Here is a 144,179-nt window from a genome sequence, read left to right on the forward strand (position 1 = left end):
AGCTAGTGCCGAGATCAAGGTGAGAGAGGATTGTCTCGGAGGTCAGCAGCAGCGGAGACAGTAAGTCCTAGACAGATTCTTCTGGGTGTATTCTGAAGGAGGCATATTGAAATCCACCTGGTTTCTTGGCAGACGGGATGTGGGGTGTGAGAGAAAGACAGCGATACAGGAGGGCACTGCGGTTTAACGGAAGGCTTGGAGGGGAATGAGCAGAAAGGCATTCCAGGCACAGGGAACAGCATGTGAGAGCCATATTGTAAGCACACATTGTATTTGGGAAAAAGAAACAAGGAGGGGGTGTGGCTAGTGAGCCCGTTACATGGGCAGAGGCTGCAGACGGGGCTAGAGAAGAGAGTGCACCCCAGAGAGAGCCAGGACTCTGGCTGTAGCCAAGGGACAGCCACTAACAGGGTTTTAGCAGAGAAATATGTGCTTAAGTTCATAAGAAGAAGAAATAACTGGAGAAGCTGGAGGCAGTGAGACCAGTTAGGAAACTGCAGCATCGATCGTTCCAGGAGAGGGAGTGGGACTCTCACCCAGACAGTGGTGATGAGGCTGGAGAGAAGAGAAAGAGAAGGAAGAGTCTGATGGCCTGGCACTGGTTCCAAGGCCAACCTTGCACATGGACCACGGAGCACAGTGGGCACTCCGTACCTGTTTGTTCAATAAATTAACTAATCAGCTGATTGATGTGAGCCTTGTCTTTATAAACTTCCTCCCATCCCTGCACTTATCTCCCAAATGAAAATGTCTTTTCCAGTGGACAAATAAATTTATTATATTAGAAATATAGTTTAAATGCACATGCCCCTGTGAGGGAGCTGGGAAGTTCTCACTGTCAGTCCAGTGGGTGGCTGCATGGGGGTTCCTCAGGCTGTACAAAGCAGGCGTGCACACTCACTGGATGTGTGTACATGCATATTGGCTGGCCATGATTCACTCTACCACGTAAATGACAGAACACAGAGCCCTTCCTTAGACCGAGCCCTCGTTTCCAGGAAGGAAAAGAAGCCAGGAGTATTGGGCGAGGACAGAAGGTAGAGAGGGGAGAAGGAAGGTGTAGACAGAGCATAAGAGACTATAACATTTGCCCATTTGTTTGCTGTTGAAAATTCACGTGGCCAGGTTTATCTGTAAATCCACATCTTTCACCTGATGTCACACTTTAGTTAAGGTGGTATGATGGGAGGAGAAAGGACAGGTCAGTACTTGGTGGCTGACACAACACCACAAGACACACAGGGCCCAAATTTGCCCCTTAGCAAGGCTGTGTGGGACCATCCCAAGACATCATTTTTTATAGCACTGTAAAATCTCCATCATCAGGCCCCTGGTCCATCTGTCAGGGAGGAAGCTGACTTTTTCCGTCCTTCAAATCTCTTCCCACCCCACAAATAGCTTCTCTTCTCCTCCATGCCCAGGACGCACATGTGTCTCTCCCACAAGGCCCTTCTGCACAGCACGTGCAGCCACAGACCCATAGACTGTTCCAGACAGATTATGAAGCCCAAACCCCACCTACTCCACAGAACCACTTATTACTTCCTCAAGTGCAGTCGTGGATTGTTTTTCATTCTCATAGGGTTTGTTTTCTCAGTTAGCCTGCAAGTGTGAGTTCAGAGGCTGACCTAGCCGGGGCTGGACTCCCACAGGCTCTCAAGGATATTTACTCTTCTCAGATAATGACCCACACCCCAAAAAGGAAACGATAGATGGCCACCTTTCGTGCTCAGACTGTGAGGGGTGTATCCATTCAACTCCACCAGATTTGGATTCTCTCTAAAAGGACAAGAAGAGCTTGTGTGTGTGTGTGTGTGTGTGTGTGTGTGTGTGTGTGTGTGTGCACGCACGCGTGCATGCGCACATGTGCCTGATTGTAGGTGTGTGTCCATTTTTGAGAGTATAAACGTATTAATAACTATCATTTATTAGATGCCCACGGGCACCAAGAACTTAATATTCTCATTGAATCCTCGCAACAGCCCAGTGAGGAAAATGTTATTATGGAATCTGTAATTAATAAATCCATTACAAGCTAGTCGTGGGAATGACATGAGACTTTCTGATTTATTTTCTCTTTGGAGATGTTTGATGATTTTTACAGCTAGGTCAATTTTTTTCCACTTTATCACTTTTATGGGATTACACTGTCTATAATTCAGACTGTTATGCATGATAACCAAGTTTAATAAGAAAAATAAAAATGCATTTCTGCATTTAAACCTTTTTAACAAATGGTAGTATTACTCGTGAACACTTCTAAGTCAGATGATTTTACTAAGAGAAAATACTTAACTGTTAGATCATGAAAAATAAATCTTGAGCAAAAAGCAAAATAATAATAATGTCTGTTACAAACGGGTATTCGGTGTGCTTTGGTAACTTGTTCTAATTGTTTCCTTAAGAACACAAGTTACTAAGTGCCTCAGTTGCTACACTGATACTCAGAGGAGTAAAGAGACTTGCTCAGGGTCACACAAGCTCAGTCTCTGGACGCCCTTCATCTACCTCTTGCTGGACAGAGAAAGTCATGCAAGAAATACAGGCGCCCCTGCTCTCCATGTGGGCACGAGCTGGGGCCTGGGATCCTTGCAGTTCAGGTTGGAAATCCCCAGGAAACAGTCATCGTAAACCAACCCTAGGCCAAGAGCAAAAGAGGGTGCTACTCCAGAGCTCACACTGGGGACATTACTGACTGATCCTCACTTACTTTCTGGACCTGAACACATTTCAAAATAAAGGGTTTTCTAAGAATGAAGATTCTAAAACGTAGTGGGAAAAGAGCCCCGGACAGTCACAGGGTGGTCATCAGGCAAACGCATCACTCACCACGTCCTCAAAAACGATGACACCTTCTCCAGTGTTTGGTTTCTGTTGTCCTGGCAACATGCCATCTCTGAACAGTCCTTCTCCCAGGCACCTCTGAAAGAAGACGGCCAAAGGGCTGGAGCAGGAGATTTGATCAAGATATAGCCCAACCTGAAGTGCAAGTTAGTCGAGATTTATCTGTGGTAAGGGTAAAGATTTTTCACTGCCCTGCAAATATTGTTTATATGTGTTTGTTTTACACCCCTCTCACTCCTATGGGCATTCAGGGAAGCAGGCACAGCCCCTGGCATAGTTCTACCCACAGAGGAGGCAATCAAGCCACATCTGTGATTGGATGGAATGAAGTGACATGATTTTTAAGGAGGTCATAACATTTTCTTTCCCCTCAATTGTTTTACAGACGAGGAAACAGACACAGAAAGGTTAAATTACTTGCCCAAAGTCACAAAGCAGCTTAATTACTGAGCCCAGTCCCAGAGTTCCTGACCATCATCTGGTCCAGGGAGATCCCACTGGCCTGCAGTTTGCACAGGTTCTCTGTCCCCTTGCTTTGCCTGGGCCAGGCTCCACAGGAGACACTGCTGCTTTGTATCTCCCTCCTTGGCACAAGATGAAATCAGGTGGTCCCCATTCTTCCTGTTCCACTCGGCCAAGTTTATCCGAACACATTTCCTGTGCACAAAGCCAGCTCACCAATTATCTGCTCCAATTAAGGCGTGTGAGATGTGGTTAATTCAGTCACTCCAGCGGGGTGACCAGGGCGAACCGTGGGCTGGCCGTGCAGGCTGCAAGTCCCCTCTGGCCATGCTGCTTCCCCTGGCACTCTCCCTACCCCCAGATGACCTCTGTGGTTTCTTCAACTCCCCATCCCTTCCTTTCCGAGTCCCTGGAGTTCCAGAACTGTGCCTTGCCCTGGCTCCCCCTCTATCAATAGATAGTTCTGTCCTAATTCTGTGTCCTCTGATAAACTAATGTGTATAGAGTTGTCATGGTAGGTCACAGATTAATATTGATACTTAACTCTCAGAAACAATTAACTCTCAAATGACATTGCACATGAGGCATCTTCTGTATTTATGCCCAAAGCCAGGCTTGCTACTGATGAATGTAAAAATCATGCCTGTTTTGCTCTGACATATAAACCCCACTCAGCTCTCTATTGCCAGTCCTTTCTGCCTCTTAGCATGAAAGCGAAGAAGGCCGACAAAGGCTGAATGTGTAATAGTCTGATCAATTGGGACAACAGGCACAATGTCAAAACCAATGCATTTCTCCTTCTTTTATGAAACAAATGTTATGACCCTGAGATGCAATGTATAGATAATATAACCTACCCATATATACCTTCTCAAAAATAAGATCAGCATACTGCCTTGACTGGAAAGATTCAGAGGAGAAATAAAAGGGAGGTCATTTGTAATAAAGTAATATGTATTTCAATATGGAAAAGCTTGGGCCCAACTACCTTAGAAGATAATATGGAGACAAATGTAATTATTCATACATTCACCATGAACGGGACAGCTATAAACGTAGATCAATACAGTTGTGTCATGCTGCATATAATTAGTGCTGTGAACAAATCCTAGTAAAGGTCCAAAAAACAAAGTACAAGATTTCTTTGTTTCACATGGCAGTTGCATTCCTGGAAAATTAAGTGTGTCTGAAACCACGCAAATTATACATTTTATTTATATGTAAAATATAGTTATGTTTGAGGCACAGGTAATTATAAACATTGTTGTTGTCATTTTAATTCTGCATGAACATCTATGACAGCACATCCCAGGCTCTTATCTACTAAATACAAGTAGTGTCATTTACTGTGACAGCAAAAAAGTACAACCACCCCCCAAAAAAATTTCCAAATGCCTACTGTGCCCTTCATCCCATAGAAAGTCATCCCCATAGCAATTACAGTTAGCCTCTACTAACAGAGTCAAGTGACAGTAGTTAAACAAGATAGGGGTTTGTTTTTCTCTCAGGTAAAATAAATCTGGAAGCAGGCAGGCTTGGGCTGGTTTTTCCAAATCTCCTATCCTTTCTGCTCTAACATGCCTAGTACTGATTTCCATCCTTAAGTTCATGGTCACAAGATGGCTGCTGGAGCTCCAGCTACTGTATCTGTGACCTAGGTAACAAGAAGAGAGAAGGGAGGAAGTCATGAAGAACAAAACCGCATAGTAGATGAATAGGGCTCCTTTAGGAGTGTTCCTGGAAGTCTCACCCAACAACTCCCTTTATATCTCATTGGCTACCCCTGTCCTCAAAGCAGGCCTAGAAATGTAATTTTTTTAATTAGGTACTTTGCTATCTCTAATAATAATGGGTTCCATAGTGAAGAAGCAGGAGTGAATGGACACTGGGTAGGCATCCAGTCATCTCCACCATATAGCTTCACCCACTGACAACGTCCAGAGAACGTGCCGAAGCCCCGAATGCAGATTCAACACACAAGTGCTAAGGGAGGTATGCAATCTTTTGGGTTGCTTGGCTCAGGGTCTCAAGCTTATGTGGGCTTCAATATTTGTCTGCTATTCCACATAAGGGAGCAGAGTGAAACTTCATCACAGTCATCTAGTCTAACTAGATCCTGTTACTGAACAAATCTGGGTCAGAAGACTGATCTGAGAAGGGGCTCAAAACTCAGTATCTGCCTGAGCTTCTAGTGTGAGAACTCAAGATGACAGCGGTTGAGCTTCTCACATTTGGCGTTAGCCATTCAAATGTGTGTGCACGTGTATGTTTTCCAGACTTTGTGCCAGCCCCTCTAGAATTTTCCTAGGGGGAATTCTGTTCAGTTTTACAAACATGCATTGCATCTACTGCATTTTTCCTGTTGTGTGCCAGGGATGTAAGATGAAATAAACAAAGGCCATTCCCTGGAAAGCTTACATTCTGGGCATGGGGGCTGGAAGGCAGGGAAAGAAGGGAAGGGAGGGGGTAGCAGAGAGAGGCCACCACATGCTGAAGTGGTCAATGCTGTGGAATAGCACGTACTGGGCATCGTGTGTCCGCAACAGCCAGAACAGTGCCATTCCTCGTGGGTGCTCAGTAAACAGTTAGTTGTATTCTTGACTTATAATTCGTCTCTGTGATGCCTGGAGAGGAATCTATTCTCTTCCAAGCTGAGGCTTCCTGGGCTGTGGAGTTACTCACCGCGGCTGAATTGCTTTGTTTTCCCTTCCATTTCATTCAGTCAACTATGTCCTAGAAAAAGTTCCCGAAATGTGTTTTAATTTTCAACCTTGCAGAAAGCCGTTTTGGTTGAAGCCATGCCAAAACTCTTGGAACTGGGAAATATCAGAGCTATACAAAGATAATAAAAATAATCTCTGTACTTGGAAATTCCTAATTCTTCCATAGTCTCCCTATTCCAGAGGGCAATTTGGCAATTTTCAAAGTTTTAATCAAACTTTCATACCCTTTAACAGCAATTCCTCTTCTAAGAACTTATACCAAGAAAATAATGAAGGAGGTACACGAAGATCCAAAAATATGGACATTTGTTAGAGTTTGGTTTATCATCATGAAAGATTGGAAACCACCTAGATGCGGTTGTTTCCAATGTTTTCTAACCAATAACAGGAGATCAATGAATAAATATAGTACATTCCATACAACAACACATTAGAGACACTTGAAATGATTCATTTAGCAATTGATTACCTGCTATGTGCTAGGCACCGTTGTAAATAGGATACGTTAGTGAATAAAACAGACATTGTGGATCTCATTCTGGTTATGTGCCATAATTGTACTTATTAACATGAAAATATATTTAGGATATATTGTTAAATTAAAAAGGCAGGTTAGAATGTTAGTATTCTTATTAAGAAAAATAATAGCTAACACTTATGTGGTATTTATTATGTGCCAAGCATTATGCTATTATATGCCAAACATCAAACATTTAATTTACATAAGAACCCAGTATGATCCAATACTTGTTTAAAAATATTTCTTATACTTGTTACTATTTTGTTGATTAAGATGGGCACAAGTGTGATAACAAAGCAACTGTTTTCCTTCTCCCACATTTACTTCAAACCTACTTTCTGGATTTGTCCTTTTCCTGTGCCTGGATGAAGTCTCAGACAGGTCTCAAAGCTTTTATGATCCCTTTCAGTCAGTTGGGCGGTCTTAATTCGATAATTCAGTCCAATCTGAACTTTTCCACTTAAAGGGCATCTTTTCCTCCAGGCCAACCTGTTGCGAACTTGGACTCCTGGAAAGCTTAGTAGTGCTGTCTTCCCTCTCATAGCGCCTCATCTTCCCTTTAGCTCCAACCCCATCCAAGGCGGGGCCCTTGGGATGGCAGTGGGGGAAGGGCAGTCTTCCCTGGCAGGCTCAGCCAGATCCTTCATTGGCTCCTGCGTGTGTGGTAGATGCACCTTGCAGCCTCTTTCTCTGGTACATGCCTTTGCAGGTTGCTCCCAAAATTCACTGTTTAAGGACGCTGTCTCTCTTCCAGGCGGAAGCTTCCAGTTCTCCCCTCCACCCATGAGGTTTCCAGCCATCTCCCTTACACTAACCCTATCCTTTGGGCCCTTTGCCCTCCCACTCAGGTATCCTCTTAAGTGGTCCCCTTTTATTATTTTTTTCAATTTTGGCCGCGACCCACAGCATGCAGGATATTATTTCCCCCACCAGGGATCGAACCCGCGTCCCCAGCAGTGGAAGCTTGGAGTCTTAACCACTGGACCGCCAGGGAAGTCCCTGTGGTCCCTTTTTTAAATAACTCAGGCTAGATCCCTCCTCGGATCCACATGGCCCTGGCGAAGCTCACACATCTTGGCCTGCCACCATGGCAGTGCAGCCCTTCTCTCTCCTTGCTGTCGGGTAGGCTTAGGTCTAGCCACAGTCTCTCATCTGTGGGCTTTTCTTGATAAAAGGCAGACACCAGTTCCCAAGCTCCAGAAGGACGTGTCTAGCTCTCTGAGTGGGTCTTGGAAGCCCCTCTCGCTTGGCTTCGGATGAGGGGATGTACTTCTCTCCCCCCTGGGAGGTGGGGTGGGACCCAGCCCACCAACAAGGCCCTCCATGACATTTTCTCTCGCTACTCTTCAACCCCTACTTTTTAGGCTGGTGGGGTGATGGCTCAATTCTGGCAGAACCTGTTTCATAATCTCTCAGTCTACCCTTGCCTAGGCATCACAGCAACTTAATTTGAATATTTAGGATGTGGGATTCTTGGGTACCTATTGTATTGTTATCCACCTGTAGGGCTTCAGCCAAAAGTGAGCAGAAAGAGTCCCTTTTTAACATCTTGTACATATATAGCACATATTTGAATGTTTACTTCAAAATGCTATCAATTCTCTTCGGATCATGGAGTTATTTTCCTCTTTTTTGTTTATCTGTACTTTTATCTATACCTACTTTGAACATTGGAAGAAAAATGATTTTTTTCAAAAATTTTATTGGAGGGCTTCCCTGGTGGCGCAGTGGTTGAGAGTCCGCCTGCCAATGCAGGGGACGCGGGTTCGTGCCCCGGTCCGGGAAGATCCCACATGCCGCGGAGCGGCTGCGCCTGTGAGCCATGGCCGCTGAGCCTGCGCGTCCGGAGCCTGTGCTCCGCGACGGGAGAGGCCACAGCGGTGAGAGGCCCGCGTAACGCAAAAAAAAAAAAAAAAAAAAAAAAAAAATTTTATTGGAGTATAGTTGATTTACAACGTTGTATTAATTTCTTCTGTATGGCAAAGTGACTCAGTTTTACATATACATATTCTTTTTCATTTTTTAAAAAAAATTATTTATTTATTTAATTTATTTTTGGCTGTGTTGGGTCTTTGTTGCTGTGCTCAGGCTTTCTCTAGTTGTGGCGAGCGGGGGCTACTCTTCATTGCGGTGTGCAGACTTCTCATTGTGGTGACTTCTCTTTGTTGCAGAGCACGGGCTTCAGTAGTTGTGGCGCACGGGCTCAGTAGTTGTGGCTCGCAGGCTCTAGAGTGCAGGCTCAGTAGTTGTGGCGCATGGGCTTAGTTGCTCTGCAGCATGTGGGATCTTCCCGGACCAGGGCTCAAACCCGTGTCCCCTGCATTGGCAGGCAGATTCTTAACCACTGTGCCACCAGGGAAGCCCTTCATATTTTTTTCCATTGTGGCTTGTCACAGGATATTTAATATAGTTCCCTGTGTTGTACAGTAGGACCTTGTTGTTTATCCATCCCATATGTAACAGTTTGCCTCTGCTAACCCCAAACTCCCACTCCTTCCTTTCTCTACCCCCTCTCTCCCTTGGTAACCACAAGTCTGGTCTCTATGTCTGTGAGTCTCTTTATATTTTGTAGATATGTTGATTTGTATTGTATTTTAGATTCCACATATAAGTGATATCATATGGTATTTGTCTTTCTCTGACTTCACTTACTATGATAATCTCTGGGTCCATCCATGTTGCTGCAAATGGCATTATTTCATTCTTTTTGATGCTGAGTAATATTCCATTGTATATATATACCACATCTAGAAGAAAAATGATTCTTAAAAGGAAAATATTTTTCCACATGTAAAAAAAACAGAATCTGGACACAGACCTTACACCCTTCACAAAAAGGGTCACAGACCTAAATGTAAAGCACAAAACTGTTAACTCCTAGAAAATAACAGGAGAAAATCTAGATGACCTTGGGTGTGGTGATGACTTTTTAGATACAATACCAAAGGCATGATCCATGAAATAATTGATAAACTGGACTTTCTTAAAATTAAATCTTTCTGCCCTGCAAAAGACAAGGGTGAGAGAATGAGAAGACAAGCCATAGACTGGGAGAAAATATTTGCAAAAGACACATCTGATAAAAGACAGTTATCCAAACTATGCAAAGAACTCTTAAAACTCAACAATAAGAAAACAAACAACCCAATTTAAAAATGGGCCAAAGACTTTAACAGATACCGCACCAAAGAAGATATACAGACGATAAAAAGAATATGAAAAGATGCTCCACATCATATATCATCAGGAAAATGTAAGTTAAAACAAAGATGTACCACTACACTCCTATTAGCGTGGACAAAATCCAGAACACTGACAATATCAAATGCTAGTGAGGATATTGAGCTACAGAAACACTCAAGTCATTGCTACTGGAAATGTAAAGTGGTACAGCAACTTCAGAAGACAGTTGGCAGCTTCTTACAAAACTAAATGTACTCTTGCCATACAATCCAGCAGTTGAGCTCCTTGATATTTACCCAAAGGAGCTGAAAACTTATGTCCACAAAAAACTTCACGCAGATGTTTATAGCAGCTTTATTCATAATTGCCAAAATTTAGAAGCAACCAAGATGTCCTTCAATAGGTAAATGGGTAAATAAACTGTGATACATCTAGACAGTGGAATATTATTTAGCGCTAAAAAGAAAGGAGTTCTCAACCTATGAAAAGACATGGAGGAAGTTTAAATGCATACTGCGAAGTGAAAGAAGCCAATCTGAAAAGGCTATGTAACCTATGATTCCAACATAATACATTCTGGAAAAGGCAAAACTATGGAGACAGTAAAAAGATTGGTGGTTGGCAGGGTTTGGTGTTGGAGAAAGGCATTGATAGGCAGAGTGCAGAGGATTTTAAGGGCAGTGAAGAAACTCTCTATGATTCTATAATTATGGAGATATGCCATTATAAATTTGTCCAAACCCATAGAACGTACAACACCAGAAGTAAACCCCAAGGTAAACCATGGGCTTTGGGTGATTATGATGTGTCAATGTAAGTTCATCAACTGTAACAAATGTACCACTCTGGAGGATGTTGATAATGGGGGAGGCTATGCATATGCCAAGGCAGGAGGTATGGGAAATCACTGTCACTTCCTCTCAATTTTGCAGTGAACCTAAAACTGCTCTAAAAACATAGTTTTTAAAAAAGGGAAAATATTCTTCCTGAAAAAAATATGTATACACATTTATTTTCTATTTTCTTCTTGAATCAGTTTTGGTTTTGGGTCTTCCTAGGAATGCATCCATTTCATCTAAGTTATCTAATTTACAGACATGCTGTTGGTCAAGTGTTTCTTTATAATTCCTTTAATTTCTGTAAGATTGGTAGCAATGTCCTATTTTATTCCTGATATGAGTAATTTGTGTCTTCTCTCTCTATATATATTTTTTTCTTGGTCAGTCGAGCTAAAATTTGTCTGTTTTCTTGATCTTTTCAAAGAACCAACTTTTTATTTCATTACTTTTCTTTATTGGTTTTCTATTTTATTTATTTCCATTTTAATCTTTATTATTTCTTTTCTTCTGCTTCATTTGGATTTAGTTTTCTCTTCTTTTTCTAGTTTCTTAAGGGAGAAGATTAGGTTATTGATTTGACATCATTCTTCATTTCTAAAATAGGCATTTAGCTATAAATTTTTCTCTTAGTACTGCTGTAGCTGCATCCCATAAGTTTTGGTACATTGAATTTTTGTTTTATGTATTTATTTTCCTACTTTTCTTATAAATTTAACTTTTAAGAGTGTTCAGTTGATCAGACTCAAATTAATGAAACTGGAGGCTATTCTATATTCAATCCACCCTGTAATGCCCTTTAGACAGTGTTCTACCCGGTCATGATATTTTGGCTGTCCAGTCTCCCCTTGGGATTGATTTGAACAGTGAATGCTGTTTTACATATCCATTTGCTGCTTTAAATTGCTCTCAGGGCTTCAAAGGCCCTTCTGTTCACTGGTTCACATGGCTATAGCCAGCTACTTCTTCAAAACTTAAAATACAGGCAAATCTCCCCTATAACAAGAACTTTAAAAACTTATTCTTTTATTTTACCCTTTTATTCTTTCAACAAAAATTTATAGAGCACCTGTCATAAGCCAAATATTGAACCAATCCCTAGAGACACAAAAGTCTTAAGACAGTTTTGGGGGCTTCCCTGGTGGTGCAGTGGTTAAGAATCTGCCTGCCAATGCAAGGGACATGGGTTCGAGCCCTGGTCCAGGAAGAGTTCACATGTCGCGGAGCAACTAAGCCCGTGTGCCACAACTACTGAGCCTGAGCTCTAGAGCCCGCAAGCCACAAGTATGAGCCCATGTGCCATAACTACTGAAGCCTGTGCCTAGAGCCCGTGCTCTGCAACAAGAGAAGCCAGGACAATGAGAAGCCTGCGCACTGCAACAAAGAGTGGCCCCCGCTCACCGCAACTAGAGAAAGCCCGCACGCAGCAATGAAGACCCAACACAGCCAAAAATAAATAAATAAATAAATTTATATATATATAAAGACAGTTTTGGGTTTGTGGCCCTGATGAACCTGTTTACTTCCGAACAAGATCTGACTTTATTTTTTAAACCTCAGTATAGTCCTCAAATATATGAGCACCAACATGTTGAAGACATATATTTTTTTTTTGAGGACAGATTTAACAATACTACATAAGGCATATAACAAGTCAGTGGAAATGATCTTTGCCCCCTACATGTTTGCGAGCTAAATTAACTTCACATTGACTTAATTATAGGCAAATCTGGTCACACTTTTAACTAGATTATGAATTGGTTAGTTATTTGAGTCTCAGTTTCCTCAACTGCAAAATGAGTCTTGTACTAGTTAACTTGCAAGCGTCTTACAATTCTAATGGATTACATATAATTCCCCTATTGGAGTCCCCCAAGTGAATACCATTAATTAATTATGCAAAGATATATGTGCATTTACTATGTGCCAGGCACTGAGAGAGAAAACATGGTACCGACTGTCCTCATGAAACTCACTTAATAAGTATCTGCTAATTGATTTATTATCTAACTTAAATAATAATAATAATAAAGATTTCTGTTCTTTAGACCCACTCACCTGCGGTCAATTAATCTTCAACAAAGGAGGCAAGAATATACAATGGGGAAAAGACAGTCTCTTCAGCAAGTGGTGTTGGGAAAGTTAGCTGCATGTGAATCAAAGAAGTTAGAACACACACTCACTGCATACACAAAAATAAATTCCAAATGGCTTAAAAACTTAAATATAAGACATGACACCATAAAATTCCTAGAAGAGAATATAGGCAAAACATTCTCTTACATAAATTATACCAATGTTTTCTTAGATCAGTCTCCCAAGGCAATAGACATAAAAGCAAAAATAAACAAGTGGGACCTAATCAAACTTACAATCTCTTGCACAGCAAAGGAAATCATAAACAAAACGAAGACAACATGCGGCCTGGGAGAAAATCCTTGCAAATGATGCGACCGACAAGGGTTTAATTTCCAAAATATACAAACAGCTCATACAACTCAATAACAATAAACACAAACAACCCAATCCAAAAATGGGCAGAAGACCTAAATAGACATTTCTCCAAAGAAGACATACAGATGGCCAATAGGCACATGAAAAGATGCTCAACATCACTAATTATTAGAGAAATGCAAACCAAAACTACAGTGAGGTACCACCTCATACCAGTCAGAATGGCCACCATTAAAAAGTCTACAAAAGGGCTTCCCTGGTGGCGCAGTGGTTGAGAGTCCGCCTGCTGATTCAGGGAACATGGGTTCGTGCCCCAGTCCGGGAGGATCCCACGTGCCGCGGAGCGGCTGGGCCCGAGAGCCGTGGCCACTGGGCCTGCACGTGCGGAGCTTGTGCTCCGCAACGGGAGGGGCCACAACAGTGAGAGGCCCGTGTACCGAAAAAAAAAAAAAAAAAAAAAAGTCTACAAAAAACAAATGCTGGAGAGGGTTTGGAGAAAAGGGAACCCTCCTACACTGTTGGTGGGAATGAAAATTGGTGCAGCCACTATGGACAACAGTATGGAGGTTTCTCAAAAAAATAAAAAGAGAGTTGCCATATGATCCAGCAATCCCACTCCTGGGCATATATCTGGACAAAACTATAATTCGAAAAGATGTATGCACCCCTATGTTCATAGCAGCAATATTTACAATAACTAAGACATGGAAACAACCTAAATGTCCATCGACAGATCAAGAGGATTAAGTATATATATATACAATGGAATATTACTCAGCCATAAAAAAGAATGGAATAATGCCATTTGAAGCTACATGGATGGACCTAGAGATTATCATACTAAGTGAAGTAAGACAAAAAGAGAAAGACAAATACCACATGATATCACTTATATGTGGAATCTAAAATACAACACAAATGAACTTATCTATGAAACAAAAACTGACTCACAGACATAGAGAACAGACTTGTGGTTGCCAAGGGTGTGTTGTGGGGAAGAGTTGGAGTGGGAGTTTGGGGTTAGCAGATGCAAACTATTACATATAGGATGGATAAACAAGGTCCTATTGCACAGCACAGGGAACTATATTCAATATCCTGTGATAAACCATAATGGAAAAGAATATATTGATATATATGTATAAACGAATCACTTTGCTATATAGCAGAAACTATAACATTGTAAATCACACAACATTGTAAATCAACTATACTTCAATTAAAAAAACTTTCTCTTCTTAAGGAAATCGTTATACTGTATAACTGGGGGCAGAAAAAAAAGGTAAACAATTAGGGCTCTCAAATTAACAAAAAACCAGTTTCATGAGAGAAATTCTAAAAGAATATGCTTTTTGGGAAACAAACCAAACAGTCTGAGCAACATGATTCTGGAAATCCAGTTTGGAAACAATACCGCCAGTCCACACCTGGGTCTGTCCAGCCCTGTGCTAAATTCTCTAGCAGAGTCAAGTGCAAAAGAGGAGGGACAATCTTGCAGAACTTTCTGACTGCTTGGAAAACGAAGATATACTTGCAAGGCCCCCTACCTGAGAACTCATACAACAACTTTGTGCAAATTAGGAAAAAGCACTACTCCAGGCAGACAAATTACAAAATGGCATCAGGGAGACAAATCAGTTAAAGACACATTTCTTGAGAATACCTGAACGAGGGTGTGTGCGGACACATGGAGCATAGGCTGATTTCAGCTCCACTCACCCCCTAACTCTGTGTTGGGCACAGACCATACAGCTGTGTGACAGCCCAGCTTATGGGGAGCAAGAAAATAATGGGTCTAAAGACACCAAGGAGATAATCATGTGAGTTAAATCATGACCCTTGTGAAAAAGAGGTTTTAAAATTTTCCAAATTTACCGGTCTTTTCAAACCAAGTAAGGTCCTTAGTCTAAATAGAAAGTTTCCTCTCATGGCCTTTAGAAAGATAGCTTAAAAAAAAAAAAAAGCTGCATTATTCATACCATTTGTCTAGAGATTATTGCCATATCAGCAACAAGAAACCCTGACAGTGTGAGGGTTAAATGTTTGAAAATTCTCTTCCACTGAAGGCTGATCTTGTTGCCTAGTGACTGCTGCGTTGCTTGCTGCTGTCACTCACCTTTTCTCCAGAGAGTTATCCCACACTCTCATAAGGAAGGTTATGATTGGACAAAGGTGACATCATAGCACAGAGAGGAATGGCATCTCTTTGTCAAGACAGCACCAATAAGATGACTCAAGAGTTGGTGGCCAAGTGTTTTGGTTCCTTTGTTTTTGTTTCTTTAATATAGAGCTAACAAATTGGCTGAAACATTTTCTTCTTTTCTTGCCGAGCCAATTTCGCAGGTGTTAGTAGTAGTGAATTTTTGCTCATAAAAATATTCCTTGACAGCATATGGATTATCTTCCCACCCATTTAATCAACACTATCCTTGCCAAAGCATTTTCCACCCCCCGCAAGCACTTGGTCAACACTTGAGAAGCTGAATAGATTACAGGCAGAAAATGACTACCCCAGAGCTCATTATCACACTACTGGTTGCAGAGTGGAATTTCATACAAGGCAGGTTCTTCTGGGTGCTTATCTGAGAAGTACCTAAAGTGGTTCCAAAGCATCAGTTTCAAGGACAGCACTGTAATAAGCCTTCAGCGCACATACATAAGGCATCAAAAAAGTTTTTAAAAAACTAAAGTTGAAAGCACACCTACTTTTAAAATCAAGCAGTTGGAAAAATCTCACGCATTTTAGATAATAAACAAACATAAGCTCTTTGATTACTTTTAAAATTTACATCACACATGTTTGCCCTGCTTTGAAAATCAAGCCTGATAGTCTTTATTTTTTGTTTTGTTTGTTTACTTTTTGCCCTGACTTCAGCTACACATGTACTCTTGAATACTTCAGGCATTGAAGACATTAGCTATGTGATTGGAGTGTCCGTTGCAGGTTCATTATGCCAGGCTGCTATATTAAATCATCTGTTGAATGTGCTCTTTTCTTGGTAAAAATTGGGTATACAGCATAGTCACAGCTGGTATAATTGGATAATTGCTTCCAATTAACGCTCTATTTCGAAAGCTGCAACTCCATATAAAGCTTAGAGTTAAGCTGTAACAAAGGAAACCCCCAAGGGGAAACAGAAGAGAGTGAGAATTCCTTTTTGCAATTCTACTGGAAAGCAATTAGAGAGAGAGAGTACTAATAAATTATATATGGTCCTGCTTTTACCTGCACTGGTAAAGAACCTGTAGTGTGTCAGCTGAAATGTGTAAATACACCACTGCCTCTCCAAAGAGCTGGCTGCAAGTGTTTGAATGTTGCAATTTCTCATTTGAATAATCAACATTTTTCTTAAAGTGAATTCAAGCTGACCATACATTTCCTGGGGAGAATACATCTAAAAGAAGGGAGAGATAGTATTTACACAGAATCAAGTTACAAGGAAATATTTAGTCTCAGAATTATCATCAAACACTGATTTTCAGGAAAAACCAATTTCATTTGTAATACAATTTCCTTTAAGAATTCAGATTGGTGTGTAAGTGAAAGCAGAAAGTGGGTGGGAGTTCTTTTAAATGAAATCTTAATAGATGTGAGGGGCAAATTCTGCTGCAACATGGTTCTTGCTCATTTGACTAGAAAGATACCAAACATCTCGGTTCTTAAAGTGTTTACTTGGTAACAGTGAATTAGGCTGTTGTAGAACCGACAGTGCTATAATTTGATCAAGATTCAGTTTTATATTTACTTTTACTCTACTTATTAAGAGATTTAATACTGTAAACAAGATCTTAAGGGAATGCTTGAATTACTTAATGAAACCTCTCAGATAGGCTAATTATAAAATTATTCCTCTCTATTCCCTTAATGCCATAAAAAACTTGGGTGGCTTAGATCCAATTATATTTAAAAGTAATAATGATGTATTTTAATAGACTTTGCAGTAATGTAGCCTTATAATAATGAGAAGAGGTAAGATTTTTACCCTATGAAACAACTTGTTAATAAGATACAGTAATATATGTGCCAGTTTAGAGAAACACCACTACTATCTTTTTTTTTTTTTTTCCACCACTACTATCTTAACTTCCTGGATTTACATACATTTCTTGGTTTTGGAGTTATTTTGGCTTGAAGGGTAACTGTAACAGGTGATCATGTAGAGGATGCCCTGTTTTGTCTGAAGGTATTTAATTAAGATTTTGGATTTAAGCTTTGCTATGGACAATCTCTAAATCTCAAAGTGTGGTAGTGATCCTTAGAAAAATATCAGTAATTTGATTACATTAGGCGCAGATCTTGGATTCTAAGTTCTTACTGTGGTGGCCACAGAACTCTGCAAGACATGGCCCCTGGTACCCGAATACTTCACAGGCCTCAGCTCCCACCAGTCTTTCCTTTGCTCTGGATGCTCCAGGCTAATAGCCATTCCTCTTGCTAATGCTGTAAAAGCATTAAATAGCTGCAGCCTCTACTTTAGCCTTCACTGTTCCCTTCCTCTGGGTATTTGTGTATGTTGCTCCCGCACATCATTCTAATCCCTGCTCAGAGCCACCTAGGTAAGAGGTCCTCCCCATCTAAAACAGCAACTGTTGGGCTGCACCCCGCAGGCCTGCAAGCCCTGTACTTGCCTAGTTTCAAGATCGGAGAAAGAGCCTGGAGTCAGCAACAGAGACATCTATGGTTTCATGGATTGGGGAGCTTACACGTCTGAAACAAGGTCCTGGAGCAACGCCCCACCGTGTGCAGCAGACAGTTGGCAGGACATGGCGGCAGTCTCCGCTCTTGGTGGGAGGGGGAGGTTACCAGTTATAGGGGAAATGACATCATGTTGGCTCATTGGTTACTAGGGAAACTGGCAGAGGGGGATGCCCCTCATCACCCCTTTGATAAGTTATCCCTGTGGAGACGGTCTGATCTAAAGTTAGAACAATCACTAGCTGGGCCGGGGGCAAGTATGTAGGAAGACCAGTCATGTGACTAGGATATAGGTGAAGAACACACTGCTTGAGCAGGGGATGTGCAGAGAGCAAGAGGACAACCATCTTGGGTGGCCTGACCACACAGCAGCTGTCACCTCTCCTCTTCCTCCCCTGTTTTTCTTCATAGCACTATCACTTCCGGTATTTTGTTTCAAATTTTTATTTTGCCAGTCTCCTCCCACTAGAATGTAAGCTCCATGAGGGCAGAGACTTTCATCTGTTTTGCTCACTGCAGAACCACGAGGGCCTTGGCAAAGATTTGTTGAATAAATGAATAAAACGCCAATCATTCTTCTTGTGCTTAGCTGGTCCTATAAACTAGAGGCAGAAAAGCCGGGTAGTTAAAGCACAAATTTAGGAACCAGGCTTGGTTTTTTTTAACCATTTACTAGATGGTGTAACTATTGGCAATTTAAGCTCCTTGAGTGTGGATTTCTTTGTCTATAAATAACATTACCTCATTAACCTCAAAGAGTTGATATGAGGATTAAATGAAATAACAAACAATATCTAAATGCTTGGCTTAGTACTTGCCAAGCCTGTCAAGTAGAAAACACTCATTAAGTAGTAGTTATAGCATTCCAGATAATACACTTCATAGATGACTAGATCAGATTCAGGTAGTTCTTAATTTAATTAAAATTAAAAAACCATTGAACTCCCAGCAACTGATTTTCCACACCCACCCAACCCTCCTCAGAGAATATTTCTTTCTCTCCAATCCATCTCATACTTTGTATGGGAGCCATCCGTCTGACTTGAGGTGTCTTTATTCAACTCTCAGCTCTGAAAGTAATAGAATCTGTTGAATGTATTTCAGCTTCTCATCTGTTCCTTACTAACAAATTTTTATTAACTCCTTTACTCTGCAGTTCAAATAGGACAACTTATTTTTGGTTTGCTAAAACGAGTTAGAAGGTCAAGGAGCTTTTCTCCCCAATGTCTGTGTATGTGTTTTAGCTCTCACTCCACCCACCCTGCCCACACCTCTATCTTGGACTTCTTACCTCCAGAACTGTGAGAAAATAAATGTATGTTTCTTAAGCCATCCAGTCAGTGGCAGTTTATTGTAGCAAACAGCCCTAATAGACTAGTACACTGGGCTATATAATAAGTGTATGTTTAACTTTATAAGACACTGCCAAACTGTTTTTCAAAGTGTCTGTGTTACTTTATATTCCCACCAGCAACCATGAGATTTATAATTGCTTCACATTTTTAAATTCACTTGTATTGTCAATCCTTCTAATTTTAGACAGTCTATTGCATGTGTAGTAGTATCTCATTGGGGTTTTAGTATGCATTTCTCTGATGACTAATGATGTTGAGCATCTTTCTGTGGTCTGCTATTCATATATATTTTGCTATTTTTCTGCTATTCATATATATTTTGGGTTAACAGTCTGTTCAAATCTTTACCTGTTTTTTACTCGGTTTATGTCTCTTTAATATTGACTTGTAGGAGTTTTTTTTTAATATTCTGAATACAATCCTTTGTCAGATATACATGTTGTGAATATTTTCTCCCAGTATGTTGTTTGCTCTTTCATTTTTTTTTTTTTTTTTTCGGTATGTGGGCCTCTCACTGCTGTGGCCTCTCCCGTTGTGGAGCACAGGCTCCGGACGCGCAGGCTCAGCGGCCATGGCTCACGTGCCCAGCCGCTCCACGGTATGTGGGATCTTCCCGGACCGGGGCACAAACCCACTCTTTCATTTTCTTAATGGTGTCTTTCAGAGAGCAAGAGTTTTTAATTTTGATGAGGATCAGTTTAAAAATTTTTTTCTCTTATGGTTTGTGTTTCGTGTGTTTTATCTAAGAAATCTTTGCTTGCTCTGAAGTCAAAAAGGTTTTCCTCTGTGTTTTCTTCTAAAAGTTTTACACTGTTAGCTTTAACATTTAGGTCAATTATATTGATTTTAAATAAATTTTCATGTATGGTGAGAGATAAGTCAAGATTCATCATTTTCCACATGTATATACGATTGTCCAGCACCATTAAAAAAAAAAAATTATCCCTAGTTCTTTGAATTAACTTGGCACCTTTGTCAAAAATCAACTGCTCATATATGTGTGGATTTTCTTTCTGGACTATTCTGTTTCATTGAAATATATGTATTAAACCATACTGTGTTTATTATAACTTTATAGTGAAATTTGAAATCAGGTAGTATAAGCCAGTCAACTCTTGTTTAAAAATGCTATTGGTTATTCTAAGTCATTTGCATTTCCATATAAATTTTAGAATCAGCATGCCAATTTCCTCAAAAGAACCTGCTAGATTTTGATTGGGACTGAATTGCATGTGTAGATAAATTTGGAGAGAATTGACATCTTAACAATATTTAAGTCTTTGGATCCATGAACACAGTGTATCTGTCCATTTATTTAGATGTTCTTAAGTTCTCTCAGCTAGGGTTTATACTTTTCTTTGCACAGGTCTTGCACATGTTTTGTTAAATTTTCTCCTTTGTATTTCATTTCTTGCATACTAATGTAAATTGTATTTTAAAATATTTCATCTTCCAGAAGTTTGCTGCTACTATATTGGAGTACAATAGATTTTTATAAATCATTTGACCTAGTATCCTGTGGCCTTGTTAAATTTATTAGTTCTAGTAGCCTTTTGTAGATTTCTTAGGATTTTTTATATACACAATCATGTTGTCTGTAAATAAAGGTGACTTTATTTCTACCTTTCCAAGCTCTATGCCCTTTAGTTATCCCACCCCGCCCCTCCTCTATTTTATTTTTTGGCCTTACCAAAGTGGTGAGGAGGCCCAGTAAAATATAGAAGTAATGAGAGGGGACACCCTTGGCTTATTCATAATTAAAGGGGAAGTGGTCAGGCTCTCACCATTCGATACGATGTTTGCTGTAGATTTTTCAGAGATGCCTTTTATCAGGCAGAAGAATGTCAAGAACTGTGAAGGATGTGAGCTTTCACAGTACTTTCAAGCTAACAAGCTTACCTGCTACAGTTTCATGGATGCTGGCAGAAAACATGAGACTCCTGGGTCAGAGACAAAGAAATTTATTACTTACAGTACAGCAAGCAACATGAGCTTCACAGTCACTTTGGGTTTCAGTTTTCCCATGGGGCTGTGCAGAGCAGCCCAGGTGAATGCTGCTTAGGAAACCCTAATATTTTATAAAGGCTGCAAGCAAATGTGTCTGACCTTTGCCCCAAAGTGAGCCATTCTCTTTATTATGCTGGACCGCTAAGAAACCTGTCCTCTACTCTGAAGGTAGACACTATATCCACCTTCCACAGTCATCCACTATAAAAATATCCTTGAAAATATAGTTCTGAAGAAAAGATTGCCAGTGCCTCTGTTTGCAAGACATAGGAAAGTGTGAGACACCCTACTTCACCTCCATTAGGATGATTTAGGATTACTATTATGAGAGAGAGAGGGAGAAAGGAAGAAAAGAACAAGTGTTGGAGGGGATATGGAAAAATTGGACCATTTGAGCATTGCTGTGGGAATGTAAAAGGGTACAGCTGCTGTAGAAAACAGTATCATGGTTCCACAAAAAAACTGAACACAGAATTGTCATATCATCTGGTAATTCTACTTCTAGGTATATACCCACCAAAATTGAAAGTAGGTATTTAAACAGATACTTGTGCACCAATGTTCACAGCAGCATTATGCATAAGACCCAACAGGTAGAAACAACTCAAATGTTCATCAACAGATGAATAGGTAAACAAAATATGGTATGCATTATGGTATGTATATACATTGTATGTATATTATATTATATATTATTTATGGTAAGTTTATAGTGATACAAGCCTACCTCAACAAACAAAAAATCTAATATAACCTAAACTTACACCTAAAGGAACTAGAAAAAGAACAAACAAAACCCAAAGTTAGAAGAAAAGAAGTAATAAAGATCATAGCACAAATAAGTGAAATAGAGACTAAAAGACAATAGAAAAGATGAAGAAAACTAAGATCTGGTTCTTTGAAAAGATAAACAAAATAGATAAACTTTTAGCCAGACTTATCAAGGAAAAAAGAGAACAGTCTCAAATAAACAAAATCAGAAATGAAAGGGAACTTACAACTGACACCACAGAAATATAAAGGATCATAAGAGATTACTATGAACAATTATACACAAATAAAATGGACAACCTAGAAGAAATGAACAGATTCCTAGAAATGCATAACCTCCCAAGACTGAATCTGGAAGAAATAGAAAATATGAACAGACTGATTATCACTAATGAAAGTGAATCAATAATTTAAACACTCCCAACAAGCATACGTCCAGGACGTTTCAGATGGCTTCACAGGTGAATTCTACCAAATATTTAAAGGAGTTAACAACTATCCTTGTCAAACTATTCCAAAAAATTGAAGAGAAAGGAATGCTTCCAAACTCATTCTTTGAGGCCAACATCACTTTGATACCAAAACCAGACAAAGGTACTACAAAAAAAGAAAATTACAGGCCAACACAGGAACATAAATTCAAAAATCCTCAACAAAGTATTAACAAACTGAACTCAACAATACATTAAAAGGATCCTACACCATGATTAAGTGGGATTTATCCCAGGAATGAAAGGATGGTTCAATATCTCAAATCAATGTGATACACCATATTAACAAATTGAAGAATAAAAATTATATGATCATCTCAATAGATGCAGAAAACTTTTGACAAAATTCAATATCATTTATGATAAAAACTCTCAGTGAAGTGGGTACAGAAGGAACATAACTGAACATACGACTTTTATTAAGTCATATATGACAAACCTACAGCCAACACTTATAACTACATCAAAAAGAATAAAGTACCTAGGAATAAATCTAACTAAGGAGGTAAAAGACCTGTACTGGGAGAACTATGAGACATTGATGAAAGAAATTGAACATAACACAAACAAATATTCCATGCTCATGGACTGGAAGAATTAATATTGCTAAAATGACTGGATTCCCCAGGCAATTTTTCAGATTCTATGCAATTCTATCAAAATACCAATGCATTTTTCTCAGAACTAAAACAAGTACTTTGAACTGAAACACAAAAGACCCTGTATTACTAAAATAATCTTGAGAAAGAAGAACAAAGCTGGAAGTATTATGCTATTTGATTTCAAGGTATACTACAAAGTTACAGTAAATAAAACAGTATAGTACTGGCACAAAAACAGACATATACATCAGTGGAAGAGAACAGAGAGCCCAGAAATAAACCCATGCTTATAATATCAATTAATCTATGACAAAGAATCGAGAGCACACAATGGGGAAAAGACAGCCTCTTCAATAAATGGTGCTGGGAAAACTGGGCAGCTACATGCAAAAGAATCAAACTGGACTACTTTCTCACACGATATACAAAGATAAACTCAAAATGGATTAAAGACTTAAATGTAAGACCTGAAGCCATAAAATTCTTAGAAGAAAGCTTAGTAATACGCTCTTTGACACTTGTCTTAGCAATATTCTTCCCCTCAGGCAAGGGAAATAAGCACAAAAATAAACAAAAGGGACTACATCAAACTAAAAAGCTTTTGCACAGTGAAGAAACTATTAACAAATGAGAAAACAGCCTTCTGAATAGAAGAAAATATTTGCAGATGATATAACTGATAAGGGATTACTATCCAAAATGTAGAGGACTCATACAAGTCAACATCAAAAAAACCAACAACCTGATTGAAAAATGGGTAGAGAATCTGAATAGACATTTTCCCAAAGAAGACATACAGATGGCAACAGACACATGAAAAGGTGCTCAACATCAATATCATAATGGAAATGCAAATCAAAACCACAGAGAGATACCACCTTACACCTGTCAGAAAAGCTACTATCAAAAAGACAATAAATGACAGGTGTTGGGAAGGATGTAGATGAAAGGAACCCTTGTGCTATTTGTGGGCATGTAAATTGGTACAGCCAATATGGAAAACAGTATGGAGATTCCTCAAAATATTAGAACTACCATGATCCAGCATTTCCACTTCTGGGTATCTGAAGAAAACAAAAACACGAATTCAAAAACATATATTAATCTCTAATTTCATTGCAGCATTATTTAAAATAGCCAAGATATGGAAGCAACCTAAGTGTCCACTGATAGATGAATAAAGATGTGGAATATATACATACATACACACACACACACACATAAATATCTACCTATCTATCTATATATATATGCCATAAAAAATGAAATCTTGCAGCCTGTAACAATATGGGTGGACCTAAAGTGTATTATGCTAAATGAAATAAGACAAAGACAAATACAGTATGATTTCACTTAAATGTGGAATCTAAAAATCAAAACAAATGTAACAAAACAGAAACAGATTCATAGATACGTATATAGAACAAACTGGTTGTTGCCAGAGGGGAGGTGCGATGGAATAAATGAGTGAAATAGGTGAGGGAGATTAAGAGGTATAAACTTTAGCTGTAAAATAAGTCCCAGGGATGTAATGTACAGCATAGGGAATATAGTAATATCGTAATAACTTTGTATGGTGACAGATGGTAACTAGACTTATCGTGGTAATCATTTTGTAATGTATAAAAATATTGAATCACCATGCTATGCTGTACACTTGAAACTAATATAATATTGTAGGTCAATTATACTTCAGAAAAATTTGTTCATTTCATCTAAGTTGAATGAATTGGCTTAACGGTCTTAATAGTACTCTTTTATTATCCTTTTAATACCTGTAGGATCTGTCCTTATGTCTCATTTCATTTCTGATTTTGCTAATTTGTGTCCTTTTTATGTTTCCCCATTAATTAATCTGGCTAGAATTGTATCACTCTTATTGATCGCGTCAAAAATATTTCATATATTTTGCCCAGTTTTCTGGTTGTTTACAGAGGAGCTTAAATCTGACCCTGTTACTTCATTATGGCTGCAAGTCAAAGTGTCAGGGTGAAACAATGAGGACCTATTGTATAGCACAGGGAACTGTATTCAAAATATTGTAATAACCTATAATGGAAAAGAATCTGTAAAGTGTGTGTGTATATATATATATATTCAGTTATATACATATAATTGAATCTCTTTACTATACACCTGAAACATTGTAAATCAACTATATTCCAATACAAAAAAAAAGGGGGGAGAAAACCAAGTCATGGAATAAAACTGGGGGAAAAAACCCATAAACAAAGTGTTAGGGTGATTTCTTAAACCACATACACCTTCATCGGCTTCCCTACGTACTTAAAATAAAAGCCCAAATCTTTAATTTGACTCACGTGGCTTTGCAAAGTTTGGCCCCAGCTCTTTTGCTTTGTAAGACTAGCCTGTTACTTCACTGAAAATCTCATGTTTCCTCCAATCACAGGGCTCTTAGTGAATGCTATTATCCTTGCCCAGAAGAATTTGCCATGCTTTCATTCCAAAATTACCTGCTTCTTTCAGATTTCAGCTTAAATTACATTCCTCAGGGTAACCTCCCCTGAAACCCCAGATTAAATGTTATATATTTTGAGAGCTCCTTATTTTCTTCTTTCATGGCAATCACCACAATTCACAATTGTGTTTACATTTTTGAGAGGGACTGTCTATTTTTCTTCTTAGTGTGTATTGTATGTCCAACACTTAAAACCCAGTGCTTGGGATTAAGCACTGAAATACTTCAGTGAAAAGATGTTCAGTTCACAAAGGGTGTGCAACTTCTTGTCAATTCGTCTCAATATACAGGATTATCGTATGAATTTAGTTCCATGGCAGAGCACTTTATTTAGCCTCGCTTAAAACACCAAGTCCTAACCATTGGACCACCAGGGAATTCCCGACTGCAGAGTACTTTAATCTGGCTGCAGTCTCTATTTCAAATTCTCAACCAGCAGATAGCAATTTTGCTTCAGGTTCTTAAATCTCCCCTAAATTAATAATTTTTACAATCTTTCTTTCCTGCACAACTCCTAGTTTCCTCTATTATTAAAATTTCCCAACAAGGTGGATTTGTTAAGTATTTACTTGAACCAAAACCTCACGGTTAAGGAAAATCTATAATGGAAGAAAATCCACCTAAACAAAATTTCTGTGTAAGAATCACTTTCAGTTAAGAGGGGATTGTTGTTTATCCACTATATTATGAGGTACATAACTTGCTCTGGAGTTCACTGAAGAGTGTTTCTAGTTTTCCAACAATCTTTGGAACACAAACTATCCTTAAATATAAGTTATATTCTCTGTGTAGCACATGGCTATTTTAATTTAGAGGATGACAGCGTCTAAACATTCCTCTACTTAAAATTTCATGGAGCATATTAATATGGCTATTTCTAAGATTAGTAATTATTTTCATTCTTAAAGATTCTCAACACTTTTATATCTAAATTTTTGTATTTTGCTAGCTTCATTTCCCCAAAAACAAAAAAACAAAGATCCATGTCCTGAAATTCTTGAGGAAAAGACTAAACATGTTTTAACCTATATTTTAATATTTTTCTAAAAATGGTCTATAAAAATTATACTAGCTCAGAACTTGTATGAGCGAGAAAGTGGTGAATCTAACAGTGAGAATAAGATTCTCTTTAAAGGGACAAATACATGAATCCCAAATGGCTACTTTTAAATGAATCTGGATTTCAAAGGGAGTTTAAAATCAATATGGCTGTCTCACCAACTCATTTTGAATACGCAACTCTAGGTAGATACTACCGTTTAAATGACCAGCACAGAACTTCAAAGAAGTGACAGGGGAAATTAAAATCAAAGTAGTGGCTGTAGATTATTCCATTTTACAATGGATGCCCAATTTTTAACAGGTGATTATTGTGGGTATTTTTGAAGTAAAACTACTGTACAGTTGACCCTTGAGTAAGGTGGGTTTGAACTTCGAGAGTCTACTCATACTTGGATATTTTTCAATAGTAAGTACTACAATACTACACAGTCCACAGTTGGTTGAATCTGCCTTTATGGAGGAACTGAAGATACAGAGGGCTGACTATAAGTTATATGTGAATTAACCTCCACGTTGTTCAAGGGTCAACTGTATTTAGAAATAGTCTTTTTTTTCGGCCGTGCCGTGTGGCTTGTGGGATCTTAGTTCCCTGACCAGGCACTGAACCCAGGCCCTCAGCAGTGAGAGTGCACAGTCCTAACCACTGGACCACCAGGGAATTCTCAGAAATAAACCTTAATAATTACATATTCTACTCAATTTTTCTTAGTTATATTTCAAAACATCTCATTATATATACGAACAGGAAAAGTTCAACTTCAGGAAGAGAATAATGTAATTCACACTATTTTAGCTTTCAATGATCAAGATGACATATAAAAACCAGGAAAAAGAATACTTTCAAAAAATAGCCTTTAAAAAATTCTGAAATTAAAACTTTTATTCTTCATCTGCATGACTCCAACTTTGTAACACTGGAATAGAAAGAGTGTGTCAGTGTAGGAGTATGAACCACCTACACATCTACACTACCAACCCCCAAAGGAGAGAGAAAGTACAAGTACGTTATAAAACAAGGTTTATTCTGTAATACTTTATCATAATGAATTGCATCTCTTTGGTAAAAATAAACTTTATAAACAATTTAATAATCAGAGATTAGATACAAAAACTAAACATTTGTTAAGTTGTTTTTAATATGAGCAAAGACTGGCAACTGAGAAGTGGTACACTTGGACTGGTCATCTACTTACTGGCAATTATAACTCAAACTCGGTAATTTTTATGCTACATTAGAAAAGAGGATAAGGACAGTTTAATAACTCAAATTTCTTGAATCAGCATTCTTTCACTTAAAAATAAATAATAGTTACAATGAATTGGCAATTATACATTTTTATACACTATGTAATGGCAACATAATACTTTAAAATTAAGCACTTAGTTTAATAAGAAATGTACAACAATTTTAAAAACAAGTTTTGACAATGGCACTGGCAGTTAGATGCAAAAAATGTGCTTTTAAAAAAATGGCAGGTATAACATTAAAATACTCTACTTTGTCTTTCAATAAATATTTTGACTACATCATTAACATACTAAAGCAAACTTTGTTTAAATCAAAGCTTATATAACATTTCAAACTAACAAAAAACTATAAAATATATGTAAACTAGAAAGCCTCAAAGTTTCTTAATTAAATGCTATGGTCTTCACAAAAGGTTGTTAAGTTACTGTAGTATTTAAGACAATAGTCTTCACAGCTTTGTGAAGTATTCACACCTGTTGCTTAAATTGCTGGGAAAGGCCTCCTGGTCTACGAAGACACACACATTCCCCCCTTAAAACTTTCTCTAGTTTTGAATTCGTGCTAACATATATTTAACTGACGACCCAGTATGACACTTTACATAATGCCTCAGAAAGTAGCAAAAGAAAAAATATATATATTCTAAACTTTACTATATACAAAGGAATCTGAGTTAAGAGAAGTCACATTGGTTACAAGGAGGACATGAAAGGCTCAAAGGTGGAGAAAAGGAGGTGATCCACCAATAATTAGCTTCTCCATGTAATACTTTCTTTCTCTGAATTTGAAAAGTAAAATAAAACATGAACTAACTTAGTAATATATTGCACAAATCAATTTCAAAAATACATATTCATGAAACACTGATTCTATTTGGGATGTGAAAGATGAAGATTAACTGTTAAAACTTCTACTAGGGATCTATTATAAACTGGAATCGGTTGTAACAATTTATATTGATGCAAGGCAAATTATATGTTAGTTTAAGTCACAGTTTTAAAATATAAAATCTCTCCAGGATTGCCAAGTTGTTTTTATTATAGTAAAATTTGCTAGTAATATATTCTTAGAAATAATTTCCAGTCCATAGGACTTGAAATGACTTTCCTTAACTGGGTGGTTATTAGCTATGTTTTTATCTCAACAAACCTGAGGAATGGGATGTCTATGGAAGTATTAATGGTGGACCATAACTAAAAAGGTTCTTCACCTTAAAAATAACTGCCTTGGTAAATCAGCACATGGAAAGTGATGCACTGAATTCTATATAAGAATTCAATATAAAATATCCTATAACTTCTTCCTGTTAGGTTTTAGTGTGAAAGTTTATTGACCTTGCTAGTGATGAACAGAACTTTTAACTTTTAAATTTGTGGGAAGAGTACAATGAAGAGGGAGAGAAAATCAAGTTTAAAGAGTTATTGTTATTTATATTAAAACAAAAATAACTTTGAAGATCTCTATTTGAACTGGGAAGGACTTTCCCCCTCCTTATCTTACTTTCCTTTACTTCACAAATACTAATTATCTAATGGACTGGAACCAGACAGAACATTTGCGGTACAGAATTTCAGCTGAACAAGATAAATTAGAACCAGATCATTAAAACACTGTTAATAAGGTCTATACAGAGGGCCACAGTAAATAGCTTAAAAACATTTTGTTATTAAAATGATTTTTATAATCTCGGTACTACTTATACCATGGTAAAAACAATTTCTGGTGTTATAAGCACTGTCTACAGTAAAAGATGTTAACTTGGGTTAGCCATTTTCTGTAGCAGATGTGACATATACGAAGAACAAAAAAATCCAATACCTCATCCTGCACACTTATTCATTATCAACACATTGAAAGATTACTATTTTTCAACAGCACCGATTCTATAAATGTGGCTATCCAGGTTCAATTACAATTAACATGGGAACAGGACACGTAATATTAATGTTGTTATCCCTGGCTTAAAGTCTTGCCAACTGAAAAAGACGTTTTCATTATGCTTCTCGTTTCAGTTTTGCCCAAATAAACTCTACAAGTTAAAAATATTTGTTTAAAAAAAATCCAAGAAAATGCTTTATTGTCATAGAAGTAGCTGAAAGTAACAAACCAAAATCGTGAGCTTATGTGTGTATGTACGTATATGTGTGTATGTATATGTATATATGAAATTATCAGAAAATGAAAACAAGGTCATTGTCTATGAAACAGGATGTAGCATGAGATAAGACTGAACTTTTGGAAAGTTGCTCCTGCCATTGTAAAAAAATATATAGTGAATAAGTTGAGTTTTATTAGTATCCCTGTTCCTTTTGAATGATATAGTCACATTATATAAATGATATGAAAAAATGTATCATACAAGCAGATTTGTTCAAATACTGAAAAAGGCCTTGGTCAATACACATTTCGAACAGTAACAAAATCTTTTAGCATGGATTTAATGGCACATAATAGGTATTACACTGCCTCCTCAAAAGGATGTATTATATAAGATTTAATTTTATACGAATTTTGAAATCCACGAAGGCATTTTGTCTCTATAGTTTTGTTAAATCCTTTACCTTAACTGGGTGCACATACAAATTTAATTCATACAAAGTTTGGGCAGAATTTTTTTCCTAAATGATCTACCTTTATTTACGATAACATAAGTAATACGTATTCAAAGTGTTTATATTAGATTACACTCCATTCGTACTACAAGATTCTCAGAATGCAGGACATTTAACAAGCAAATGAAAGATCCTCTTATTGCAGAAGTGTGCCAAAATGGGTGTTAACTTCCTAATACACTCTACGGCTATATCCTCTCATTGGATAGTTTCTCCTCAACAAAGACAGTTAGTGGCTAAAATTCAAACAATGGTTGCAAAGCACTTTGGGAAAGAAGAAATGGCTCCAATAAATGCTATGCAATATCTGGGAAGTTAAAAAATTTCAAAGATAATACAGTAGTAGGAATTACAGGGTTCTTAAATGAAATTACATCACAAAATTGCCTTTTCTAAATCTTAGAATTTTTGCTGTACTGCCTATGTATCCAAAAGGAACTTTCTAGACATCTAGGATCTTTTCCAATTTATATTCAACTTTGTTCATGTGTCAACAAAAAATAATTAAAAACAAAAACTAAGACAAAATAAAAAATTGAAATCTCATCCTACTGGATTGCATTGTGTCAAGAGAGGAGTATGTGAGAAAGAAAGCAGCAAAATTTTTAGCTGGATCAGCAACTATAATTAATTACAGATTGGAAGAGAAAATGAAAAAAATATGTTACAGAGTTGCCAATTCATATATTTGGACACATTAATAGAATAAAAGATTTTCCCTACAAGTTTAAGACAGAGGCTGGGGATTTTTTTTACATAATATTTCCAAATCTTATCACACTTATCACAGAAATTATGCTTTTAGGACTTCACATCATATTTATGATTGGGCATGATCCTAACAGCAATTATTTAATAAAAATTTAAAAAACAAAAATGTTTAGAAATAAACAGGTAATTAGCACCCCTCCCCCACCCTGAAACAAAAGAAGTCCATTATGGCTTTGATATCCCTTGTAAAGAATTAAGTAGAAGAGTATTGCCACATTTAAAAATAATTTCACACTAATAAGTATTTCTATTTTTTCCGCTGCTTTTGATTTTGTGTCTTTGCAGTACTTATTAGGGAACCTAGACATGTACGAATTCCAGCAAGGTGGAGCAGAGATCCAGCTGCCTCTTTGAGCTCCTCATCAATTTCTTGACACGACTGTTTTCGCATCTTTTTGTCTGGCTGCCCTTTTTCAGAGGTATCTGCACAAGCCTGTGATGCATAGCCACTGTCTCCAAGAGGATCATCTTCATAATCAACGTCTGTATCTTCTTCACTGTGAAATCCTTCACTGCCATCACTTCCTACATGGCTACTCTTTGGGATAAATTCATATACCTCATCCACAGAAGACAGGGAAGACACACTAGACCTGGATGCACAACGCTGTGCTGTCATGCTACTTGCACTGTAATTGTGGTCTTCTTTTGGATCAATGCTGGTGGCTAAAGAATCACTCTCGTGTAATCGCATAGCACTGGAATGATTAAATGCATTGCTATAACTCCTTTTTTTTTGCACTGCTGTTTTAAGAGGAAGAGGCTTCTCACCTGTGGAAAATAAAGCTTCCATCAATAAATCAAATGCATTTGATTGCAGAAACAGGCCATTTAAAACTACTACATCACTCCTGAATAAGTGCTTTAGATTGGTAATGTTTTGTGGGTTTTCAAATTTTATGCAGACCATATCATCCTGTAGGTATTAATGTGAAACATTTTTAAACCACTTAATGGTATGTCTTGACCTTTCCATGGACAATATAATTACTTTGAGCTGCTTGCACAGAATGCCTCAATATCAATGTGCCACTGGTTAGCTAACCATTTACTTATTGATATTTAGGTTGTTGCCAGTTTTCCACTATTACAAATAATACTGCAATGAAAATCCATCCACAAGCCTTTTCTTACACATACACAATATTTTTCTAGGAGAGGTAACAAGAAATATAATTAATAAGTAAAAGAATATACACATTTTAAGTTTTAATTGGTATTTCCAAACTGCCTTCCAAAATGGTTGTACCAATTTATATTCTACAGTGTATGACAATACCCATTTCCTATACTTAACCCCTAATATTATCAATCATTTTAATTTTTCATAATCTCATGGACAAAAAGATAGTATCAATATCGTTTCATTTTGTATCTCCCTGATTTCTAGAGAAGCCGCATCTTTTCAAACGTGTGTTGTCCATCTATATATTTCCTCCTCTGAGGCCCACCTATTCATATATTTTGCTGACTTTTCTGTTGAACTGTTTCCTTATTTCTTACTTATAAAATCTTTTTTATATACACATGTATACTCAATATTATTCCTTTGTCTGTATATAAAGTGAAGAAATATGTTGTCCCAGTGTTATGCTTAAAGATATCTGCTGTTGTCAGAACTCTAAAATTTTGATGTTTAATTAAATTTACACAGCTTTTATGGATTTCGCATTTTGTACCTCATCTCAAAAAAGGCTTTTTCCATTTCAAGGTTATAAACATACTTTTCTATGTTTTCTTATTCATAGCTTTCATTTTTACTTTTAAATCTTCAAGCTTAATTTCTAAGTATGCTATTTATTTCTTCATTTCTTAGTCAATGTAACAAGATCTATCACAGCATTAGCCTCGATCTCTCAACTGCTCACATAAATTAAAAGAAATATAATAAAACAGAAACTAAGTTATTCAGATGAAAACACAATCTAGTTAGGAAGAAGTAATTCTGCCTGCAACACTAATATTTTGCATCCTAAATGACATTTGAGGGACTTCCCCGGTTAAGGCTCCGTGCTCCCAATGCAGGGGGCCCAGGTTCTATCTCTGGTCAGGGAACTAGATCCCACATGCCGCAACTGAAAGACGCCGCATGCCACAACTAAAGAGCCCACATGCTGCAACTAAAAGAACTTGCATGAAACAGCGAAGATCCCGTGTGCCGCAACTAAGACCTGGAGCAGCCAAATAAATAAATATTAAAAAAAAAAAATGACATTTGAAAGACACTCACAAAAAATGTATTTTAAAAAGAAAAGTGTGATTGCTTACATTCCAAAATTCCTTGTTCTATAGAAGTATTTAAAAGCATCATTGCAGTGGCAGCGTCAATATCAGATTCTGAAAAAGGAAAAGAGTGATAATATTCATGTTCTTTATAAAAGAGAGTCTATTATAAAGGAGAATTAAGAGGTACTAGAGATAAAGAAAGTTCTCTTCTTTAATTATTCACAATGAAAATAAGAACCTGACCTGCATTTCAATAAGGATTGCCCTTAAACAGATTAAATTAGCCAAGAAAACACAAAAATATTAATACTGTCTTTAGTCATAATTATATACAAGCCTACAAGTACTACAGATTTATATAATACTCAAGAGCTCAAACATAATTATGGATATTCCATAAGAAAAATGGGTTTTAAAAGAAAGGCTGGTAAAATCAGCAGGTTCTATTCCAGAGGTCATTATGCTCTCATACCTACTTCTGTACTAAAAGTTCACCCCTCTCCATCTTAGCCATCTCTGTTAGTCTGAACAATCGTGACTGAATAAATGTAAAATGGTATAATCTAAAATGTGAAGGAAAAGTTAGAAAATGTTTATAAATTTTAGGTTATAAAGAATAAGTTTAAAACAAGACTGATATGAAACCCCCCATTTCTATATCTCAAAGCTGGAAAATTTTTATTACCCCAAAGTTTTGTATTTTACTTGTAATATCTAATTATAAAGTTATTTTTGATAATAAATTCATGAGGATAGTGACTTGCTTTCTCCTCATCTTGACCATAAACTGTGTGAAGGCAGGAAATGTTTTTGACCTTAATAAACAGGCTTAACTTATCAGAAGATTGTTGCTATGAAGGAGCACATAATACTATACTCTTTTCCCTTGAATAAAATGTGATCTCATGAATCAGAGTCTCTAGATGAATGTCTTTCCAATTAGACTGTCAGCTTCCTTAAGATAGGAATCATGTCTTATCCTCTTTATGTTCCATAAGCCTGGAACAAATAGTGGTTCCTTGATAAATGTGTAAAGAATATATTACATCTTTGCCCTCCCTCCTTTCCTTAGATTAAGCTGATTATCACCAAATTACAGAGTCTTTGGCATGTTCTAAGTATTATCAACTTAGAAAATGGACAAAGATGGGCCTCTAAGAACAACAGAGGTGGGATTTAAACCTGTGCAGTCTACCTCCAGAACCCAGGCCTTCAATTTGTACTCTATCATCATCCCTTAATACTTACTAAGCATCTATAATTAGAGTAGGAAATTTTGTAGAAAATTACCGAGTATACTGGAAATTCTCTATTCTGTTATTCATTCAATAGAGTGTCCTGTTATAAGGCTGACATCATTCCAGGCTGTGAGAATATAGCAGAAAACAAAACAGGAAAATCCCTAACCTCTCATAACACAAAGAAATACAGTATATCAGAGTGAAAAACACTAGGGAGAAGAATTAAGGGGGAAGGGAGACATAGAATGAGGGGAAAGGTGGTTGCAATTTTAAGTAGAGGTTAGGGAAGGCCTCAAGGAGAGGTAACAGTTGAGCAAAAACCTCAGGGAGGTGAGAGAATGAAACCATGAAGACACCCAAAGGAAAAGCATTTCGGGCAGAAAAAAACAGCAAGTTAAAAAGAATTTGAATCAGTGATTCCCACATGCCACAGCCACAGAGGCTAGCAAAACAAAGACCTCTGCAATTCCTATCTTTCAGAATGAGATCTGACTACAATACGATAGAGTTCAGTATTCTAACATGTCTTTGAAGAAAAAAAGGTACAGCTATAGCCCATATTGTATCTCTGTGTGAACTGGAAAAAAAAAAAAACTTGCCTCCAGGTGAATGTTTCCCTATACCAAGGCACACAGCTTGGGGACTGGAGTGCTGGCTGATTTCAAAGCCCATTCACTGCCTCAGCCAGGTGTCCTTGTGCAGGGCACAACTTGCATGGCATTATACTAACAGAGAGACTCCTGCTCCATGAAATAATTAAATATCTACCTTGTTTCCAACTTTATTAAAAAAAAAAAGGGAGTGGTAGTGAGGGAGAGAATCTAATACTGAAATGCATTATAATGAGGAAACAATTTCAGGAAATTTATTAATCTTATAAATGAAGCACCTATAAAACATTCTTAATTTCTGAAATACCTAAAACTAAAGAAAATTGATTAAGAGACTTATCCTGTACCATTTCCTTTCTTAAAATAATAACAAAATTAGGTACTGTTTCTATAACAGTAGAATGATAGGAAAAGTGTTCCTTAAATACCCTTATTTCTTGTAGGAATTTGTTACAGGCAAATTAATTTGAATTTTCCCACATGAAATTACTTCTTTGCAAAAACTTCTTTGCAAAAGGATTTTATCTACATCTGATTTGTTTGGTTCAGAACATTTGCTAAGTATGCTTCCCACAATGCCTTGCCAATTAACTAAAAAAAAGTTTAACTTCAGTGTTAAAATAAGCACCAATGATCGCAGACACTCGGTAATCAAGAACACCTGGTTATCAATACAATCTTGAACTTCTTGGAACAAAAACTGTCTGTGTAGATTTTACAAACAATTTTTATTTATAGTACCAAATCAGTTTTGGTATTAAAATTAAACTTAAGACTTATTTGTTTATTGTCACAACTGAACACACTTCATAATGCTTTTTTTCATTAGTAAGTACTTCATGCTGTTTTAAAGATGGTGCTGGGTTTTAATAAACATACTATTAGCTATATTATTTAACATATTCAGTTCATGAAGAATAAAAATTTGGTTCATTTATAAAGTCTTTTGTATATATTTTCTCTGACACTATTTAGTTTAATCCTATAATTCACTTCCAGTTTACAGTCATTTGTCATTAGAGCCATGAGAGCCATCAAAACAGTGAGTTAAACAATAACAACAACAACTTAGTTAAGTCATATTATTTCCCTTTTTATCCTTCATAGTTCTGACTGGGGTTCAAAATATGCTACTGATTTAATAACTGGTTCAAATAAATCTCTGTAAAAAGTGTTAATTTATGCCCCTTGGTTTATATTTTCTTAGCCTTGATGCTAAGAAATTATTAATAATTGAGAAAAAAATTTAAAAGACATCAGGCTTAACTATGTGAAAGTGAGGGTTACAATAAGACAAATAAGTTTCTATCATCTGATTCTCAGTCCATTTGCTTAAGGAATGATATGAGAACCAGAGGCAGAATTTAAATGGTTATAAGCTAAGTAATAAATATAATAGGACTTACTGCCTTTATCAAAACCAATATACACATTTACAGAGCATCCAAACAGAGCAGCTGTTTCTCATGATTCTTTAAAGAAGTAGGAGAGCGATTTCAAAAAATTACTAAGACTTTAAGCTGCTTGGACCACCAGTTTACTTTCATTTCAATTAAGATAAAAATTATGCTAATTTGTAACCTGAAAATTGAACTTAGATATGCACTTAGCCCCTAACTTCATCATTAACTGTCTAAATTTCATATTTCCTTGTAGTATGCTAGTGCTTAAGTATAAATACTAAAATTTACTAACTAGAATATAGTTCCGTTTTTGTCTTCTTTGTTCACTGATATATCCTTGGTGCCTAGAACAGTGCCCAGCACACAAGTGCGCTCGATAAATACTTTTAAACAGATGAATTTACTCCAAACCCACACCAAATATTGACAAAAACAGCTTTTGTTTTGCTATCTCAGTATGAGATTCCTGTGTCTCCTGCTGCCCGCTATACAATACTGTAAAATAGCTATTGGCAAGATGAGCAAAAAAGATTAGACTTTAAAAAAGATGATTCTGTGAAGTGACAGATGAATCTTATATTGGATTCTAATACTGGAGCCAACAATGAAACTTCTGTGATCTTTACAAAACACAAAACTGACAATGTCATCTCATTCTTTAAAGACCTTCAGCAGTTCCTCCAACGCCTCATATCTGGTAGGAGTGCAGGCTTTGAAATCAGAGTTCCTTCTATACCATTTACTAGTTGTGTGACTTTGAGAAAGTTACTTAATCTCTCTGAAGTTCAGCTTCCTTATTTGTAAGAGAGGGTAACAATACCTCAAAGAGTTGCTGCAATGCATGCGAAACACCACAGTCAGGAATTCAATGCGAACTAATGTTATAGTTATAGGAAGAAGTTCAAACTCATTATGCTAAATACGCTCTCCTTGATTTGGCTAATGCCTGCTTAAACTTCTTCATTTGCCTTGCCCACACTAAACGATCACATCTACAGCCACTGGACCGAGGCTACCTGGTCCTCTTCTATGCTCTTAGGTTTCAGCCACACTTACCGACCTGCAGTTCCCAGCAACTGTCCTCCACCAAACCTCTACCCAAAAATATCCTCCCAACTTCTGAGGCCCAGAGCTCAAGCATCACAGTTTCTTCTCTAAGAGGCCTTTCCTGACCCACCTCTAAGCTTAATTTGCCACCCACTTCCTTTTCTCCCAATGTACTCTGCATAATTCTAGTCAACCTTCTTCAATTAAACTCTATGTTTTCTGAGAGTAGGGCCTGGGTCTCTTTCATCTCTGCATATCCCAAAGCACCCAGTTCAATGCTTGGCACAATGGAGGAATTCAGCAAGTACTTGTAGAATAAACAGTTGAATGTTTAATCGACTTATCGTTGTATTTTCAAACTTAACCCTAGAAATAATATCAAGAGTTATGAAAAAGCAAACTTCCTCAGAAGTCTATGAATATGTGCTAGAGCAACCTGATTTAATGATAAATTTTCTTAAGTTTTTGTGTGGTATTACGTTTTCCTGTTAAAACTCATGAGAATTGTGTATTCTATTCCAGGACAGACTTGCACTGGTTGACAGAATGCCAACCACCCTCCCCACCAAGTGAATTACTAGAAGGGGAATAGCCCTAAGACTCACAATGATAGAGATGGAGGGAAGTAAGGTGTTAGCAGTCATGGAGAGATATAAAGTCATTAGATGAAGAAGTACCTAGGCTCTAGTTGTGGAAGCTGCTCCCAAAGGGAGAAGAAGAATTTGGATGGAATAGAACAAGAGCAAAAAGAAATTCTAAATAAACCCCAGAATTCAAAAGAGAAAATGTTCTCAAAATGTGTATATGAACAAAGCTTAAAAGACTAAGGGTCAGAACTCACTGAGGCAATAAAAAGATAAAGGAAGTTTCAGCAATACCTAAATGTAAAGAGAGCACATTTACTCATGCAGGTAACAGGAAAATGGATACTTGCCTTATGTTAAGTTACAGCATATCTGAAGCAGACTCCCAATCCGCTTAACTTCTCTGCAGAGTCCTCTTAAGCTTTTTCACACTCTTTCCCTCCCTTATTTTTACAGACCACCATCATATTGTTTCCTAGGCTTGGCTTAGTGTAGTTCTAAAGAGCCTAAATATCTCTGATACACAGAAAGGCTTTTAGTCTGAGAATTTCTATTTTTAAAGGTCATAGAAACATCTGTAGGCTCCAAAGCAACAATGCTAGGAAAACTTATGTTAATATATCACTAACCTGTAATACTAACTATGAGTAGGGGGGGAAAACTGCAATTTCAGAATTTTGACCTACTTTTTAAAAGTCTACAAAATTCTAAAAGTTAACATTGCTTTCTTCCTAAATTATAGTTCTTTACACTTAACCTATAAAAGAAATATGTAAAACCATCCCTAACTCAAAGGCCGTACAAAAACAGGTGGCAGGCCACATTTGGCCCACGGGACATAGTTTGTCAACCTCTATTCTAGTCTGACAGACTTAAAAAGATAATTCTCTATTGCAGGCATTACTAAGAAATATTTCCCTATTTTCAAGGAAAAGTATACATAAAAGGAAATGAAAACAGGGATATAAAACAGTATACACAGTATAATCCCAGTGGAGAAAAAGTGTGTGTGGGAGGTGGGGGGTGTATGTGCATGTATGTGCATGCACGCAAACATATCTACTCATGTGAAAAGCATAAAAAGGACCAAAGCAATTATATTAAAATGTGAACAGCAGAGGTGCAAGATAGATAGGGGTAGGGGATTAAGAGGTACAAACTACTATGCATAAAAGAAATAAGCTTTAAGGATATATTGTACAACACAGGGAATAGAGTCAATATTTTATAATAACTATCAACGGAGTATACCTTAAAAAATCGTGAATCACTATGTTGTACACCTGAAACGTATAATATCAAGTATACCATCAAGTATTCCTCAATTAAAAAGTTAACAGCAGAATAAAGGGTAAGTTTTAGTTTCTTTTTTATAAATGTTTTTATTTTCCAAAACTTCTACAATGAACATTTAATACTTTTATAATTTAAAAATAATTAAACAAAAGTTCTGAATTTTGATCTGAGTTTTTATGATTTAAAATACTGATCTTTCACATACCTTTGAGAGTTCGCACCTGGTTCTGCTTGAGTACAGAGCTTAAGTAGTGAGGTGATAAAGAACCACTGAAAAATAAAGAGATAAGACAAGCGTACTTATAAAAGATCTTTATTTCACATTTTATAGAACTTAGTTACAAATACAATTAATTTGTACAATAAAAAACACAAACTATTTTTACCTTGTTTTCTTTGCTAATACTATTCAGTTTAGGAAGAGTCTGCCAAAGCAGAAAGAGCATAAGATCCAAGTTTAAATCACAACTATTTGGGTGTTCTTAGGCAAAATAATTAATCTTTTAGTTTCTTCATCTGTAAAACAGGAGTAATTAAACCTCCCACGTAGGGTTGCTGTGATAATTGAATAAGAATAATGAATTTAAAATGCCTGGAACAATAGACAATAGTAATAGTTACTGTCTGATTTTGTATTGTATGCCTAAGTTTGATATTAATACAGGTGTTACAATACAAATAAAGTGTTTATCAAAACAATGTTTAAGGAAGACTGTATGGTGATGACAAAAAACAGATAAGCTCCTGATTTAATCAATAAATATCAGTATCAAATTAAACTTTCTATATTCATGAAAAAAGACCAGTAGTTATTTTCTTGTTTTTGTTTTTTTAGTTCCAAAAATTAAGACATTTTTGGGACAAACTATTCCTCTTCTTTGGAATTTTTGATAGTATTTTTTAAAAATCTGCTTTTTGCTAACCAAATTAAAAGTCTAGGGCTTCCCTGGTGGCGTAGTGGTTGAGAGTCTGCCTACCGATGCAGGGGACATGGGTTTGTGGCCTGGTCCGGGAAGATCCCAGATGCCGCGGAGCGGCTGGGCCTGTGAGCCATGGCCGCTGAGCCTGTGTGTCCGGAGCCTGTGCTCCGCAACGGGAGAGACCACAACACTGAGAGGTTCACATACGGCCAAAAAAAAAAAAAGTCTATTTCTTAGTCACAGTTTTACATACTCTACAGATCATTCTCTTCCTCAGACTTACCAATTATGACATGAAAGGGCTACACAAAGTTGTGTCAGATGGAACTGTCATTTTGCCAAACAATGATAAAGAGAAAATGTTTCTAAAAATATTAAGGTAATGTTTTAAAGTCAAAGATTATAATCTTTATGCTGTTGTTTTATCTACCTGTTTTTAAACCACAAAATCAGCTTTATTTAACATATAAACATATGATAAAGCTAAGAGATATAAACATGAAAATGCATCATATCAAAGGCACAGGAAAGTGTATTTTTGATGGTATACAAAATAGAGTGCCAATTCTCCCATTTAATTTTTAATAAACAATAACATTGCTAAATAAAACATGAAAGGACCATCAGCAGAACTTACCATTAGTTTCTAAACTTTTTTTTTTTTTTTTTTTTTTTGCAGTACGCGGGCCTCTCACTGTTGGTGGCCTCTCCTGTTGAGGAGCACAGGCTCCAGACGCGCAGGCTCAGTGGCCATGGCTCATGGGCCTAGCCGCTCCGCAGCACGTGGGATCTTCCTGGACTGGGGCACAAACCCGTGTCCCCTGCATCGGCAGGCGGATCTCAACCACTGTGCCACCAGGGAAGCCCTAAACTATTATTTTTTTTAACTAGGACATCTCATAAGCACCAACATTAAAGAAGGTTATCAACTCCCAAACAATGAGAATATAAAACTCTGATAACGTCTTTTCTAGGTTTCATTTCATAAGGATAAACCAGTTCTTATTACAATGATCCTTCTAATCTACTAATATGGTAAATAAGCTTAAATCTCAATGAGTATGTATGTATATATATTGCTGACATTTCAACTTCAGTCTCACTAATTTTTTTAACTGTATCTCAGCTATAACCACTCCTCTAAAAGTCATCTAATAACACTTAAAGAAATTAAACACATGAAATGTTGATAACTGTTGCAAATGGGAGTTCACTTTCTCCCTACTTTTGTGTATGTTTCAAAATTGCCATGTATTATTTTATTAAAAAGCTTAAAAAACTTTTTATAGACTACCCTTAAAAGTATCTTGACAAAATCTGTCATTTTTAACTCAAATGAATATATGTAATAGAAATTTAAAAAAAGATTCTGAAGGTTTCTTTAAGAAAAGGAAACAATGAGATTTAAGGACATCGTATCATTTTCAGATTTAACTTAAAATTGGAAAGCTCTAAGATCAATTTGTTGATCACTGAGTTAGAAAACAGAAGCCAAGGAAAATCATAATTATATTTACCAGCAGAAACAAAACAAATAAAAAACTCCAAAGCATTATTTTACTTGACATTTAAAAATTTGAGACTTGAACATAATTTTCTAATATTAAACATATTGTGAAGGAAAAAAACTTAAAATAGAAAAAGAAATATAAATATGTATGTAAAAATGCTGCAATGACAAATTTAATCACCTTATTTAAAAATTTTTAAATATACTTTTACTTTCCCATGTCTTCAGGTCAGCATTAGCACTGCAGACAATTTAAATGATTCAACCTTTACAAAAAGGTTTCAGGTGATACCTGAAATCATATTATCACTGTCTTTAGAGTTTAGTTAGAATATTATTAACTACATTTTCCAGAATTTATGTTCTCACTTATCCAACATTCTGTTTCCTAATAAGTTAGACTATAAGTAAAAATGCCTTACGCTAATGTCTTATTCATAAATCTCTATATAATTAAAAAACAAAAAACACTACAACTCTAAGTTTCTCCATCTCATATAATGAAATCTTATATATCACCACTGACGTTTACATGTTAGATCCTGTACCTTTGTGGTGATGCAGGAGGGGTGTAAAATGTTGATTTTGAGGGAAAAGGTTGCTTCTTCAGTGCTTGCATAAGGTTGGGTTTATATTCTGGATCAACACACCATAAGGAGCCTTTTCCATTAACCTAGAATAAAATATATGAGAATTAGTAACCTGGAACTTTAAGACACACAAAATCAGTGTCTGAATGCTTTTAATAAATGTGTGTGGGGAAAAAAACCCAATAGTACCTTTTGAATACAAGGCAAAAGTTGATGTAAATCTGCTAGGAATGGACTGTGTGACTAAAAGCCCCAGAGGCAGACTGCCTGGGCTCCTATCCCCTGCCCTGCCACTGACCCGCTGTGTAATTTTAGGAAGGTTAACTAACCTCTATTTCTCTGGGCCATTATTCCCTTATTTGTAAGGTATGGATAATAACAGTACCTACCTCATAGGTTTGTTCTATGGATTACATTATGCATAGAGTACTCTGCACATTGCATGGCACTAGGGCCACAGGACTGCACAACTCTAGGACATGGCATTCACATCACATTCTGTGAGAATGATACAACACCAAGCTGTGCAGAGAACAGCATGAAGGGCTGTACAAGGTGGCCCTCCACATGCTAAGATGTCAACAAATGTTAACCCTTATCATTACTGTTAAAGAAAGAAAAGATTAGGTAGTGTCATTCTCCCAAAAGTGCTAAACAATATATTAGGTGATGCATATAAAAATAACTTCATTTTTTATGGCATTAACACTAGTGTTTAGTTTCCCATTTAAACTGTTTAAATTCAAGGCAAACAATTTAATGAAAAGATGGCAAAAGTCTCAAAGAGTAGTTAAGTCAAAAACTGAGGCATGGAAAAGACTCCTGTAAAAGATAAAAAAGAGGGAGAAGTATCAACTCTTCCCTCAAGATGGTTAAGTTACAACATTCGAGGAACTTCTGGATAATATGGTAATGGGCACACAAGCCCAGATTTCATGGAAATAGTCACTAGAATCTAAAAATAATACAATTTGTATGATTTCTGGAAACTAGAGAAAATATAACAGAAGTGCCCGCTAAATTGCAAATGGGAGGTGCCTGAAAGACTGGCTTGCCTGCTCCACAATTCTGCTAATATGAAGGAACAGCTTACCAGGAAGGTAAGTAGACAACTTACCTGAAGAATCTCACGAAAATGATCTAATGTGCAAGGGGAAAGGCCAGGCTTTGAGATAATTCCTTCAAATAGGTTTGAAAAATGCTGAGTATTTTACCTCTTTCCTTATTAGAAGGTTACATTACATACTAGCAGATTAAGGGTCCTAAACAGTCCTGCTTTAATTAAACCTGTTTTAAGAAGTTTCCCAAAGTTATTTGACACAGAACCTCTTTCTCCCAGGAAACATCTGAGGAAGCAGTGTTCTGTGGAACACCTATGAAAAACACTGATGTAATTAATGAATTCTTGGAGAGTATACTTTCCAAATATTAACAGAAAAAACTACAAACATTGATTAGACCATGAAGAAAAATAAATTACCCTTTAAAGATCACTGTAGCGTAAAAAGAAAAAAAAATATCCCAACAACAAAATTCTCTGACCACTTGGAAATTTATAAACACTCTTGTATTAAAAATATATCCAAAAAAAATATATCCAAACTACAATTATAGATTATCTAGTAAATAAAAGGTATAAGAAACAGTTATATAAAAACTAAGTGGGTGTGGTCAAACGCCACACACACTAATTGAGCTAGTCAAACTAAATAACTGAAGGACTTCAGGAGCTGTAAGATCACCTGCAAACTCTTCCTTCAGAATGTATCTTTCCTACTTCTTTAGCTGAACATCCATCCCTACCTACACATCCTGAACAGTCTGACTAGATGCACATCCCTACAAATGTACCACATCTACCTACAGTTTACATACAAAACCCTATAGCCATGCAAAGAGGAGGTCCAACTGCAAATTCATCCCACACTGCCCCAGAGCTAAACACTACTTGTACAGAAGTTAAGAGTACAAGCCTTGGAGGAAGAATACCTATTTTGGAATCCTGGCTCTGTCACTTAACAGCTGTGTAACCTTTAGAAAAATGTCTATGTTCTCTGTGTACTAGTATGCTCAAAATATATATAAAACAGTACCTACCAGACACAAAAGCACTCAAACATTGGCTACTACTATTGTTATATTTTATGTTCATTTTCTTTGTAGTTTTAAAAATTGTTCGTTTCTTCCAGTCTAATAGCATGCAAATTTGTTTTTCTGTTTCTATTCCGCTAGTTACTGATACTAAATTTTAATAAATATTTTTGAATATATTTAATCTTTTGAAGATACAAATGTCAAAAATTAAATATAAGGTATAACCTGACCCCCTCCCACCATGATGTACAAAACTTCCTTAGAACTAACTCACAAGATTAGTGAGATTCAAACTGTTACTATTTTTTTTTTTTTTTTTTTGCGGTAAGAGGGCCTCTCACTGTTGTGGCCTCTCCCGTTGCGGAGCACAGGCTCCGGACGCGCAGGCTCAGCGGCCATGGCTCACGGGCCCAGCCGCTCTGTGGCATGTGGGATCTTCCCGGACCGGGGCACGAACCCGTGTCCCCTGCATCGGCAGGCGGACTCTCAACCACTGCGCCACCAGGAAAGCCCTGTTACTAATTTTTGTTTTTATGTTACACCTTTTCTATTTCAAAAACCCTTTCTTAAAATTTGAATTACACTTCACAACATTAACAATTATATAGACAACAATAAAACTGACCTGTGTCCTGTTCCCCTGCTCCTTTCTGCTTGTATAAAATCCTATATTATGTACGCTATTATCATTGCTGAAGATTTAATGTGATAAATTCCAGGGTGCTTCCATTTCCTGAACTCTTTTTCAAGGTAACATTAGCCTATTACTGAGGCTTTTTTATCTCTAAATATCATGTCATAACTATTATAGCAGAATGGCATAATGAAAGAATACTGTTTCACACGTTTTCAAACTGAGGTGCTAATCATTGCTTATTGATTGGCTACTTGATAGTGGACAAATCACTTAATCTCTAAGAGTCTGTCCTCTCATATTTTATCTGTAGAATTAAAAAAACAGGCCACTTCATTGAGTTGTGATGAGAGTCAAATAAGGTAATTCATATGTAAGCGACATAGAGCTGCAAACTAAGTGAATACTAAGAGATTATACTGAAATTGGCATATATCAATAGTAAGTGTATATGGCTTAATAACAATATATTCCTACTCCTCTTCTAAGAGATGAGGGAGTTTTTAAAAACATCAACAATAAGAACAAAAATCAATTAATTCCGAAGAGACAAAAGTTAGAAAAAAAAGAGATGAATTAAATTGATAAAGGAAAAACATTCTTGTCTGAGGAAAAGTATGGTAATTGAGTATAAGGCAGTTTTTAACATCCTAGCAACTTAAATATATTGGAAAAGAAAAACCATGGGTGTCAAATCACACTGTAATATAGTAAGAAACATACCATACTATCAGGTGAAACCTTTTCTGGTCTACAGCAGCAAGATATCACATGAAGTACACTAAACAAGTATTTGAAATTTTAATTTTTTTCCAAAGGAAGTCAAATTTTACAAATGTAGTTTTGAATTAAGTGATGGAACATCTTAAATTAGATATATTTTCAGTTGCTTAACCTAAGTGGTAAATGTGTTTTGAAGATTGGGAAATAAAACTTTAAAATGTTAGCACCCACAACATCCTTTGCCCCAAAACCACTTCAGTTTCATACAGAAAAGATATGCATGAATTATTTTTCATATATTGACTAAGACAATTATTTTAATAATTCTAACCATGTTCTATCTTGGTATTCCTGAGATTATACTCCTAGAAGCTGTTTAGTTCAAATCTACTTTTAAAATTCTCTTGTGAGAGAACTGCAAATAATTTTGATCTTTTAAGAACTATTTCTTTGAAACAGCAAATTGGAAGAACTGGTACTGAAAACTTGTAGTTCAGGGCAGTTAAGTGTCTTGAGTAAGTTCTCCAAATAACAGTCTGGTTTATGTTACCATGGCAGCACTTCCGTTCACTGGGTCTGTTCACAAACTATCAGTAACAAGATAAAATTATGTATTTGCTAATCTATGTTTCAGAGTCTAGAGCAAAAAACTTATTTGGAATCTAAGTCTCACTTAAAAACTTTGCTTCTTTATTAAGTTGTGCTTAGATGATGGAACACAAGTAATAAAGAGTTTTAGAAGTATTGTTTTAAAATAAATTTGCCTATTACAAGACACATTTTTTGTGCAATGGAAACAGGAAATGTGCATTCTCTCATGTACTATTTTGCATTTTGGAACTCTAAGGCTTCTGGACTTATTTGGTAAAGAACCACAGAAGCTTTTGAAGAAATGAGGAATATATATTAAGAATTGAACTTTAAAAAGATTTACCTTAATGGAAGTTGTAAAGAAAACTGGGAGAAGAAACAATGTTCCCTATTCCTGCAATGTTTTTATGTACCTGCCCTGTACATTTTAATAGTTTCCCCCCTTGACTACCTTTTTCAGTGGTTTTTAGAACCACTAAGTTTAAAAAGGGCATTATTCATAATTCTTGCTTATAGTGTGAACTTCTATGGTTGCTTGCATGACTTCCTTTCTTGGGATTTAGCTATTGAAGCAAATCACGACTACGAAAACGTAGAGACTAAAATTGTACTAAACCAGGCAAAACTTCTAATTTCATGTTTCCCAGTTAAAATCTCCATTAACTGTTTTAGTTTGGCTTTTACAAAAAGTTTGAAAAGCAGATTTAAGACTTCAGTGTTAACATTTAAAACATAAAAACAAATCAAAACAAAAAAACACCATGCCTAGTTTTTGTAATTTTAAAATTCTGAGACAGATAAATGCCAAGCCAAGATTTTTAGACCCATCTTTTGAGAGTGGTAACCATGGTATGGATGAGGGTAGGAAACTAATCAACAGCTATACCAGCTGGCTAGGTATCAATATCAATTTGTAGTTTGACCTGGACCTTTGTCAATCTTGTCTTCTTTTTTGAGATTACCATCTCTAGATAACAGCTTTCATCAGAAAAGTGCTTTCAAGGTTGCCAAATTCAGTTCCAGCATCTAATGGAAGTAAGTGTAACTTGCTTGCCTTTTGCCGACTGGAAGAGAAATACTGTCCTTTTGAGGCATTGATTCAAGAAGTATTTTATAAATTTTAAAAAAAGAAATTCACAAGCCTTCCCAATCCCACTTGAATGTATCACTTTCTTTCCAAACTTCAGACATTTAAGTAAAGTGATCCATTGATTTTCGTGAAGACCATCACCTACCAGTTCCTTCCCTCCCACCCCGACTTGTGGCAATAGCTGGCTAATTTTTATGCCAATGTATTACAATTTCTGTATTTATTCTCATATTCTTTATTAGCTCATAAGATAATTTCTTTCTCTTTATCACACTCTCCCTGAAATCTGGACTGTATGTTTTCCCATTCACTAACTTCCACTTCCTTAATTCCTTTCTTTCTCTAAAGATTCAAAAATGCTCAGGTTAATTATATAAATAATGCATACAATTAAAAATTAGGGACAAGAACAAATCCCTTTTGATCACTAACACAAATTATACCACACTAGACATATTGTTCTAGAACTTTACCACAATGAATATTCTTATATATTGAATGCATCTCTTTGTGTGCAAGTATGAGTTTTACTTAAGGGGAAAAATCAGAATCTGATCCACTAGATCAAAGGATACACACGTTTCTAATTCTAATAACTACTGCCAAGTTGCCCTCATGAATGGTCATACTAATTTACACTCCTATTAATGGTGAGAAACTATTGATATTGATTTATTACCCCATATCCTCAACTAATAAAACATTAAAAAATTTTGCAATCTAATGGGTAAAAACTGTTTTGTTCTTTGAATTTGTATGTCCCTGATTGCTAGAGAGGATGAACATCTCTGCATGTTTATGGCCATGTGTATTTCCTCCTCTGTGAAGCCCCTGTTCATATTCTTCTCAATTTTCCTATCAGGCTTTCTTTTTCGTATTGGATTGTATGTGTTCCTTACATACAGCGGTGTGCTGCTGACTGTAAACATCCCCTATCCACTTCGCATTTAATGACATAATGTTGGTAGCTCGAAAGCGGCCACAATAGAAATAACCACCGTTCATATATTTTTTTAAAACTTTTTTTTTTTTTTCGGTATGCGGGCCTCTCACCGTTGTGGCCTCTCCCATTGCGGAGCACAGGCTCAGCGGCCATGGCTCATAGGCCTAGCGGCTCTGCGGCATGCGGGATCTTCCCGGACCGGGGTACGAACCTGTGTCCCCTGCATCGGCAGGCGGACTATTAACCACTGCGCCACCAGGGAAGCCCCATATATTTTTAATTCTAATCTTTTGGCTGCTACTTGTCTCAATCACTTCTTAGCTCATCATTTTCAAGTTTCTTTCTTATTTTTTTTTTGCAGCATTTGACACTGTTGCTCATTCACACTTAAACTGACTCTCCCTGGCTTCCATTATACCATACTTTTCCTAGACTCTTCTACTGAAAATCAACGCTGAAGGCTTTAAACTTAGAGCTTTAATACCATAACATCACTACCATTCCTGTATCATATTTCTAAATATCTAGTAGACAGTTCCTCTTTTACATCCCATCATAAGCATAAACACAATAGGTCTAAAACTAGAAAAGAATTAAGGATACAGTTCAAAAAATAAAATCTAATAATGCACGGTGGAAAGGATACATCCAAAATTTCCAATGCTTTCAGTCATCTGAAAGGAAAGTTTGACTGGGGCAGGGGGATCTGCTTCCAAAATGGCTCACTCATATGGCTATTGGAAGGAGGCCTCATTTCCATGCCACAGGGGCCTCTCCACAGGGCTATTTAAGTGTCTGTATGATATAGCAGCTGACTTCCCATAGAGCTAATTAGCCAAGAATCCAAGATGGAAACCATAATGTCTTTTATAACCTGGATTCAAAAGGCACACTTCATCAGTTCCACAATATCCTCTTGGTTACACGAGTCAGCCCTATGCAGTATTGGAGGGGACTTCACAAGGGCACAAATACCAGAAGGTGGGGCTCATTTGGGGGCCATCTTGGAGGCTGGCTATAACAGAGACTGATCCTTTGAAATTGCTAAGGCTTTGTTTAATGGCCTAACCACATAGTTGGCCTCCATAAATGTTCCATGTGTAGTAGAGAATGTGTTACACAGCAATTTATTACATAGCAATAGATAACTAATAAGCTCCTTTAAGTTAGTTATAAGACGATGATGTGTCCAAATGTCTTGCTACCCAGGGTGTGTCCATGGATTAGAGGCATCAGGATGACCTGGGAGCCTGTTAGAAATGAAAGAGCCTCAGTACCCATCCTAGATTTGCTGAAGCAGAATCAGTATTTTAACAAGATTCCCAGATGATCAGTAGGTACAGTCAAGTTTGAACAGCACTATCCTATAAAATCCTTCAGTTACCAAAAAATATAAGTACTTATCCTTTTAACTTTTATTCTAAATAAGAATAGGAGATTTCTGCTACCACTTGGGGTATAGAAAGCCATAAAAGAACATCACTCCCAGCCTAACAAGAAAAAAACAGGACTTCCCTGGTGGCACAGTGCTTAAGAATCCGCCTGCCAATGCAGGGGATATGGGTTCGAGCCTGGACCAGGAAGATCCCCATGCCGCGGAGCAACTAAGCCCGTGCGCCACAACTACTGAGCCTGTGTTCTAGAGTCCGCGAGCCACAGCTACTGAGCCGGTGTGCCACAACTACTGAAGTCCGCAGGCCTAAAGCCCATGCTCCACAACAAGAGAAGCCACCACAATGAGAAGCCTGCGCACTGCAATGAAGAGTAGCCCCCGCTTGCTGCAACTAGAGAAAGACCATGTGTAGCAATGAAGACCCAACACAGCCAAAACTAAATTATAAAAAAATTAATTTTTTTAAAAAAAATAGCCTACATAACCATAATTTTTTATGAGCCTATCTGAGATCTAAGGCTGCAAGACAACAGAAATAATTGAATTTTGAAGTATGACAGGTCCTGTGAGGAGAGACAAAACGTATGAACAGTTTCACATTTGGTAGGCCATGGAAGAAGTGGTAGTCACAATAAAAGGCAAGAAAAAAAAAATACTCAAAACTGTAGGCAGGCAGGAGACCGAAGGAAGACACCCTTGGAGACGGAGATAGATGTGCAGAACCTACCACGGTCTGAGGTTGGAGCAAAGATATCAGGCAAAGCCCATTCATGCTCCAGGCCCTGAATGAGCATAAGGTGAGATCAGGCGTCACTGTGGCAGAGGCACAAAACCTGCCTAAACCCTGGACAAAGCTCCATACCAAGCAAAAGCAGTCTGCCATTGAGAAAGAGGCAAAGTATATGCCTCACCCCAGTCCCCGGGAAAGGATGGCTGCTGTTGGGAGAAAAGTACAAAACCCAGCTATCTTCACATTTTACTGACACTAGGCAATGTATTCAATACTACATGCCATTAGAAGGGCAGGAAATCTGTTCATGCCCAAATCCTTCAAAGATACAAAGCAGAGATCTGCTGCTGCTGGGAAATGGTCACTCACTTGAACCTAGAACTTCCCACTTATATTAGGCAACATCTACCCACCATGATGGGAATGAGAAAGAAATTGGCCTGAGTGCTGGAACAGTGCTGTCCAGTAGGAATTTATACAATGACAGAAATATCCTATTTTGTGCTATCCAATATGCCAACCACTAGCCATATGTAGGTAATTGGCTATTGATGAGTGCAGCTCTAGACTCCACTCTGAGTAAATGGGAGAGACTGTCCACTCGTGGAGGAGACAAGGAAAGTCCCACTCTTGAGGCACAGGTGTACAGAGTCTGATTAAGACTAAAACTGGAGCAGAAGAACCAAGAAACCCACCCTGTTCACACTAAGAACTTTGCACCAAGTAACAAGCAAGAGCAATCTATTGCTAAGGAAGGGGCAAGAGTACAGAGAGAAATATTCAACTCCTCTCACCTCTAAATGTGTCACAAACTGAAAGATGGAGTTGGAGCAGAAATGCTGAGAAACATCACCTGACATTGCAGGCCGCACACTAAGTACAAAGTGTCAACAGTCCATCTCTGTAGGAATGTGAAGACAATGGTACACTGAAGGTAACTATGACAACCACAAAACCCAAACCCAGCTCAATTATTTACTAGATTGACCAATACCTGTTCATACTAACAATGTGACAGAAGTAGAGGAATATCTATTTCTGGATCGAAATATTATTTACCTCAGTCTCTACCATTCTTTAACAAGCAATGGCTGCCACTTAATCCAAAATTATGCAACACACAAAAGCAGGAGATAAAACAATCAACAAAACCAGACCCAGAGATGGACCAGATATTGAAGTTACCAGACAAACACTATAACTATGATTAATATGCTTAAAGATCTAGCAGGAAATTTTAACAAAAATATGGCGATTATTTTTTAAAAGGCAAATGAAAATGATTAAAAAATATGAAGACAACTTTATCAGGCTAATCAGCAGAATGAACACAATAGAGGAAAGAATAAAACTACAGAAAGATCGGGAGATTGGGACTGACATATATACACTAACATGTATAAAATAGATAACTAATAAGAACCTGCTGTATAAAAAATAAAATAAATAAAATTCAAATATTCAAAAAAAACCCCCACAAACTATAGAAGGATCAATAGAAATTATCCAAACTGAAACAAAGAAAGAAAAGAGTAGGAAGAGGGACAGAGCAACCAAGAGGTGAGACAATAGCAAATGGTCTAATATATTTTTACTTGGAGCCCAGAAGTAGATGGTGAACCACAAGAAATATCTGAAGAGATAATGAAGAAAAAAAATTCTAAGTTTAATGAATGACAACAAACCACAGATCCAAGAACCTCTGAGAAACCAATGCAGGATAAAAATAAAGAAAAACACACCTAGGCACGTCATAGTCAAACTGCTAAAAAGTAGTGATAAAGAGAAAAATCTTGAAGACAGATAGTAAGAAAAAAAATTACAAACAGAACAACAAAGATAAGAATCGTAACAGACCTCTCTTCAGAAACTATGCAAGCCAGAAGAGAGTAAAGTCTTTAAAGTACTTAAAAAAAACCTGTCAACCTAGAATTCCATACCCATCCTCCACAAAAAGGTTAAAAAAATACTTCATTGCCAGTAGACCCAAACTATAAGAAATGTTAAAATCAACTTCTTGGGAAAAAGGAATTGATCCAGATAGGGCATCAGGATTAGTCAACTTTTTCTGTAAAAGGCCAGATAATAAGTGAATTAAAATTATTTGAAGGTAGACTGTGATAAATTAAAAATATATACTGAAAACTGTATAGCAACAAGTTAAAAAAAAAAGAGTAGCTAGTAAGCCAATAGAAGAGATAAAACTGAATCATAAAAAAATACTCAATTGACAAAAAGGCAGGAAAAGTGGAGAAAAGGAAAAAAGAACAGATACAGCAAATAGAAAAAAAATAATGTAATGACAGATTTAAATCCAACCATATCAGTTACATTAATGTAAATGATCCACACTCCAGTTATAAGGCAGAGATGGTCACGGTGAATAAATAAGAATAATACATAAATACAGTGACAAGAACATTACAGAAACTAAGAATAGAAAGTTAGAACATTAAAAAAACTAATCATAACTGAATCACTTTGCTGTACACCTGAAACTAACACAACACTGTAAATTAACTATACTTCAATTATTAAAAATGTTTAAAAAAGAGAGAAAATAATAATAAATAAACCCTAATTTATGTACCTATAGTAGACTGAAAATAATTCTAGGTTTATATCAATACTGAAGAAACTTTAAAACTTCTCAAATGAAAGCAAATGGTGAATATAATTAACCTCAAGCTGAAGTAATCTGATTGACTATTTTTTGTCTTCCTTTGATTTCCTCATATGTTACGATCTCCATGTTAATTCTCCCCCACCTCCCTAAATATAGCAATGTTCATAAACACTGACCTTGCCATGGCTTCTTTCCACTTTCTGAAAACATTTATTCAGGGACAGATTATGTCGAACAGAATTCTTCCAGCCTGTTGGTGCGGTTGCAAAATATGGGAAGCGGTTCAGTATCCAGCTATAAATTTCTTTGACAGGCAAACATTTATTTGGAGACTGTTCAATAGCCATATAAATGAGAAGACTAAAGGAGTATGGGGGTTTTGAAGTTGCTGATTTTTTTTCTGGGTTCTGATAGCACGACGGTCCTAAGGATGGCACATCATCTCCCTCTATGTCATACAATGGACTAACAATTGGAAGACCCTCACTTCCAAAGCTGAAGTTTGTTAGGAGATTAGTACTTTCGTGAAGCCAGTTCAAGTTTGTGAGTTCATCATCTGCTGACTCACTGTTCACTAGAGTGGCCTTTGGCCTGGCAGCATCAACAGCTTCAGGCAAGCTTCCCATTTTGTAAATCTGGCTTAATCCTGCAACCTTTTCAGCTCCTGGAGTTTCAGCTCTCTTTTCTGGAGTCATTCCAATTATTGGACCCATTTACTCTTACAGTTCTGCAACAAAAGAAACAATTATCAGTCAATGTAATACTTAAGATTCGTAAACTCATGGAAGAAGGAAACATATTTAAATATCCCCAAATCAGAGAAATTTTGCAATCAATATCCCACATAATATTTAAGCACAATATTTGTATAACAAAGATGCTAAAGGTTACTATACAAGGAACAGAACTTATTTCATGTTACTTGAAATGACTACAAATAAAATGCAGCACTATAGCACAATATGTACAGGTGATATTAACAGAATTAAATAATGTATTTTGAATACTTATTAAAGTCCCTAGGCTTTAGTAACTGCCTAATAATGTTTGCTGTTATTAAAAATGAACAATTATTTCTTTGAATTATAAAACTATAATTTATTCATCTTATGGATCTATGGCTTCACTGTAATTAACAGTCATACATATGGCTCAATACAAACAATAACCAAATTTAAAATAAAGCTCAAATAATAATTCCAAATAAACCCTTTCCTCAAATCTGAAATACCATAAATAATTTCGAATATTTTTATAGTATATCATACTAAAAAGATAACATTCCTTAGTAACAAACTAAATTCGTTACTAGCAAAATTATATTTACTATAAATTTATTATTTATTTGTAAATTCCAGTATTTTTTTTTTTGCGGTACGCAGGCCTCTCACTGTTGTGGCCTCTCCCGTCGCGAAGCACAGGCTCCGGACGCGCAGGCTCAGCGGCCATGGCTCACGGGCCCAGCCGCTCCGCGGCATGTGGGATCTTCCCGGACCGGGGCACGAACCCGTGTCCCTTGCATCGGCGGACGGACTCTCAACCACTGCGCCACCAGGGAAGCCCCAGCTTACATATTTTATTATAGAGAAATAGCTAAGTAAAAGCACATCTATTTAATATTTAGTAGTTGTTAAAAATGACTGTCTTGAAGATGGTGAAGTAAACAAAAAAGCTTATTAAAAACTGGTGAAAAAGTAGGAAATATACAAAAAGCTAACAGTGCCTTATATTAGTAACTTGGTAATTTTTTTCTGTTATATTTTCCGGTTTTTCTTTAAGGTGTTTATTATTTTTATAGTTTAAAGTTAAAACAATATACTCAAGGGGGAAAAGACTGTGTTAGACTATTTTTTAGTTGTAGTATTTCCATTTCACAAGAAACAAAATCACAAAAAGGTCACAGACTGATCAAAGACCTCTAGTCAAAAACAGAAGCCACCTCTCATTCTTAGTACAGTTTATTTTGTTATTAAGCTTTTCTGTAACACAAATTAGTTCACTGGTAAGTAGGGGAAAGATTTTAGTACAATGTGAAAGTCACACTGGTTTGTACATGATTTTTCCCAGCCTATGTCTTTGCACTACTAAATAATAAGAGCTGAACCCCAAACAAGCTAACACAGTGGAAAGCAGCAAGCTGCTGAAAATACAGTACTGTACGCAATTCTCATTCAACCCATGTTCTTCCTCTTGGCACAGCCTGGTCACACGCATTGTCTTGAAAATACTTAATGAAGTCTTCTCTGCAAATCTTTATGCATTTCACTCTGGCCTCCATAACCCTGTAGCTTCAACCCTTCCTTGCACACCCTTCCACCAGGCTACCTTCATCTCTTGTTTTTTAACCTTAAGTCAACTGTAGTATTTCTTTATATGTAACAGAGTTAATATATCTTTTTAAATATTCTAGTATTCTTATTAAGACTTATTTTTATTAGTGTTCTGATTACAAAGCTTTGCATATTTTGGGTGCGACCCATCAGCTCTGCACAATTTCAGTGTTCTCAGAAATACATAATATGTAACATTACAACAGAAAGGTCTGTATATTTTACACCAAAATCAAGAAAACTTTTAGTTTTAAATTTTTATGAAACTACTTCTTAAAATGAACTGAAAGCATTCGATAGCAGATAATTAATAATGTGCATGGAAGTTTGCTTCACAAAGCAAAATAAGTAAAGAAATAAAAGGAAATCTGGGCTACTGATGTATTGATAACACTTCCTTTTAGTAATCTTTTAAGAACAATACTTCAACAAACCAAATTTAACTGTTACACATAATAAATGTCACTCAAAATAGGCACTTAAGGCCTAGAAAATAAAATGTGGGATATGAAAATGTATCCTAATTTCTTAGGTGTATAAATAACATAACCCAAATAATGAATACATCCACTACAAATAGATTTCCAAAACCAAGACATTGGTACAAAAAAAAGGCATGTAAAGGTACAAGACGATTTAGCAAAGTACACATTTGTGTTAAGACTCCAAATCTACATTTCAGGGAAGGACAGAATTACCTCTCACAAGGAGAATTTTCAAAGTGGAGAGTTCAAATAAACCCAGTACAATCACTCTGGAGCCCCTGTCTAGAGCTTCACTGTATGACGGCCATGGCAGCATCTTGAGAAGACAGCTCAGGATTAAAATGCACCATTTTTTCCCACAGCTATGCAGCTCATGCATCTCCACAGCTGTCCAACAGAGAACTGCATGTCTGCATATTATGTTCAATGCTACAATGACACTCAACTCCAGGGCAAGAAAAACATAATAACATTCCATATTGGAATTCTCACATCACTTCTCAAAAGGTTAGAGGAGAGCACTTTTGCTTAGGTTTGTATTAACACTGGTCTGAGAGGAAATGCTTGACAGAGAGTAAGTAAGAGAAGGGAAACTAAGGCAGAGAATTTTCAGTGTCATCTAAGGTACAAGGTGCCAAATTACAAGGTATTAGAGGTGTCACAGTGATACCTTTTTTTAACCCGAAATAACTAAGGAACCTCCTAAGCACAAAATGTTGGTTAAAACCACATAGATTTTATGACTTAATTTATCCACATTTTTAATTGATTGTATCAGATTAAGCAAATTTTTCCTTTATAGTTAGAATCCTTAAATATTATATTATTTAGCCCTCTAAGTTTTTCACACATCATGTAAAATTGAGTTGTACTGAAACTTGTTTTCCCCCCCACCAAATTCATTAACATTATTGCAGCAGTAATTCATTCTTTTTACAGATGACTTATATTCTACTTTATGAACATACCACAATTTATTATACTCTTAAAAACATTTATTTATGTTTGGGGCTATTACAAGTAGTATTGTTATGGACATCCTTGTTCATATCCCTTGGAACACAACTGTAAATAAATTTTCTGAAATTCTAAAAGCAGAATATATGTGAAGGAGTGGACTTATTCGGTCACAGAGTATTCTTTTCTTCAATTTTAACTGATAATGACAAATTGCTACCAGGATTGTATGTGTATTTTGTTTGCTCCATGTACTCATCAAAAAAATTTTTTTTGCCAACCTGATGACTATGAAATTGTAACTCCTTGTGGTTTAATTTGCATCTCCCATATAAGTAATGGGGTTGAATATCTCTTCATATACAAAAGAAACATAAAAGTCAAGTAAATATATATGGCAAACATATATATATATATATATATATTTGCCATTTAGATTCCCTCTTCTATTAAGTGTCTGTTGAAGTCATTTGTATTGTTTGGATACCAATCCTTATATGTGATGCAAATATCTTTCCCTATTTAGGTGGCTTGTCTTTTTATTAGTTGCCTATTAATGAAAAAGTTCTTAACTTTAATAGGGTGGATTAACCCTTTTCTTTATGGTTACCATAGTTTGTTTCTCATTTAAGAATTCCTTCTGGGGACTTCCTTGGTGGCGCAGTGGTTAAGAATCCGCCTGCCAGTGCAGGGGACACGGGTTCAAGCACTGGTCCGGGAAGATCCCACATGCCACGGAACAACTAAGCCCCTGCACCACAACTACTGAGCCTGAGCTCTAGAGCCCACGAGCCATAACTACTCAGCCCACGTGCCACAACTACTGAAGCCTGCATGCCTAGAGCCCATGCTCCGCAACAAGAGAAGCCACCGCGATGAGAAGCCCGCGCACTGCAACGAATAGTAGCCCCCGCTCACCGCAACTAGAGAAAGCCCACACGCAGCAACGAAGACCCAACACAGCCAAAAATAAATAAATAAAATTTATTAAAAAAAAAATAATTCCTTCTGTACACCAAATTCATAGAGCCTTTATCCCATACTGTCTTCTAAATGTATTATAGTTTTTACCTTTCACATTAGGTCTTCAATTCATAAAAAAAGTTATGTATGTATTTTTTACTCAATTTCATTTTTTTACATATGGATACACATCTGTTCCAGTATTATTTGTTAAAAATTTTCTCTTTCCTGCTGGAAGAACCAATTCATCATTGGCCCTTAGCATCTCTAACATTCTCACCAGGTATGCCAAGACTGAAAGGTCTTTATGTGGGCCATTTCTCAGGGTTGTGTTTGCCACAAACAAAATTGAGGGATGACCTAACATCTCCCAGACAAAGGGCAGTCCAAGCTCCATTAACATTTCTTCTTTCATACGTGAGTTATTTAGAAGAATATATCTTAATTTCCATGTGATTTTTCTTCTTACTGATTTCTAACTTAAATGAATTGATCTATAGGATATGAATCCTTTGAAATCTGTTGAAACTTACTAGATGGTCCAGTATGTGGTTGATTTTCATGATGATTCAGCTGATGTTTCCACAGTGACTGGGTGCAATATATGTCCGTTAGATCATGCTTGTTAATTACATTAAGTTTTCTATATTCCTGATTTTTTTTTTTTTTGGTCTGCTCTCTTTACCAATTAATGAGGAAGATATATTACAATCTCCCACTATACTGGTGAAATTTATCAATTTTTCCTGGTAGTTCTATTAATTTTTGCTTTATTTGTGGTTTTGGTTATTAGTTGCATACAATTAAAACTTCTAAACATTCATGGCGAAATGAAACATTTACCATTACTTATCAAGTCTTCCTCTCCCGTTGCGGAGCACAGGCTCCGGACACGCGGGCTCAACGGCCATGGCTCACGGGCCCAGTCGCTCTGCGGCATGTGGGATCTTCCCGGACCGGGGCACGAATCCGTGTCCCCTGCATCGGCAGGCGGACTCTCAACCAATGCGCCACCAGGGAAGCCCATTACCATAACATTTTTATCACACATACTCATCAAAATCCAAAGTTACTTTTAATCTTCTCCTGAGTAACAAAAAGATCTTTTGGATACTAGCTCCAATCACCTCTCCCCAGTTTATAAAATAAACTGACAATTAGTAAATAACTAAAACAACTGCTATTTCAGTTTTTTTAATCCCATAAAACACTATTATTATTGTTTATACAGTTTTTAAAAAATTAACTTACACTTTATTAACATACACTTACCACTGTCTTTGATCATCATTCCTTTTTGAATCTCAGACTTTCAATGACCACTTTCCTTCTACTTAAAATGGTCTGCTAGGGGGATGGGGGAGCGATGGAGTGGGAGTTTGGGGTTAGCAGAGGCAAAGTATTATATACAGAATGGATAAACAACAAGGTCCTACTATATAGCACAGGGAACTATATTCAATATCCTGTGATAAACCATAATGGAAAAGAATATGAAAAAGAATACATGTAACTGAATCACTTTGCTAAAAAGGAGAAATTAACACAACACTGTAAATCAACTATACTTCAGTTAAAAAAAAAGTGGTCTGCTAGTGAACTTTCGGATTTCTCTGAGCATGTCTTTATTTTGCCCTTGTTCTTGAAAGTTATTTTTTGCTAGCTATAGAATTCTGGGTTGAACTAGAGCAGGTCACAGCTTCTAGATTTATTTTCACTGAGTACATCATTTCATGATCTCTATTTCCATTATTGTTATTGAAACCTGATAACCCTTTGAAAGTGTTCTGTGTTTTCTCTTAAAAATTTCCCCTTTATTAACCTCTTTTATATTTTCCCCTTTATTGTCTCTCTGTACTGCATTCTGAATCTCTTCAGGTTTATCTTTTTTTTAAAATGATGTAATCGGAATGTTTATTTATTTATTTAAATTTATTTATTTAAATTCATTTAAATTTATTTACTTATTTATTTTATTTTTGGCTGCGTTGGGTCCTCGTTGCTGTGCAGGCTTTCTCTTGTTGCAGCAAGCAGGGGCTACTCTTAGTTGCGGTGCACAGGCTTCTCATTGCAGTGGCTTCTCTTATTGTGGAACACGGGCTCTAGGCACGCAGGCTTCAGTAGTTGTGGCTCGTGGGCTCTAGAGTGCAGGCTAAGCAGTTGTGGCGCATGAGCTTAGTTGCTCCACAGCATGTGGGATCTTCCCAGACCAGGGTTCAAAACCATGTCCCCTGCACTGGCAGGTGGATTCTTAACCACTGCGTCACCAGGGAAGTCCCACGTTTATCTTTTATTGTATCATTTTTTCTTCAATGGGGTCTGTTTGCTTTTACCTATTCCTTGAAATCTAATTTCAGTTACTGTATATTTTCATTTCTAGAACTTCTGATTCTTCTACAAAATGTTTGTTTGCTCTTTTCCTCATTTTTAAGCTTTCATTGAACATATTAAATATAATTATTTTATATTTTACACCTGATAATTCCAAGATGTGAACCATTTGTAGGTCTGATTCTACTGATTCTCTTACATTGTGCCCTGTTTCCTTAGATGGCTTGTAAATTTTTATTTTAAGCAACTCATTTTCATTATAACTTTACCAACAGGAATTCTTTGACAATGATGATTTGTGCTGCTTCTGTCAGGCCCCTGGGAGTAGTAACAATCCAGGATCATTTAAAATTCTTATAACAGAATTCAAATGCGAAGTATAGAAAGTGAGGAAGTGGAAAAAGGTAAGAAAAGCAAAGAGAGAAAATAGGGCAGAGGGGACTTCCCTGGTGGTCCAGTGGTTAAGAATCCGCCTTCCAATGCAGGGGATGCGGGTTCAATCCCTGGTCAGGGAACTAAGATCCCATATACCACGGGGCAACTAAGCCTGTGTGCCACAACTGGAGAGCCTGTGTGCTGCAACTACAGAGTCCATGTGCTCTGGAACCCACGTGCCACAATTAGAGAGAAGCCTGCTCGCCGCGACGAAGGATCCCCCATGCTGCAACGAAGACCCAAAGTAGCCAAAAATAAATAAATATTAAAACAAAACAAAACAAACAAAAAATAAAATAAAATTCTTAGCTTGAGGTCTAGTGTGAATTCAGGCTGCAAACCAGTGCGAGGGCTGGTTTGTGGTAACAAATTTTCAGTAGAGATTTTTTATTTTTTCCTGTTAGCAGCAATATTATAGAAAGATAATTTTCTTTGTTGGGAAAGAATTTCTAGATCACTCTTACACCTAGAAGGTATATACCCCTATGGAAAAAGGGTTATTACTGGAGAAGACTGCTAAATGTTTTACTCTGGTGGCTCTGGGCTTTGCTTCCTGATCCCTGAGCCCCCAAAAGGCCAGGAAAACAGAAGCTCACTTGATTTGGTAAATACCCTCAAGGCAATAGCCAGCTTCAGTACTCAGCTTACCTCACTGGGTTTCCAATTAGTGTTCAGTCTAAATATTCTTTACTTTTGTGCCAGAGCACTGATGCATTTTGTCCAGCATTTTAGGTTGTTTTCAGCAGAAAGACTAGTCCAGGTACTTAGTTCCCCATGCCTCTGGAAACGGATGTTTACATTAGTTTCTGATGGCAATATCTCTAAAGAACATTATCCCATATTTTAGAGCACTGGTTCTTCTCTAACTTACATTACACCGTATTTTAGAGCACTGGTTCTTAAGTTTCTTCTGCCTCCACACACTTGAGGAATTTCACTTACTCCTATCACTAAGAGTTGCTTGTTATGACAGTGATTCCCAACTGGCAGTAGGTAGAAGACATTTCCTTGGAGGTGAAAGGTGGTAATCAAAAATTGTGAGTACATTTTTTTTTTCAAGAGGTTACTTCTTCTCATCCCTTTAAAAAATCATACTTTAAATATAGGAAAGGTATTTTAACCCCTTAACTATGATTCAGGCTATTATAAACAAAGATTTGGTAAAGGATAATACTTATAGGGATTGCTCAAGTATATAGGACTATTTGCCACTTTCTCAGTGTTTCTCAATAAGTGTGTGCCATGGATAAACTCTGGGGGCCACAAGTTTTGCAAATTTTCATTTTGTGTTTTCATTTCAATAACAATATAAAGAAAAAAACGAAAGACTTAAAAATAAACTTACTTCAGAAACTAAAGTCAGTGATTCTAAAAATGGGATATATAATTATTTTCTTTAAAAGGGATCCATATATTATTCCAGTTACAAATACTGCTTCACACTCAAAGGTCTCACATTTGCTATGCTTGAGTTACTGGATTAATCTTCCTAGTTCTATATCCTAGTCCTCAGTTGTACTGTAGTCACTGTACCTGATTATACAGGTATATGATCCCTTACTTAAAATCCTTGAGGGCAGATATATTTCAGAATTCAGAATATTCTGGATGTTAGAAAGGGACTACAATGCACACGTGATATGTTATACAGTGTGTCAGTGAGGTCTGAGGCAGGACCCCATAATAAAAATGTTAATGTTTCTGCAGAAAAATGTATATTCACAGTAAGAAGGGAGTAAATAAAGACCATCAATAGTCTTATATCAGTTCAGATCATGTTTTAACACTACATGGGTTAAGAGAAAACTTTTGGCTTTCGGAGCACTTTGGATTTCTAAAACATGGAAATACAATTATAGAAGCATTATCTGCTATAGACTGGAAATCCAGATAAATTTCATTAGAATTTCATATAAGATATGATAATGCACCTTAAGGTGCATGAATTTAATGCATCAACTTTGTAATTTTTTTCCCCAAATACTTAGGAACCCCTTTTTGTCTACTTGTAGTTTAATAGTTGAGGATACAGAATAAGCAATTTCCTGACAACCAGGAAATGTATTATATTATAAATTCTAAAATGTCTGAAGTATCTAAATGTATATAGGAATTTAAAATATATTCCAAAACTAACATATAAGCTATATTGGATTATGATTATAATATCTCTACGTCTGGTAATGTGGATAAAAGATAGAAAAAGCGAAGTATAAGAGATACACTATTCAGAATAATCTCTCCTTGTCCTTTTCTAAGATGCTTCAAGAAGAAACCTTTTACTCCTACTACACTCATGGCTCCGTTGTCATAGGTGTTAGATTCTATGGTAAAACAGTGTACAACTATAAAATGAAAGGCTTCTTCCTTGAGAAAGGAATATATATATGTAATACTAGAAGGTACTAAACAGAAGGTTGGGGAGGCAGTACATTTGAAGTTAAAATTGTGAAAGATAAGGCAATTTCATATTATAAAGTCATAAAAGTGAAATCTAAATCATTATTATTAACATTAGAATCACATCTGGTGGCAGTGAGGCAGAGGGTTAAAGAGCATGAGCTGTGAAGAGATATTGCCTGGGTTCAAATTCCAGGTCTGCCATTCAACAGGCTATAAGACCTATCAACGAAGAATTCTAACAGTACCTACTTTCATAAGATTGTTAGTACAAATTAAATGAGAATAAATATAAAGGACTCAGAACAAACGTAGAGAGTAAGTACACAATAAATACTAGCTATAGAGATGGTAATTATTATTACTGTTATTAATTTTAAAATTATTATTAGCTTTCTTCCTAAAGTAGTAGATTTATATATGTTATATCCCTCGAATACAAAAAAATGAGGGTATAAAATCAGTAACTATACTTTGTGTTTTGAAGAAATTAAAAAAAAATTCTAGTATTAAGGATGGGCCTCCTTTATGACCAGTGACACCCTCTGGTGAGGCAGAAATTAGGACTTCTCAGAAGAGTGCTGCAATAACAGTTTCATCATTTTCTTTATGATGCGACTTTCACTTCCTTATTCTGTTTCCATGAACTTTATGTATGTCAGTCTTTTACCAATCATACCACATGACAGAACCTTTCTTCAAATCTTTCTAGTTTAATAATCTAAAAGCATTTAAACCATATAAACTTTCAGAACTTTTTTTAGTTTTTTGTTATTAATGGCCCCAAAAGATTTTAAGTTCATTTATTAACAGCTGCCTAATGCTAACATTCTAACAAAAGAATTTATATAAAAAAAATAACTACATTACCTCTGAAATAAAATATGTTGAGTTTTCACTAGTAATGACATTCTCAATAACAAAAAGATACAGTGGCAAATATAATGCTATAATCAAAACAGGACAGGAATATAAATATCTACATATATAGTTATATTTATTTGTATCTGACTAGTTCAGAATCTATCATGAATCTACCGAATTCTTACCAAGTTAAAATATTCAAAATAATTTCTTTAAGATATTACTTATATTACTTATACTGTAAATTTCAGGATAACATCTATAGTACCTTAAAAATAGACTCATGTATATAAAATTTAACAACCCAAAAAAATCAGGCTCTCAGTCCAGCAATTCTCATGAACATAAAAGTTTTTTAATGTATACCTTAGTAATATAAATCCATAGCAAATAAGAAATAATTGAAATTAATTCAGTTCTACTGTGTTTAATACTTTTAAAAAGTGCTTTTCAAATTATATTATTGAATTTCATGTTATACTTTTCAACTTTAATTACGTTTTTATCTTACCTATATCATAGTTCTTAAGAACCCTAAATCCGTAAGTTATTGTTTGCAAGATACTTTTTTAATTGTTACAAATTTAGATTTAATCCATAATATTATTTAAGAATTCATTTTAGGAAATGAAAAATAGCACTGAAAAAAGACATCAAAATAAAATAATAGTTAATTTTTGATATCCCAAAGGAAATTTATTCCAATTTATTTCTTCCCTGCACCCTTGAGCCAATCATTGAATATTTCTGTCCTCATTACACAGAAAGGATAAATGAGGAAAATCAATTTTGCTGTTTCTAAAAAAATTTTACTACACTGGACTAAAAAGGAAGCATGCCATCTGTTATGTTCTACTAGAACTGGAAAGAAGTTGAAACCAGCTCTTGAGCAATCGTACTGAGAAGCCCCGAAGAAGACTTAAAGCACGGGATGATTAATCTGGAACTATGTGGCAGCATCTGACCTACAGATACAGTTGTTTCTCACCGTCTTCACCCGACTAGTCTAGCTTCCTATTTAAAATCAGTCTCATTATAAATACTTTAAACATCTAAATTCCTGAAGCATGTGACAAATGAGTATGATATTTGGTTGTATTTAATTATACATATTTACAATTTCTAATTATGCTTTTTTACATGGTCTTAAGACGTCTGGAAACTTTATTTCTATTGACTTGCTATTTTACCTCTCACCAAGAACTTAATGTCATCAGTAAATTAAACAATCTTAGAAGTGTGAAAAGAGTAACCCGAGAGTAGGCCCCTTCTCAGATTTGTGGCTTTCCCATCCAATCACTTTAAAGTAACCAATATAAAAAACCATTTGACAGGCTAAGACAACCCTAGCAAGGGGAAATAGGCTGTCATTCACTTAGCTCACATGACTAAACAATGTTTTCCATAGGAAAAAAAAATCTACTACAGAGTTAAGGCATACACAGAAATCGAAAATGTTTGTGAATTCTATCAGAACTGCCTGGCAATTACTTCAATTCTTTACTGTAATTTAAGCTTTGTCTCTGATTAAGATTTACGATATAATAAAAGGAATTTCCATCTAATTTCCCGCTCCTTTCCTCACCTGCACCTCCTTAGGAATAAACCATTTTTATTAATTAATTATAAAACATACCATAACTCAAGACTGGAAGCCACAGTACTATATTTCCTAGATTTATTCAGCAGTATAATAATCTTATAATAAGCTCAACATAAAATATTTTAGCGGGCTTCCCTGGTGGCGCAGTGGCTGAGAGTCCGCCTGCCGATGCAGGGGACGCGGGTTCGTGCCCCGGTCCGGGAAGATCCCACATGCCGCGGAGCGGCTGGGCCCGTGAGCCTTGGCCGCTGAGCCTGCGCGTCCGGAGCCTGTGCTCCGCAATGGGAGAGGCCACAACAGTGAGAGGCCCGCGTACCGAAAAAAAAAAAAAAAAAAAAAAAAATATTTTAGCAGTTTACAGATACTAATTATTTTCAAAATCTTAAGAGTTCCTCATTTTTAAATAAGGAAAACAATTTTCTTGTTAATTTATCACATTGGTAGTGATAATAGTGTAACACTTATTGAGCACATACTATTTGCAAGGCTTTGTGTAACAAATTTAATGCTAGAACTTTAAAGATATTCTATTAACTCAAATTATCTGATAACTTTGGTAACCCTGAGGTAAGAAAATTAAGCCATATAAAAGGAACTCACAACCTTTCCTACAATACATTCTTTGTTTTAAGGTTCTCTATTATAAATACTGTCCATCGCATAAAATCCAATATTGAGATTACAGGGTAGATTCAAATCCCAAAAGTACTACTGCAAAAAGACGTATGTTTGATTATAATGCTACATGATGTCATGTATCCAGGACAACTGAAGCATTATGATCTCTTAGGGATAAAACTGCCTCTTCGTCATAGATTTAGGTGACACAGCATGTGACCCATTGTCTCTAAACAAAAAATGTGTGCAGCTGCATTTTCCTGTCAAGAAAGGGAAAGGGAGGGAAGGACGCAGAATACAAAAGGGTCAAAGATTTGTCTCATAGAGAAACAGTTTTTCAAATGGGGTAAAAAAAGAAATAAAATTGGGGGGGGGGTCTTCCCTGGTGGCGCAGTGGTTGAGAGTCCACCTGCCGATGCAGGGGACACGGGTTCATGCCCCGGTCCGGGAAGATCCCGTGGAGCGGCTAGGCCCATGAGCCACGGCCGCTGAGCCTGCGCGTCCGGAGCCTGTGCTCCGCAATGGGAGAGGCCACAACAGTGAGAGGCCCGCGTACTACAAAAAAAAAAAAAAAAAAAAAAAAAAAATTGAGTGGGGGAAAACACCTTTCCCCAACTCGTGCTAAAAGCAGAGAACACTAAAATTCGGGAGGGGAGTGGGATCTGTTGTGGTAATCTTCCACTGAATCCACTTTTCTCCTAAGTTAACTTGCCCAAATACATTGTATAACCATGGTTCAAATGCCATGTCTACCTAAACAATTTTGTGCTACTTGTATACAGTATATAGAGGTTCCCTACACATTGTTACAGCACTTGTCTCCCCCCACCCGCCAAAAAAGTCTCATTGTTCATTTGTTTCTTGGAGAAATTAATATGAAGCAATAGCTTTATAAGTTAAAAAAAAAAGACTGCTTCTAACCAGTAAACAAACATGATATTTTCCATATAAAGACCAAATATATATATATATTTTTAAACAATGAATCCCTAGCGCATAACCCTGCCTTTCACACAGAGAAATACTGGTTTCAAAAAATAGTACCATAAGAGATCTAAGTTGAGTGAAAATTGTTTTCTCTGTCGAGAAAAATAGCTATTTCTAATAAATGTTTTTTAAAAGTTCATGACAAAATAATTTGTAAACTTCTATTAGTATCTAAAACATAGCACTAGTTTACCTTACATGTTACTAAACATAGTGATAGAAAAAAAGCGCTTACTAGCTTTCAGAGTAAATCTACCTGAGAAAACCCATCTTCTCAATCTTTGGGACTACAATCAATGCCATATCTGAACCAAAATGCGTTAAAGGCTGAAAAAAACTGACAGTACAAAAAAACAAACAAACCAACCACAAATGGAGAGAAATATCCTTACCATCTAGAATTAGAAGTAATGTCACCTGTGCTACAAACCATATAGTGACCAGTTAGCCAACAAGCACTTCGGGTGTTTTTTTAGATGTTGGGGGGGGGGGGGGTAGAAGTTTATTTATTTATTTATTTATTTGCTGTGTTGGGTCTTCATTTCTGTGTGAGGGCTTTCTCTAGTTGTGGCAAGCAGGGGCCACTCTTCATCATGGTGCGCGGGCCTCTCACTGTCTCGGCCTCTCTTGTTGCCGAGCACAGGCTCCAGACACGCAGGCTCAATAGTTGTGGCTCACGGGCCTAGTTGCTCCGCAGCATGTGGGATCCTCCCAGACCAGGGCTCGAACCCGTGTCCCCTGCATTAGCAAGCAGATTCTCAACCACTGCGCCACCAGGGAAGCCCAGCACTTTGTTTTTTTGATAGCCTTGTAACTGTACTTGAAAAGTTATTTTGAGAGGAACAAAGTTACAGAAACCTGAAAATCAACAGATCTAATGTCCTAAAGTACAAAGATAAATTTGGTTGGCATGTGAATACAAACAGGTGGTATTCTTTATCACCAAAATTTATTTATGTGTAATATGGTTTTCAGTGCCTTGAATATAAGCTATAATTAGTCAGCCATGCAGTAAATCTACAGTGAATTGTTCCACTGAAAATAAGCATCTTTCAAAAGCACACTCATGATCAAAATAAATTTAATAAAGGCAGACAATGATATCTTACCTTACTAATAACCCCCATATCAAATTTGGAAACCATGATTAAAACTTAAGACTGTATACTGGTTGACTTAATATACTGATTTTATATGTAATTCTAAAAACAATACAAAAGCATGATTAACTTAACACAGAATTAAGTTCTCTTTAAAATAGGACTAAACTAACCCTATATGAACACTTAAGTAAATATATTTATGCTAAAAATTATTAAAGGTATATATTATTGGTATTTCCCTGGTGGCACAGTGGTTAAGAATCTGCCTGCCAATGCAGGGAACATGGGTTCGAGCCCTGGTCCAGGAAGATCCCACATGGCGCGGAGCAACTAAGCCCGTGTGCCACAACTACTGAGCCTGCGCTCTACAGCCTGCAAGCCACAACTACTGAGCCTGCGTGCCACAACTACTGAAGCCCGTGCGCCTACAGCCCGTGCTCTGCAACAAGCCACCGCAACAACAGAAGTCCCCGCTCGCCGTAACTAAAGAAAGCCCACCTGCAGCAAAGAAGACCCAACACAGCCAAAAATAAATAAATAAATGTACTTTTTAGAAAGTATATGTTATTAAATAGACTATCTCCAGGGCATTTTAGAAAGTAGTAATACTTAACTGTAATAATCATTCAAGTTTCTAAATAAACTTACATGGAATATAAAACCCGAATTCTAAGTAGCCATATCAACTGCAGCTATTTACAGCTAGTTGTCACTACTAGTAGATAGAATCAGCAACTGAGTGGATGTTAGTTCCATTTGATAATACTATATAGAGAATACTGAAAGAGAATATGGCTGTTTTTCTTCTTGGAGGTAGATCAATGTTTGTGGTGTGTGTGTGTGTGTGTGTGTGTGTGTGTGTGTGTGTGTGTGTGTGTGTGTGTGTGTGTGTGTGTGTGTGTATTTTGTTTTGACCTGTTGAGCTTGAGATACTTGTGAGATACTTAAGTAGAGTAGGCATTTGGGATATATGTGATCTAAAGTTCAGGAGAGAGGTTTGGTCTAGAGATAGATTTTGGAGTCATTAAACCTGAAATCTGCCCATCTTTCTCCACTTTCGCAGTCACAACTATAGTCCAGGTCAACATCATCTCTCATCTAGACCACTACAATGGTAGTCTACATGAATGGTACCCCCTACGGTTTGTGTTCTGCACAAACATACACAGTGGCTCTGATAATATCTTCCTAAATTAGTCCCCCTGCATCTATGCCTGATGCTCCTAATTTGTTTTCTATAATATAGCATAATCTTATAAAATGCAAAACTGAAAATGTCCCTTTCTTGCTTAATCCATCAAAGGGACCCTTAGGTCAAAGTCCAAAGGCCTTAACATGGTGTATGAGACTCTGCCTAACTTAGCCCCTGTCTAACATCTCTGGCCTTATCTTTTGCCACTCTCCCTTGTTCTCCCCACTTGAGATGTCTGAATAGGCCATGCTTTCTCCTCCTCCCTCAGGGTCTTTACAAATGCTACTATCTTTGCCTAAAATATTCTTCTTTTCATTCTTACTTGTATGTACATTTCACCTAGCCCTGGCTAACGGCTATCATTCGTATTTCAGCTTAAAAATCTTAAGAGAGACTTCCTCTAACATCCCAGACTACAGAGGGCCCCAAGTTCTTTTCTTCCATAATTGCCTATACTTTTTAATAACATTTGGCACACCTGAGATGGCTCAATACGCATCTTTCCTAACTGACTGAAAGCTCCATAATGGCAGACAAAACAGTTGTCTGTTTTGTTTACTGCTCAAATATTTATTGTCCAGCTCTGCTACTACATAACTGTGACATCTATAAACTGAGATGGTTGAACTTTTGTTCTACAATACTCTAAGTGCTATTAAAAACTGAAATTCAGGGCTTCCCTGGTGGCACAGTGGTTGAGAGTCTGCCTGCCGATGCAGGGGACACGGGTTCATGCCCCGGTCCGGGAAGATCTCACATGCTGCGGAGCGGCTGGGCCCGTGAGCCATGGCCGCTAAGCCTGCGCGTCCGGAGCCTGTGCTCCGCAACGGGAGAGGCCACAACAGTGAGAGGCCGGCGTACTGCAAAAACAAAACAAAACAAAACAAAACTGAAATTCAAATATTACTAGCTTTCCTGTAGATATATACATGGTAAGACCTACCTTTCCTACTTGTATGTACATTTCCAACATGTGTGAGTGTGTGTATAAATTATGTACACATAATTTATGTAAATGAGAGCTTTCTTACATAAAAACACTTTCTTACATAAAAAAATTCATTGAATGCTTATTGATACCTGGTGTTTTACTTGTATTAACTCTTTTAATCTTTGTAACAACTCTACCAGGCAACTGCTATTATCAGTGTCTATTTTATGTGGAAACAGATGCAGAGAGATTAAACAGTGTGCCCACATCACAAATCATGAAGTGGCACAACTGGGATATAAGCTCAGGGAATAATGTGACTCCAGAGCTCATGCTCTTCACTAGTATACTAGTTGCCACCCTACCTAGATTGCTCCATAAGAATAACAACAAAAAAGCTACATACTATCATCAATATATCTGACTCAGTATCTATCAATACATCCTCAACCTAATGCTCTTCCATATGAAGTTAGTCCAAACTAGACAAACCTGTTCAAATACTTCCTGTACATTTCTTTATATGCTTCCTCCTGCTATTCTAAACATCAGGATTGTCTACTCTCCTACCACCAATCAGTCAAAACCCTAATATTTAAGGCCTCACTTAATGACAACTCCTCCATGTAATTCCCACCTGAACTTCTCTTAGGGATTTTCAATCTCTCTCACAATGTTCCAATTGCATTTATATGTCCTCTTTTTACAGTAGTTATTTGTGTCAACAGCTCAAAAGAAACAATTGACATGAAATCACTTTATAAACACTAAAGTTCTATATTATAAAGTATTTAATCCAGACTAAATAAAAAACCAGAGGAGACTGGGAAACAATGGGTTCAACACACCTAAGCAGAATACTTCAAGCAAGTACAACCTGGCTCTAACTAGACAAGAAACACAAAGGTAAAATTATACTCAAATTATACTGCATGATAAGTTTTTTCAATTAAACAAAGGAGACTTTTTTTTTCCAAAGGAGACATTTTAATCAAACTATATGGAACAAAAAGTTGAAGGGTGAAATATGATATTCATTAAAAAAAATTTACTGAGCATTAACTTTCAAGTAAAGAATATTATGTTAGACAACTATGTTCCATTCTGCTCTGTGATCTTTTCACTTCCTAAATTTCAGTTCTCTACTTAAGAACTATTTGGAAAATAGTTTTATCACAAAAGGAAACTTTTAAACATTAATTATTTTAATTCCATCTGAACAACATGCTCTTTTGAAGTTGCAATTAAAGAAAGCCTAATGCTAATCCACGTGTATGAAGAACTACTAAAGGAAAAGTTTGAAAAAAACAGAGATAATGAGTTGTTAAAGGTACTGACACACCATTCATAAGCCTCCATTATGACTATAAAATCCACCTCACTCAATCCCACTCATTGGGGAAAGTTCCTACTCCGTGTTCCCACAGTACTAGAATCCATGTCTAGAAGGGTATGTCTCACACTGCAATTATTTACTTTCATGCATCTGATCCTTGTTATTAAACCCAATTTTTTCTCCATGATTTAAGAATGGTCCTAGGTGTACACAATGTAGGTTAGCTTTTGAATATTGGAAAAAGCTAAAGCATTAAAAGTCAAAGCACTAACACTTGACTTGTATATGTGCAACAGAAAGACAATCCCATGACCCTTTCACAATTTCCCAAAGGATCTTTAATAGATTCTTAAAGGCTCTCTTAACTATGAAGAAATAATCAGGGCAAAACAACAGGTTCAGAATTTTGTGACATCTATATACAATCAGTGGACGGCATTAAGTGGCAATAATTTCAGAAGAAATGAAAGTTTTTTGTCAAGATTTTAGGAAAAAAAGACATGACCACTCCCTGAATTAAAATTACCAGGAAGATGATTTTGGGAAGATGGCAGCTGTCGTGGCAGCAAATTCTTTTTTTATTTTTAAAAATTTTTTTATTTTTATTTTTTGCTGTACATGGGCCTCTCACTGTTGTGGCCTCTCCTGTTGCAGAGCACAGGCTCCGGACGCACAGGCTCAGCAGCCATGGCTCAGGGCCCAGCCGCTCCGCGGCACGTGAGATCTTCCCGGACTGGGGCACGAAACCATGTCCCCTGCATCAGCAGGCGGACTCTCAACCACTGCGCCACCAGGGAAGCCCGGCAGCAAATTTTTGATTCCTTGCAAATCTTCACATAAAAACAGGGAGAGCAGCTATAGAGCAAACCCCAAACCCATGGGTAATAACTACAATAAAACTATTTAACAAAGTCTCCCTGCAAACCTCAAAATACAAGGACGTAAACAAACCACCAACAGCCCACAGACTTATTTTCTATCAGTGTCTAAGTGAGAGAAAATAGAGGGAAGCAATGAGGTGTCTGAGGAACTTGAGAAGAGAAGCACAAAACAGCCAAAAGGTATTCCCTGGAAAGTACTGAGAGACAGTTTGTGAACAGAAGCTGAAGCTATTCCAAAAGTGGGTAAGTGCAAGGGGTCTACAGTAAGGCCTACAGGCATGGAACAATCTAGTCCCTTTGAGCTCTCAAAACTTGACCTTTGGGGCTCTCTTCCAAGACAGACCCTAGACTTAAGAGGAAGTACTGGGAATAGAAACAAAATTGAGCAGGACAGGGAAAAACAAGATTAAGGAAAGAGCGTCTGGACATAAGTGCCAGAGTAGAAAGAGCCAGAAAATCTCTGAAAGCCATCCACCATTTTTTAAACGATGGATAAAAACAAAAAACAGAGGACTGTGAAGTTAAAAGAGCTATCGGAACCAAGCCTCCTCCTACAAGTTCAAGAAAACTAGTTTCATAAAAAGAAATGATGAAAAGTGTTGAGGGTTGAATATCATACAAAGTTACAATAAGGAAAGAGAAACAAAAATAGTTAAATTTGGGACTTCCCCAGTGGTCCAGTGGATAAGACCCTGTGCTCCCAACGCAGGGGGCCTGGGTTCGATCCCTGGCCAGGGAACTAGATTCCGCATGCATGCCGCAAATAAGAGTTCTCATGCTATAACTAAGAAGCCCGCATGCCTCAACTAAGAAGTCCGCATGCCGCAAATGAAGAAGCCTGCATGTTGCAACAAGGATCCTGCGTGCTACAGCCAAGACCCAGTACAGCCTAAATAAATAAATAAAATAAATATTAAAAGAAAAATAGTTAAATGCAGAGAAGCAGGGCAGAGGGGGAAATGGGAGTTGTTCCATGGGTAAAAGTTTCCATTTCACGAGGTGAATATGTTTTAGAAATCTGCTGTACAACACATTTCCTATAGTTAACAATACTGTATTGTACACTTAAAATTTTAAGAGGGTAGATCTCGTGTTAAATGTTCTTACCACAGTAAAAATAAATAAGTAAATAAAATAAAGATATAAAAGAAAAAACAGGGAATAAAATGATATCCTACAATGAAAGCATGCCAGAAAGATATGCTCACAGGAGAGACAAAAATGAGCTTCTATTTCAAAAAGAGCTTAAAAAAATTATGTAAGACAAGAAAAAAAAATCAGAACTAGAAAAGCTCAGGAAAGTGGGAGGGGGGTGTGGTGGTGGTGGTGTGATGAATTGGGAGATTGGGATTGACATGTATACACTAATACGTATAAAATAGATAACTAATAAGAACCTGCTGTATAATAAAATTTAAAAATTAAAAAAAAAGAGAAGCTCAAAAATAAAGTGACAGAGCTCAAGAAAGAATCTGAAATAAAAGGAAAAAAAACCCACTTCAGAAATGAAGACTTAAAGGAATACAAGAAAAAATAAACATATAAGATAAAGCCTTAAGAGAAACAAAGGGTAAAAAGGAAGAAAACTTAATCAGAAAGAAATAAACAGGAAGGGAGAGAGGAAAGGTGCAAGCAGGCTAACCACACTGTCTAAGGACACATACTTGGGTAATAAAACCAAAAAGAAACTTAAGGGATTTTCAAAAAAGTTAGAATAGTGGTTAGGTTTTTTTTTTTTTTCTTGCGGTACGCAGGCCTCTCACTGTTGTGGCCTCTCCCGTTGTGGAGCACAGGCTCCGGACGTGCAGGCTCAGTGGCCATGGCTCACAGGCCCAGCCACTCCGTGGCATGTGGGATCTTCCCGGACCGGGGTACGAACCCGTGTCCCCTGCATCGGCAGGCCAACTCTAAACCACTGTGCCACCAGGGAAGCCCAGTGGTTAGTTTTTGAAGGAAGGAGTTATGTTTTGGAAGAGGCACTCGAAAGGGCTTCTAAGGTGGCTGGCAAAATTCTATTCCTTAACCTTGAAGATGGTTACATGAGGGTTGGCCTTAGAATAATTCACTAAGCTGCACATTTCTTGTGTGGTTTTCTGCATCTACATTTTATTTTACAGTAAAAAGCATTTTAAAAATTTAGAAAATAAAAAACCATAAATGGTATTAATTTAAAACTTCTAGCTATCAGTAGAAAACATAGTAACAAAAAGCTCTTGGAATAATCTTCAAAATGACTTAAAAAAATTACACGGCAAACTGAGAGACAAGTTTCCCACAGTGTTTCATCATGAAGTTTGGTAAACAGGACAATGAATTAAAAGTCCACCATCTTATTATATAGAACCTACCTGTTCTGCTTTTCACATGTAACACATAGTTTAAAAGTGTTTGACATTTACTTATTCTTAGAATAAATTTCAACTGATACTTAAAATTTGTAAAAGATTTTTTCAGTTAAGAGGTACTCTAAAACTGCGAAGAAAACTCACCTTTGAGACAAGCAAACACGGTCTTCTTAAAAATAAATATAATTAAATTCAACAAACATTCATTGAGCACATGTTATGTATGAGGTGTTTACAATTTAGTTGAAGAGATATGTAACACATATAAGAGGAAGCTATATATAGTAAGTGCTTTGAGAAAGGTACAAAGTAATATGGGTTCAGAAGAAGAAAAGGGCATCCCACCTGCATTAAAATTCGAACCAGACACATCTCATATTCCTCCAATCCATCTTCTACAATACTGGCAGAATGATCTTTCAAAGACCCCAAGTCCCCCTTTTAAAACACTTCACAAAATAACAGTACACAGCAGGCAATTCAAAAGCCTTACAAGAACCAGGCAGGCAACAAACAAGTGAAGCTGGTCTTCTGTAAGACAACAGAGAATTATGGAGACTGCCAAAAGAGGGCAGCTGCTTATAAGCTTCACCCAACCAACCCATGAAACCAATGCTGCCACGATGTTCAATTTTCCAAGGGACAAAAGAACTCTAGATTTTTGTGTGAAATGTACCAATATTTAAGTGTTGGCAAATATGCAAAAAAATTTTTTTTAAATATTCCTGGCCAAACAAAACACAGCTGTAGGTAAAGGTTGCAAACTGTGGCTTACAGGAATGGGTCTGATATTAATATTCCAATAGAGGGTCCCTACTGTCCTCAAAATTGAACAATGGCTGTCTTCCAATTCAAAGGAAAAAAATGAACAATTTTCTCTTATAAAGTTTTCTTCAAACTTTAGCATCTGCTACCATTAGTCTGCTAGCAACAGCAAAAATGCAAGAAAAAGTAGAAAAGGAACATTTGATCGTAGCCTCAAAAGTTTAATCTTTTTTTGGTTGTGATTGTTTTTATCAAAAGTTGTGCTCATACCCACCATTTTATACTACATAACGTGTTATATGGTCAAATTTTCTATTCCTAAAATTGTTTCTAGATTGTATGATAGAATCAAATATACAAATGTATCTGTTCTTTAGCAAAAGAATGCCATGAGACTCCAGAAAAACCATGGGCCTAATAAAATCTACAATCTTTAGTACGGTGGCCTACAAATTCCATAAAAAATCTGGTTCCTGTTTGCACCTATTTCACACCACCCCAAGCTTCCGGAATATACAATGCTCTTTAACTTCTTCATGCTTTTAGATGTATTTTAGGCTCTCCACCCCATGTTTCAGAGAGACTCAAAGTCATCTCTCTAGGAGCCTTCCTTGAATTATACAATTTTTTCCAATCATGCTTCCTTAGCATCCTATTTAGAGCCCTATTATAGAACTTACTTGCTATTTCTGATTATTCATAATTATTTGCTTATCTTTCCAACTCAGCCACTAGACCAGTAGTTTTCAAACTTTTGATGCTATCCCACAATAAGAAGTATATTTTTATAAGAGATCCATGATACTTACATATGTAACGGAAACAAAATGAAATAGCACTTTTACACTTACCACATACAACACACTGAAATTTTGTATTTGATTGTATTAAGAGATGTTGGTCACAATTTACTATATTGATTCTCTATCATCCATTTAAGAAATATTGTACTAGAATATAAATCCTTGTAGGCAGAACAAAAATACATTCATTTTTATGCTCTACCGCAGACCATAACATTTAGTAAGCAAATGTTTAAATGAATGAAAATAGCAGCATCCTGTACTAGAAAAGTAAAAGACTAATAATAAGGTTTTGAAGTCAAGCAGACCCATCACCTACCAACTTTCTTATGCAATCTCTGACAAATGACCTAACCCCCTTACATCCCAAGGAATAACACCACTTACTTAATTCACTATGACAATAAAGTAGTGGCATTCATGTCACAGAATAGGCATTCTATAAATATTAGTTTGCTCTCTTTACCCTGTATTCTTCCTTACTTTTTCCTGGGAAAGAAGTATCTCATCCTGGCAAATATCCATTTTTCAAAGACTTCAGGTCACAGTACAAAGAATATGAAATTTTAAAATCTGACAGACCTGGGCTCAAACACCCAGGGCTGCATTTACATAACTTCCGTTTCTTTATAATAAAATACGTCCCGCACAGTTGTTTTGGAGAATTAAATTATATACTCATGTGTCTAGTATAATGCCACGCCAGAACATAGTAGGCACCTGATAAAAGGTAGTAATTGTTGCCATGATTATTAATAAATGTTGCTCAATCAGCATAGAGGTAGAATTTAAATTGAACTTTTAAGGATGGAGGAGTTGGACAGAGGCATAGGGCAGGCAGAAGGAACAGTAAAATCTCAATTTACAAGAAATCTCTTCCTGTTTTCCTGTATTTCCTCTTTTAAGATAAACAAACCACAAGGATGTAAGTTTATCAATTTCCTCAATTCTCTACCTCCAAGGTTATATAAAAACTCAAAATAACTGTTCTCTGTGTCAAAATTCTAAGTTAAACATTAAATTATGCTCAGTGGGCTGAACACTATAAAATGTGAAAAGTGTAAATGTATTAATAATACATTTTAGGGAGAATTTCAATAAGAGTCCAAAGTAACAGTGCTTTTAGTTAACCCAGTTAAGGAGAAAAAATTAACTGCAATTCTTATTCAACACGTCTTTCAAACCACTTCTTAGAAAAAAACCTCTAAGTAGCAAAAGCACCAAATGCCTCTGAAATACAATCAAGAAGCCAAGAATTTTCTTATACAACCTGCAAACTTTATAAGATACGAAGATAATTAACAATAATTAAACTATTTTGCTAATTAAACAGTAGTACACCTACTTGGAGAGAATCAAAGTAATTTTCCCTTATCCATGTTGGTAGCAAAAAGATGGTTATTTTAATGGTATATATATTTAATCTTTCTGATAACAGCATATTTTCTAAATGGCTACTTAAGAACTTTATTTAGCCTTTTAGGCTTACAGTAATACTATACTTACAACTGTCAGTGAAAAGACCTATGTAGGTGAGGGGATAAATTCTATTTACTTTATGTTCACATCAGGCAGACTCCAAAAGAGTAGAAATGATGTCTCTTGCTCACCACTATATCCTTAGCACTTAAATACAGAAGATGCTCAATGAATATTTGTCCAAGTTTAATGTTTATTTATGGACAAGAAAATTAGATTGAGGGAAATAAAAATATACATGAATTAAAATTAGGTCAAGGCCTTGAGCATGAGCTGTGCTTGGAAACTTGATTCCAAAGAGTATGATTGGGTGGGGAGTGAAACCCAACGAAGACCTCAAACAGGTGATCAACAGTTGTCAACATTGTATCAATTTTATGTTCTTAGTATATACCCTAATAAGCTGTGAAGAAAATTGCACTTCACCTCTGTTGTCTTCCTCCCTAAAACTCTAATCCCAGTCTAATCATGAGGAAAATGTTAGATAAATCTCAACTGAGGGACATTCTATAAGATTTCTGACTAGTACTCCTAAAAACTGTCACAATCATCAGAAATAAGAAAAATTTGAGAAACTAGAATTCTGGAACAGAAAAAGGACACTAGGGAAAAACTAATGAAATCTGAATAAAGTATGTAATTTAGTTATAAAGTAGCAATTTTGTTTCCTTAGTTGTGACAACTGTACCACTGTAATGTAAGATGTTAACAATAGGGTAAACTGGGTGAGGTATACTGTACTATCTTGCTATTTTTCTGTAACTGTAAAACTATTCTAAAATTAAATGTTTATTTAAATTTAAAAAGTTAGGGTAAGGGGAATAAGAAATATATGAATCAAAATCCTTTGGAAGTGAATGATGATAAACATTCTTTTGGTTCCTATATATTTGGTAGCACTCTCATAGAGTGGAAATTAAGTTACTGAACAAGTCTACAGTATTAATTATGAAGTCACATATGACCAAAGCAGATGCCCCTTATTCTTGTTTCCCAAAGCATCATTCTTAGGCCTCAACACTTCAATTACTAACTCTATAACAAAAAATTGTAACATTAGCTGTCACCTCTATATTGAATGGATTATCTCACAGCTCTAATCTCTAGTCATTAAAGGTTATATTCACCTTGATATCTCCCACTCACCTAACACTCCAACTAAACTCACCATCTTCTTGACTATGCTCCCCTTCCAAACCTCCTTCTCAAAGTTACTAATTTGCCCTTTAATAGATCTCTTTCCTTCCCATAGTCAATAATTAGTCCTGCACGCTGCTGTCAAATGAACCTTCCTCAAATAAGGATTTTATCCTATCATGCCCAAGCTTAAATGCCATTTTTTTTGGCATTAAACTATGCTTAAATTCAAAAGTGATGTTTTCAAGCCCATCCATAATTGGTTATTCCTTTGTACCCTTCACTTACAAAGAAAGACCTTTCCATCCATCTCTCTACCTCATAAGTGCTGCCTTTCCTTTACTCAGAAAATAATCAAATACTCACTAAGCATATAACATATACCTGAGGTGGGGGGAAAAGACTCCTCTGGGTGGTCAAAGACTATAATTTTCTTGGGGTGATAAAACCTAAAAAGATAACAAAGAATATGGGAATTTGTCTTATTCAAGGCTGTAGCCTCAGTTACTGTAACAGTGCCTGGCACATGGTAGGTGCTCAAAAAATATTTATTAAATAAAAACAAGGCAGTATAGAATGCTACAACCCAACAGAATAATATGCTATTAGAGAAAAGAATTTCAGTTGGAGAGGTGGAAGACAGGTCTAAAGTTCTATGATTCTAAGGCTAGCAGGGCAATCAAGATTTTAACCAAGCCTCAAGTTTGAGAAGATCTTCAACAGTTAAGAGGATGTGTGCAGGTGCATTTCCAACAGAAAAATGTTGTATCAGCAAACGTAAAAAGTAGTAAATTGTTATACCATGTTGAAGTAGTGAATAATGAACAGTTCCTGTACGTCAGTGGAAGATAAGCAGGGAGAAGACTGGGACCAAAGTTTGAAAAATCTTGAGAAGAAATTTGGTATTATGCTTGATATAAGGTGTTTTGGTCGTTAAAGTGATATAACCTTTAGGAAAATTAATCTAATGGGAGTAACATGAAGGTTAGACTTTTGAAAACAAAAGCCTTTAATTTAATTCTTAAATTCTATAAATTCCAAACTCTCCAAAAGTTTATCTTCAACCTGTTTTTTACCTTACTTTAGAATAATTTATTTAAAATTATTTCATTTTATTTATTTTACTTTTTATTAATTTTTTGCTCTTCAGCCCTTGACCTTTTACTTTTATATATTCTAAAACTTTAATTTCATTCCCTTAATATCTGTTGATGTTAACATTTATATAAACTGTTAATACTTTTCCTTAAAAAAGCTTAAGAAAGTGCCCATGCACAAATCAAACAAGTATTTATTTTATCCCTAAACAAGTATTTTCACTGGTAATATATTTATATCTTTTCAGATCACAATTTTTATGTAAAAAGAGAAAAACTGAGATTTTTATGAAACTATTCTGCAGAAATCCTGCAGAATGTGATTATTTCTGATTACATTAGAAACTTTCATTAACGACTCTGAAATTCAAACGGTTTTTTCCCAAAGTTGAGAAACTCCGTAATGTACTCTTCTATTCCCCATCACTCCTTAATGGTACCTAACACTGCTGCTTAGATTTTAAAGATAAATCATCAAAACAGCAGAAAGCAAAAATATCAATATATACATTACAAGGACTGCTAGAAAACAAAGTCTTCCATTCGGTTGGTACAGAGATAGACATGAACGGTTCAGCTTTTTCCACTTCCATCTCAGAAAACACCAAAATACATGTGGATGCAAAGCTACTGTATGGTTACAAAGCCCCCTGGCTACCAGTGAAGGCTCAGCCCTGGCTGCGCTAGGGCGCTCAGTTACACTCAACCGGACACGTGGCTGTCACAATCAGAAGACAAGATTAACAGCGTAAACTAACCTGAAAATAATAACCTCCTCCCACAACCTCGGAGTTGGGGTAGAAGAAATAAAGTATGCGTCATTTCTTTGCACGCTAAGACTTTTTTCTGTAAGGAGAAAACCAAGTACAGAGGCGGCTTTAAAGAGGCTTTAAAGCAGAAATCAGGTCCAGGAAGATCCCGAGAGTGTGCCCCCAGTTTATTAAGACACGCCAACTCCCGTGAGCTGCGATGGGAACAGAGGCACTCTGCAAAGGGGCAATGGGGTGGAGTTGAGTAAGACGGAGCACTACGCACATGGGCCGCTTTCCCCTGACTCCCACCGTCCTCCCGGGTTCCAGCCTCGCTGCTGTTGCGATGGGGCGAACTCAGAAGGCTGAAGGGCCTCGCACACGCCCACACGACCTCTCACCTTCCCGGTAAGGGCACAGATAACCAAGGGCCCAAGAGAAGCGGCGAACAGGAAGTGTCCATATTGCAGCGCTGAAACACTAACTCCCATCCCACCAAGACAGCAACCCTCGGAGGCCCCCCGGGCGCCCGCTGGAGGAGGGGCCAGAGGGTGCCTGGGTCGGCCACCCCCACATCCGGGACCCGCCCCTGCCCACCCCCAACGCCCAGCCGCCCCGCTGCTCGAAGTTCACTGCCGGCCGCGCCCGGAGCCTCCCCGGGCACTATTTGGCCGGGCCCAGCCAGTCCGCCCGGGGCCGGGCGAGGGCTCCACGCCCCGCACGTCTTGCTGCACTTTATGCCGGGGGCGGGGGGAGGGGGTGCGTCTGTGCTGCAAAGACTCCCGACGGGTTTGGGGCGCTTCCCCCAACAGCAGATTCGTCCCGAGTCGAACCCTAAGCGTCCTCGGGGCCACCTCCAAGCCTTTCTGAAGAGCCGGCACCCCTCGCCGCGGTTTCCGCCCCGCGACACCCCCTCCCGGGCGGTCATTACACCCCTCAGGAAAAACTCCTAACTCCTCACGGGGCCGCACTACCCTCAGTTCGCCACCCCCCCGGGAGCCCACACGCCACCCAAGGCGCGCGCAGGGGAGACCCCCGCGCCAGCGCCAATCCCTCACGGGACAAAAATGTCCGGGCCCGTCACGGGACAGCCGCCTCCGCGCCCCACGCCCGGCGGCCGCCGCACTCTCTGCCCGGAGCGCGGACGCCGAGCGGCGCCTGCTGAGGAGGGCGCCGCTCCTCCCGGGACTCACCGTCAGCTCGGCCGCCGCAGCGGAGGGGTGAGGAACGAGCAGGGGAAGACACAATATGGCAGAGCACCGCAGCTGCTCCCGGCGGCTTCCAGTAGCCGCCTCCGGGAAGACGCGGCAACGAGCAGGCAGCGGCAGCTGCGGTGGCGGCCGCGGCAGTACCACATCCCCCTCCGGCTCTCTTCCTCCCCTCCCTCCGCCCTCCCCCGCTGCCATGGCAACGCGGCGCCAAGGAGATGAGCCCCGCCCCTCCCTCCGGTCCCCGCCTCCAGCGACCCCTTGGGAGGGGGGCTCCTCCCGTCCCTCCCTGTCCCCTCCCACCTCCTACCGGGGGGCCAGGACTGGGACCCGGCAGGCTGCCCAGGCGGCGGGTGTGGGAGGAAGGGGGATGCGGTGTCCGGAAGGGCGGGGCTCGCACGGAGAGCAGGGCGGAGACGTTGTGGGCCAGTCGGGTTTCGGGCTGAGGAGGGGCTGGGGAAGGCGGGAAAATGGAAAGGCCTCGCTTGCCCCGCGAAGGACCTATAGGAATGCGGCGGGGCGCGGCGCGGCCGCTGAGTGGCCGAGATGGGGCGGAGGCGGGTCGCGGCTGGGCGGAGCGACGGGTGGCCGCCCGGCTGGTCCGTCTGCGGGGGCTGTGCTGGGACTGCAGCGACGGCCCTCAAAAGTGCGAGCTTCTGTGGGTTTCCTCAGGAGCTTTCCGGCATTGGCCAAGCTTTGAAAGAGCTTTAGGAACGATAAAGAACTAATAGAAACTTAAAGTAGTATCACCCTCGCTTGACTGAAATTTTGTGTGGAAACTAAGCTCAACGTGTCTGAGGTTAAAAAAAAAAAAAAAAAAGACAGGAATCAGATCCAAAATTTAATAAGCATTTACTGGGCGCTTACTAAGTGATACGGGTTGGGCTAAATTCTTTACATGCATTGTCATAACCATAGTGCTAAAATAGCATTGCCAGATAAAATACAGGTGTGCCCAGCTAAATCTGAATTTCAGCATAAGAATGTACCATTTGGGAAATACTTCCTAGTTTATTTTGTTTGTTTTTTTTTTTTTTTGCTAAATCTGCCAACCCTATCCTAACTGTTACTAATTCCAACTTTACAGATAAGGAAACTGAGGCATAGAAAAATAACGTGTCAAATAGAGGGTAAGTGACAAAACTAAGCCTCCATTTTACTGCTATCATTTTGATCCTGATAATTAAATCTCTGAATTCCTATATCTACATCTTCAAAAACTAGAGTAGTGATACCTATCTCACAAATGTGTTGAATGGATTTTTTTTTAAAAGGGTATATGAAAGAGACCTGGACGGTGACTGAGGCATAGTAAGTACTAACAGAAGTTCATTTCCTTCCTGAAAAATGAATGTTAACTGTATATGTGCCAGTCTCTAAGTATAAAGTGGGCAGAATATGAAACAAGCTGCCTACTGACAACTAAACAAGTCAAGCTGTGGGGGTGACAGAGATACAGAAGAATTATAGGAATCACAATATATAATAACAAAAATGGAAGTTTCATCCCCTCATTCCACAGATGAAAACACTGTTTATACGATTTGTCCAGTCATCTACTAGTTCCATTTGTTTTTCATTACACTGTCCTGGAGGGCCTCGTAGCTGCATTCAGAGTAAGAGACCACAAGGCAAATGTACAATGTGCTTCAGTTGAAGCAACAGTTGCTTCATTTGAAGCAAGAGTTGCTTCACTTTCTCCCTTAAGCTCAATCACTGTTACCCCCTCATGTGGACAAAGTCAAGGAAGTTTCTAGAGGAACAGTGTAGTAGAAAGGGAGAAGAGGTAAGAAGGAAGAAAGTTTGAGAGAAGGTGGCTTCTGGAGAGCGACAGTCTCCTCAGACCTCAGTCTTGTTTTATCTCTGCTGGTCATTGTCATGGTGGCCACTAACATAGGTCTTCATCTCCTTATAGATTATTGCACTAGTGTCTTACTTGATATATGGAACTTTAGTTTCTGTTTTTCCTTCTAATCTATTTTAAACTCAGGTGACAAAACAATCCTCCTCAATTCCAGAAGAATTGCAGAATTTGAGAACTGGAAGTTATATATACTTTAGAGATATATCATCTAGGAGCCCAATCTATCATGGATGGGAAAACAAATCCAGAAAAGTGATGTAACTTGTCCATGGTCAAATAATGAACCTACTGCATCCGCATCCACTAAGCTTTCTCTGCTGGTCCTCTCTACTGACTGATTCACCCCAGAGAGGCTGGCACATTTAAATAATCTCTGCGGGTAAGGCTCAGGTCTCTTAGGAAATCTGTCACACAGTTCAGAGTCCAGGGACACTTTTATATTTAGAGGCTATTTTAGAGGGCTTTGAATATCTACCAAGGAAAAGCTCTGATTAAAAATAATAATGTTTCAGAGTGAGTAGCTTTTTCCCAGGAGTTTACAAGAGTAAAAAGTCTAGGAAACCAGAGCCTAACTCTTTAGGAAAAAAAGGATCCTGGCGTTTAAGATCTCCTGCAAAGCTTGTATTCTTTTTTTTTTTTTAAATAAATTTATTTATTATTTGTTTTTGGCTGCGTTGGGTCTTTGTTGCTGCGCACGGGCTTTCTCTAGGTGTGGCGAGTGAGGGCTACTCTTCGTTGTGGTGTGTGGGCTTCTCATTGCGATGGCTTCTCTTTTTGCCAAGCACGGGCTCTAGGCACGTGGGCTTCAATAGTTGAGGCATGAAGGCTCAGTAGTTGTGGCTCGCGGGCTCTAGAGCACAGGCTCAGTAGTTGTGGCACACGGGCTTAGTCGCTCCACATCATGTGGGATCTTCCCGGACCAGGGCTGGAACCTGTGTGCCCTGCATTGGCAGGTGGATTCTTAACCACTGCACCACCAGGGAAGTCCCAAAGCTTGTATTCTTCTTTCTCCAAAATACTTTAAAAGAACGTACTCATTAGTAAACTTTACTAGAAGACAAATGCATTAGAAAATATATTGTTTAAAATGCCCTCATGTTTAGGTTGAAAAGTGATAGGAACTCAAATATACATGTTTAAATTTTAAATGTATTTATCATTGTATCATGTGTATTTAACAAAAGACTGTTTGATCATGAATTGATGCGTCCAAAAGTAACCAGTTTACCAACACGGAATCTAGACTTCAAGCCCCTTGAGGTCAGTGATCATGTCTTTTTCATCCTTATAATGTAATTTCTTAGAATAGCTTTCAGAACAAAGATGATGTTCAATAGTATTTGTCAATAAAAGAAGTAACTTTCCTCACATGATATCAGAACTCGGATGCAACATTCCTAAATACTGAGATGCCACTTGGACTCAAAAGATTGTGAATGAAAGTTAATTCTTTTTTCCTTTAAGGATTGTTTTCAAAGTCCTTCTTAAAAACAACTACCTATGTTTAATCATAGCTACATTTGTATAAGCCCTGGTATTGGGATTAATTTGGACCAATCCTCCTATTGAGGAGACTAGAAAAACTCAACAAAATATTAAAAAATCAATTCAAAGGCATCAGAGAGTTAATAAGATAGGAATTACCAGGCCATGGATCTGAGGAATGATGGAGGCCCAGGGACATCCATTTATCCATTCCATAGAAGGTTGCTGGGAGGATGAGCAGGGATGAGGGACAATGATTGGAATTCAGGGTGTGCTAAGGAGGCAGGAGGAGAGCTCTGTTGAAACTCCCTTGCTTTGTACTAGGAATCCAAATGGCTACATCCTAGAAGTAAATGGGTGACATCTCATTTTCAAAACATCTCAACCCTGAGAGTGGATTAGGATAATTCCTTGAGCTAATACCCACAAGACTTTGGTGGAGGCAAACTAAAATCCTTCCTGGAGTAAAGTAATATCATGCTAGGCCTGAAGTCATTTCTACTAATAATTTTGCAAATACAAAGTCTAGTGTACAATTAAAAGTAAGTCATACAAGGAAAAAAAATCAGCAGAAACAACAGAGAACAAAAACAGACCCAAAAGGAGTTCAGAGAGTGAAATTATCAAACAGATTTAAAAATAACAATGCTTACTATATATAAATAAATAAAACACAAGATTAATAATTTAGGCAGATAACTAGAAACTTGAAAAAAGAATCAGATGAAAATTTTAGAACCAAAAAGTTCACTAACTGAAAATAACTCAGTGATGGGTATAATAACATATTAGACACAGATATAAAGTTAGGGAACTAGAAGATAAGTCAGAAAAAAATACTCAGAATGAAGCACAAAGAATAAAAAGGATGGAAAATACAGAACACAGGGAAAGTATGTAGAAGATACAGTGATAAAGTTTAATATGCACGTGAATGGAATTCCAGAAGGAAAGAAAAGACAGTATTGGGCAGAAATAATATTTGAATGAATGAATCCCTAGCAGGATAAAAAAAATTTTTCAATCAACACAATTGACACATAAACACATTATGAAAAAACTGCTAAAATCCAAAGACAAAGAAAAATCTTAAGAGCAGCTAGAGAAAATAAGAATTGATCTTTAAAGAAACAAAAATCAGACTGACAACTAATTTTTTAAAAAATATTTATTTATTTATTTATTTGGTTGTGCTGAGTCTTAGTTGTGGGATACTCATTGCAGCATGCAGGATCTTTGGTGCGGCATGCAGGATCTTTGTTGCGGCATGCAGGATCTTTTAGTTGCAGCATGCGGGCTCTAGTTCCCTGACCAGAGATTGAACTTGGGCCCCCTGCTTTGGGAGTGTGGAGTCTTAACCACTGGACCACCAAGGAAGTCCCACAACTTACTTTATAACAGAACTATCTTAAGCCAGAAAATGATAGAATGATAACTTCAAAGGACTAAATATTTCTAAAATATTTTAAAAACGAAGGTAAAATTTTCAAAATAGAGTATTTGTCACCAGCAGATTGATAGTGGCATTCTTTAAGCAGAAGGAAATTATCCTAATTGTTAAATCAGAGATACATGAGGAGGGCTTCCCTGGTTGTGCAGTGGTTAAGAATCTGCCTGCCAATGCAGGGGACACAGATTCGAGCCCTAGTCTGGGAAGATCCCACATGTCGTGGAGTAACTAAGCCCATGCACCACAACTACTGAGCCTGTGCTCTAGAGCCCGTGAGCCACAACTACTGAGCCTGCACTCTAGAGCCCACGAGCTACAACTGCTGAGCCTGCATGCCACAGCTACTGAAGCCCGCATGCCTAGAGCCCATGCTCCGCAACAAGAGAAGCCACCGCAATAAGAAGGCCATGCTCTCTGCAGCTAGAGAAAGCCCACACGCAGCAATGAAGACCCAACACAGCCATAAATAAATAAATAAATAAATTTATTTTTAAAAAAGACAGGAAATAAAGATCAATCAAAATAATAAATATGTGGATAATTCTACATGAATATTGATATTAACTATTTAAGTCAATAGTAGTAATGTCTTCTGTATTTAAAAATACACAACTGTATATATGTCAGGAGAGGGGAAAAGGAATCCAGTGTTCTAAAATCTGCATTGTCTAGGAAAATGGAAAAAGTTACAATTAATAATAGACTCTAAGTCAAGACTACATTTTGTAATCTCTACAAAAATCACTAAAGGAATGATATAAGACTATGTGTATTAGTCAAGGTTCTCCAGAGAAAAAGAACTAACAGCATGTGTGTGTATGTGTGTGTGTGTGTGTGTGTGTGTAGAGTGACAGCAAGAGCTAGAGCGAGAGAGAGAGATAGAGAGAAAGACACTTATTTTAAGGAATTGGCTCAAGTGATTATGGAGGGGCTTGGAAGTCCAAAATCTACAGGGTAGTCTGACAAGCTGGAAGCCCAAGGAAGAATTGCAGTTTGAGTGCAAAATCAGTTGGCTGGCAGAATTCCTTCTTGCTCGGGGGAGATCAGTCTTTGTTTTATTAAGGCCTTCAACTAAATGGATGAAGCTCACCCATGTAATGGAGGGTAACCTGCTTTACTCAAAGTACACTAATTTTAATGTTGATCTCATCCAATAAACATTTTCACAGAAACATCTAGAATAATGTTTGACTAAATATTTGGGCACTGTAGCACAGCCAAATGACATATAAAATTAACCATCACATCATACAATTTCCAACCTAAAAGGAGAGAAGTAATGGAGTAATAAAAGGTAATCAATCTAAGATAGGACAAAACTAACAGTATACAACAGGCAAGACAAATAGGAAGTACTTAATAAGATGGTAGATTTAAATCCAAATATATTGCTAACTACATTAAGTGAAAACAGATGTTAATTTAATGAAAAAGATTTTTTTGGTTGCCTATTTTCTTTTTTAACATCTTTATTGCAGTATAATTGCTTCACAATGGTGTGTTAGTTTCTGCTTTATAACAAAGTGAATCAGCTATACATCTACATATATACCCATATCTCCACCCTCTTGGTCTCCCTCCCACCCTCCCTATCCCACCCCTCTAGGTGGTCACAAAGCAGCGAGCTGATCTCCCTGTGCTATGTGGCTGCTTCCCACTAGCTATCTATTTTACATTTGGTAGTGTATATATATCCATGCCACTCTCTCACTTCGTCCCAGTTTACCCTTCCCCCACCCCATGTCCTCAAGTCCACTCTCTATGTCTGCATCTTTATTCCTGTCCTGCCCCTAGGTTCTTCAGAACCTTTTTTTTTTTTTTTAGACTCTATATATGTATTAGCATACGGTATTTGTTTTTGTCTTTCTGACTTACTTCACTCTGCAGGGCAGACTCTATCCATCTACCTCACTGCAAATAACTCAATTTCGTTTCTTTTTATGGCTGAGTAATATTCTATTGTATATATGTGCCACATCTTCTTTATCCATTCATCTGCCGATGGACACTTAGGTTGCTTCCATGTCCTGGCTATTGTAAATAGTGCTGCAATGAACATTGTGGTACATGACTCTTTTTGAATTATGGTTTTCTCAGGGTATATGCCCAGTAGTGGGATTGTTGGGTCATATGGTACTTCTATTTTTAGGTTTATAAGGAAACTCCATACTGTTCTCCATAGTGGCTATATCACTTTACATTCCCATCAACAGTGCAAGAGGGTTCCCTTTTCTCCACACCCTCTCCAACATTAATTGTTTGTAGAGTTTTTCATGATGGCCATTCTGACTGGTGTAAGGTGATACCTCATTGTAGTTTTGATTTGCATTTCTCTAATGATTAGTGATGTTGAGCATCCTTTTATGTGTTTGTTGGCAATCTGTATATCTTCTTGGAGAAATGGCTATTTAGGTCTTCTGCCCATTTTTGGATTGAGTTGTTTTTTTTTTGATATTGAGCTGCATGTAAATTTTGGAGATTAATCCTTTGTCAGTTGCTTCATTTGCAAATATTCTCTCCCATTCTGAGGGTTGTCTTTTTGTCTTATTTATGTTTTCCTTTGCTGTGCAAAAGCTTTTAAGTTTCATTAGGTCCCATTTGTTTATTTTTGTTTTTATTTCCATTATTCTAGGAGGTGGGTCAAAAAGGATCTTGCTGTGATTTATGTCATAGAGTGTTCTGCCTATGTTTTCCTCTAAGAGTTTTATAGTGTCTGGCCTTACATTTAGGCCTTTGATCCATTTTGAGTTTATTTTTGTGTATGCTGTTAGGGAGTGTTCTAATTTCATTCTTTTACATGTAGCTGTCCAGTTTTCCCAGCACCACTTATTGAAGAGGCTGTCTTTTTTCCATTGTATACTGTTGCCTCCTTTATCAAAAATAAGGTGACCATATGTGTGTGGGTTTATCTCTGGGCTTTCTATCCTGTTCCATTGATCTATATTTCTGTTTTTGTGCCAATACCATACTGTCTTGATTACTGTAGCTTTGTAGTATAGTCTGAAGTCAGGGAGCCTGTTTCCTCCAGCTACGTATTTCTTTCTCAAGATTGCTTTGGCTCTTTGGGGTCTTTTGTGTTTCCATACAAATTGTGAAATTTTTTGTTCTACTCCTGTGGAAAATGCCATTGGTAGTTTGATAGGGATTGCATTGAATCTGTAGATTGCTTTGAGTAGTATATTCATTTTCACAATGTTGATTCTTCCACTCCAAGAACGTGGTATATCTATCCATCTGTTTGTATCATCTTTAATTTCTTTCATCAGTGTCTTATAGTTTTCTGCATGTCTCCTTAGGTAGGTTTATTACTAGGTATTTTATTCTTTTTGTTGCAATGGTAAATGGGAGTGTTTCCTTAATTTCTCTTTCAGGTTTTTCATCATTAGTGTGTAGGAAGGCAAGAGATTTCTGTGCATTAATTTTGTATCCTGCTACTTTACCAAATTCATTGATTAGCTCTAGTAGTTTTCTGGTGGCATCTTTAGGAATCTCTATGTATAGTATCATGTCATCTGCAAACAGTGACAGCTTTCTTCTTCTTTTCCTATGTGCATTCCTTTTATTTCTTTTTCTTCTCTGATTGCTGTGGCTAAAACTTCCAAAACTATGTTGAATAATAGTGGTGAGAGTGGACTAACTTGTCTTATTCCTGATCTTAGAGGAAATAGTTTCAGTTTTTCACCATTGAGAATGATGTTGGCTGTGGGTTTGTCATATATGGGCTTTATTATTTTGAGGTAAGTTCTATCTATGCCTACTTTCTGAATGGTTTTTATCATAAATGGGTGTTGAATTTTGTCGAAAGCTTTTTCTGCATCTATTGAGATGATCATATGGTTTTTCTCCTTCAGTTTGTTAATATGGTTTATCACATTGATTGATTTGTGTATATTGAAGAATCCTTGCATTCCTGGGATAAACCCCACTTGATCATGGTGTATGATCCTTTTAATGTGCTGTTGGATTCTGTTTGCTAGTATTTTGTTGAGGATTTTTGCATCCATTTTCATCAGTGATATTGGCCTGTAGTTTTCTTTGTGACATCTTTGTCTGGTTTTGGTATCAGGGTGATGGTGGCCTCATAGACTGAGTTTGTGAGTGTTCCTCCCTCTGCTATATTTTGGAAGATTTTGAGAAGGATAGGTGTTAGCTCTTTTCTAAATGTTTGATAGAATTCACCTGTGAAAGCCATCTGGTCCTGGGCTTTTGTTTGTTGGAAGATTTTTAATCACAGTCTCAATTTCAGTTCTTGTGATTGGTCTGATTATATTTTCTATTTCTTCCTGGTTCAGGCTTGGAAGCTTCTGCTTTTCTAAGAATTTGTCCATTTCTTCCAGGTTGTCTATTTTATTGGCATATAGTTGCTTGTAGTAATCTCTCAAGATCCTTTGTATTTCTTCAGTGTCAGTTGTTACTTCTTTTTCATTTCTAATTCTATTGATTAGACTCTTCTCAGTTTTTTTCTTGATGAGTCTGGCTAATGGTTTATCAATTTTGTTTATCTTCTCAAAGAACCAGCTTTTAGTTTTATTGATCTTTGCCATTGTTTCCTTCTTTTTCCCTTATTTCTGACTTGATCTTTATGATTTCTTTCCTTCCTCTAACTTTGGGGTTTTTTTGTTCTCCTTTCTCAAATTGCTGTAGGTGTAAGGTTAGGTTGTTTATTTGAAATGTTTCTTTTTTCTTGAGGTAGGATGTATTGCTATAAACTTCCCTCTTAGAACAGCTTTTGCTGCATCCCATAGGTTTTGGGTCATCGTGTTTTCATTGTCATTTATTTCTAGGTAATTTTTGATTTCCTCTTTGATTTCTTCAGTGATCTCTTGGTTATTTAGTAATGTACTGTTTAGCCTCCATGTGTCTGTGTTTTTTACAGATTTTTTCCTGTATTGATATCTAGTCTCATAGCGTTGTGGTCGGAAAACATACATGATACAATCTCAATTATTGTAAATTTACCAAAGCTTGATTTGTGACCCAAGATATGATCTATCCTGGAAAATGTTCCATGAGCACTTGAAAAGAAAGTGTATTCTGTGGTTTTTGGATGGAATGTCCTATAAAGATCAATTAAGTACATCTTGTTTAATGTATCATTTAAAGCTTGTGTTTCCTTATTTATTTTCATTTTGGATGATCTGTCCACTGGTGAAAGTGGGGTGTTAAAGTCCCCTACTATGATTGTGTTACTGTCGATTTCCCCTTTTATGGCTGTTAGCATTTGCCTTATGTATTGAGGTGCTCCTATGTTGGGTGCATAAATATTTACAATTGTTATATCTTCTTCTTGGATTGATCCCTTGCTCATCATGTAGTGTCCTTCTTTGTGTCTTATAATAGCCTTTATTTTAAAGTCTATTTTGTCTGATATGAGAATTGCTACTCCAGCTTTCTTTTGATTTCCATTTGCATGGAATATTTTTTCCATCCCCTCACTTTCAATCTGTATGTGTCCCTAGGTCTGAAGTGGGTCTCTTGTAGATAGCATATATATGGGTCTTGTTTTTGTATCCATTCAGCCAGTCTATGTCTTTTAGTTGGAACATTTAATCCATTTACATTTAAGATAGTTATTGATACGTATATTCGTATAACCATTTTCTTAATTGTTTTGGGTTTGTTATTGTAAGTCTTTTCCTTTTTTTGTGTTTCCTGCCTAAAGAAGTTCCTTTAGCATTTGTTGTAAAGCTGGTTTGGTGGTGCTGAATTCTCTTAGCTTTTGCTTGTCTCTGAAGGTTTTAATATCTCTGTCGAATCTGAATGAGGTCCTTGCTGAGAAGAGTAATCTTGGCTGTAGGTTTTTCCCTTTCATCACTTTAAGTATGTCCTGCCACACCTTTCTGACTTGCAGACTTTCTGCTGAATATCAGCTGTTAACCTTATGGGGATTCCCTTGTATGTTATTTGTTGTTTTTCCCTTGCTGCTTTTGGTATTTTTTCTTTGTATTTAATTTTTGGTAGTTTGATTAATACGTGTCTTGGCGTGTTTCTCCTTGGATTTATCCTGTATGGGACTCTCTGCGCTTCCTGGACTTGACTGACTATTTCCTTTCCCATATTAGGGAAGTTTTCAACTATAATCTCTTCAAATATTTTCTCAGTCCCTTTCTTTTTCTCTTCTTCTTCTGGGACCCCTATAATTCAAATGTTGGTGCATTTAATGTTGTCCCAGAGGTCTCTGAGACTGTCCTCAATTATTTTCATTCTTTTTTCTTTATTCTGCTCTGCAGTAGTTATTTCCACTATGTTATCTTCCAGGCCACTCAGCCGTTCTTCTGCCTCAGTTATTCTGCTATTGATTCCTTCTAGAGAATTCTTAATTTCATTTATTGTGTTGTTCATCATTGTTTATTTGCTCTTTAGTTCTTCTAGGTCCTGGTTAAATGTTTCCTGTATTTTCTTCGTTCTGTTTCTAAGATTTTGGATCATTTTTACTATCATTACTCTGAATTCTCTTTCAGGTAGACTGCCTATTTCCTCTTCACTTGTTTGGTCTGCTGGGTTTCTACCTTGGTCCTTCATCTGCTGTGTGCTTCTCTGTCTTCTCATTTTGTTTAATTTACTGTGTTTGGGGTCTCCTTTTCACAGGCTGCAGGTTCGTAGTTCCCATTGTTTTTTCTCTCTGCCCCAGTGGCTAACGTTGGTTCAGTGGGCTGTGTAGGCTTCCTGGCGCAGGGGACTGGTGCCTGTGTTCTGGGGGATGAGGCTGGATCTTGTCTTTCTGGTGGGCAAGACTGCATCTGGTGGTGTGTTTTGGGGTATCTGTGACCTTATTATGATTTTAGGCAGACTGTCTGCTAATGGGTGGTGGTGTGTTCCTGTCTTGCTAGTTGTTTGGCATAGGGTGTCCAGCACAGTAGCTTGCTGGTCGTTGAGTGAAGCTGGGTCGTAGCATTGAGATGGAGATCCCTAGGAGAGCTTTTGCCATTTGAGGTCTTTGGTGGACCAGTGTCCTGAACTCGACTCTCCCACCTCAGAGGCACAGGCCTGACACCCAGCTGGAGCACCAAGACCCTGTCAGCCACATGGCTCAGAAGAAAAGGGAGAAAAAAAGAAAGAGAGAAAGAAAAAAATAAAATAAAGTTATTTAAAAAATTAAAAAAAAAATTTTAAGTAATAAAAAGAAAACAGGGAAGAAAAAAAGAAGAGAGTAACCAAACCAAAAAAGAAATGCACCAATGATAAACAGCACTAAAACTATACTAAAACAAACAAAAAAAAACGGACAGACAGAACCCTAGGAGAAATGGTAAAAGCAAAGCTATACAGACAAAATCACACAAAGAAGCATACACATACACACTCACAAAAAGAGGAAAAGGAAAATATACATATATCTATACATAAAGAAAAAAAGAGAGCAACCAAATCTATAAACAAATCTACCAATGATAGTAAACTCTAAATACTAAAGTAAGATAAACATAAAACCAAACACAAATTAGTTGCAGAAAGCAAACCCCATGTCTACAGCTGCTCCCAAAGTCCACCACCTCAATTTTGGGATGATTCATTGTCTATTCAGGTATTCCAGAGATGCAGGGTACATCAAGTTGATTGTGGGGATTTAATCTGCTGCTCCTGAGGCTGTTGGGAGACATTTCCCTTTCTCTCCTTTGTTCGCACAGCTCCTGGGGTTCAGCTTTGGACTTGGCCCCGCCTCTGCATGTAGGTCTCCTGAGGGTGTCTGTTCTTCGCTCAGACAGGACACGGTTAAAGGAACAGCTGATTAGGGGGCTCTGGCTCACTCAATCTGGGGGAAGGGAAGGATACAGAATGCGGGGTGAGCCTGCGGCAGCAGAGGCAGACATGACATTGCAACAGTCTGAGGCGCGCCTTGTGTTCTCCCAGGGAAGTTGTCCCTGGATAATAGGACCCTGGCAGTGGTGGGCTACACGGGCTCCTGGGAGTGGAGGTGTGGAGAGTGACCTGTGCTTGCACACAGGCTTCTTGGTGGCTGCACCAGCAGCCTTAGCGTTTCATGCCCGTCTCTGGGGTCCATGCTGATAGCTGTGGCTCATGCCTGTCTCTGGAGCTTGTTTAGGTGATGCTCTGAATCTGTTCTCCTTGTGTATCCCGAAACAATTGTCTCTTGCCTCTTAGGCAGGTCCAGACTTTTTCCCGGACTCCCTCCCGGCTAGCTATGGTGCAACAGCCCCCTTCAGGCTGTGTTGACGCAGCCAATACCAGTCCTCCCCCTGGGATCTGACCTCCGAAGCCAGAGCCTCAGCTCCCAGCCACCACCCATCCAGGCGGGTGAGCAGACAAGCCTCTCAGTCTGGTGAGTGCTGGTTGGCACTGATCCTCTGTGCAGGAATCTCTCTGCTTTGCCCTCTGCACCTCTATTGCTGTGCTCTCCTCCATGGCTCCGAAGCTTCCCCGCCGCCACCCCTCATCTCCGCAAGTTAAGGGGCTTCCTAGTGTGTGGAAACTTTTCCTCCTTCACAGCTCCCTCCCAGAGGTTCAGGTCTCATCCCTATTCTTTTGTCTCTGTTTTTTCTTTTGCCCTACCCAGGTACATGGGGAGTTTCTTGCCTTTGGGGAAGTCTCAGGTCCTCTGCCAGCATTCAATAGGTGTTTTGTAGGAGTTGTTCCACATGTAGATGTTTTTCTGATGTATTTGTGGGGAGGAAGGTGATCTCCACATATTACTCCTCCACCATCTTAAAGGTCTTCCTTGGTTACCTATTACTGTGCAACAAACTGCCCCCAAATTTAGTAACTTTACCACCATTTTACCAATATTTCATGATTCTATGGGTCAGGAACTCGGATAGGACACAAAGGGAATGGCTTATCTCTGGGTGATTTTCTGCTGGGGCTAAAGCATCCCAGATAGCTTTACTCTCATGTCTGGCACATCAGTTATCATGGCTCCAATGGTGAGTGTTAGCTGGACCAGCGTGACTGAGATCATATGTATAGGGCATTGGTTCTCACCGTTGACTGGATTCTTTGATTTTTGTGCAAATAGTTTCATGACTTCTTCCTTTCCATATGCCTCTCCATGTAGTCTCTCCAGGGAGATAGGCAGACTTCTTATATACAAACTCAGGGCTTCCAAAAGGGTTAGGCTTGGAAATAGCACATTGTCACTTCTGCCACATTCTACTGGAAAGCAAATTACAGGTCCATCCCAGAGTCAAGGGGAGGGAACTATTTAAGGACATAAATATTAGGAGGTGTGATGAACCTGGGGCCACTAGTACATGTAACCAGCTAGAACAGACTGTCAGACTGGACAAAAATTCAAAATCCAACTACATGCTGTTTACAAGGGATATATCTAAACTATAAAAATGCAAAAAGTTCAAAAGCAAAGGGATGGAAAAAACTAAACCATGCAATACTACCAAAAGAAAGCTGGAATAGATTAAGTAGACTCTAAAACAAAAAGTAGTGCTAGAGATAAAGGGAGACTCTTCATAATGGTAAAGATTTAATTAGTCAGGAAGATTTTTTAAATTCTAAATTTGTATTGTTCTAATAACATAACCTCATGGTACATAAAGCAAAAATTACAGAATGACAAGGAAGAAAAAAATGACAATTTTAGTGGGAGATGTTAACATATGCAGTTACTGATAAAATAGGCAGAGAAAAATTTCAGTAAGAATATAGGTTTGAACAACACTTTTAATGAGGTTGAATATAATGGCATATTGAGTCCTTTTCTATAATCCTTTACATATGAACAAATTCATCACTTATTTTATTTCTGTTTGGGCTCATGAAGCTGGAAGAGACATCCAAGGATCCCTTTTGGAACATATCACCTGTTTGGAACACATCTGTATTTTACAGATCTGTTTACCAATGGGTACCTTTACTTCATTCATTAAGTAAGCATATTCAGTTCCTACTATGTGCCAGGCACTGTACTTAGCACAGAGACGAAAGTTATAGTTAAAATTACAGACCAGAGAGGGCAGACAGCAGAAGCAAGAAGAACTACAATCCAGCAGGCTGTTGAACAAAAACCACATTCACAGAAAGATAGACAAGATGAAAAGGCAAAGGGCTATGTACCAGATGAAGTAATAAGATAAAACTCCAGAAAAACAACTAAATGAAATGGAGATAGGCAATCTTCCAGAGAAAGAATTCACAATAATTATAATGAAGATGATCCAGGACCTCGGAAAAAGAATGGAGGCAAAGATCGAGAAGATGCAAGAAATGTTTAACACAGATCTAGAAGAATTAAAGAACAAACAAACAGAGATGAACAATACAATAACTGAAATGAAAACTACACTAGAAGGAATCAATAGCAGAATAACTGAGGCAGAAGAATGGATAAGTCACCTGGAAGACAGAATGGTGGAATTCACTGCTGCAAAACAGAATAAAGAAAAAAGAATGAAAAGAAATGAAGACAGCCTAAGAGATCTCTGGGACAACATTAAATGCAACAACATTCGCATTACAGGGGTCCCAGAAGGAGAAGAGAGAGAGAAAGGACCAGAGAAAATATTTGAAGAGATTATAGTCGAAAACTTCTCTAACATGGGAAAAGAAATAGCCACCCAAGTCCAGGAAGTGCAGAGAGTCCCATACAGGATAAACCCAAGGAGAAACATGTCGAGACATATAGTAATCAAATTGGCAAAAATTAAAGACAAATAAAAATTATTGAAAGCAGCAAGGGAAAAACGACAAATAACATACAAGGGAACTCCCATAAGGCTTACAGGTGATTTCTCAGCAGAAACTCTACAATCCAGAAGGGAGTAGCATGATATACTTAAAGTGATGAAAGGGAAGAACCTACAACCAAGATTACTCTACCCAGCAAGGATCTCATTCAGATTCGATGGAGAAATCAAAAGCTTTACAGACAAGCAAGAGCTAAGAGAATTGAGCACCACCAAACCAGCTCCACAACAAATGCTAAAGGAACTTCTCTAAGTGGGAAACACAAAAGAACCTACAAAAACAAACCCAAAACAATTAAGAAAATGGTAATAGGAACATACATATCAATAATTACCTTAAACGTGAATGGATTAAATGCTCCAACCAAAAGACACAGGCGTGCTGAATGGATACAAAAACAAGACCCATATATATGCTGTCTACAAGAGACCCACTTCAGACCTAGGGACACATACGGACTGAAAGTGAAGGGATGGAAAAAGATATTCCATGCAAATGAAAATCAAAAGAAAACTGGAGTAGCAATACTCATATCAGATAAAATAGACTTTAATATAAAGAATGGTACAAGAGACAGGAAGGACACTACATAATAATCAAGGGATCAATCCAAGAAGAAGATATAACAATTATAAACATATATGCACCCAACATAGGAGCACCTCAATACATAAGGCCACTGCTAACAGCTCTGAAAGAGGAAATCGACAGTAACAGAATCATAGTGGGGGACTTTAACACCTCACTTACACCAATGGACAGATCATCCAAACAGAAAATTAATAAGGAAACAGAAGCTTTAAATGATACAATAGACCAGATAGACTTAATTGATATTTATAGGGTGTTCCATCCAGAAACAGCAGATTACACTTTCTTCTCAAGTGCACATGGAACATTCTCCAGGAAAGATCACATCTTGGGTCACAAATCAAGCCTCAGTAAATTTAAGAAAATTGAAATCGTATCAAGCGTCTTTTCTGACCACAACGCTATGAGATTAGAAATTAATTACAGGGAAAAAAACGTAAAAAACACAAACACATGGAGGCTAAACAATACGTTACTAAATAACCAAGAGATCACTGAAGAAATCAAAGAGGAAATCAAAAAATACCTAGAGACAAATGACAATGAAAACACGACGATCCAAAACCTATGGGATACAGAAAAGCAGTTCTAAGAGGGAAGTTTATAGCTATACAAGCCTACCTAAAGAAACAAGAAAAATCTCAAACAATCTAACCTTACACCTAAAAGAACTAGGGAAAGAAGAACAAACAAAACCCAAAGTTAGCAGAAGGAAAGAAATCATAAAGATCAGAGCAGAAATAAATGAAATACAAATAAAGAAAAGAATAGCAAAGATCAATAAAACTAAAAACTGGTTCATTGAGAAGATAAACAAAATTGATAAACCATTAGCCAGATTCATCAAGAAAAAGAGGGAGAGAATTGAAATCAATAAAATTAGAAATGAAAAAGGAGAAGTTACAACAGACACGGCAGAAATACAAAGCATCCTAAGAGACTACTACAAGGAACTCTATGCCAATAAAATGGACAACCTGGAAGAAATGGACAAATTCTTAGAAAGGTGTAACCTTCCAAGACTGAACCAGGAAGAAATCGAAAATATGAGCAGACTAATCACAGGTAATGAAATTGAAACTGTGATTTAAAATCTTCCAACAAACAGAAGTCCAGGACCAGATGGCTTCACAGGTGAATTCTAGCAAACATTTAGAGAAGAGCTAACACCCATCCTCCTCAAACTCTTCCAAAAATTTACAGAGGAAGGACACTCTCAAACTCATTCTATGAGGCCACCATCACCCTGATACCCAAACCAGACAAAGATACTGCAAAAAAAGAAAATTACAGAGCAATATCACTGATAAATATAGATGCAAAAATCCTCAACAAAATACTAGCAAACAAAATTCAACAACACATTAAAAGGATCATACACCATGATCAAGTGGGATTTATCCCAGGAATGCAAAAATTCTTCAATATACGCAAATCAATCAATGTGATACACCATATTAACACACTGGAGAATAAAAACCGTATGATCATCTCCATAGATGCAGAAAAATCTTTTAACAAAATTCAATACCCACTTATGATAAAAACTCTCCGGAAAGTGGGCATAGAGGGAAACTACTTCAACATAATAAAGGCCATATACAACAAACCCACAACAAACATCATTCTCAATGGTGAAAAACTGAAAGCATTTCCTCTAGGATCAGGAACAAGACAAGGATGTCCACTCTCGCCACTATTATTCAACATAGTTTTGGAAGTCCTAGCCATGGCAACCAGAGAAGAAAAAGAAATAAAAGGAGTACAAATTGGAAAAGAAGAAGTAAAACTGTCACTGTTTGCAGATGACATGATACTATACATAGAGAATGCTAGAGATGCCACCAGAAAACTACTAGAGCTAATCAGTGAATGTGGTAAAGTTGCAGGATACAAAATTAATGCACAGAAATCTCTTGCATTCCTATATACTAATGATGAAAAATCTGAAAGAGAAATTAAGGAAACACTCCCAGTTACCATTGCAAAAAAAAGAATAAAATACCTAGGAATAAACCTACCTAGGGAGACAAAAGACCTGTATGCAGAAAACTATAAGACACTGATGAAAGAAATTAAGATGATACCAACAGATGGAGAGATATACCATGTCCTTGGAGTGGAAGAATCAATATTGTGAAAATGACTATACTACCCAAAGAAATCTACAGATTCAATGCAATCCATATCAAATTACCAATGGCATTTTTTACAGAGCTAGAACAAAAAACTTTTTAAATTGTATGGAAACACAAAAGACCCCGAATAGCCAAAGCAGTCTTGAGGGAAAAAAGCGGAGCTGGAGGAATCATGCTCCCTGACTTCAGACTATACTACGAAGCTACAGTAATCAAGACAATATGGTACTGGCACAAAAACAGAAATATACATCAATGGAACAGGATAGAAAGCCCAGAAATAAACCCACACACCTATGGTTACCTAATCTATGACAAAGGAGGCAAGGATGTACAATGGAAAAAAGACAGTCTCTTCAATAAGTGGTTCTGGGAAAACTGGACAGCAAATGTAAAAGAATGAAATTAGAACACTCCCTAACAGCATACACAAAAATAAACTCAAAATTGATTAGAGACCTAAATATAAGACCAGACACCATAAAACTCTTAGAGGAAAACATAGGAAGAACACTCTTTGACATAAATCACAGCAAGATCTTTTTTGATCCACCTCCTAGAGTAATGGAAATAAAAACAAAAATAAACAAATGGGACCTAATGAAACTTAAAAGCTTTTGCAAAGCAAAGTAAACTACAAACAAGATGAAAAGACAACCATCAGAATGGGAAAAAATATTTGCAAATGAATCAACGGACAAAGGATTAATCTCCAAAATATATAAACAGCTCATGCAGCTCAATATTTAAAAAACAAACAACCCAAGGACTTCCCTGGTGGCGCAGTGGTTAAGAATCTGCTTGCCAATGCAGGGGACATGGGTTTGAGCCCTGGTCCAGGAATATTCCACATGCCGTGGAGCAACAAAGCCCGTGCACCACAACTACTGAGCCTGCGCTCTAGAGCCCATGAGCCACAACTACTCAGCCCACGTGCCACAACTACTGAAGCCTGCGTGCCTAGAGCCCGTGCTCCGCAACAAGAGAAGCCACCGCAATGAGAAGCCTATTTACTGCAACAAAGAGTAGCCCCATTTGACACAACCAGAGAAAAGCCCGTGCATAGCAACGAAGACCCAATGCAGCCAAACATAAATAAATAAATAAATTAGAAAAACAAACAAAAACAAACAAACAAAAAACCCAATCAAATATGGGCAGAAGACCTAAATAGACATTTCTCTAAAGAGGACATACAGATGGCCAAGAAGCACATGAAAAGCTGCTCAACATCACTAATTATTAGAGAAATGCAAATCAAAGCTACAATGAGGTATCACCTCACACCACTTAGAATGTGCATCATCAGAAAACCTACAAACAACAAATGCTGGAGAGGGTGTGGAGAAAAGGGAACCCTCTTGCACTGTTGGTGGGAATGTAAATTGATACAGCCACTATGGAGAACAGTATGGAGGTTCCCTAGAAAACTAAAAATAGAATTACCATATGACCTAGCAATCCCACTACTGGACATATACCCAGAGAAAACCATAATTCAAAGAGACACATGCACCCCAATGTTCATTGCAGCACTATTTACAATAGCCAGGTCATGGAAGCAACCTAAATGCCCATCGACAGACGAATGAATAAAGAAGTGGTGGTACATATATACAATGGAATATTACTCAGACATAAAAAGGAATGAAATTGGGTCATATGTAGAGATGTGGTTGGATCTAGAGACTGTCATACAGAGTGAAGTAAGTCAGAAAGAGAAAAACAAATATCGTATATTAATGAATATATGTGGAACCTAGAAAATGGTACAGATGAACCGGTTTGCAGAGCAGAAATTGAGACACAGAAGTAGAGAACAAATGTATGGACACCAAGGGGGGAAAGTGGTGGAGGGGTGGAGGTGGTGGTGTGATGAATTGGGAGATTGGGATTGACATGTATACACTGATGTGTATAAAATGGATGACTAATAAGAAAAAAAATGAATAAATACATTTTGTGAGGATGGCCAAAAAATATATATATATATTACAGACCAGCAAATCAGAAAATATAATTTGGTATTGTAAGTGCAGTGATAGATCTTTACATAAGGAGCAGTGGGAACTGAGTCCTAACTCAGCCACAGATGATGCCTGAGCAAAATATGACAAAAGAAAAGACTATAGAATAGAAGTGGCAGTGTGGGGGTGGGCAGTGGCCCTGCACCTAGCAAAGCCTGGTTGTGTGAGAGGTGACTGTTCAAGTCCGAGGATTGCCAGTTATTTGGAATGCCTAGAGTATAAAAGGTTGATCGAGTTTGGGGTTATCTAGTTGCAAGAAACAGAATTCATGCCTGCTGGCTAAAGGGAAGGAGGAACGAATGTAAAAATAGGCAGGGATTACATGAGACAACTGTGGGAAGCACAGCCAACTTTACAAGAACTCCCCTTCCCCCCCTTCTCTCTCTCATTTTATGGTCTCTAGTCTTGGTGTTTCTTCATATGCCTGCTTCATTCTCTCTGCAGATTGGCTTTTCTGCTTGTTTTTTGCTTGCATGTGGCCTATGACTGTCCCAAATAGTGATCCCAGCTATCCACCACTGGCCCCCACCCAGTTTGCCCAACTTTCCTGCTTAGCAACCCACAGTTATTCCTTAACTCAGCCTCAGGGTCGCAATTCCAAATTCCCAGGGGTTGTAGTCTGACTGGTATTATTTCAACAAGCATGTAGATCAGGGGTCAGCAAACTACAGCCTGGGGGCAAGGTGGTGTGGGGGGAATCTGGCCTGACTTCCACTTCTATAAATAAAGTTATAACAGAACACAGCCAAATACATTCATTTACATATTGTCTATGGCTGCTTTGGCATTTACAAGGACAGAGTTGAGTAGTTGCAGCTGAGAACCTATGGACCACAAATCCCAAAATATGTACTATCTAGATCTTTCAAGAAAAAGTTTGCTTACCCCTGCATCAGGCAGTTGGATGTGGAGTCATAGGGCTGTGTAGAGGCTTGAGAAGGGCAGGGCGGAGGGTCAGCTCTGGTAACAGTTCCGAGAGGGGATGACCATGTCCCGCCCCGCTGCAGAAAAAGGATAATGTGGAGCAAAGGCAGCCTAGGAAGTATTTTGATAAAAGAACTCTTTGAATGTTCTAACACAGGAAAGAAGATAATCAGTCTAAGTATGCGCTAAATTTTTTACACAAAGGGTGGGAGAGTGCAAGAGAGTTACTCCTTAATCTGGAGAAGTTCATTAAGATGCTAAATTTAGGAGAGCATGTCACAGAAACTACCTATAAATAACTCGCTTGTGGCAAATTTCCCTGACCCTCCACAGTTAGCTCTTGCTGAGATGAACTGGCTGAGGCACAGTGTTCACTGTACAAACAAAGATTTTTAAATGCGTGTCCAGAAGGTTAAACATTTACCTTTCAAAAGAGGGAGAGAGGGCTTCCCTGATGGCGCAGTGGTTGGGAGTCCGCCTGCCGATGCGGGGGGCGCGGGTTCGTGCCTCGGTCCGGGAGGATCCCACGTGCTGCTGAGCGACTGGGCCCGTGAGCCATGGCCGCTGGGCCTGCGCGTCCGGAGCCTGTGCTCTGCGGCCGGAGAGGCCACGGCAGTGGGAGGCCCGCGTACCGCAAAAAAAAAAAAAAAAAAAAAGAGAGAAGAGGCACTGAGAAAATGAGAAATGAGACAGATAGATCACTCTGGGGAAAACCTTTCATAAGCGGTCTTTAGGGTTGAGTAGAAAAACTATTAAAGTTTAAACAATCTTACAGATCATTCTAGGCCTTGCTACTCAAAGTGTGAGCTGAGCTCACTCAGCAGCACTGGCATCACCAGGGAGTTTATTAGAAATTCAGACTCTCAGGCCCCACCCCAGACCCACTGATTAAGAATCTGCATTTTTAAAGATTGCACAGATGATTCATCCACACATTAAAGTATGAGAAGCACTGAATTAGAACAGTAGTTTTCAGACCATTCTAAGTAGAACAGTTGTGGTTTTCTGTTATTTTAGTGAAATCTTATATGGAGCTCAACTGTATCAATCAAAGTGGACCTTCTCTGGTTGAAGATGGGTGGATACTGACAGGCAGAGAAGCACTGGAAAAGCCCAGGCATTTCCATCCAATGTTCCTCCAGAACACAATTTGAAAACCACTGATTTAACAGAATGAGTGGAAGTAAAATTAGAATCTTCAGGGCCAGACTCTGTCAAACTTCCAGGCCCTCTTCCACTTCTACCTCATTGAGAACGTCTACTACAATGAATCCCTGTTAGTGATAGGATATGTCCTGCCTTGAGAGAGCTGGAATTTTTAAAGACTTGAAAATCACTGATCTAGATCCCTTCTCTCAGCTTAAAGATGGGGAAACTCAGGCTCAGAATGTGACCAATGAAACTCCATTAAAATATGGCCACATTTAAAACTACACTGATTGCTAACAAAAGAGGCTGCTATGGGCTGATGTCTGTGTCCCTCCTAATTCATCTATTTGACCCCTAATGCTCAAATGTGATGGTTTTAGGAGGTGGTTTTAGGAGGTGAGAAATTTGACACATGATTAGGTCATGAGAGTAGAACCCTAAGGAATGGGATTAAGTACCCTTATAAAAGACCCCTCAGAGCTCCCTTGCCCCTTCTGCCATGTCAGATTACAGTGAGAAGATGGTAGTCTGTGAACCAGGATTCTCACCAGACACCGAATTGTGTGACTTCCCCGACTCCAGAACCATGAGAAGTAAATGTTGTTTTGTAAGCCACCCAGTCTATCATATTTTGTTGTTGCAGCTAAAATGAACTAAGACAGAGGCAAATCTGAAGCTTCAGTAATTCTCAGGAACAAGAAAGTGTTAAAATGCCATTTTCCTTTTTATTTAGCAGTGAAGTGGAGAGACAGTGTGTGCAGTTTTTAAAAGCCCTAGATTTAGACAGGTTCAGGTTTGAATCCTGGCTCAGCTACTTCCCAACCCACGCAAAATAGTTCAACATTTTCTAAACCTCTTCATGTCTAATATTATTTTTAAATAAACAACTGAAAAGTCAACCTACTTCAATTTTAGAAATTGCCTAAAAGGATTGCACGTGTGGAGCTAGAGAAAACTGTTTTCTTTTCCACTGCTGCAAGAGTAAAACAAATTTATCTGCAGCAACAGGCTATCTAATAAATAGTTTCTTCAAAATTAAATACTGCAGTTGTGAAAATGGTTCTTGATAAATGAGGCAAATGTTTAGGGAAGGCAGAGAGTATTAAGGAGATTCCAAATTATATTATAGCAAATGCAACTTTTTGATCCACAGCAGTGTTGCATTTGGAGTCAGGCATTTTTAGTAACTATGGTCCATTGCCTCACTCTATCTTTCTGATTGTGCAACTCCCAAACCTTGGAGTCATCCTTGGTGCCTCTGTTTCTCTCATAACTTCAAAATATATCTAGAATCTGACCCCTTCTCCCTACCCCTACTGCCACCACCTTGATCAAGACCTCAGTCATCTCTCACCGAATGACTTTAATAGCCTCCCAACTCCCTGCATCTACTCTTGCCCCCCATGCAGTATTCTTACCACAGCAGTCAGAGTGATCCTCTTAAAATCTGTCAGTTCATGTTACTCCTTAGCTCAAAACTAATCACTGGCTTCCCCATTTCACTCAGAATAATGCTGAAGTCCTTATAGCCCACATAATCTAACCCTACCACTACCACCACCATTGGCCTTCCCTGCTCTTTCTTTACAATGCCAGGTACACCCCCGCCCTATGACCATTGCTCTTTGCCTGGAATGTTCTTCTCCCAGATATCTGCTTAGCTAACTCTCCCACCTCCTTTAAGTTTTTGCTTAAATTTTACTTTCTCAGTGAGGCTTGCCTTGACCTCCTAATTTTATACTGAAAATTCCCCCAACCATATCCCAGGAATCCCAATCCTCTTTCCCTTGTACTTTATTTTACAACACACTAGATAGCTTATTTATTTTATTTTGCTTAAGTCTGCACCCCCACCCCCACCCCCACACATACCAGAGTGTAAACTTCAGAGGGGCAGCAGTCTCTGTTTTGTTCACTGATGTATTCTAAGCATCTAGAACACTGCTTGGCATATAGTACACACTCAACAAATATTTGTTGAATTAATTTGTTTTGTGGTTACTAGCTTTGTGTGTGTTTGTTGCACTGTCTTATTTGGACAAAGACTAAACTAAATTGACAATAATTTAATAAATCTAATTGCATGAGTTGCAGGTTTCCCGTTTTCTTTTTACTTCTCTTTGTTTTCAATTTCTTCTTCATGCTACTATAAAATCCCCAAATATCTCAAAACAACTCTATTTTAAGCTGACATTCATATTTCCTCACCTAAGAACCCATGTTCCTCATGTCATTTAATATATATCTATGCCATTTCCATTTCCTTTCTAGTACTCAGCCATACCCTATCTATGCATAGAACAGAACGTATATGTCCAAAAATTCATTATTTTTAGGGCTGCCTAGTCTTATGTATTGGCTGAGTGACACTCACCCTGAGGCCAGTAGTCTGGGTTAGGATTATTGCTGTAAAGAACGGAGAGAATAGGAGCAGTGGTGCATAGAGGAAGATCTGGGTGTTGGCCCTTCATGTGAAAAGGTTGACTCTCTGTTACCCCTTTCCCCGTGGGACAAGGGAAAGAAGACAAATTGGAATGGGGACATTAATAAAATTGTGTGCTATACACCGTGATATATAAAGCCCTCCCTTGGCACCTTTACAAAATTTTCAGTAGAATCTACATTGCTTATAAGTATTTGAAGGGTGGGTTTTCCTTGGAAGGGACTTGAATATGTTCTGATTCCTACTTCAAGGTTGACATGGGGCCAAAATGGAGGCTTCCATGGCAGGCCTACATAAGGAAACTTTTAGGTGTAGGATTAGCAGAACTAATAAAGACCTATTCAAGTAACTAAGAGAAGTGTTAGGAAAAGAACCATAAAAATGGCAAAAATTCATACAATTAGAGCCCTCCTTTTGGTTTAGGAGTCTGTCTCCCCAAAATATCTGTTTTAAATGTTTAAATGTTGCCTAGGCAAGGAGATTTTGGTAGGGTCCATCCCATTTTTCATTAACACACTTGTTGAGACTAATTAGCTTCTTTGATAAAAAGTGAACCGAGCCTTGAAAGAAAAGGCAAAAGGAAAATATTCATAGTTATGATGACCTGCCCTCCTCTTTGCCCTTACCTAGAGTGGCAGCTGGGTCATGGGGAAATGATGGAAGTTACATTCTACCAGCACGCACCTGCAACATCTTGGGGCAGGCATGACAGTGGCCACCCCTGCTCCAGGCTGGCAGCACCACAGTGCATTTGGTGGGTGTGTTGGCAGGGGCAAGCTCTCAGTACCCCCATCAAGGTACCAAGTGCCTCTTGGAGTGGAGGTTGCAATCCTTTGGGGATTGCCCGTCTGCCACGGGTTAAGGTGGTGGGCCATGGGAAGGGAGGTTGACTTCTTGCCCCTGTCCAGGGCACAGTGCATAGGTCCTGCAGCTGGCAAGAGGTGAACTTGCTCTTAGAGAAAAACATAGGCAGAACACTCCATGACATAAATCACAGCAAGATCCTTTTTGACCAACCTCCTAGAGAAATGGAAATAAAAACAAAAATAAACAAATGGAATGTAATGAAACTTAAAATCTTTTGCACAGCAAAGGAAAACATAAATAAGACAAAAAGACAACCCTCAGAATGGGAGAAAATATTTGCAAATGAAGCAACTGACAAAGGATTCATCTCCAAAATTTACAAGCAGCTCATGCAGCTCAATATCAAAAAAACAAACAACCCAATCCCAAAATGGGCAGAAAACCTAAATAGACATTTCTCCAAAGATATACAGATTGCCAACAAACACATGAAAGAATGTCAACTCATTAATCATTAGAGAAATGCAAATCAAACCTACAATGAGATATTACCTCACACCTGTCAGAATGGCCATCATCAAAAAATCTAGAAACAATAAATGCTGGAGAGGGTGTGGATAAAGGGAACCCTCTTGCACTGTTGGTGGGAATGTAAGTTGATACAGCCACTGTGGAGAACAGTATGGAGGTTCCTTAAAAAACTACAAATAGAACTACCATATGACCCAGCAATCCCACTACTGGGCATATACCCTGAGAAAACCATAATTCAAAAAGAGTCATGTACCACAATGTTCATTGCAGCACTATTTACAATAGCCAGGACATGGAAGCAATCTAAGTGTCCATCGGCAGATGAATGGATAAAGAAGATGTGGCACATAGATACAATGGGATATTACTCAGCCATAAAGAGAAACGAAATTGAGTTATTTGTAGTGAGGTGGATAGACCTCGAGTCTGTCATACAGAGTGAAGTAAGTCAGAAAGAGAAAAACAAATACCGTATGCTAACACATATGTATGCAATCTAAAAAAAAAAAAAAAAGGTCATGAAGAACCTAGGGGCAAGATGGGAATAAAGACGCAGACCTACTAGAGAATGGACTTGAAGACTCGGGGAGGGGGAGGCGTAAGCTGGGACGAAGTGAGAGAGTGGCATGGACATATATACACTACCAAACGTAAAATAGATAGCTAGTGGGAAGCAGCCACATAGCACAGGGAGATGAGCTCGGTGCTTTGTGACCACCTAGAGGGGTGGGATAGGGAGGGTGGGAGGGAGGGAGATGCAAGAGGGAAGAGATATGGGGATATATGTATATGTATAGCTGATTCACTTTGTTATAAAGCAGAAACCAACACACCATTGTAAAGCAATTATACTCCAATAAAGATGTTAAAAAAAAAAAAGAGGTGAACTTGGCAGCTGGTGGATGGTGGGTGCACACATTTGTGGAATGGCGCCCCGGGGTGCCTTTGAGAGGCATCTTGAAAGTATCCCCGGGCAAGGAAACAGGACATTAAGTAGTAAATACAAAACACCATGATGAGTTGAGAGAGAAGAAGAAAGAAGAATGTTTTATATTTTGGTATCTTTAATATTACAGTACTTTGGCAATTTTTCTGCTTTTTGAACAAGGCACTATATTTTCATTTTTTACTGGGCCCTGCAGATAATGTGGCCAGTCCTGTCTGTATGCATTCCACTTCTTTTCCTTTCTAAGTAACAGGTTATAACATCAGACATGGTGATGTGTCTTTAATTCGTGAAAATAAGCCAATTTTTACAACACATATTATTAATCTTCAGTTACCTTTGATGGGTTTAGCAAAGGGGAATCAGTTTTTCCCATACCCATAAGAATTACCGTATTGTTAAATTCACTTTATTGAATGATTTAAAATTAATAAGCAGGGAAGAAAATTTAGTAGTTGTCAGTAATATTTCATTTTAAATTGCAGTAATTTCTTTTCTGGATGTTCTTGATATCCAGCAACCATGATATAAAATGTTGCTTCTGTATAGATATTATATGACATAGGAGAATTTATTTTCAGTTCTGAGGCATACAAGTCTTCTAAAAATAAAATAAGCATTAAAAATAATTGAGGGGACTTCCCTGGTGGAGCAGTGGTTAGGAGTCTCCTTGCCAATTCAGGGGACACAGGTTCGATCCCTGGTCCGGGAGGATCCCACATGATGCGGAGCAACTAAGCCCACGAGCCACAACTACAGAGTCTGTGCACCACAACTACTGCAGCCCGTGCGCTAGAGCCCATGCTCTGCAACAAGAGAAGCCACTGCAATAAGAAGCCCACACACCAGAACGAAGAGTATCCCCTGCTCGCTGCAACTACAGAAAGTCCACGTGCAGCAACAGACCCAACGCAGCGGGAAAAAAAAAAAATTGAATCTTTGAAATATGCATTTGCTGTCTCTTCTTTTGTTAGGGAAGTGGTATAGCTTAGTAGAAAGAACCCAGGATTCTGAGATAGAAGAAGAAAATGGACAAGTTATTTAACTTTTCTGGTTCCTAGTTTTATGTTTGTTAAATAAAGACCTTCAAGTAACTAGAAAATTTCTCAGGTTTCTTCCAACCCTGGAATCCAATGAAGTTTGAATAGCATGCTTTAAACACACACATACAAACACACACACACACTTTATTTATTTGAATGAATACTACTACTATTAAACAATTTTTTATTTATTTATTTTTTTTCCGGTACGCGGGCCTCTCGCTGTTGCGGCACCTCCCGCTGCGGAGCACAGGCTCCGGACGCGCAGGCCCAGCGGCCATGGCTCACGGGCCCAGCCGCTCCGCGGCATGTGGGATCTTCCCAGACCGGGGCACGAACCCGTGTTCCCTGCATCGGCAGGCGGACTCTCAACCACTGTGCCACCAGGGAAGCCCTAAACTATTTTTAATAACTATGGGTCTTGGAGCATATTTGCATGAAATGAATAGAAACGTACTGAATTTACTCAAGTAAAAATTCTTTTTTTCTTTTTGAGTAGTTGTGTCATGTAGAACAAGAATGTAAAAAATATACATGTATAAATACATATTAAAAATAACTATAAAGTAACCACCACCCAGACTAAGAAATAGAAAACTGCCATACCTTAGAAGCCCCTTGTTTGCACCTCTCTGAACACATCTCTCTCCCTCCCCTGCAGAGGCAACTGTTATACTGCTTTTTTGAGAAAATCATTCTCTTGTTATTCTTTACAGATTTTACCATCTATATAGGTGGTGTTAAATCATATGTTATTTTTAAAAGAGTTGTATTATAAAAATAACGTTTTGCAGTTCCCAAAGAAAGCAGGAACAACTAAGCCATAGGAAGGACAGGAATCAATACATTTTGGCACTCTCAGTATCAAGATTTAGAGACCTTTGTTCTAGTGCTCTACCAATTAATGTGCCTCAGCTATTAAAGTATTGAGATAGAAAATCTTATTAGCTGAAATGGCTTTTTTCTCCTTAGTCAGATGTCTACCTCTGATCCAATCAGCTGTGGCTGAGGAGATGGCAACATAGTAGAAAAAGGGCATCCACAGTAGTCCCAGTCATTTATTCAGAGGTTATATACACTGTTCAGGAAATAGCTAGATACAATGAATAATTCAGTCAATGATGATGTCACTTTATTTATTTATTTATTATTTATTTTTTGCCTGTGTTGGGTCTTCATTGCTGTGTGCGGGCTTTCTCTAGTTGCAGCAAGCGGAGGCTACTCTTCGTTGCAGTGCGTGGGCTTCTCATTGCAGTGGCTCCTCTTGTTGCAGAGCACAGGCTCTAGGCGCGCAGGCATCAGTAGTTGCAGCATACAGGCTCAGTAGTTGCAGTGCATGGGCTGTAGGGCGTGTGGGCTTCAGTAGTTGTGGCTCGCGAGCTCTAGAGCGCAGGCTCAGTAGCTGTGGCACATGGGCTTAATTGCTCCGCGGCACATGGGGTCTTCCTGGACCGGGGATTGAACTTGTGTCCCCTGCATTGGCAGGCAGATTCTTCACCACTGTACCACCAGGGAAGTCCCGATGTCACTTTAAACAAGTCTGAACTACCATTGGCTTTATTTTCTCATCAATAAATACTGTATTTCACATTCTGTTGTAAAATATCTTCAGATCTCTAAGAGAAAAAAATGCTAACCTTAATTCCGTTAATTTGGCATAGGAAATAATTTTCCTTCTTATTATTTTATTTAATTATTACTAGATGTTTCTTGGGTGTCTGTGTTGCCCCTTAATGGAGAAATTCATTGAATCTCACCCACTGCTGCTCTGCATTGGGCTTGTGCTCTCTAGCCAGGCCCATATCTTCTTCTTTTCCCAAACCAATTAAGAATATCAAATGCCACTTGTTCAATAACAAATGTGATGGAATTAAATGCATTCTTTTCTTTTTACCATATAATTTTAAACATAAATTGTGTATTAAGGATGCAGATCATTGATTCTACCCATCCTCTATTTCTAAAAGATTCTGACTCTTGCCTCCATCACAATAGAGCCCTTGCTGGCCTGTTTGTACAATGTGATCCCACCCCTCCCCTGGACTTAGGCAAGTAAGCAAAGGGCAGACAGTTGGCTGGCCCAAGGAGATGCACCCTATTTTGTAGCTAAACCAATCAAATCCTCCTTTTTGAACATTTGAGAAAGGAGACACAGAAACCTAGGGAGTGGTTAGCTGCATCATTTTCATAGGGGAGCTGGAAAAGGTGACTGCCCTGTTCCCACCCTTGCTTTCTCCTTGAATTCTGTAAGATCAGTATTTCTTAAATCACAGATCAAGAGTATAATAAACACTTGAACTAATTTGAGTAGGTTACTTGAAATAAAACTTGTTCTAAAACAAATAGAAAAAAATTTAAAATACTTTTTCCTTTTAAAAAAACTAAGTTATTTCCTAAAACAGTAGTTCTCAAATTTGAGCGTGCATCAGAATCAGCTGGAGGCTTGTTAAAGCACAGATTGCTGGGTCCCATCCCAGAATTTCTGATTCAATATATCTGGGATGGGGGCGGGGCATTATAATTCACATTTCTAACAAGCTCCCAGATGATGCTGATATTCCTGGTCCAAGGACCACTCCTTGAGAAACAATGCCCTAGAAATTATCATCTAAGGTGACCATAGCTAACAAGACTTTTTTTTTTAAACCAAAAATTAAGATTCTTCAGAAGAATGCAATAGTTATGAGTTCATACCCTGGATGAAGCCAGATAACCTAGATGCAAATCCTGGCTCTGCCACTTACAAAGTGGGTAAACTTGGGCAAGATACTTAACCTTTCTCTGCCTCTTCATCTGTAAAGTAGATAGTCTAATAGATAATATCGGTAGACAGCCTAGCACTATACAATTCCAGGAATCCCATTCATATAGACTACAACATGAATAGCATCACCTAGAATTGTGCAAAGGGGTCATCCTGTTAGGAGTACTTACCTCATGGAGTTGTGATGATTAAGATCATTGTGAGGATTAAAAGAAGCGGAATGCATATGAAGGGTTTAGAACAGTGCCAGCACATGGTAAGGGTTCATTAGGTGCTAACTATTAGAAAATGGTCCACATCTTGGCTATGCAAAGAAAATACTGAACACATTGTCATGGTAACTGTATCTTTAGTTAAGAATTAAAGGAGTTCAGGTACCACTGTGCAGGTGTAGTAGATTAAAAAAAATTTTTTTTAAGAGTCGTGTGCTTTGGAGAGCAATTAAGTGGCAAAAGAATGACCCTAATCCTTCCAGGACACAAAACTATCCTTTACCCGCTACACATAACTAGCATAAAATAAAAGTAAACGAATAGTCACTGCTATCCCTAAATTATATTTTAATTCCTGAAACATTAATTCTCTGATTATCAAGAGGTAGTTAGTATAGATTGGACCCTAATGGTTTTAAAAATTAAGTCAATTCATTTCTCCAACATACTGTGTTCTGACTTAAAATATTACTGAAGGGCATAGGTGATAAATTGCACAATTTTATTTGATAAGATAAGAAACTGCTTTAAGCAGGGAAATTTTTAAAAAACCAAAGTTGTATTTGGAACTGTAGGAATAGTACAAGCCAGGTGAACTTGGTGCCAGAAGAAAAGTCCTTTTTATTTATTATTTTTATTTTTAAAATTTTTTGGCTGTTCCGTATGACATGCAGGATCTTAGTTCCCTGACCAGGGATCGAACCTGTGCCCCCTGCAGTGGAAGTGCAAAGTCTTCACCACTGGACCACCAGGGAAGTCCCTAAGAAAAGTCCTTTGAGACATGCATGTGAATGTTCATGGCAATATTATTCATAAGAGCCAAAACCTAGAAACAATCCAAATGTCCATCAACTGGTGAATGGATAAACAAAATGTGATATATTGGTTACCTATTGCTATGACCAAATCACCCCAAAACGTAGTGGCTAAAAATAACAAACGTTTATTTTCTCACCATTCTTGTGAGAAATCAAAGGGTCAGGAGTCTGGATCTTGCTTTGTTGGTAACTCTAGCTTAGTCTCTCCTAAGGTTGCAGTCAAGGTGCTGGCCAGGGCTGCAGTCTCATCTGAAGACTCAACTGCAGAGGAGGGGTATCTGCTTCCATGCTCACTCATGTGGTGTTAGCAGGCCACAGGTTCTCATTGGCTATTGGCCAGAAACATCAGTTCCTTGCTATGTGGACCTCTCTATAGGGCTGCTCACAACATGGCAGCTCAGAATGAGGGATTCAAGAAAGAGAGAATGAGAGCCCCCAAGATGGAAACCATAGTCTTTTTATTTTAAATTCTAACCTAATTAGATTTTAACCTAATCTCAGGAGTGATAGCCCACTACATTCTGTTCATTAGGAGTGAGTTACTAGGTCCAGCCCATACTCAATGGGAAAGAATTACACAGGGGCATGAAAACCAGGAGGCAGGGATCACTGAGGGCCATCTTAGAAGCTGCAACCAATGTGGTACATCCATACAATGGTACTATTCAGCAATAAAAAGGAACAAACTACAGGGATATGCTACAAATGGATGAACCTCAAACACTTTAGGCTAAGTATAAGAAGTCAGGCATAAAAGACCACATTCTGTATGTTTCTATTATTTGACATTCTGAAAACACAAAATTATAGAAACAGAAAGTAGGTTAGTGGTTACTTAAGGCTGTGGGGGTGGGGAGAAGGGAATTTTTGGTGGGTGATGGACATATTATTAAAATGGATTGTAGTGATGGCTACACAACTCTATATATTTACTAAAAATCATTAAATAAATACTTACAAAAAAGATGGCACGGGATACAAAACAACTAGCCTGTACGTTTCCAAAAATGTCAATATCATGAAAGGCAGAAGGTATTATGTCAGATTAGAAGAAACTAAAAAGCCATGACAACCAACTGTAATGCATGATCCTGGATTGGATCCTGAATGTGGCAGTGGAGGGCATGGGAGAGATGCCATAAGGACATAAGGAAAATTGGAGAAATTACATATGGCCTGTAGATTAGATAAGAGTATTGTACCAATATTAAACGTTCCAAATAATTGTCCTGTGGTTATGTAGGAGAATGCCCTTGTTCTTAATAAATATATGCTCTTTAGGGTGAAGTTGCATGTTTTCTGCAACTACCTCTCAACTGGTTCAGGAAAAAAAGTTGTATGTATAAAGAGAATGTGGAAGAGTGACAGCAGGGGCTTCCCTGGTGGCACAGTGGTTAAGAATCTGCCTGCCAATGCAGGGGACACAGGTTCGATCCCTGGTCCAGGAAGATCCCACATGCCGCGGAGCAACTAAACCCGTGCACCACAACGACTGAACCTGCACTCTAGAGCCCACGAGCCACAGCTACTGAAACCTGCACGCCAAGATCCCGTGCTCGGCAACAAGGGAAGCCACTGCAATAAGAAGCCCGGGCGCCACAACAAAGAGTAGCCCCCACTTGCCGCAACTAGAGAAGCCCGTGGCAGCAACGAACACCCAATGCAGCCAAAAATAACTAAATAAATTTTTTTTAAAAAATGAGAGCAAATGTAATTAATTGTTAACAATTGGTGAATCTGGGTGAAGGGTACATGAGAATTCTTTGTACTGTTTTTTTTTTTTTTTTTTTTTTTTTTTTTTTTTTTTTTTTTGCGGTACGTGGGCCTCTCACTGCTGTGGCCTCTCCCGTTGCGGAGCACAGGCTCTGGACGCGCAGGCTCAGCGGCCATGGCTCACAGGCCCAGGCGCTCCGCGGCATGTGGGATCTTCCCGGACCGGGGCACGAACCCGTGTCCCCTGCATCGGCAGGCAGACTCTCAACCACTGTGCCACCAGGGAAGCCCCTTTGTACTGTTTTTGCAACTCTTTTGTAAATTTAAAATTATTTCAAAATAATAAGTTAAAAAAAATAAAACAAATATTTGAATGAAATTCTCCCTCTGTCCCTTAGCTTCCAGCCAGGATCAAATACAATTACCAGTACAAACAGAAAAACCAACAGAAGAAAAAAGAAAACAAATGATTTTTGACCTATTACTTATAAGGTACTATTTTTCTTTGTTTTATTTAATTCTTCTAACGCACTTGGAGCAGTGGTTCTTGACCTCATCTGTACATTACAATCACCTAGGGATTTTAAAACTCCCTGTACCCTGGCAAAAACCACACCGATGAAGTTAAAAGCTCTGGGGGGGCTTCCCTGGTAGTGCAGTGGTTGAGAGTCTGCCTGCCGATGCAGGGGACACGGGTTCGTGCCCCGGTCCAGGAGGATCCCACATGCCGCGGAGCGGCTGGGCCCGTGAGCCATGGCCGCTGAGCCTGCACGTCTGGAGCCTGTGCTCCTCAACGGAAGCTCTGGGGATCGGACCCCGTCATCAGTATTTTTAAATTTCTCCAGGTGATTCCATTGTGCAGCCAAGGTTCAGACCACTGCCTTGGACATAAAGCTTTATCATCTCCCTCTTAGAATCGTAAAAGTTGAGGCCCAGGGAGATTTTGTAACTTGCCCAGCTTGCAAAAGTGGAAGAGAGGGTAGATGGACATGGGTACACAGAAAAGAAGCGGCATCCATGTGACCCCATTTTCAGGCTCTTACCACCTCACCTTCTGGCCCTCTTGGGTCTTCACCTGGCTTTCCCGAGCGTGGTCTTCAGACAAGGAGCTGAGTTGGATGCTGCAAAATACAATCAGACTTGCTGTGGATTTTAAGGAACTTATAAAATGAACACAAATATATAAAAGGTAGTTAATATTTATAGAAAAATTGTATAAAAGCACATAACTGCTTTGTGAGAGGGTGAAATCTGGTGATGAGAGTAAATTCAATCCAGAAAGTCTTCTTTGATAAGTGGTCAAGAAAGAGAAATTTACATCTCTAGACATTCCTTCTCATGATAACATATCTCCTTTCAAAACAGACAAAACAGACCTTTTTATTTTAATTGTTAAATAAGAAATTTCGAAAAGACTTCACTCCAAATTTAGAATAGTTACATATGCTTCCTTTAAGACATGCTTCTCAATAACCTGTAAATCACTAGAAAGAATTGTCTCATTTTAATTTAGTCCCATCTATTAATTTTTCATATCGCTGAACAGATAATATTCATGTAATAAACCTTAATTGTTGCTTCTCCTAGGTTTCCCAAACATTTAGAAAATAAGCCTTTTCAAGTGCTATTTAAGCTGAAGAGGAGGAAATTTGACCCACAGTTTATCACTTAGCTCATTAGCATACTAATATGACTACAATTTGCATTTGACTAGGGGGTTGTTTTTTCACTCTTGTAATCTTGTTGGCAGAATATCACAATTTTTGGTTGACTTTTAAAACAAATTGTCTATCTACACTGGGGAAATAAGGTGGTGTTAATACAAGAAGCTTGGAAGTTAATTAATTGCTCTGAAACAATTCCATGTTGGTTTAGCCTCTTAGGTGGTGTTATTTGCACGGCTCTCGCTAATGCTAATGATCAATTCACATTGGCATTTAAACAAAATCAACCCTAAGACATTTCTCACACTTCCTAATGAATGATTCTTTTTTTCTTAGTCTCAAGTTATCTAGTCCTGCGGCGATCTAGGATAGCTCTTTTACTTTGATACGTAAAAGTGTGGCTGAGACTTTCCACTAGCTTTTTCAGGTAACTAATTCAGAATAAACTAACTCTTTTCTAGCTGCTTACCCTTCAAAGAATTTACTTTATGGATACACATAGGAAGGAAAGTAACTGCACTGTGTTGAGGCAATCTTACTGGTATCAAGATTTTTTTTTAAATATATTTATTATTTATTTATTTACTTTTGGCTTCATTGGGTCTTCATTGCTGCGCGTGGGCTTTCTCTAGTTGAGGTGAGCGGGAGCTACTCTTCACTGTGGTGCATGGGCTTCTCCTTGCAATGGCTTCTCTTGTTGCGGAACATGAGCTCTAGGAGTGCGGGCTTCAGTAGTTGCAGCATGTGGGCTCGGTAGTTGTGGCTCGTGGGCTCTAGAGCGCAGGCTCAGTCATTGTGGTGCACGGGCTTAGTTGCTCCATGGCCTGTGGGATCTTTCCAGACCAGGGCTCGAACCCATGTCCCCCGTATTGGCAGGTGGATTCTTAACCACTGCGCCACCAGGGAAGTCCCTCGAGATTTTTATTATTAAAAGAAGTAATTAAATATTCTAAGTAATAACATGTTATTCTAAAGTAGTCTAAAAATATTTTAGAAGTCCTGTAGTAAAAAGCACATTAACTGTAGAGAGAGGTAGGATATCTCTGGTGTAATGATGCCATTACTTTTTGTATGTGGTAAAGACTGAATGTTTGTGTCCCCTGAAAATTCATACACTGAAAGCTAATCTTCAGTATGATGGTATTTTGGAGGTGGGGACTCAGGGAGGTAATTAGGTCATGAGGGTGAAGCCCTCATTAATGGGATTAGTGCCCTTATAAAAGAGACCTCCAGAGGGCTGCATACCCTCTTTGGCCATGTGAGGACACAGCAATAATAATATGGTGGTCTATGAGACAGGAAGTGGGCTCTTACCAGACACTGAATCTGCTAGCACCTAGATTTTGGAATTCCCAGCCTTCAGAACCATGAGAAATAAATTTCTGTTGTTCAAGCTACCCAGTCTATGGTATTCTGTTATAGCTGCTTGAATGGACTAAGACAGTATGTGTGCAAGAAAACCAGTGTAAGGAGATAGATATAGATATAGATATAGATATATAGATGTAGGTATAGATATGTATAGGTATATTTATTGGACAATTGTATATATTTATTGGAAATTATATATATAATACATATGTATAAAATATACATGGAGAGAAACATTTCTTTCCTTTTAGGGGACAAGCAAATATTCATTAGGTCCCTGAGCGCAGCTGGTAAGATTGTTTTGGTTAGATGAAAGAGTGTCCATTTCAGTACCCCACTATATACCTGGGTAACAGGTTTGCATCAGATTTCTCTTTCCTGGGACAAAGTGCCTAATACACTCCTTTACAGTGGACAACGGACTTAAAATATCTGTCAGTTAGGAGTCTAAAATAATTAATTAGTAGTGATAGAATTTCTGGAATGCAGACAAGAGGGAGGAAGGAGAATAAGAAGAATGACACTAAGAGTTACCAAGCACCTACTATATGCAGGACACTATGGTAAACACACTTAACCTATGTTGTCCTATTTCATCCTCTCAGCAGCTGTGAGACAGAGGTACCAACTTCCCCACCTGAAAAATGGTGGAGGTTTAATAACTTTCTGAACACGATAAAGTGATAGAGTGGAGATTCACTTGTACAAAGAATTTGAAGAGTTCTATCCATTTCAAAGTCTGCTTTCTTTTCACTACATCATGCTGCTTTCAGAGTGAAAGAAGGTTCAGGGTCTCTCCTGGCAGTCCAGCAGTTAAGACTCTTCACTTCCACTGCAGGGGGCACAGGTTCTACCCCTGGTAGGGGAACTAAGATCCCACATCCTGCATGATGTGGCCAAAAAAAGTAAAAACAAAACAAAAACAAAACAAACAAAGAAGATTCAGTAAATTCTGATAAAAACACAAATCTAAAAATTTGATACCCTGTGGAGGGAAATACAACAAGTTTTGGGAGTAGATATGGCAAAAAAGGCATATTGCTCAGGACATGGGAGGAGAAGACTAGAAGATAGCTAGAAATAGAGAACAGAAGGAGAGTGAAGACTTTTCAAGGACCCAGGACTAAGAATCGAATGTGCTTGGGTAACTGACTAGGTTAAAACTCTCAGTATAGATTTCTTCTAAGCTGAACAAAGATGAACTGTGAACCTGTATATGCTTACCTCTATGTAGCTATGGTTTTCAAAGAATAGTGTATCACTTGTAGTGGATTCAAGAAGGTTAGCCTGTATTTGTTGCTGTCATTGAGAATTTAGTAAGAGGAGGAATGTAAGAAAAATGAGGGCATTTCTCTAAGATATACACAGGGGAATGAAATTATTGGAGCCATAGGTGTGTGGACCTGCATCTTAACTGGTTATTACCAAAGTTGGGGAGGATAGCTGTTCCTAGAAAGTCACTCGAAGAATATAATCTGACCTCTCTAGGGGAGGAAAAGTGTTATTCAACCCAAGTTCATGTGCCCAACATATGGTGAGGCCAAACCAACCAAAACATCGAAGTTTGGAGCAGAGAAAGGTTTATTGCAAGGGGAACGGGCTGCTTGTGCTCAAAAAGCCCAAACTCCATGACGGTCTTTGGGGGAGAGTTTTTATAGGCAAAATTTGTGGGGAGGGCTACGGGGTGTATGACCTTCCTCTGATTGGTTGGTGGTAAGTTAACAGGGTGGTGTTCCAGGAATCTCAATCATCAGCCTTCTGATTCCAACCAGTCTAGATTCCCTGTGCTTATGCTCAGCCTGAAGTTACCATCCTCCACCTGGGGGCCTTAGTTCCTATAGGAACTCAGAGATAAATATCAGATTGCTATACATATCCCCCGAGGAGGAACCAGAACCCTGCCCCATAGCTGCACTATTGTTTCTTGACTGCCTTTCTTTTGTTTCTTCATTCCCTCACTTTCCTAATTAGTAACCATTTGAATCTGCCCTTTGGAACTCAGGGAAGGCCTAGGAGGCTGGAAACCTTTTTCCCACAAACAAGAAATGTTGGACACAGAAAGTCTTTTGTACCAGGGGGGGCCCCCACAGGGTCCTGCTTGGTTTCAAAAGGAAACTGACTTCAGTCTAACAACAATTCACCAATCTCTTCAAGAACCCATTATGAATGTGGCACTGGATTCTGGAAGGTGCCGATAAATCTTCAAAATGGCTCCTGCCTTTGAGGAGCTGATTATATGATGTGGAGCTAGAACATAGACCTCTGAAACACTAAATACCCATCATAGATGCTGAGTATATGTGAGGGGCTGCCTCGGGAAGTCAGGGGTTGGAGAGGGGTGTTGATAAGGAAGGCCTCCTGAGGAACTGGAGCAGGACCTTGAAGGCCAGGGAGGTGAGAGAAATTTGGTCAGGGCAAAGAAGAGAAGGAAAGAGAACCAGGTGGGAATATCCAGGCTTGGATCTTCTGAGTCCTGATACATACATATGATATCCACACCGATATATATACAATATGTGCATGAGTGTGAGTATGGCTATATCTCTTTACACTTTAAGAGTACATTACACTTATATTAGTGGTAGGTATAAGTTAATACAACCACTCTGAAGAGCCATTTGGTAATATCCAGATAATTTGCAGCCTTTGTTCCAACAATTTTATTCCTAGGTATATATCCCAGAGAAAGTCCCCCTTTTGTGCTCAAGGGGATATGAATAGAATGGTCATTGCATGTTTTTAACAACAAGATATTAGAGCCAACTTACACGTCAATTTATAGGAAAATGAGTAAAAAGAATCCACTGGAATATCTATGATACAACAGTTAAAATCAATGAAATGGAGCTATATACACAAACATGAATAAAACTCAAAAACAATGGTAAGGGATAAAAGCAAATTGCAGAGTATATTCAGAATGATATTCATATAAAGTTTTAAAAACATGCAAAACAGTCCTATATGTCACATATATGTAGTAAAAATATACTACAATACTACCTGTCAGTGTGGTAAAAAATAAAAATAACCTTCGTGGTAGTGGTAACCCCTGACAGTGACAAAGTTTAATACAACTGGGAAAGGGCCTTCAACAATTTGTGTAATAATTTATTTTTTAAACGGTGTAATAGGTCCATGGGTGCTTATTTTGTTGATCTCTAACATTTTGTATGCCTGTAATGTTTCAACTTAAAAACATTAGAAGAGGTAAAAAGAAGACCAAAAAGATACACAGTGAAATGCTTAATAGTATTTATTGAGATTATAATGCAGATTAAATTTTCTTCTTCATTTTCTATATTTTTAAAAATAAATATATCATTTTTATTTAAAGTTTTATAAATGAAAACAACTTTTAAAAACAGATGCATTACAGAGCCATGCCATTTTGCAAGGGCCTAGAATAGTAACTGGTGTATATTAAAGTCTCAATAAATATTTACTGAATGAATGAATGAATGAAATGAATGGATGAATAATTGAGACCTTAGCAATACAGGCCGGTAGGGAGGAAGAGAAAGTAGGAATGGTGGAGGCAGGCAAGTGCCTGAGGCAGATCCTATATGGTACAACGTACAGTGGCCATATTCCTATTCCTAAGGAGTAGAAGCAATTCAGGTATAATGAGGTTGGACAGAGGCAGAAATGTTAACCTGATCACTTTTCCCCACTCTCAACTAACTATTCCTACCTTCCTTCTCTTTCTCACCTACCTGTGTTGCTGAGATTCATTCCTAGCACCTAAGCCTACCTATCACCATCTGTAGGACAAGTGGGAATGTTTGTATATAAATGGCATCCATGGTCTAAACAGCTAGCCTAGGTAACCTGGGTTGTATCTAGACATGGAATGGATAAAAGCCAGTTAATTTGCACTAGTATTGTCTCAGTTTGGGCTGCTATAACAAAGTATCAAGGATTGGGTGGCTTATAAACAACAGAAATTAATTTCTCACAGTTTTGGAGGCTGGAACTCCAAGATCAGGGTGCCAGCGTGGACAGGTTCTGGTGAGAGCCCTCTTCTGGGTTGCAGACTGCTGACTTCTTATTGTATCTTCATACAGCAAAAGGGGCAAGGGAGCTCTTTGGGGTTCCTTTTGTAAGGGCACTGATCCCATTCATGAAAGCTCCACCCTCATGACCTAATTATCTCCCAAAGGTCCCACTGGCTAATGTTGTTACTTTAGGAGTTAGAATTTCAACATGAATTTTGGGGGGACACAAACATTCAGTCCATAATAAGCATCAAACCCTCAAAATATTATCTCAAATATTTCATTAAGCTGGGGCTGAGGCACCATAGAGAGATTATATGGATTCAGTAATACATTCCCTTGCTTTAAATGAGTCCATATTTTTATTTGTACCAAAGTTCTTATACACCCAAGCAGAATTATATACCACTTGGTAAGAGTCTGCTTATTAAACTGATGAACAAGGTAATTCTTTGGGCTTAGGCTATTTGAGGAAAATACAACATGAATCTGCACAGAAAATAGCAGTAATCTTCTAAGTACAGACAAGTCAATTGTATTTGTTGTGCGCTAACAGAAAGACTCCTGGGTTTTAGTAGATAGCCCACTATATAATCATCCTGGCTGAATAGGCTCAGATACTTTGTTTTGAAGGGAGTGCAGAAATCCTGCAGGTTTAATTGCCAATAAATCAGCATGACCTCCACTCCCTGGCACTCCTTTTCTACAATGATCTTTTCAACCAGAAAATGAAGAGATGGATTTTACAGTGTGTGTGTGTACTGCCTATGGTAAGATAACAGAATTATACTTGCCATTTTCTCCATTACAGGCTATGCTAGATAATGAAGGACTCTATTAATGACATGTTCTGTTTGCTTTTAGGTTATTTTCATCTTGTATTGTAGTTACTTCTTTTTGTTATTATGGAGAGCTGTCTTTCTTTTTAAAAAAAGAACCTTCTATCATTAATTCAATATTTTACCATCACCAGAGATTTTATTCCCCAGTTAATTCACAAGAATTTGCATTAAAATATTCTGGATCACTCAAAAAGCTATTCACGAACTGATTGAATTGGATGTTACTCTTAGCTGATTTTCAGATTTGGTTTAAATAGCTATTTTAAATTAATATTTCCAATTCATGACTATAACCAATACAGACATTTTAACACTCATCCATACCCAATGTAACATAAACCTGCTGTTTGCACTGTTGAATTGTTTGTATGTTGACGTTTATTTTAGTTTGAATGAATAATATTCTGTGGTAGATATTTATTTAGATTTTTATATGAACACTATAAGAAAACATCAAAATTTAAAACTACTAAATAGTAGGTTCTACTTTGTGCTTAATTTCGGAGTGCTACTGCTACCTATTCTGAAATTTAGGATAATGCTTTTCTTGCCTGACCACAGGGTGTTGGACCAGATGATTCCTTGAAGCTCTGTCTAGCTCTAAGATCTCTGATGCAACCTGCTGGGTCAGGACACCACCTTATTATGGGCTGTGTGCTGGACAATATTGTTGTGCTTTAAATATACATTTAAAAATGTTTTAAGGGGCTTCCCTGGTGGCGCAGTGGTTGAGAGTCCGCCTGCTGATGCAGGGGACACAGGTTCATGCCCCGGTCCGGGAAGATCCCACATGCCGCAGAGCGGCTGGGCCCGTGAGCCATGACCACTGAGCCTGCACGTCTGGAGCCTGTGCTCCGCAATGGGAGAGGCCACAACAGTGAGAGGCCCGCGTACCACAAAAAAAAAAAAAAAGCTTTAAGAGTGAGAAGATTCTGGGATGATGGCAGCAGTGACATAGTTTTTTAATCTTTCCAAATCCCCATATTACAATACCTAGAGCCACTAGATAGCAAAACTGAAAACATTTGTCATAAAATTAGATGATAAGGTATCCCCAGAAAACCCAAACTACAAGCAAATGAGAACAAGCCACCAAAATCCACAAGACCTTCCATTTGTGTGGGAGAAAGCATAGGAAAGCAATAGGGCCTCTGATGCACCTGAAAACAGAGTAGAAAAAATAGCCAATAGATATTTACTGGAAAGGCAAAAGACCAATTTGTGAATAGCAGTTGAAATTGGGAGGTGTTTCCCCTACTCCAATGGCGGATGAATGTGAGAGGCCTACAGGGAGGATGGAAGAGACTAGAACAGATTGGTCTCAATAAGCTTATGAAATTACCAGCTAGGGCTCCCTTCCAGAATAGAGCCTGACCCAGCCTTCTGAGAGTAGAATCAAAATTAATCAAGATAAAGGCAATATAGACAAAGGAAAGAGAAGAACCACAGGCAGGAAATCTCAGGAAGCAAGCAGTTAACACTTTTTAACCCTTCATGGAAACAAAAGAGGGAGCTCTGTGAGGTTAGCAAAGCTACCCTGAACCATGCCTCCTTCTAAAAATTCAGAAATCTCTTTTCACATAAAAATCGACAATAAATTAGTTACTATACCAAAAAAGGGGGAGGGGAAAATAAGGAGCAGAATGACATAACTTCCAACAGTGAAAGGACATCAGAAACATGTGTCCACAGAATACATCGAGACCATAAGCTTTAATTTGACAATAATCTAAAAGGTATTAAGAAAAACAATCTAAATGATATTGACATGAAAAAAACATATCACATTTTATTTTAAACGTAAAATTAAAAATAAAAAATCATTTTAGAAATGAAGTCTTAACTAAAAAGAACACAAGAGAACATATAAATAATATCTTAAGGGAAATAAAAGATGAAAAGAGTAAGAATTTTTCAAATGAAAAAGAAGTTAAAAGATTTGGAAACAATTCAAGAGAAAGTGACAAATTAAAGGCAACAAAGATCCAACATATAGATAAAAGGAAGTCCTCAAAAAAGAGATCAAAGTGAAGGAACAAGTCAAATACTAAAAAACATAATTCAAGAAAACTTTGCTGAAATAATAAAGAAAAAAGAACTTAAATTACATGTTGAAAGAGTACACCATGTATCTGAGAGTATTCACCAGGACAACCCCAAGACATAATTTAGTAAAATTAATGACTTTAAAGAAAAAAGGAAAAAATCCTTTAGATATATAGGCAAAAGGAACATGGGATTTATATGACAAACACAATGAGATTATCATCAGACTTGTCAACACTTTATGCCAGACCGAAATGGAGTAACATATTTAAGGCACTCAAAGAAAACAAATGAGAATCAAGGATAAACTGCAAAGCTGACCATCAAGTATAAAAAGCACAGACAAGTCTTTATCAACATGCAAGAACTCTGAGAATATCACTCTCATTTTCTCACTGAGGAGTCTATTAGACAACAACCTTTGGACAATCAAACTGACTAAAGAGACATTGCTATTAGGCCTGCTAATGAGCATTAAACAAATAATTACGTGTACGACTAGGATTAAATAAGGATTAAAAGGGATAGTATGGTATGTAAAGGCTCTCTGACAATGTAGATACAGTACAACTACTAAAACTGGGAGGAGAATCAGGAGAGGAATATGGGAAAAATTTTTGTCTGTTCTCAGTAATTGTATTTGTATTTTTCTGAGCCTGTGATGTATATAAAGCAGGGTAATATAAATGGCAGTTATGGAATATTTGAATTCTATTTTACCCTCTGCCCTTGAGTACCAGCATTTTCAGTGTGGAAGACTAAATATAGGAGGGGTTACATAGAAAAACCTACTGTCCTGAATTTGAATTGAAAATATCAATATTAACTTAGAGGTATTTTATGTTTAAAATGTATGTTTTTCTGTAGCTGTGTATTGTTTTATAACAGAAAGGTTTTTCATGTCTCCGTCCACTGAAGAGGCCTAGAAACAGTGACAAATCCTGTAGTCATGAGCATACCTAGCAGCCAGATTGTGATCTTGAAAGTATCATTTCTCCCTAAAAGAAACCTGTGCTTCTCGGGGAAATGGGTGCTTTCAGCTCTTGGGTAGTGTATTAGTTTGCCAGGGCTGCTGTAACAAAATACCACAACTGAGTGACTTAAACAAGAGAAATTTATTGTCTCACAGTTCTGGAGGCTAGAAATCCGAAATCAAGGTATTGGCAGGGTTGGTTCCTTCTGAGGGTCATGAGGGAAGGATCTATTCCAGGCCTCCCCTCTTGGCTTGTGGATGGCCATCTTTTCCCTATGTTTCTTCACATTGTCTTACCTCTACATGTGTCTCTCTGTCCAAATTTCCCCCCTTTTTCATAAGGACACTAGTTAGATTAGATTAAGACCCACTCTAATGACCTCACTTTAGCTTAATCACCTCTGTAAAGACCATATCTCCAAATAAAGTCACATTCTGAGGTACTGGGGTTAGGACTTCAACATAAAAAATGGGGGAGGGGGTGCGGTACAATTCAACCTATAGTAGGCAGTAAATATACAGGATAAACTTCAAGCGCCTTGTTATACTAGATAGTGAGGAAGTTATTAAGATTTACTGGGGTCATAGCCAAAGGCCTAGGAGCCAACCTAAAGAAAAGAAAGGACAGTTACAATTTGAAGACAATTACAAATTTACAATAAAATTACAATTTTTAATATCTATTAAAGTAGTCAACCTCCTTAAAGTAGAGGTCAATAGAGAGCTAATTCACTGTCTTGAAAACTGACGGTGCAAAAGAATCAACTATTTATCCTACTTGTCCTGTATGAACAGTGCCATTGTGTCTCTTAATAGTAAATGAGGGGAAGCATCTTTTTATAAAAGCATTCAGGCTAATAACTTTAAAAGAAATAACAGATTTAGAGTATCACCATTTTTCAACCCTCAACAAATCAATGGTATAGTCACTGAGCATCAACATGCTGCTGACATCACAAAAGGAGAGACAACCAGATGTGTGCCTCCCAGTGAAAGAAAACGTCATCAGCTATTGTCTTAGTCCCCTGGGGCTAATATAACAAAATATAACAAAACAGACTGGGTGGCTTATAAACAGCATAAATTTAGTGCTTACAATTCTGGAGGCTGCCAGCATGGTCGGGTGAGAACCCTCTTCTGGGTTGCAGACTTATCATTGTATCCTCACATGGTGGAAGGCCCTAGGGAGCTCTGTGGGATCTCTTTGATAAGAGTTCTAATCCCATTCATGAAGGCTCCTCCCTCACGACCTAATCACCTCCCTAAGGCCCCACCTATTAATACCATCATTTCGGAGGGTTAGGATTTCAACGTATGAATTTAGGGGGGACACAAACATTCAGACCACAGCACCTAGTCTTCCCAGAGGAAGACTTGAATCTAATCATGCCTCTGGACCCAGCAAACAATATAAAGGAAATGAAGACAGAGAAACTTGTTGAACCATGTGTGTACAGTCAGCAACATTTAGAGTGTAGGAGAGTGTACAGGTTAAGTGATCTGTGTTCTTTAACAGGGTGTAAAGAAAAAGATTGGAGGAGGAACCTATAGATTAAAAGAGACTTAAAAGAAAACATTGCTTAGCAGATAAGACTAAATAATAGTCCAGGAATGTACACTTGGATGTCTTATTACACTTAGGTGATAATACTGTAAAGAAAGCCATGATTGCTATAATGCTCAGAATGGTGGCTACTTTTGTGGAGAGAGGAGGTTATCATTGGAATGAGTATATGGAGGGGCTTTTGGGTGGGGGTGAGGGTTGGCAGAGCTCTATTTCTTGGCTTGGTTGGTGATTACAAAAGTGTTTGCTTTGTAATAACTCATTAAGCTATCTATTTGTTTTGTGTGTTTTTCTGTACCTGTTTTGTTTTTTCAGTAAAAAGTTTGTCTTCTTTTTGTTTTTGTTTTGTTTTGTTTTAAGAGCAATGCAAAACATAAAGAGCTTTAGTAGAGACTTGTGCTGTATGCTGATTTCATTTCAGGACACTTCTCAGTGTCTTCCAAAAAACCTAGTGTGACCACATTTTCCCATTAAATTTAGCAAAACCTGTTCTTGGCTTAATAGACAAACATACATTTCCATCTACAACCTGATTTAAGAAAAGCATAGAAAGAAAGCAGTGAGAGGCCAGCAAAGTAAAAAAAACCAAAAAACAAAAAACATGTTTTACCATCCAACCATATTTCTGCAATAAGTAATATTAAGCAAAATTGGGAAAGCATAGGTAGGTATAAGTATGGCAGCATTAGTAGGGTGGTATCATAAAATGTCCCCGAGAAGCTGTAGAATCCCATATTGTTCAAGTTTACAGCTTCACTCCATTCGATTAGACAAACAAAATGGCTTTTATCCATTTGATCCATTGATGTTTTGACTTTAAGCTACAAAGGAGACAAGTTTACAGGCTTTAAAGACAAATCAGTCTTTAAGTTGTCAGCAAAGATCTCTGAAAGCTAACTTTCCTGAAGTACTAATTAAAGCAAAGAACGAGAGTCCACTGTGTAACCAATAACACATTCCCTGTGACGAGTGAGAAGAGGGCCATGATATCCATATCAGACAGTGTGCAAGTATGTATTGAGCACAGGTTTTTCTATGGAGTCTCAGTTTCACATACGGGGTTGGAGCTCCAAATATATGGTCACCATACTTATTTTACAAAATCGTCCTTTGTCTTCTTTCCTCTGATCTTAATGAAAGCAGGGCTGTACTTGCAAGTAGACCTGACAGATGAATTTAACACATTCTTACAAATTTAAGTTATTTTAACCAGACCAAGGGAGTTCCCTGGCGGTCCAGTGGTTAAGACTCCATGCTTCCACTGCAGGGGGCATGGGTTCGATCCCTGGTTGGAGAACTAGGATCCCACAAGCTGCGCAGTGTGGCAAATAAATAAATGAATGAATGAATGAATAAATAAACGAACCAGCCCAAGAGGTTCTAAGGATGTGCCTCAAAACCCCCCAAGATGCCAATGGAGTTGGCGGGGGAGGTTAGTAAGCAGGCAGTTATTTAAATCCTATCAATTATTTGAGGCCCAGCTCAGCATCATCTCTCTGTTTTCCAAGCCATTTAAGAGCATTATAGACTGAACCACTCATAACCTAACTTTGAAGATTATTTTGTCAAAACAATAGTGGTTTTATTGCTACTATCGCGTATTGTCCTCCAACTACTTTTAATTTTGTGTCCCTATCTGGTTACAAGGCTTCCTAAAGGTAGCAATTATGTCTTATAATTTCCTGTATTCTCCACTGCATATAGAAAACACTCAATACTCATTGATCTCATTCACTAAGCCTTTAATTCATCCATTTATTCAATTAACAATATTTTTTGAGGGCCAACTATGTGCTGTCCTTTCTGCCAGGTTTATAGCTATGAGCAAGTTTGTGCTCTTATGAAACTTCCATTTTAATAGTTGGCATAAGGAAAACCCGAGGTACTTTTTTCCCTCCCAGACTTTGGACTCTAAAATGACTAACTTTCCAGCAGTAGCAGGGGCTAAACTGCCATTTGTCTAAAAAGAATTCCCAGCCCATTCTGCTGCTTAGTGGTAGGCAAACTAAAAGAAAGGAAAAAACAAAGCAGGTTCAGCGTGTGTGAGTTCCTTCTGATTGCTCTCCCCTTCACTGAGGTGCATTCTTCAAAAGCCAAGTAGAACCTTTCAAAATCCTGGGTTGGGAGGGGTTTCGCATAGTTTCTCTTTGACTCCTGTACTTTTCCCCATTACTTTCCCTCAGATATACACTATTTTATATATTTATGTACATATGTAGGCATATACACATATGTGCATGTGTATGTATGTACACGTGTGTGTATGTGCATAATAAGGTTTGTCTCTCGTCCCCCCTTCTCTAGAGATGCTTTTAATTTTAAAGTAGTAATCACCCTAGTGCCCTTTGCCCTCTAGAGTGATTTCTCAAAGGCAGGGCAGTGCCAAAGCTGTAAACCTTTTCCTTCCCTTTGTGGTTCTCTTTTTGATGTTGGAGCTTTCTCACCACCTGCTCTTTTTGTCTAAGCAATTCCCAGGCTTCTATAATTCTGGGAATTTGGCTACTACTTAACCATCGTTATTTATTTCATCAATAGTGTTAAAGTGGCAAATTTTATAATACTGTGACAACAGTAACATTGATTCTCAAAGAAGGTGTTTTCCTGGCTTTATTTGTTTTGATAAAATAATCTTGGACTGAAAAGAGAACTAAATACATTTGCCTCAGGCCAAATGTCCAAGCTTTATAATGCATAAAGCATAAAAATGATAAAACTCTGCCCTTAAAAAATAATTATAGTGCAAATTGGTGCCATGCTGCAGATAGTGGTAAAAATTAATTAATTGATAGATAGATACATAGATACAAGTACTTTCTGAAGGAGGGAAAAAGTGAAAAAGTCACAGTGTCTAATTTCAATAAATATAACATCACCCCTGTATCCCAGTGCTGCTACCAGACCAACATACAGTAAGCACAATAATACTTGTTGAATGAGTGAATTCAGTTCACTTCTTTTATCTACCACTCTCAGATTCCTAATACTTAAAGAGTGGATTATCTATGAGGATAAGGAAACCTATTATGAATATAAATAATAATAGGATTATAACAAATCCTGTGTCCTTTTAAACCAGTATCTCTATGGTCAAAACTTAGTGCTGTAAGCCAGGGCTCATGTAAATAATTGTTTACCCACTCTTTGTACATCATTTGAGTAATCCAATTACAGACAGATGGGAAGATAAAAGTCTCCAAAGAAGGAACCAGGGGTATTTTTCTTGTGAAAATGCACAGACATTCTAAATACTTCCAAGGTTGTCAGATGTCTTACTGTTCCGAGGTGGGGCTAAGTGTCTTTGAAGAAATATGAATTAATGGGTTTTCATGTGGGGTGATTGTTTTTATTTGTCCAAGTAGAAAGGGCACGTGGGAAGCAGATGGTTGTCATTGGCACAGAATGGCTCTAGATGACTGTACTGTTCCCAGGTTGAGCTATGAGGAAGCTCAGACCAATTTGGCTGTGGACAGACAATCAACGAAACTTGTGGGTAACTGTGGAGAGTCTTTCCTACATGTACTCTGACCTGAACTTTATGCTGCCAGTATCTCTGTGTAGAGAGATTTGTTTACCTCTCAAGAGACTTTTGAAATGATTCAAAGTCCTGAAGGACTAAAGGATTCTAGTTAAATAAGTACAGTTTGTGTCCCTTTTTCATACCAGAAGTGACAGAAAAGATATCAAAATTCTTTAGGTTTCCTCTTTATTTGTACAAATGGAATGACAGTAATACAGTGACCCTGTAGAGCCTTAGGCTGAGTGAAGCAGTTTGTCTTATCAAAGCAGTTTCTCTAACAGTAGGTCACGGGGAGCAGGGGAGTGTATTTCTACCCCTGAAAGATATAGCTTACAATCCTCGAAGTAAGTATAGGACAATTAATTCTATGTTAATATGTTTTTACTGACCTATGAACTCAAGCTATAATTTTCTCATATAACATATTTGAAACAGCCAGCTTGCCTATTTCCATAACCCACAAAGCTAAAATATTCTTTCTAATTTGTCTAACAAGTGAGTGGAGCTCAAAGTTTGGGGACAAGAATTTGCAGCCTGGTGAGCTGCATAATGCACATTGACGACTGAAATATCAGGCAAATCAGTGAAAAACTCTGTGAACCAAAAGTGTTTAACTTGAGAAATAAATCTGTGTGTATACTTAAATAATAGGTTTCTCTATATTTACCCCGACTTGTTGAGCTATGTTTAGTCATATTCATTCATTTATTTAACAAATATTTATCAAGCTCCTTCTATGTGCTGAGGTCTGATGTCGGCACTAGGAACATCATAGTAATTGAAACAGATAAAAACCGTGAAGCTTATACTCTAGGGTGTTTCAGGATAATGATTCAGCGTATGAGCCACATTTACAGAATTAGTTCCAAGATTGTTCCAACTGACCCGTTTTCTTTTAGTCTGTCTCTGACCACTCTTGGCTCTCAATTGTTCTTCAGTTTCTTTTCTGCCTAATCACTTTAGTTTGGCACATTGATTGACAAACTTCCACTTTGTCCTTCATATTCTTCGCTTTGTTCTTAGTCTTTCAAAAACTGTCTTTCCCTTCTGATGTGTCTCCCCTGAGAACAAATGACCCAGTGATAAGCCTCCTGGTGTGCAACTCCCAGAGCCCATCACATTTGTGTACAGCTCATACCAGAGATGGCCTGGGCCATGAGCAGATGCTAGACAGCGGACCTGTGTTTTGTTCTAAGTTACAGAGTGCATAGTTGTGCACAGTAAGGAATATTTCTGAGCAGAGCTTCTACTTAAGCCAGTGGAAACTGAAAATAAACAAGGTACTACCTGGGCAAAATTAAGAAGCAGAAAAAGATGAATCCACTCCCTTACACTCCTGTTTTCTTTCTCTTTTTCCACTTAGTAAACTTTTTCTATCTTTTAACATACTGCTTTAGTCACTTTAGGAGCCAGCCAAAAAGAATGTCTCTTCTCTGATCTGTCCCTCCTGCTCTCACAGAAGGAACCCTGGCTGCAGCAGTGTAAGGACTGACCCCTAAGAGCTACTAGGAGTGGGAAAATGTGCCTCAGGGGTTCCTTCCCTGCACCCTTAACTTTAAGTCTTCATTCATTATGTTAAGCCCTAAGTGTCCCAGACACCAAGATCTACAGCAACTACCCTATGTTTCTGCAGAATAGTGATAACTAGATTGGTTGAATGCTTACCACATGCTAGGCTCACACTAAGCACTTTACATGTATTACCCTGCTCAGTCCTCCCAACCTGATCATATAGGTACTGTTAATACCACAGAGTAAGCTCTAAGTGAATGTTTCTTTTTACTGCTAGGCAGGAATATAGCACAGAGTTTTGACTATGGGGGCTCAGGTTCAAGAGAGAGAAAGCGTATGGTATTAGTTATGTATTGCTATATACCACACCCCCCAAGTTACCTCAAACTTAGCAGCTGAAAACAATAAACATTTATTATCTCATACTTTCTGAGGGTCAGGAATCTGGGCAGCTTCAAGGGATGGTTCTGATTAGGGTCTCTCATGAGGTTGCCGTCTAGATGTTGGCTGGGGCTGCAGTCATCTGAAGGCTTGACCAAGACTGGAGGATCCACTTCCAAGATGGCTGACATACATGGCTCTTGGCAAGAAGCCTCAGTTCCTTGCCTTATCAGTCTCTTCACATGGCTGCCTCAAGCCATGGTGGCTGGCATCCACTGATCCAAGAGGGAGCAAGGCAAAAGCCACATTTTTTTATAACCTAGCCTCGAGAGTGACATTCCATCACTTCTGCTGTCAATTCATCACATAGACCAACTCTGATGCAAAGTAGGAAAGAATTACACAAGGCCATGAATACCTGGAGGTGTGGATCATTGGGGGGCCATTTTGGGGTTGACTACCACATCTTTTAAAACTAAACATCACAAACCAGCTTTCTTCCATATTAAGAAAACAAAGCCTTGAAGTGTCTGGTTGGCGGGCGCTATCTGGCTTTAACAATTAGGTGTTGTATAAGTGCTGGGCTGGATGGAAGTGCTCTCTGCCCACTTAGGTGAAGTGACCACTCAGGATGAGGACTGTCAGTTGTCTTTGCTGTGTAAATGAGATACCAACTAGGGATTATTGTATCAGTTGTTATTTTAGCAGAAGTCAAGTCTGTACCACTGTCAACTGGCCATGTCAAATTTGTGATCCCCATTTTATAGGCTTTGGGAATTGAGACACTTGCTCAAGGTAATACTATTAGTCAAGGGGGCAGGTGTTCTAATGCAGGCTGTCAGACTGCAGAGGCCACCTTCATAGCCAGAACTCCATAAGGACCTACCCTCAAAGGGTAGGTCCTTTTAGCCATCAGCCCAAACTCAAGGAGAAGAGGAGCTAGGAAATGGCATGCAGCCAGAGTGCTACTCAAGATTCCCTTGAGTATACATATGACAGGGCATCCTAGAAGATTGGAAGGAACATGTGCGGTTAGATCAGAAGAACACCCAGGTCTGGAGATGGATTTAGAGGTTGAAGAAAAGGATCTCCTGCTTATAATGGGCTGATTGAGGTCTTCATTTTCTAATAACGTATGTAAGTGGCAAGGTAAAAGGAACACAAATTAGTCATTAACATGAAATATTTGCCATCTGTGTCTAGCTAATATAATCACATTCAGGAATACATTCAAGGAAATCATGGTTTCTGAAGTGCAGCTAGGAGACACTAAGAACTCTTCCACTGGATATTTCTCTTGGGACTGGCTATACCCTACCTTCTCCTTTTAAGCTCTAAATAGAAAGTAGCTATTCCTTTTGAAAAATGATATTTTCCCTGGATACCCCATGGATGCTGACCCAGAAGAGTGCAATCATACAAGAATTCTGTTAGAGATGATGCCAAATTAAGAAGTTCATATGTGGCTTCCTGTTCTCCAAAGCCTTCCTCGATTTTGCCATGGTGGTCCAGGCACTCCTTTTTCCTCTTTTGCCCAAATGGGAGTTTGGATTAAGGATGAGGAAGGAAAGGACATTTGAAAACATAGAGTACTAGAGGGGGACAGGCACTGGGAAGAGGAGGGTTACTGGGGACTCTACGGCTCTCTTCCCAGTTAGACTTCCCAGTTAGACCCAACCCCTTGAACCTCTTTTCTCCTTCCCATAGATCTGAGAAATTCAGCTTGCTTGCTTTTCTTTTCTGAGCTGTTAGCAACTACTCTATTTCTTGGTTCTCATTTTTCTCCAAGAGTGGATGTGGAGTGGGATGTATCCCTGTGTTGCTGTGCACCAAAATAAGTACACAGACCCTTTCGGTTTTAAGGGTTTTCTTGGGGTCACCATGGGGAAACAGAAGGAGAAAAAAATTAACAACATGAGGAAGTTATGAAGTCTCCAAAAACCTTACACGTTGTCCAACTTTACCCTTATCTGCTACTCAGAAGTGTTGATGGCTCCCCTTCTGCTCCTGAGGGTGGAGCTCTCATCTGAGCTCCTCCTTTCTGGACCTCTTCCCTCCCTTATCTTTTTCCACAGACCCACCCCTCCTTCCCTGAGGGCCTGTCTTTTAAGATGTGTAAGTACAGTTGGATGTGGACATATAGACTTTCAAGTACTCCCATAGCCAAAGAATCATTTACTGTCAGTGTCACTCCAAGATGCTTTCCTTCATTTCTCTCAATGACTCCTTCATGCCACCCCAGGAGTTCTTCACTAGAACTAAGAGCATGAAAACTGCAAATGAGGAGAAGGGACATGGGGAGAGGCAAAGCTGTAGGCTTTGGGAAGGCACCAAAGACATACCATAGCAACTTTGCTGAGGACCCTTGGTAGCTGGTCTGGGTGCTCCTAGGACATCAGGCTGTTCTGAGTGTTCTCTTTTAAATGTGAGTCTGGACACTGCAGATGTTAAAGAGTATGAATCAGAGGAATTCAGCCTGGTGTAACCAGGAAGCCAGTGCTCTGCAGAATAGACCAGTGACTCACCACAACTTGATAATATCACATACAAGGACAAAAATGGGCAGCTTTGATTTGCTAAATGGAAATAAAAAATACGAATTATTTTTTATAGTAGAAGAGAGAGTGCATCCAAAATTAACTCTTTAAAAATATCTCCAATTGTTGAGTGCTTAACATATTCAACAGAAAGTTTAACAAAACGTGGAAATTGGAATATTGACATTACTTCAAAGGACTCAGAAGTAGTTAAGTAACTTAGGTGTATTTAAATCTTTTGTGATATGAAATATACTTTATGTGAACAACCTATTGAACTTTGCTCATATTGCTTATTTTCTCGTTTACGTTTGAATAACATAAATGAGTTCTGATGAGTGCCTCTTGACATCATCAATGATAACTCAGACTGGTCTCCTTAGTACCTTTGATTTCTTGCTCCTCCCCATGGGGGCAGTTATATGCTGCATCCAGCCTTAGGAGAGGAAACAAAGGTAAATTTCAGGGGAATTCCCTGGTTGTCCACTGGTTAAACACTGTGCTTTCACTGCTGAGGACCTGGATTCAATCCTTGGTTGGGGAACTAAGATCCCACAAGCTGTGCAGCCAAAAACAAAACAAAACAAAAAAACTAAAAAGAAACCCAAAGTTAAGTTCAGGGACCAAAAGGATTCACAATAATGGATAAACTAAATTGAAAGCATTATGTATAAATAATTATGTATCTTTAAAGTTATTTAATATGGGGCATATTTTTTATGAGATAAAACTTTTGTATGATATGTATATTTAAATAAAAAATTAATCTTAAATTTAAAAAAAACATACATTGGAGAAGGCAGCTGATGACACAGTTGTTTGGAGAAAGTAAAGAACAGAAAACAAAAAAAACTACAAAAGAAAACCCACTGAAGGATTTTGAGAAACTCCAGATGGACTCAGACATGTTGATGGAGGCAGCAGGCAGCAATATGACAGCTTAGGTCTGACTAGAATCTCCATAATTTTCAAATGGAAGTTTGAAATTCTCAGATAAGATAAATTTGGTGAAAGAAGAGAAAAACTCTAGAATTCCTAATTCTCTTTCCATGAGTTTTGAAGAACTATTTATGAGTATGGAACAGCCTAAGGGCAAAATGGGAGCAATGGACTTGTTGCCTTGTCCAAGACAGCCAGACCTTCCATTTCTATCCAGCCACATGGAAGTGGTTACGAGTCCTTGATACTCCATCCTGTGATCCCTCCTCCCACATTCCTGTCCCACTCTTAACCCTGTTGGGTTCTTATGGCACCTTATACTTTTCTTCCGTGGTAATTAATACAGTTTGTAATTAGATATTTATTCGTTTGATAATTTGATTGTCTGACTTAATCATACTGCAAGCTTCAAGAGCAGGGACAAACTTCAAGGACCATTTTGTTCAGAAATGTATCCCCAGTGCCTACCTAGTACAAGATATCTAGTGGTAATCAAAAAATATTTTGGAACAAATGAATAAATGATTCTTTTTTCTCTGCTTAGAATGTCTTTCCTCTTCCTATTTTGCTGGTGATCTCATATTTATGTTTTTTCAAAACCCAATTTGTATCACCACTCCAAAATACTGCTCCTGCAGAGGAAGTTACAGCCTCCTTTCTCTCTATGTCTTCTAAGCATCTGGATTGCTGCACTCACAGCACTGTCCTGCAATTGTTTGTTTACATAAGTCTCTTGACAATTAGACTGTGAGCTCCTTGAGGTCAGCAACTGGGTCTTATTCATCTTTTTATTCCCAGTATCCACTGGCATATGTAGGTGCTCATAGACGTTTGGGAAGGAAGTGAGATAATAAATGGATCTTGTGTTTTCTAGGTACCTTGTCAAAGGAGAAGCCCATTTAGGGGCAGTGGTGAGCTGTAGGTCAGCAGTTCAGTGAATATACAGGACACCAATGATGCCCCCAGGGAACATTGGTGTTGCTTCCCCTTCTTTTAGACCCTTGCCACTTTTCTCCTCATTTCTCCCAAATGGAGCTTCCCAGGCCCCTGTGGGGCAAGTTCATGATGCAAGCAGGGACAGTCAAAGAATTTCTCTAGATATTTTCTTCCAATAGCTGAGTGATAGATAGTAGTTCTTTCCTCTCTGAGGGTGCTAATATCAAGGTATGAGCACAAGTCATTCACCACCACTTGTTGAATGTAGCCATCTCTAGAGAAAGTCCTGAAAGGATCAAGTGCCTAGTTCTAGTAAGATCCAGCCATCATTGTCCTTTCAGTGGTTTGGTTATGTAAGTCAGTACATTCCCCATTGGCCTAAATTAGTTCCAGTTGTAAGACGTACTAACAGAGGCAGAGCTTAGCATCTCTTCCACTGTTGGTCCTCTTTTCCCATGCAGCCCCCCCTCCTCTAAAAATTTCTTGAATAAATAATAAAGAATATCTGTGAGGTAATAGAAAATATGTATATTAGTCTCTGCCTCCAGTTTCTGGCACAGAGCTCGTAAAACCCTAGTAATTTCTTATGTGATAATTGTACTAGGAGCATCTTTTGTTCTAATATTTGGTCTCTGACCCTGGTTCCTGACAGAGAGTTCCTATATCCCTTGGAATTTTCTGGGTAATAACGGTAACTCTTGATGGGCTCCTGGATAGGGACTGGTCACCAGAAAGACCAAGCCATGATTAGAAGCTTGGAATTTTCAGCCCTCCCATTCTCCAGAGAGGAGAGGGGCTAGAAATGGAGTTAATGACTGATCATACCTATGTGATGAAGTCTCCATAAAAACCCCAAAAGTATGGGGTTCTGAGAACTTCCAGGTCAGTGAACACATCCATGTACCACGAAGGTGGCGTACCCCAAGTCCACGGAGACAGAAGCTCCTGTTCTCTGGACCCTCCCAGACCCTATGTATTGAATGTCTCTTCATATGTATCTTTTTATCATATCCTCTAATAAAATGTTAAACATATGTTAGTGTTTCTCTGAGTTCTGTAAGCCACTCTAGCAAATAATGGAATCCAAGCGAGAGGAGGTCATGGGAATCTCCAATTTGTAGCCAAGTTGGATGGAAATTGTGGGTATCATGGGTACTCACTACTTGTGATTAGCATCTGAAGTGGAGGGGGGGCAGTCCTGTGGGACTGAGCCCTTAACCTGTGGGATTTGGTACTATCCCAGGTAGATAGTGTCGGAATTGAGTTAAATTGTAGGACACCCAGCTAGTATCACAGAATTGCTTGGTGTGTGGAGTGAGGGGAACCCCACACACCTGGCATCAGAAGTGTGAGTGTGGTAGCAGTGTGAGAGTAAAGGAAAAACATGCTTTTTTCCCACTAAATATCCAGTTGGAAGACTTCTAGTTTTAAGATGACAGAATAAAAATGGTTCTGCCCCCTGCACCTTTCTCTCAAAAATTCCCCTAAAACAATAAGAAAAACAAGAATAAGGAACATAGAGTTTATCTTTGGTAAAACTAGGACACAACTGTGACTCTGAACCAAAGAGGAAGCAAGTCAAACTGAAGTTCCTGTGCAGTGAGGCAGAGGTGAGGCAAAAGAGTGGAGCAGGGACCGTTTAAGAGGGCTTCCCTGGTGGCGCAGTTGTTGGGAGTCCGCCTGCCAATGTAGGGGACACGGGTTCGTGCCCCGGTCTGGGAAGATCCCACATGCCGCGGAGCGGCTGGGCCCGTGAGCCATGGCCACTGGGCCTGCGCGTCCGGAGCCTGTGCTCCGCGATGGGAGAGGCCACAACAGTGAGAGGCCTGCGTACCGCACACACACACACAAAAAGGGGTATGTGAGGAGGGACTGCCCTGGCGATCCGGTGGTTAACACTTCGCCTTCCAACGCAGGGGTGTGGATTTGATCCCTGGTTGCGGAGCTAAGATAGCACATGCCTCGCAGCCGAAAACCAAAAAACATAAAACAGAAGCAATATTGTAACAAATTCAATAAAGACTTTTAAAATGGTCCATACCAAAAAAAAAAAAATCTTTAAAAAAAAGAGTGTATGAGTGAATGGCTAGACCTCTAAGTTCCCACCCACTCTACAGGGGCTATGTTTCACCCACCCTCAAAAATGAGAGTAGGGTCTCTCGAGAAGCTGAGCTAGTCTCAGGAAACCAGGTACAGAGGAGAGCTGGCAATGAGACGCTAGAATCTGAAAAGAGGGAAGGACCTACTACCAGGTTCTAGCAGCATTCCCACCCTTCTCTCCTCCCATGGGAGAAACTGAGCACCATTCCAAAAAGAGACCTACCTATGCTAAAATTTAGGGATACCAAATGAAAAAGTTGGCTAGCCATCTTCTCATTTTACAGTTCACCAGAGGATAAGCCTACCCTTGTATGAACAGTTCCAAACAGCTTTAAAGTATCTCATTTTAAGTTACAAATAGATAGACAAAGATCACTGGAGATCCGAGGAGAACCTCCAATATGGAAGTTAGAAACCAGAACAATAATAGAAGGGGAAAACTCTTTTCAGAGAGGAAAAAAAAAAAATCATTCCAAAGGACTGGGTAAAAGAATAACACTGGACTTCTCAACAACAACATTGACAGCTAGAAGCTAATGGAGTAATACCATTAAAAGTCTGAATAAAAGTTATTTTCAAACCTAGAATTCTACATCCAGCCACCCAAGCAAACCATTGATTGTGTGCGAGGATAATATATATGCATTTTCATACATGCGAACTCTCAAAAAGATGTTCCTTTCACGTATCCTTTCTCAAGAAATTACTGGATAATATGTTCCACCAAATGTGGAAATAAACCAGGAAAGAACATAGTGGATCCAAGGAACAGAGGATCCAACACAGGAGTGAGGCAAAGGGTATCTCCAGGATGATAGCAAAAGGACATCCCAGAAGACCTCAGATAGACTAGGTGATGTGTTAGGTCTAGAAGTAACCTGAGTAAATTAAGTGGCTTCGAGGGCTCCAGGAAGGATGCTGTTGGGGAAACAAAACAGAACTACCAGATTATCTAACAGGTTTGGTCATGTGAAAATTTTTAGTGAGAAGCGTATTATAGAACTGTTGGTTGCTATGGAAACACTTACATTGGTTCAATGAAATCTAGGCAAACGAAAAAAACAGAGGCAGTTATCAACTTCAAGAGAAACTGAAAGATATACAAGAAAGAAAATTCAATCATCATACACTTCTTGACTCATTAGAAGACAATAGTTACAGTCATATTAATTAACACCGAATATGAGTTTAACAAAAAAGTATGATACAACTGTGTTGGGAGGATGGAGGAAGGGGCAGGGGAAGAGTAAGAGTGCTAATCGCACAGTGAAAGGAAATCAAGGGACTTCCCTGGTGGTCCAGTGGTTAAGACTTGCACTCCCAATGCAGGGGACCTGGGTTCGATCCCTGGTCAGGGAACTAGATCCTGCATGCCACAACTAAGACCTGGCACAGACAAATAAATAAATATTAGAAAAAGAAAAAAAATTACGTGGAAAGAGAAAAGGAAATCGATAGAGAGAATCACATACCCAGAAACTTGGAGGCAAATAGAAACAATATAAAAGCTGGAAAAAATTTGTCTCTGGATAATAGGATGCGGGGGGGGGGGGGGGGACAGAGCTGTGTGAAAATACTACTGTGTTGTTGTTTTTTGTAAGCATTTTGGTGCTACTTGACCTTTTAAATTATGCACTTATATTGCTTTGATAAGTAAAAATTAGCTTAAAAATATCATACTGAAGGAGCACCAAATTATTAGCTGGCTCAGTTGCCTACATGTGTCATTACAGCTCTGCTCTTATGCTTGGAGGATTGAAAATGTGGTCAGAGAGCTGGTCAGTGGACAGGTTATGAAATACCTTGTGTGCGAAGCCAAAGAGCTCCAATTTTATTGTACAGGAAGTTGAGAGCCCTCGGGGATCTTAAATAATGGAATAATAGATCAGACATACTCTCTGAGCATTAGTTTCCTAGACTGGGTTGACCTAGGACGGACTATTCTGCCACTTTTTCCTCCCTCAACATTTTAGTATGAAAAATTTCAAATGTTTTATTACTTAGTAATTTAAAATTTTTATTTATTTTACCAGTATTTATTACATATCATTAAATAATTATAAATTATTTAAATTTACTATGAAAAATTTTCAGAAAAATCAAATTATATATTGACCATCCATGTAATTACCTAGATTCTACAATTAACATTTTTACCATATTTGCCTCCTTGCATAATTATCCGTCTACCTATCCCTCTGTCCATCCGTCAATCTATCTGATATTTTTGATAAACTGACAGACATCCATATACTTCATCTCAAAACACTTCAGCAGCATGTATATCATTTACTAGAGTTTTTTTTTTTTACAGTTCTTTTGGATAAAATCTGCATACAATGGAATTCACAAATCTATAGTGTACCATTCCAGAGTTTTGACAAAACCATATGCCTTTACATATGCAAATGTAAAACCCACACTCTTTTCAGTGTATAGAACATTATCATCACCCCAGAATGTTCCCTCATTATTCTGCCACTTTTTAGTGTCTTTGTAACCCTAAAGTCCCGACGGGACTGGGGGGCTGACAGTGAAGCCATATCATGAGTGTAGGGATGAGTAAGAGTGGGATGTGGGTGTGGGGCCGTCAACACAGCTCCCCTCCTTGATGGAGGTTCCAGGAAAATCAGAGACATTGACAAAGTGTGAAAGTTCATCTTGGTAATATCTTGGTTAAAGATACCAGACAAAGCTTTATGATCTACTGGTTGGCAAAGCCTACACGAAATGACCTCTGAGATCTCTTCCAGCTCTGATGTTATATCTTTGTTTCTGGGGTTTGGAAAGCTAACTTTGTTTTCAATGAATTTCACAAGCACTTACTAAGTGTACAGCTGTAGCAGGCCCTGAAAGGCCCACCATATATTAGCTACTATTAATGCCATCTCTTCTAGGGGCAGAGTTAACCAGCCTATACTCTGGCTCAGGCTTTGATTATCATCTGTCTGATTTGTAAAGTGGAAGTTGAAGAGCTTCTGTAATATATCAATACCATCCTTGACATCTGGTGATGGCACCTCTTACCCACCTCCCTTAAAAATTCCACTGAATAATTATCGTGTCCTGACCAGTGACGGGCATTTGTAAGACTGCTGGCTAGAGTTAGTTTCAAACACAGAACTTTTCTCAGTGTGAAATTAAGTCATCTCAGGACCTGTAGTCTCATGTGCTTCTTAACCAGACAAGACTTTAATAAACACTTAGTAAAAACTATTTGGTAGAATTTAATCAGAACTCTCTCTGGCACTTAAATACAAAACTATAGATTATTTTTAGAATGGTGAAGATCCAGAAGTGCCTTCCCAAGAATAAAAAAGACCCAATTAGTCAGGCAGTGGGTTTTGAGCTGCTAACTACAACCCCCTGGCCCTGGGCTGGGTCCTGCAGGGGATTCAGAAAAACCATGAGAATGACTCTACTTTTGAAGAGAAGACAGGGCTCACAACAGCTAGGCAAACACCCAGGTACTCAGCTCTGTACTCATGTCTCTCACCTGGGTTGGGGCAGTTCCCCTCTGCCACAGATCTTGCTCTTTCTCTCTCACAACATTCTTCACACTTACAGTTATTTCCTTAGTGTCAGTCTCTGCCAGACTGAGCAAAGTTCTGCCCAGTTCACTGCTGTATTCTCAGGACCTAGGCCACTGCCTGGCACAGAGTAGGTCCCCAGTAAATATTGAGTAGTGAATAAAGTTATAAAAAGACATTTCTATTAAATAAAAGAGTTTAAAAATGGAAGTTTTGTCAGGTTAGGTTTTTAAGGCCTTTCCTTTACAACATAGGTATGCCATTCTCCGAAAGCCTTCATTGATCCCTGGCAGCAACCTCATCCCCACAGAGGCTGGTCCCACTTCTGTGCCTT

General features: G+C 38.2%; 1 protein-coding gene, 1 long non-coding RNA gene and 1 other non-coding gene across 11 annotated transcripts; all 3 read right to left on the reverse strand.

The window, feature by feature from the left end:
• Positions 1-21,018: 21,018 nt before the first annotated feature.
• On the reverse strand, positions 21,019-82,779 carry FOXN2 (forkhead box N2). 9 transcript variants are annotated; one of them, XM_073791375.1, is made up of 7 exons: positions 61,742-62,214; positions 61,519-61,650; positions 53,546-54,096; positions 42,504-42,628; positions 39,731-39,795; positions 33,386-33,454; positions 27,487-31,888 (listed from the first exon to the last, which is right to left on the reverse strand). In XM_073791375.1, the coding sequence occupies exons 3-7, from the start codon at positions 54,080-54,082 to the stop codon at positions 31,365-31,367; spliced, it is 1,320 nt and encodes a 439-aa protein (XP_073647476.1). In that variant the 5' UTR covers positions 54,083-54,096; positions 61,519-61,650; positions 61,742-62,214; the 3' UTR covers positions 27,487-31,364. The 9 variants fall into 9 exon arrangements, with proteins under 9 accessions (XP_073647480.1, XP_073647476.1, XP_073647477.1 ...); XM_073791379.1 differs by lacking the exons at positions 27,487-31,888; positions 61,519-61,650; positions 61,742-62,214 and adding exons at positions 21,019-24,008; positions 82,354-82,505; XM_073791376.1 differs by lacking the exons at positions 61,519-61,650; positions 61,742-62,214 and adding an exon at positions 82,679-82,779.
• A 28,768-nt stretch (positions 82,780-111,547) lies between these two features.
• Positions 111,548-128,011, reverse strand: LOC109551159 (uncharacterized). The gene is made up of 3 exons (XR_002177873.3): positions 127,926-128,011; positions 116,987-117,056; positions 111,548-112,044 (listed from the first exon to the last, which is right to left on the reverse strand). It is a non-coding gene; the product is annotated as an uncharacterized lncRNA (long non-coding RNA).
• On the reverse strand, positions 114,087-114,159 carry TRNAG-UCC (transfer RNA glycine (anticodon UCC)). The gene has a single exon. It is a non-coding gene; the product is annotated as a tRNA-Gly (tRNA).
• Positions 128,012-144,179: the final 16,168 nt, after the last annotated feature.

This window comes from Tursiops truncatus, chromosome 14 (assembly GCF_011762595.2).
Source record: "Tursiops truncatus isolate mTurTru1 chromosome 14, mTurTru1.mat.Y, whole genome shotgun sequence".
Taxonomy (NCBI): domain Eukaryota; kingdom Metazoa; phylum Chordata; class Mammalia; order Artiodactyla; family Delphinidae; genus Tursiops; species Tursiops truncatus.

What these genes read in the sequence shown, in the direction of transcription:
- FOXN2 (XM_073791376.1), bottom strand. Translation starts at nt 54,082, where the DNA reads ATGGGTCCAATAATTGGAATGACTCCAGAAAAGAGAGCTGAAACTCCA. An exon ending in TGGAAAGAAGCCATGGCAAG is followed by an intron (nt 42,629 to 53,545) that starts GTCAGTGTTTAT and finishes ATTTTATTCTAG; the next exon opens with GTTAATGGAAAAGGCTCCTT. An exon ending in CCTCCTGCATCACCACAAAG is followed by an intron (nt 39,796 to 42,503) that starts GTACAGGATCTA and finishes TTTATTTTTCAG; the next exon opens with TGGTTCTTTATCACCTCACT.